At 36.9% G+C, this 144,179-nt stretch overlaps 8 protein-coding genes and 1 non-coding gene across 11 annotated transcripts in view; 4 read left to right on the plus strand and 5 right to left on the minus strand.

The window, feature by feature from the left end:
- LOC145602998 (fruit protein pKIWI502-like) overlaps positions 1 to 5,581 on the minus strand; it is an 8,184-nt gene extending 2,603 nt beyond the window's left edge. The window contains exons 1-4 of the mRNA XM_081659135.1: positions 4,845 to 5,581; positions 3,868 to 3,967; positions 3,662 to 3,757; positions 3,480 to 3,560 (exon numbers count right to left, since the gene is read on the minus strand). Coding sequence (XP_081515261.1) covers positions 3,480 to 3,560; positions 3,662 to 3,757; positions 3,868 to 3,967; positions 4,845 to 5,395 — 828 coding nt within the window. The 5' untranslated portion in view covers positions 5,396 to 5,581. The remainder of the gene's footprint in view (positions 1 to 3,479; positions 3,561 to 3,661; positions 3,758 to 3,867; positions 3,968 to 4,844) is intronic.
- A 1,247-nt stretch (positions 5,582 to 6,828) lies between these two features.
- Positions 6,829 to 10,267, minus strand: LOC145602989 (ATP synthase subunit beta, mitochondrial). Its single transcript, XM_081659124.1, has 9 exons — positions 9,741 to 10,267; positions 9,054 to 9,129; positions 8,877 to 8,965; positions 8,649 to 8,766; positions 8,463 to 8,566; positions 8,216 to 8,374; positions 7,889 to 8,113; positions 7,500 to 7,811; positions 6,829 to 7,300 (listed from the first exon to the last, which is right to left on the minus strand). The coding sequence occupies exons 1-9, from the start codon at positions 10,197 to 10,199 to the stop codon at positions 7,187 to 7,189; spliced, it is 1,656 nt and encodes a 551-aa protein (XP_081515250.1). The 5' UTR covers positions 10,200 to 10,267; the 3' UTR covers positions 6,829 to 7,186.
- Positions 10,268 to 24,007: 13,740 nt separating this feature from the next.
- Positions 24,008 to 28,723, minus strand: LOC145602997 (uncharacterized). Of its 2 annotated transcripts, none has more exons than XM_081659134.1 (3): positions 28,589 to 28,723; positions 28,372 to 28,441; positions 24,008 to 25,331 (listed from the first exon to the last, which is right to left on the minus strand). In XM_081659134.1, exon 3 carries the CDS (start codon positions 25,304 to 25,306, stop codon positions 24,263 to 24,265), a length of 1,044 nt encoding a protein of 347 aa, XP_081515260.1. In that variant the 5' UTR covers positions 25,307 to 25,331; positions 28,372 to 28,441; positions 28,589 to 28,723; the 3' UTR covers positions 24,008 to 24,262. The 2 variants fall into 2 exon arrangements, with proteins under 2 accessions (XP_081515260.1, XP_081515259.1); XM_081659133.1 differs by having other exon boundaries at positions 24,008 to 25,364.
- Positions 28,724 to 35,456: 6,733 nt separating this feature from the next.
- LOC145603222 (small nucleolar RNA R71) lies at positions 35,457 to 35,562 on the minus strand. The gene has a single exon (XR_014104752.1). It is a non-coding gene; the product is annotated as a small nucleolar RNA R71 (small nucleolar RNA).
- Positions 35,563 to 56,885: 21,323 nt separating this feature from the next.
- Positions 56,886 to 68,431, minus strand: LOC145601847 (putative ribosomal large subunit pseudouridine synthase SVR1, chloroplastic). The gene is made up of 10 exons (XM_081657926.1): positions 67,948 to 68,431; positions 64,341 to 64,420; positions 64,044 to 64,144; positions 63,817 to 63,889; positions 63,584 to 63,677; positions 63,438 to 63,486; positions 61,658 to 61,808; positions 60,496 to 60,552; positions 59,291 to 59,346; positions 56,886 to 57,404 (listed from the first exon to the last, which is right to left on the minus strand). The coding sequence occupies exons 1-10, from the start codon at positions 68,345 to 68,347 to the stop codon at positions 57,344 to 57,346; spliced, it is 1,122 nt and encodes a 373-aa protein (XP_081514052.1). The 5' UTR covers positions 68,348 to 68,431; the 3' UTR covers positions 56,886 to 57,343.
- A 5,340-nt stretch (positions 68,432 to 73,771) lies between these two features.
- LOC145600965 (vacuolar-sorting protein BRO1-like) lies at positions 73,772 to 85,609 on the plus strand. Its single transcript, XM_081656846.1, has 8 exons — positions 73,772 to 74,555; positions 75,222 to 76,172; positions 77,084 to 77,173; positions 80,113 to 80,181; positions 80,775 to 80,915; positions 82,036 to 82,084; positions 84,399 to 84,502; positions 84,716 to 85,609. Exons 1-8 carry the CDS (start codon positions 73,875 to 73,877, stop codon positions 85,337 to 85,339), a joined length of 2,709 nt encoding a protein of 902 aa, XP_081512972.1. The 5' UTR covers positions 73,772 to 73,874; the 3' UTR covers positions 85,340 to 85,609.
- Positions 85,610 to 86,586: 977 nt separating this feature from the next.
- On the plus strand, positions 86,587 to 96,776 carry LOC145601452 (uncharacterized). The gene is made up of 13 exons (XM_081657474.1): positions 86,587 to 86,874; positions 89,399 to 89,508; positions 89,589 to 89,699; positions 89,782 to 89,839; positions 91,923 to 92,012; positions 92,306 to 92,400; positions 92,998 to 93,051; positions 94,407 to 94,544; positions 94,865 to 94,922; positions 95,024 to 95,138; positions 95,702 to 95,771; positions 96,191 to 96,262; positions 96,384 to 96,776. Exons 1-13 carry the CDS (start codon positions 86,679 to 86,681, stop codon positions 96,501 to 96,503), a joined length of 1,287 nt encoding a protein of 428 aa, XP_081513600.1. The 5' UTR covers positions 86,587 to 86,678; the 3' UTR covers positions 96,504 to 96,776.
- Positions 96,777 to 99,249: 2,473 nt separating this feature from the next.
- Positions 99,250 to 100,558, plus strand: LOC145601453 (putative fasciclin-like arabinogalactan protein 20). Its single transcript, XM_081657475.1, has one exon. It carries the CDS (start codon positions 99,285 to 99,287, stop codon positions 100,353 to 100,355), a length of 1,071 nt encoding a protein of 356 aa, XP_081513601.1. The 5' UTR covers positions 99,250 to 99,284; the 3' UTR covers positions 100,356 to 100,558.
- A 17,835-nt stretch (positions 100,559 to 118,393) lies between these two features.
- On the plus strand, positions 118,394 to 127,306 carry LOC145601105 (protein NAR1-like). Of its 2 annotated transcripts, XM_081657045.1 has the most exons (12): positions 118,394 to 118,627; positions 119,602 to 119,675; positions 120,802 to 120,955; positions 123,093 to 123,279; positions 123,472 to 123,598; positions 123,746 to 123,923; positions 124,038 to 124,087; positions 124,182 to 124,353; positions 125,109 to 125,235; positions 125,330 to 125,421; positions 125,973 to 126,171; positions 126,256 to 127,306. In XM_081657045.1, exons 1-11 carry the CDS (start codon positions 118,502 to 118,504, stop codon positions 126,123 to 126,125), a joined length of 1,440 nt encoding a protein of 479 aa, XP_081513171.1. In that variant the 5' UTR covers positions 118,394 to 118,501; the 3' UTR covers positions 126,126 to 126,171; positions 126,256 to 127,306. The 2 variants fall into 2 exon arrangements, with proteins under 2 accessions (XP_081513171.1, XP_081513170.1); XM_081657044.1 differs by having other exon boundaries at positions 125,973 to 127,306.
- The last annotated feature ends 16,873 nt before the right edge of the window (positions 127,307 to 144,179 follow it).

Consider the following 144,179-nt stretch of genomic DNA (forward strand, 5'->3'; position numbering starts at 1 on the left):
AAGTGTAAGCATTGTTAATTCCAGGTGAGATATAAAGTCTGAGGAACAAAAGACGGAAGCCCTGTTAGAGGCATTGGGGTAATTCTATAGTGTTGTGCAGAAGGTGGCAAGATCCTAACAACTCCATTTTGGCTCCCATGTTTTGATCGCATGTGAGCAGAAAGAACCGAACCCAAACTAACTCATACAGTCATACCAAACAACACGACACCAAAATTCTTCGGACATATCATCACCAAACTTCATTAAGCATCAATAATTATGTAACCTGTTTCTAAATCACCTAAGGAGATGCAAGAGAACAAATTAAAGGGGAAAATGAATTGAGTATTACTAGTACATTAAATGAGATAGATGTTCATAGGCCCTTTCGTCCAGTTCATTCTCCTTACCCTATTGCAATGGCACCATCAAACCCACAACCGGCACACTATAGCTACTAGAGTAAGAAACCACCACCGCTCTTGAACCACAACCTTAATGAATATCAAAGTTTCAACAACCCAATCCATCCTATAACCAGAAAGCCCCATCTCCACATTCTCAAACAGGACTAACATCTAGACATAACTTTTGAAATATCTTATACGAGGCAACCACCTTTTTCTAAGATGATGGGTTTGTTCAATGCTTTGGAAGTCAATAACAGCCATCAAGGCTCTGAATGAAGAATATTAGTTGGGGCTGGAAAAACCTCTAAACATTCTAGTGCATCCATCATGGAAGACTTTGCTTCCATGAAAGGATGAGTCCCTTGCCAGAGTCAGAAATTTGAGAAATGAGATGAAGAGGGATGATAGTGATGACATTTAAGGTAATGTGAAAACAGCACACTGAAAATGGTTTTAGCAATAAGATTTGGTATTGATAAAGGATGGAGGAGTGGCGGCGGGAGGAGGAAAAAATATACTTCCTTTGTTTTTGTTTAGTAGCAACATTTCTGTTTTTCAAGTTTGCCGATGCATAGCTTCAATTTATACTCCCTCCGTCTCACAATATAATGCCTATTTTCCTTTTTGGGTAAACCAAAATACAATGCCTCTTTCTATTTTAAGGTTGTATTTTTTTGACATTATTACCCTCTTTTTGTTGAGTTATCATCTTTTTTCCTTTTCTTTTTTGTACTTTTAACATCAATTCCCAACACTTTCTCTTTCTATCTCTCCAATTATTCCCAACAACTTTTCCTTTCTCTCTATCTCTCTCTAACCTCACATGCACATATATACTTCTAATCATTACTTTTAAGGAATTTTCAACTTTCTTAATTCACGCGTAAAAACCCAAAGAGGCATTGTATTATGAGACGGAGGAAGCATCTTAAATTATGCATTTGTAAAAATTAGATTTAAATAGAATTCCATATGATTATGTTTTTATTGAAGTATAAATCACGAGATGTTATTGAAGTTGAGTATGTAAATGTTGTTCCCCGTTGATTTGTTGCAAGTTTCTTTTAAAAATATAAATAATGAAGTAATAGGTACCACAAGGGAAGACTTGGAGAAGTTGGAATATGGGCTTTACATATAAGGGACTTGTTTTTTATCAATACTATTTCTTAACAACTCCATCAAAAACCCTATGAGCACATTTGACAACTCTTATTTAATCCATTGGTATCAAGCAAATGGACCTCCTCCTTACTCAAAAACTAAAGACGTTTGAAATAAAAGATTGATTTGGGCATTGATAATTTCAAGCCAAGAACTTCTAGGAACATGTGTATAGGTTTGTCTAGTTTCATAATCATTCAATAAAATTTTACTTCCTCCATTTTATTTTACTCTATGTTACTTGGACTCGGGTACCCATGTCCGACACGGGTATGTGTCTAAGTGTCCGACTCGGCTTTTTTTTTTGAAAAATTTCCATGATTTTGAACTAAAAGTGAAGTGTCCAGTGTCATACCCATGTCCGAGTGTCGAGGGTCCGACACGGGTACGTGAGGTGAAATGAAGAGTCCGAGTAACATAGATTTTACTTGTAACACTTCTGTTTTTTCACGGTTGTCAATGCATAACTTCAACCGTTTATATCTTTAATCATGCATTTGTGAAAATTATAAAAAGATTCTAATAAAGTAGACATTGAGACGAATCTAACAAGTTCCAATATGATATATGACAATGTTTTTCTTTAAATGTAAATCACGAAATGTAATTGAAGATAAGTATGTGAAGTGTACACTAACTAAAATGTTAAGGAAAAATAAAAACGGAGGAGGTACAAATGTTAAGAAAATGTGCATCTTCACAGGCCACCAAAAGCATTGTCTAAAGATCTTTTTTTAATAAAAAAAAAAATTATGATTAAGTGTCGAAATCATTTTTCAAAATACTTTAAATGAAAGCTTTATCTAGAAAGCTAGTCCGAGACACTCTTTTTACCATTTCGACGAAAAGGCCGAACTTTTTGGGAAGAATGTCAAATCCTCTGAATCCTACTGAACACCTTAATCTGAGTCTAAGCAACATATATAAAACAAGATCCATACCTGTCAGCGTATGTTCCACAAGAAAACATTAAGCTTAAGCCACAAAAGAGCATAATGTGAGTAGATTCAAGGCTTGCCTTGGAGAGCACTACAAAAATATATTTTGCTCACATATGGCTGAGAAGTTTCTTATTTTCCTAATTGGTTTTGTGTCTTATAGAAGGACTATAATATAATGTTTCCCTTAGTTGTCTGACTTGTGTGTTGACGAAGATAAAAATTATGAAAAATATTGAGTTGTGGGAACATCAATCTCTGTCATAAGGATATAAGATAGAGTTAAAGAAGTACTCTAAATCAGTAACTCTTACTTCTAGAATCTCGATAGTGATTTCTTACCTATGTTGTTATTCAATTTACTAACATCCAATGAAGATATCAGCTCTTCAAAAAAAAAAAAAAAATTGAAGATATCAGGGACCTTCAATTTCATGACGCATGGATATGGTAAGGGTGACCAAGATGAGTCATCTACTTCTGTTCAGTACTCGATTCATCTTATTCTAAATTAGCAAAACAAAGGTTGCTGAGAATTCAAATTAGAGAGGTAATCTATGAACAAAGTCCCTCCAAAGAATGAGCTTTCACCAGGAGTCCAGGACTACTTCATCTTATTAGTATAAATACCACAAACTATGTCTTGTGCAGACTAAATTCCTTCATTTGTATACTAATTCTCCTCCAATACCCTCATTTTCGAACCCAAACAAAATAGAATGAAAGCTGATGCTGATGGATTATTAGAACTCTTGATAATCTATGAAGCAATATTACAAATTTTAAAACTAGACAAATACAATATTACATCAGCTGCATCCTTTAACTGACACTTAAAACAATTACAATACGGCAATACTATATTACTATCTATAAAAATGACAGCTAAGCAAGATATTGTGCCACAAATAGTAGTACTCATTAAGAAGAAAAAAAGAAAGAAAAAAGAAAAACATTGCAAATCAAACCAATAAAGATAAATTACCTCTGTCATCTGTTTCTGCCCACATAGTACAACACCAGTAGAGTTTGGGTTTGAAATGTTTTTGGATCTACAAAAGGCAGCCTGTTTAATTGCCCCAAAAACAAGTGTTAATATATGATTACACCATCCAATGTACTTATAAATAAAATTTGGCACACCTATCAACAAAAATTTTACAGTACCTGCACGTAGCCAGCTTCACCTGTCCATTTCTCATCTGGTTGTGACAATACTGGAACTATCTTAACACCAGAAGATTCCCAATCTTTGAATCTATCCTGTATCATGAAGAAAAGACGTAAGAATAAGAGCTGAAAAAGAGAGAGATTTTCTGTAATTTGTTCTATTTCATATTTCCATAGACCACCAAAGTAGTTTCATGAACCACCTGATAGGCCATCCTTTGCAAATTTCTAGCTCCGTAATAAAGCCTCACATCTGACCTCTTGTCAGCACTGAAGCCAGATTCAATAAGAGATCGAATTGGACTGCAAATTGTCAAGAGGAAAATTGCAAGTCAGATAGCAGGTATAGTAACATAGTCATGAAGGAATACAGCATTAGCTCCTTAGAAGCAGACAAGGAAGATTCACAAAAAACAGAAAAGGCGAGCCACAATATACAAATACCATCTTATAAAACCCAAAGACAGCAAGCCAAACTGCAGTTCCGAAGGACTTATTCATCGGAATACAATTTCAATGATACATTTTTATTAACTCAAAAACTAAGGCATAGACAAGAACTAAGCCCCGCAACAATCAATTCAACCAAAAAGTTCCAATCGTCCAAAGCATGACACTATGGTTGGGTAACAATAGTGAAGGGAAAGGGAGGTGAGGGGAGGGAGAAGGTGGAACATCCATTTTTCTTTCAAATCTCTCTAACAACAGAAGGATTTGGTTTATTCAAAGGGAAAGGAAAACGGATCCTTCCAATTCCCTTCTTGCTTTAGGTATCCAAACAAAGGATGATACGTCTTTCCTTTTCCATTCTCTTCCTTTTCCTGTATTTATCTCAATCCGAACACAGTATGAGTAAAGAACAAAGCTTGATATCAAATTCGAAGACTATGGAGAGAATCACCAAATGCACAAACAAGAATCCAGCAGTAGCTATATTCTCTGTATATAATCCTACTCTCTTGTATTCAAAAGTTTAAAGGCTCCTTTGTAAGTACACTCATTCATGGCATCTCTAGCATAAATATTAGTTTTTCCTATTAACATTCAATGAAGCTGAGTGATCATCATAGAGTTGGAATACAAATGCACAACATCATTCTACAAAAATGTCAAGTAACTCAATTGGCAAAATTAAATATAGTTCTACTACCAATCACATCAATTGAAAATGGAAGAATACCTGATTCCAGATCCAGTGGCAAAGATAAGAACAGTGGGAAACTCCTCGGGAGGCGAAAGCCGATCAACATCAAAACCATTCCCCATAACAGAGGTCAATTCAACAACATCCCCTTTGGTCAACCCACACAAAAGCTCAGCGGTAGAGCCCGCGACATTCTTAACAAGAAACTGAAACTCGCCGCGCTCAGCGGCAAGCAACGGAGGAGAGGCGATAGCGAGGAAAGAAGGTTTAGGAGAGTCAGGGACTTTAAGCTGCAGGTACTGGCCAGGGCGAGTGTAGGAGGCGGCGATGTGAGGGGCGTCGGAGACGTTGATGGAGATGTGAAAGAGTGATTCGGCAGCGGGTTCGATGAGGGAGATGGGGGTGGGTGTCCAGAGAGTGGTGTCTTGGCGGACGGCGGAGGCGACGAGGGAGAGGAAGCGGCGGCGGTGGTGGTGGAGAGGGGGGGTTAGGCGGCGGAGGAGAGACATGGAAGGGGTGGTGTGGAGGTGGGCATGAGGGTGGTGGAGAGGGGAAAGGTGGGGTAAAGAGGAGAGAGAAATGGACATGTTTAAAGGGGGTTTATAATAAATGAGGTTTGGTTAGATGGAAGAAGGTGGAAAGATGTAGTAGAGATGGCGCCGGTGAAGGTGGTCAAAGTCTAAAAAATGGGAGGTGGTGTGATTTTGTAATGGGGAGGGGTGACAAACAAGTCTACTATTTACCAAATTGTTTGGAGTTGTGGTGTGATGGGGGGAGGTTTGTAATCACTTATCCAAATGAATTAGAGCCGCGTGATCCATGCCTCTCATATTGCCCACCAAAGTTTTTTTTTTTTTTTTTTTTTTTTTTTTTAAATGATGTAATAAGTTCAGATAAGATAAGTTTAGATATAAATGAAAATCAAGTGAATGTAGAGTATATTTCAACCTATGTAGGTTTTTGCCATGTCATATTTCTAAGTAGTAAGTCTTCCTCAATAAAAAGATACAATATTTTGTCACATACTCACATGCTGACAATTTCCTAACGATATAACAAGTCCTATACTACCATATACCATGGGTGATTGATGCATAATGTGTAGGTTAGTGCCATTGCGTCCTCAACTATAAGTTGTTTATGATGTTTGTGAATGTATGGGGAAAGCTAGCCTAAATCAAATTTAAGTGATTCAAGCATCTCATGACCAATTTACATTTCTCTTTTTGTTTTGTTTTTTTTTGTTTTTTAAGTGTTCCGCCAAGTTCACCCTTTAGGCTAATCAATTAATCCGAATTCGGGATCAAATCTGGGCGGTTAGGTTCCAAACCCTTCCCAATTGTGATTATCTCTTCCAAATGCTATCAAAGACATGTTCAACATGTTCTGCTCCTTGTAATTTTCTCTGCATAAGCTGCAAACCACCAAATTCAAGCCAAAGGCTGGTTTCTGAATAAAATTCAAGTGCCATTCTTGTAAGTACTTCAATCATATTTATGTTTCAGCAAACATTTTCAATAACAAGAAATTAGCTACACTTGAACTATTGGACATCTTTCTAAATATAAACTAGCAATTCCTTCCCTCATTCCTTGATATTCAACAGCTCGAACTTAAACTGCAGCACATTAATCTATCAATACTTTCCTTCAAAAAAAAAAAAAAAAAAAACAAAAAAAACAAAAAACAAAAAAAAAAACTATCAATACTATCGAGTTTTTGTGAACTCCCAAGTCTCAACCATCTCCACGACTCCACCTATTCGAGTGAGGGATACCTAACTACCAAAGTCATGTGTAGCATATTCAACAAGTAGAAAGAAAATGACCACCTAGCATAAGAATTGGCTATACAATTTATGATGTATACCCCAACCAACACCATGCCACCACTCAAAACTCGTCCACAACACAACGAAACCACCTACAATCTTTTAAGGTGCAAGTCTAAAACACCTGTTACCAGCAAGAAGCTTATTATATAATACAGATATTCAACCTGGGAAAAAAGGCAGACACTATGAAAATGTAATTAGACCATTTAAATCTGGACTAAACAAAAAAGAACAAAAATATACATTGTGTCCATATGTTGTCTCCTGCTCCCGTTATTCAATGACAGGGAGCTGAGGGGATTGGGATTGTACTAGCAGGCTAACCCTCTCTGCTCCGTTAAAATGGAGCGTCGTCATCACACTTGTGCAACAAAGATAAATAAGACAAAATGGAAAAACCCTTGTTCATATGTTTGGCTTCCCAAAAAAATCCTTCTCAACTTCGGGAGCTGGTAAAGCCAATGTCAACTAAAAATTATTTTCGCAATTATCAAGGCAAAGAGCCAAAGGAAAAAGTCAAAAAAACAAATTATCTCAGATTCCCTTAAGCTGCAGATTCCTTGGCAATCTTCTCAGCCTTGGCAATGACCTCCTCAATTCCTCCAACCATGTAGAAAGATTGCTCAGAAAGATCATCATATTTACCATCCAAGACACCCTGCATATATTATGCCACAACCATTAGACCAACTGAAATCAATATAAGAAATCGAGCAAATAAAAGATTGCATGATCACATATCAATAAAAGGAACAAGTGCAACCTGTCTATAATCAATCAACCAAAGCAAAACTACACTAGAGCAGCAGTAAACTGATAAATTTACATATTTGACCAGCATGAGAAAAATCAATTACCTGGAAACTCTGGATGCTCTCCTTCAACTCAACGTACTTTCCAGGTGCACCCGTGAAGACTTCAGCAACATGGAAGGGCTGACTCAAGAATCTCTGGATCTTACGGGCACGAGCGACAGTCAATTTATCATCTTCACTTAGCTCATCCATACCCAAAATGGCAATGATATCCTGAAGATTCTTGTAGTTCTGAAGAACCTTCTGTACACCACGAGCTGTGTTGTAATGCTCTTCTCCCAAAATGTGAGGTGAAAGCATACGGGATGTAGAATCAAGAGGGTCCACAGCAGGGTAGATACCAAGCTCAGAGATCTGGTCAAAAAGTGAGAAGTTAGAAGATAAACTAGATGCACTTGCATAAAAGCACATTTGGTCATCCCTCAAGTTACCTGTCGGGACAACACAGTTGTGGCATCCAAGTGAGCAAAAGTTGTAGCAGGAGCAGGATCTGTCAAATCGTCAGCAGGCACATAGATAGCCTGGACAGAAGTAATAGAACCCTTCTTGGTAGTTGTAATACGTTCCTGAAGACCTCCAAGATCGGTAGCCAAGGTAGGTTGGTAACCGACAGCAGAGGGAATACGTCCAAGTAAAGCAGACACCTCTGAGTTAGCCTGAAATCAACCAAAAAAGCATTTTCATAAATTAAGAGAACCATCCAACAACACATTTATAATAACGGGTAAAGAAAAAAGTTATTTAACATGAATTCATACTTGGGTGAAACGGAAAATGTTGTCAATAAAGAGTAGCACATCTTGTCCCTCAGCATCACGGAAATGCTCTGCAACAGTTAGTCCAGTAAGACCAACACGGGCACGAGCACCTGGGGGCTCATTCATTTGACCGTAGACAAGGGCACATTTGCTGTCAGCCTACAACGGAAAGATAAGGCAAAGGATGAGCCAATGTAAAATAGACAAATAAATGAAACATCTGTTACAATGCAAACACGTGACAGACCTGCTTTTCACCTAGCTTAATGACACCACTCTCAATCATTTCTCTGTACAAGTCGTTACCCTCACGAGTACGCTCACCAACTCCAGCAAACACGGAGAAACCACCTGATCATGACAACCAACATCATAAACCTACTGAAACAAAGCTATTAAATTTAATGGAGCAAAGGTGCCATTGCGAACATACCATGAGCTTTGGCAACATTGTTGATAAGTTCCATAATAAGCACAGTTTTCCCGACACCAGCACCTCCAAACAGTCCAATCTTTCCTCCCCTTTGGTATGGAGCTAGAAGATCAACGACCTTAAAAAGGCAAAAATCAGGCAAAGCGATATATTCAAGTCTCTCATACAAAACACCATAATGTCACAACAGCTCAAAACAGGAGATGGGAGTTATAGTGTTAAATGCACCTTAATTCCAGTAACAAGAATCTGCTGCTCAGTTGCTTGTTCAACAAAGGCAGGTGCTTCTCTGTGAATGGGGAGATAGTGATCGGTTGCTGCCAATGTCACCATAAATGTCAGCATAGTAACACCAAAACCTAAGACTCTAATCAAATTCATTAAGACAAGTAGTCAGCTACTTACTCAGCTCGCCCCTGTGATCAATTGGTTCTCCAATAACATTCATAATACGACCAAGGGTAGCTCTTCCAACGGGAATCTACAAATATAAAATACATTTTTCATGATGAGAACAATTTTAACTGAAAATAACAAGACCAATACAAGACTTGTCGAACCCAAACAATTGAATAACTTGAGGCGGCACGAGAAAAAGACTTCATATTTGAAAAGCAAATAACCCTAAGAAACACTTGTTTAACACCATACAACAACACGCCTCAATCCACATAACAAATACAAAGGTTTTCCCTTTCAATACAAACTAGCTTTGGTCAACATTCAGAGATCGCATACACATTACGCAATTGACAAATGTATAACATATAACCCATCTCATCAATAAAGCCCGAAACAAAAGCAATAGTTCAAATGTGTAATCATTCACAACAATCAAATGAGCAATCTTTAGTACAGAGTAACTAAATCAATAATCTAACTATTCACAACAATCAAATGAACAATCTCTAATAAATCAAACACCACAACAAATCCAGATCCAACGATCCAAACCCAGATCTAAAATCCAAAATGCAAATCAACAAAACCCTAAAAAATCCCAAATTAATTCAAAAACAAAACATCCCACATTTCCAAATCAGCAATCCCAAAACAAAAACTTTGACCAAACAAAAAAAAAAGAGATCTTACAGTAATGGGAGATCCAGTATTCAAAACGGGTTGACCACGAACAAGACCTTCAGTACCATCCATAGCAATAGTCCTAACCATACTCTCACCCAAATGCTGAGCAACCTCAAGCACCAATCGAGTCTGATTATCTTGAACCTCAAGAGCAGTCAAGATCGGGGGCAAACCCTCCTCAAACCTAACATCAACAACAGCACCGATCACCTGACATACCTTTCCAATAGACCCTTTACCGGTAAACTCATCGGTGATCTTTCCGGCGCCGGCACCACCGGATTTAGCTGGGGTAGAGGGCTGCGCAGCAGCAGCGGAGGAAGAGGCGTAATCGGCGACGCGGTTGAGGAGGTAGCCGCGGGAGGAAGCGCGGTGAGCGGCGGAGGGTTTGGGGGAGGAGAGAGAAGGGCGGGAGGATCGGCGGAGGTTGCGAGCGAAAGAGTGTATGAGCCTTCTCGACGCCATTAGAGAGGAGGAGAGAGAAAGAGGAGAGAGAAAATGGGGAAAATTGGGACTAGGGTTTGTGAAGGTGACTGAGTGTGTGGTCTATATAGGGTGGAAATGTGGAATGGACAAGTTTTGATGGTGTTGAGGTAAACGGTGTCGTTTTTGAGAAAAGGAGGAGTTTTCTCTTTGTTGGTGTGAGATTGTTTATTGTTTTACTAATTCATTTCTACTACGTGCCAAGATTTTGGTGGTGGTGAATATTTTTGAATTTTTTGATTGAGAGATCCGATTTTTCTTATTTTTTTTATTTTTGTGTTTTGTTAGAGTGTAACTTTTTTTTTTGGAAATTTGTAAATTACAGTCATTTATAATTTGTATTTTGTTCCTTCAAAAAAAAAAAAAAACAAACAACCTTGTATTTTGTTAATTGCAGGCACTTTAAAAAAATTGCAAATTGCGGTCCAAAAGTTGTTATAAAGTGCAACTCAATACAATTTTTCAACGGTTTTCATGTCGAAAAATATTCGGTCGAGGTTTTAGCGGCTATTTAATTCTTAAGGATCCAAATTGAGCTCGAAATTACAAAAAATTAATGTAAGTGCCTCGTATATACAGGAAAAAAATAGTTGCCCACAAATCGTTATATTTTTTGTTACGCAAAACAAGGCACTTACGTTATTTTTTTGTAAATTATGTGCTCAATTTGGACCCTTGAAGTCTAAAATAGCTCATAAAACCTTAGACGAATATTTTTCAACACGTAAACCGATGAAAAAATTGAATTAGGTTGCAATTTATAACAACTTTTGGTCTGTAATTTGCAATTTTTTTTAAAATGACTACAATTTGCAAAATACTTACTTTAAATGGCTGTAATTTGCAATTTTTTCTTTTATTTACCTTGAAATTTGTGACTCGTCTTGTGTGTGTGGCCATATTGGTTTAAAAGGGTAATCCTTACGGATAATTATTTGTTTGGTTAACCTCATTAACTCAAAAAAGTTTTGTCCGTAAAAGTAACCCAAATTTATTACTTCGTAGTCCATATATATATGCGAATTATGTCAACTGATTAAAATATATGTAACATTGTTTGTTTAGGGTAAAATTACCCAACCACGTAGACCGATTGAACAGTGACATGTGTCATACAGCTCAACATCTTTTTAGCCAATCGAAACGTGACACATGGTACCAAAATGATTTTGTTGAAGTTATTGAGAGGAAAGGGCTTCAAAGGCCCAAATCCCAAGAAATCTCGGAAAGCGACTACCCTAAACACGTGGCAAATACTTATAGGGAAGCCAATCACATCACATCTTTTTTAGGTCATAAAAATTGGGGGACACGCATACCTGTAGGGAATATTTCAAGCACTATGATCCTAAACTTGAACCCCACTGTGATCATACACTAAAGTATGGTGGCGTTCCAAAGGGAAAGAAAAGAGAGCAAAAGAGTCGTCAACAAGTTTTAGGAACTTATAAACCCAAAAGACAATCCAAAAGGACCATCAAATCCATAAGGTCTTGAACCAAACAGGGTTCGGGGATGAGGGTACGAATCCAATCTACAAAAGAAAGGACCCGCCCTATAAAATAGGCCTCTACTTTGTTCTGCTCGTATTCATGTGCGCTTTTCGAATAACATACAAACATTATATTAAACCTAACCTGTTTATCTATGTTGGTTGAATATTAATGCACAAATAAATCTATTATTGGCGATCACTTGAGTTAAAATCACATTAGCCTAAACCAAATTATTAATCATCTTATTAAGCGTGATTTCAAATACAAATTCCCTTTAACATGCATAAAAGGTGTGATCAAGCAATAACAATAAAATATCAAGCAACATAAACCATAATCATAAATATAATGACAATAATAATCATCATGTTAATAATAAAGCTTAAATATAATAACAAGATCCTAGGCATGATACTAACAAGATTAATAACAATTCCTAGCATGTCACTAAGCAATAAAGATCAAAGCTTTAAACCTAACATGGTACTAACATGATAACATGATATTAGAAATAATAAAGAGCATCCTAAACATGATACTAGAAAGCATTAAAAACATCCTAACATGATACTAGGAATTAAACATTAATAAACATGCTTTCTACATTGAAAGAGAGTAATAAGATTACATACTTTGAAGCCTCGTACTTCATTCTAATAACAAAATACACAAGTTAGTAAACTTCAATGAAAATAATAAATCAAAGAATTAAATTAAATAATAGAAAGAGTTAAAAAGTTTAGACTGGATTTGGGACCAAACCCTCAGAAAATATTAAACCTTTCACGTCTAGGGCGAAGGCAACTTCGAACTTGGCTAGGTGATTCTAAGTCTTGTGAATGCGGAATATTGTGTTTAATAAAAAGGTTGGTTTAGAAAGAGAGAGAGAGAAAGAATCAAGTAATTCTTGAGAGAATAGAGAGAATTAGGTAATTCTTGATGAGAGTTGATTGATTGAAAACAGAGGTCGAGGACCCTATTTATAAGAAAACAGTCCGGAAAATCATAGAATTTGATAAGGAATAAAACTCCACTCTGTCGCTAGCAAACCGACCTTGTCGCCAGAAATTCATCTTGTCGTTTGGCGACAGAGACAGTTTTTGCGGATTTTGTTTTTATCATATCTTTTGATCTAAAAGTCCAAATAAGTCATATAATATGTCGTTGGAAAGCTCTTGAAGTCTACTTTCCAATGAAATTAGAATCAGATTAAAATATTTTGTAGATAAAAAGATATGGCCGAAATAGTGAAAGGGTGTCAGTTTTGGATAGAGTTTCGTATTCCTTTCATATCTTTTTCGTTATAGCTCGAAATTAATATTATAATATATCATTGGAAAGATAATTTCAAGATCTATCCAACCATATAAAATTTGGATAAAAAATATGAGGCAAGAAAATAATATGTGACTATCTTTAAACATCTTTAAATTCAAATAGAATTAGGAAAGTTTTAAAAAAGGAAAGTTTATTCAAATTCAAACTCTATGATCTTATCTTTTCAAAAAAGGATAATTAAGATATTTTAGAAACTTATAGAAGATTCTAATCAATCCTAATTAGTTTAGGAATAGGATTAAACTTTTGGTCCCTCCTCATGATCATTGGGTCGTAGGTAAAATTCGGTTTGTGCCCAGTTTAGTATTTTGGCCATAACTTCCTCATTATTCATCGGAATTGGGCTTATAATATATCGTTGGAAAGGTCTTTTCAAGCCCCATCCAACTACACCATTATTGGACCCTTATCATGGACCAAACTAAACTAGGTTGGACGTTTTAATAAAATAGGTGGGTTTTCGAAAACAGAAAGAAAGATTTTTAATAAAAAACTACCGCATCACTAGACTTTTCACACTTTCACCTTATTCGATTATGGTTCGACGTGAAAGGCATTCATCACTGGGTTTGGTTTTGAGGAGACACAAATGGGTGTCTACAATACCCAAGAACTAGAAATACTAACTTGATCTGTGAACTTTCAGTACTTAAACTTTATCTCTCCCTTTTCTCTACTTTCTCTTTCTAACACTTCGTTTCTGATTACTAACTTGATCTTCGGAGGCAAATATCCAGCACAGTGCGGTTTCATTGTTTTACACATATATTGCCGAGTGGGACCATATTCAGTGATGTAGCCTTCCCAATGGACTTAAAAAAAATAAAAAATAAATAAAAAAAAACTAAAAACACCATATGTTCTGAAAGTAATCTCATATGCTCATAACCATGACTCCTACTATTTAATTAATTACATTATATGTGAAGTGGCCACACCATGTAGGTATCAACATATAAGAATTTATTTAGCCTAAACTTGGTTATTTTATTCAAAAGTTGTGTATTTATAGTCACAATCTTATTACACCAACAGAAAAAAGTAATAATTTAGTTTTGGAACTTGGGTAGAAAAAAAGTAGAGAATACGAAGCAAAAAGGATGATGTCATAAAATATTAAGTATGAAAATTTTTCATAAGAAATTCACGTGTGTCTATTAATGATGTATGTATAGCTATATCCTGTTTTTAGTAATAATTGATACCTCATTCCTCCATTTTTAATACTTGCAATAATATCCTAATTAAGATGGATATTTTACAATAATTGCAATACTTTTTTCGTTTAGTTGCATTGCCCCCAAATTTTCTTCATTTGTGTTGATCTAAAAAAAGCATTGCTCTTGGACTTAAACAATAGCAATATGAAGATCGAAGGTGATGATAGAATTCCAATTTCGGTAAGGAAGAGCTAAAGGAATAAAGATTAGCTTTGATTTTGGAGTTGAAAAGCATTTTACCACATTTAGGCGTATAAGGGGTGCTAATTGAGCAGAGCAACTTGCAAGCAGCTCGAACTTGACTCGGTCAAAAATCACTCGAGTTGGCTCTTGCTTACTCGAATCAACTCAAGACTCCATATGTGTACAAGAAATTTCCTATTCTTCTATCTTTAAAGACAAAATTTTACCTTTTCAATTAATAAATTTAAGGGAAATTGTCTTTGGTAACACCATAATTTTTAATTTTCTCAGTGGTAAACATAGAAAACTCTAATTATCAGTGGTAAACTCTAATTTGTTATACTAATTCAATGGTGACATTAATGATGATTATATGCAATTATGAGTCTAACTCTAGGTTTTTTTTTTTTTTTTTTTTTTTGAGGAAACGTCGAGCTTGATCATTCAATAATCAAGGGACAATGAGTTCGATAGTACATAAGGAGAAAGCTCCATAGGATAATTACCCAAACTTGTTCAACTCCAAAAGGAATTAATCTAGCCAGGTGATGAGCTACACAATTGTCATCCCTTATAACATGAGACCAAACAGAAGAAGAAAAATTACTATTTAAAGACAGAATATCTTTAAGAACAATATCAAACTCCGAGAAGTAAACTGTAGCTTTAGAGAGGCGATTAACAAGCACTTGACAATCCGACTAGAGGATTACCTTCTCATACCCATATCTCATTTCTAGTTTCACTGCTAAGAGGTGAGTCCTCCCCTCGGTTATTTCAACTGGCCACTGAGCTCTAACTCTGCAAGTGGCCGAGAAGAGCACCTCCCCAACATGGTTTCTTGCAACCACTCTCAACCCCACCTATCCTTCCCCCGATAAACATGCATCAGCATTTAACTTAATCACTCCATCTTGAGGGGCAGTCCATCGAGCCTTGCTTCTAGGTAATTTTGGAGTAGGAGGGAGTGAGTCTAACTCTAGTTAAATTCTTTAACCATGATTAGTTTTTTAATTTTTAGTAATTAATTTAAATTATTTTTAAAATATTTTTTTTTGAAAAAAATGCACCAACTAACCCAAATCCTACGGCAGCCCCCTCCCTCTCCCCTACCGATGACAGCCCCGTATCGACGACCATCCTCCAAACCGTGCATCGGCAGCCAGAGGTGATCTAACTCCCTCCTTCCTCCACCTCGATTCTCAAGTCTCCACCCCTCCCATGCTTCTACACAATCAATTGAACAAGAATCAAACACCTCCATCACCCCGATTCACATCAAGCTCGTGAAACCTCTTGAAGTAATCGAATCGGTCGAAAGTTGAACGCGAAGAAACTGATAAGGTTTTACCAATTCTTGTAGAAATCTTGTTAAAGAGTTGAATTGATCCAAAGTAGTTCATGCCGAAAAAATCCTAAGTTCGTCGATTGAAGCTTTAATTTACGATTAGGTTATGGCGACCTCGAATTTCTGTAACAATGGCGGGCGATTAAATCAGGAAACTTCGCAAGGCTGACTTACCGGCGAGTTGCATCAAATTTGGGTGTTTTGCTGGCGGCAGATTTGAGGAGAGAAATGGGTGGGCCATTAAGTGTTTTTTGATATAGAGCGTTGGGGCATCAGGGTGGGGCATCGGTTGCCGGCGAGGATAGGAGAAGTTGGCGTCGTTGGTAGGTGGTGGAGGCTGGGCACCGCCAAGGGGAGGTTGGGTTGTTGGCTGGGTGGGGAGGTGTTGGGGTTTTTATTTTTCTAAAAAAAAGAAATTATGATCATTTATTAAATAATTAACCAAAAACCTCTAACTATAGTTAAAATTTTAATAAAAATTAATCTTTGATGTTATAAATGAATTAATACAAAATTATAGTGTTATCATTTTACCAATGATAATTAGAATTTTCTTTGTTTACCACTGAGAAAATTAAAAAAAAATATAGTGTTTCCAAAGAGAATTTCCCTAAATTTTAAATTAATGCAACTTTAGTAGGAAGAATATAAAGAGTAAAAATGTAGTTAACAAATGTTTGAAATTCAAAAGACCTAAACCTTTAAACGAGCAGCTCGTGATCGACTCGAAACTTAACGAGCACGAGTCAAGCAACGCTTTACTCGGTGATCCACTCGCTCAATTAGCACCTCCAAGCGTATGTCAATTTTTTTTGGAAATTTGGTTATTCATGACCTTTTCCATATATTGTTTTCATGTTTTTGTTGTCAACTACAATAAAACTACAAATTAATTAGTGCATCCTATCAATGACCTTTAAATTTGGTTTCAATTGATTGGATTTAACACTATGTTCGGATAGAGAGAAATGGAGGGAAAAGAAGAGAAGAGAAAAAGGATGCATCATCCTTTTGTTTGGATATCTAATGCAAGGAGAAAGGGAGTGGGAATTGGATTTGGAAGGATCCATTTTTCCTCCCCTTTTTTTTAACAAACCAAATCCCTCCATTTTATTGTTGGAGAGATTTGGAAGGAAAATAGAAGGTGTTTGTAGGGAATATTTCAAGCATCCCAAACTTGAATCCCACTGTGATCATACAGTTAAGCATGATGGTGTCCAAAGGGAAGAAAACTAAAGTAAAAGAGTCGCCAACAAGTTTTAGGAACTTGTAAACCGTTCACAGGGTGAAGGTTACACCCCTTCACAATCTTAGAGATCGCTAACTCCATAGTGGTCTGGAACCATGACAGGATATTCGGGGATGAATGTACGAATCCAACCTAAAAGAGATTGAACCCGCCCTACAATAGACCTCTACTTTATTCTTTTCATATTCATGTGCGCTTTCTGACTAACATGTAATCATTAGGTTATCCCTAAACCTGTTTAATCTATGTTGGTTGATTATTAAGGCACAAATAAAACTATTATATATTGGCGATCACTTGAATTAAAATCATATTAGCCTATATCCAAAATTATTAATTATCTTATTAAGCGTGATTTCAAATACAAATTTCCTTTAAACCTGCATAAAATGCGTGATCAAGCAATAACAATAATATAATACTTCCTCCGTTTTTTTATACTTGCAATAGTTTGACTTTTACGCTATTTACGTATTTCACTTTGACTAGCTTTGATGATTTATAGCTAAGAAAAAATATAGTCATGTGAGATCTTGTTAGATTCAATTCGTCTCGATTTATACTATTGTAATATCTAACATTTATAATTTTTACATATTGCTAATTAAAGATATAAACTATTGAAATAATGCATCGGCAAGCGTGAAAAGAGAAATGTTGCAAGTATAAAAAAACAGAGGAAGTATATATCAAGCAACATAATATTATTGACTACAACTAATCATCATCAATAATTCAATAAAGCATAATAATATTAGCAAGATCCTAGGCATGATATGACAGGGTAAAGTCGTATCACCTAATCAAAAGTAATTCCTAAAACCACAAACTAAATATAGATAGGGAAGTAGGGTCGAACCACAGGGAAACAAGTCAATTTATTTCTAATTTATTAAGAGCAATCTAAATTATCAAGTAACAATTTGTTGTAAATAAATGACTATAATACAAAGAATATGAGTAGGGAGAATAAAATAGGAGGAATCAAATAATAAAAGGCCTAGGGCATAGGTTCACCAATAAACAATATTCCAGGGTAAAACATAACAATCAATCATCAATGCATCAATTAATCAGATCATAAAGGGCTTTCGCTACGTATTACAATCACAGAGTTAATTTACCGGTATTAAATCTCATCTCTCGAATCTCGACCTAATCATTTTTAAATTAGACTGTCTATTGAAACTAAGCCTAAACATTAATTCTCATCTCTCAAATCTCGAATCAATATTGCTAAACTCATACAATTAAACCAGGCCTAATCTAATTGCATAGCATTAAATCAATCAATAGGAAATTAATTAAGCATTGACAATCAACAATAATAAATTACCCCTTCATATTATTTATTGGATTCCCACAAACCCTAGAAAGGAATCTACTCAAACATAATTAAATCTAAACAAAGCAATTAAACAAGTCATAAAGGAATAAAAGAATAAAATTGCTGAAATTAATAAAGAAGAAATCATTACCAAAATCAACGGAACTACAAGGTTGAGTCAAGAACAAGAGTAAAGTTGAGAGAAATCTAGAGAGAGAAAATAATCTAAGTAGAGAGATAATAGAAAGTAAGGAGAGTCTAAAAAAGTACTAAACTTGCTTAACAAAATCGTATTTATATTAAGTAAGAAATCCTAAGCTAAAACAAACTAATACGACGCTAAAAACATCATCAGGGACTCGCGCCGGTCGGGCGCCACACCGCCCGGCCGGGCCCGCCTTTTTCTTCAAGTCTTCACTTCTCGCGCCCGGCCAGGCGCGAGATCGGGCGCTAGCACTTGCTTCAATATATCCACCCCGCCCGGTCGGGCGGGCCTTCGGGCGGATGCTCTCCTGGCCCGGCAAGGCCACTTGGGCACTCTTTGGACTTCAATTGGGCTTCGACTCTTCGGCCCAATCTGGATTTCCTCTTTGGGTCTTGAATACTCGGTTTAATGCCTCGGAATTTCAAATACCGAGCCCTTAATCACCGGTTCGATGACTCTAACCAGCCTTGGGCTACGAAGGATGGTCGTGCTCCTCCAATGCTCGTAGTCGCTCCACAATGCAAAAATCCCGGGAAAATGCTTCAGAAGTGCAATTTCCTACAAAAGCCAACCAAAACTACAAAAACACTAGAAAACACCAATTAGTAATAAAAGTGGCTCTAAATAGCCAAAAAAAACTACTAATTATGACCATGGGACGGGGACAAAATACTAACATAATTAATAACAAATCCTAGCATGTCACTAAACATTAAAAATCAAAGCTTTATCCTTAACATGATATTAGAAAGAATAAGAGGAAGCAACCTAAACATGATACTAGGAACATAAATGATATTAGAAATATTAGTTAATATCCTAAACATGATTCTAGGAATTAATATATAATTATAAACATGATTTCTATATCAAAAGAATAGTAAATAATCGAATTACTTACTTTGATGCCTCGTATCTCTTTCTATCAAAACAATACACACATTAGTAACTTCAAGGATAATATTAAACAGTAAACCTAATCAAAGAATTGAAATAAGATTTGGGACCAAAGTCTCAAAAATTATCAACCTTTCATGTTGAGGGCGAAGGCAACTTCGAATTTGGTTAGGTGTGTCTAAAACTTGTGAATGAGGTATGATGTATTTTGAAAATGGCTAGGCTTAGAAAAAGAATAGAGAGAGAATAAGCTTTGCTTGAAGAGATACGAGAGATGATTGTTGGTGATCAAGCTTGTTGATGATTTGAAAACGAGGATTGAGGACACTATTTATAGAAAAAATAGTCCGGAAACGACATAAAAGAGTTAGAATTTGAATCGGAATAAAATTGGTTTTATCGCAAAGCGGCAGAGTCTATCCCGAAACGACAGAAATCACGCGGTGCGACATAAATGTCGTTTCACGTTGAGACAGTTTTTTGCGGATTGTGTTTTTATTATATCTTTTGATCAAGAATTCCAAATAAGTCATATAATATATAGTTGGAAAGATCTTGAAGTCTAATTTCCAATCCAATTAAAATCACATTAAAATATTTTGTATAATAAAAGATATGGCCGAAATAGTGAAAGGGTGTCAGTTTTGGATAGAGTTTCGTATTTCTTTCATATCTTTTTCGTTATAGCTCGAAATTAATATTATAATATATCATTGGAAATGTAATTTCAAGATCTATCCAACCATATAATATTTGAATAAAAATTATGAGGCACGAAAATAATATCTGACTGTCTTTGAACATCTTTAAATTCAAATAGAATTAAAAAGGAAAGTTTTTATTCAATTTCAAAATCTTTAATCTTATCTTTTCAAAAAGGATAATTAAGATCTTTTAGAAACTTATAGAAGCTTCTAATAAAATCCTAATTGGTTTAAGAATGGGATTAAACCTTTGGACCCTCCACATGATCATTGGATCGTAGGTAAAATCCGATTTGAGCCCAATTTAGTATTTTGGCCATAACTTCCTTATTATTCATCGGAATTGGGCTTATTATAATATATTGTTGGACAGGTCTTTTCAAGCCCCATCCAACTACACTATTATAAGACCCTTATCATGGACCAAACTAAATTAGACTGGCTATTTTCATAAATAGAGTAGATTATTCGAAAACATAAAGAAGGTATTTTATTGAAAACAACCGCATTACTAGACTTTTTACACATTCACCTTGTTCGACAATCAGTGACGTGAAAAGTATTCATCATTGGATTTGGTTTTTGGGGAGACACATTTGGGTGTCTACAGGCATGGATTTTTTTTTTTTTTTTAAATGTAATGGAGTGATCATATGTAAGGAAAGAAATGCTCATTTTATTAAAAGGAAAAAAAGAAAAATCCTACAAAATAAAATCTAAGAAAAATAAAAGGTGCCTATGCTAAACTTATTGGGGAAAGAAAAAATAAAAAGAAGAAGATGTCACGAAATCTTGTCGTTGAAGCTCGCCTTGTGTCTTTTGCTTTATCATCTCCTGGTCTTCTTGCTAGCTAAAGACAATGGGATCTTGTTTGCTTCTATGAGATCTTGAATGAGATTTTGAAATCTGTAACATTCATCCGTGGTATGACCATTTCCTCGATGGTACTTGCAATAAGAGTTAGGATTCAATCTCGAAGATCGCTTTTCTGGCGTTGGATCTTCAGTACGGCCAATATGATTGATTAATCCTTGATCATAGAGACGATCGAAAGCAACATCATAGATCATTAGCACTGAACTTCTGCGGAAGAAGTTCCTTATCCACTAAGACCCCTTGTGAGCTAATACCCTGGAATCTATAGTCATTGGAGAGCTTGCTTAAGCTTTCCTTCATTCACTCCATTTGTTGTTGTTTCGTAGGGTCATGCTTGAAAAGACAAGGTTTTAAGACCAAACCCTCATAAAGTATCAACCTTTCACGTTGAGGGCGAAGGCAACTTCGAACTTGGCTAGGTGTGTCTAGAACTTGTGAATGCGGAAATGTGTTTGTAAAGACAAGGTTTAGAAAGCAAGAGGGAGAAAGAATAAGCTAATGCTTAAGAGAGAGAAGACAGAGAATTGGTGATTATTGATCAAGCTTGTTGATGATTTTGAAAACGAGGAATATTGACCCTAGAGAAAATAGTCCGGAGACGATCAGAAAAAGATCGAATTCGATTTGGAGTAAAACAACTCCTGTCACGAACGACAGGGTTCAGCGCGGAATGACAGAGATCACGCAACGCGACAGCCTTGTCGCAACGCGCCATAGCCGGCGTTTGGCGTTGGTTAAAAGATAAAACACGTTTGTACGGAATCCTTTTCTTGATACAATTAAGTAATTAGACCCCCGTATTTTATCATCATTATTAAAATCAGATTTATCATTAAAACACTTAAACTATTCCAAATAAAATTCTTTATTTTCTTAAAATATAATTATTAATCCTAATTCCACTAGAATTAAAAAGAACCCTCTAGATTATTCTAGAATATTAAAGTCAATCCTAATGATTCTAGGAATAATAATTAATGGACCCTCCACTAGATCATTGGGCCGTATATAAAACTCATTTCGGGCCCAACTTAGTATTTTGGTCATAACTTCCTCATTATTCATCGGAATTGGGCTTATAATATATCGTTGGAAGGCTCTTTGCAATCCCAATCCAACTACACTATTATTGGACACTTATCATGGAATAAACTAAATTGGACCGGCTATTTTCATAAATAGAGCACATTTTCAAAAATAGAAAGAGTATTTTATTAAAAACAACCGCATCCCTAGACTTTTCACACTTTCAATTCGTTCGATAATCATTGACATGAAAGATGTTCATCACTGTTCATCCCTGGGTTTGGTTTTTGGGGAGACACATTTAGGTGTCTACAGTGACCCTCTCATTTGCCTCACCTTTCCCTTCCCTCTTTTTCCTTTCCCTTCCTTTCCCCTTCCCTTTTTGCATTAGGTATCCAAATAAATAATGATGCACTCTTCCCTTTCTCTTTTCTTCCTTTCCCTCCATTTCTCTCTATGGACTCTATCCAAACATAATGTTAATCTTCTTTCCTTGCCTATTAAATGTGCACAATGGCACTAATAATTTCCTAGCCCGCTAACTTGCATAATTGACACTAATAAATTATTTTTCTTGAGTCAACCAAGATAACATACGATTGAACTAAATATAATAATGAACCATGCCATAATAACTTACTTTTAAATTTTAATCCCCTGCACTATGAATTATATTACACCCTTAGATTGTTTTTGTTCTTCCCATTTAGAATTGGGAAGTAATCGAGAAAATGAATCAATTTGAACTAGAGAGAAACACCTAAGGTAATAGATATTTCTAATTTTTACATTAATGAATTGAGTGTTTCAATGAACAGGTTTGTAGTAGTATTCACGATTTCACCGATGATATAATGTTTTCTAATTATTAATTACAAAATTGCATGGAGAATTGTGTAAAAAATAAATACAATAAAAAAACGGAAAAAGTACCAAAATGGTAAGGAGGATTTGACCAAACTTCAACCCTAGCGGTTTTTTTGCTATTGGGAGGATGAGGTCACAAGGTGTCACCAACTACACCAAGCCTTGACCTTTTTTCTTTTATTTTATTTTATTTTATCCTTCTTTTTTTTTTTTTTTTTTTTAACAAGGCCTTGACCCCATTGTTATTGTACAAGTATTTGTTTATAACATACCCTTCCATGGCCTCTTATAGCCAATTCCCAAATTCCTTAACAACACAACGTCACAACATCCAAGATTATGTACAACAGAGCATACGAGCTACACACTAGCTACTTAGATTTAGCTCTGACTTTTCTAAATTACTAGATAATCATAAATATTTTCGAGCCTGTCATAGTCTTCCTACGATTAATTGCCCCTAATTATCAACCTCTTGGTTTGTGATTGAAGCACCATAAGAACAAATCTTATCATCCTACTTTGTATAAATTTCTGCTGTTTTATCAAATTTCTGCTGTTAGGGACCTGATTCCTAACTTCCATTGTTTTAGTATCTTAGTTATTGGTTTTCCAGGGGCCTGATTGCCCTTTTTCACTGCTGTCAAAAAAAAAAAAAAAAAATCAAATTTCTGCTGTTGTCTCAATAAGCATAGGGATCGAAAAGTGTGAGCTACAACATGACTATTCCATCTCGTTCAAATGCCAAGTTCTCCATGAAATGCTAGTATGTAATGTCTGCATAAAATCGCTCACACGACAAGTTACCACCGAGAACTAAATAACTATTACGACCATGTTTATCATAATAGATTGTTGCTGAGTTTGTTATCACTAGAACTACGGACAGGAATGATCAGCAAGACTAATTAAACTGGAAAATTCAGGGTGCTCTCTAAAAAAGCATAATGTTCCTAGGACCAAGGTACCTTGTCCAAAACTCCTAATCCTTCAGAATCACCCTAAAACACCAACATAAAAGATCTAAAATTGGCTTAATTATGTAGAGAATATATAAAACAAATCATCAAATCAGCTAACTGAACTGGTATAAAGCAAAACACACTAAAGTTGATGTACAATTAACAATGAACCCACATTAGGTAATGTAAAGCAAGGTCAATAACTCAATACTTGTGCAAAGGCTAGGAGCCTAGGATAGCTCCGGAAACAAGAGAAAGATGACTTCCTCACAGAAACCCTTAACAACGATAGAAAATGCTAAAACAAGACGACAATCAAGTTCAACGAAAAACTTAGTCCTTCGTAATTACTTGCTGAGGTCAGCAAGGTGTCCATTCTCAGGGTCAATCAGTCCTTTAACCTCTGTGCCAACCTCTTGTTTTGAGCAGTTGCCATTCAAATGGCCATTGGTATTGGTATCTCCATGGTGCAGATAATTTCCATTTGCTTCAGATGGTTGACTACCTGAAGCAGCAAGTTCTTTCACGCTGCTGTGGTTCGCATGCTTGTGATGGTGATGATGGTGACGGTCACCTTTCTTATGTCTATGTTTGGCAGCTTCATCACAGTTATCATCAGATGATTTTCCTAATGATCGGCTCCTCCTATCATGCTTGTGGCCATGAGAATCCGAAGAATCAACACTGTGTGATCTTCTGTGCTGTTTGCGGGACCTCATGTGATTTCTCTTTTCCAGAGAGTCATCATCACTAGAAGAATCTGAGTCATTAGACCTGGATCGACGATGACGCTTGTGGCGCTTGGAATGGCTTCTCCTCCGATCATCCTCTTCAGCGTAATCAGAAGAATCAGTGTCTGACCTCTTGTTGCGTTTGTGGTGCCTCTTGTGAGATCTCCTCACAGCAGCATCTTCACCAGAAGAGTAACCAGAACTAGAATCCTCGGATCTTGAACCATTACGAGATTGCCGACTGTGCTTTCTCTGAGAGCGCTTCCTTCTCCTTCTATCTTCTTCAGAGCTATCACAATCATCACTGCTGTCATTTGAGTCCGAAGAGTGTCTCTTTGACCTATGCTTGGATTTCTTCTCCCTCTTCTCATCCCCAGAATCAGAATGGGAGTGCTTTCTGTGCTTCTTATGATTATGAGACCTTTTTCTGGACTTTCTGTCCCCATGACTGCTGTCAGATTCACTTTCACTCTCATAACCAGATACAGATTTTCTTTTATTCTTTTTTGCCAACTTTGCCTTCCTTTCTCTGGCTTCAGCATCAGCTCTTGCTTTAGCAGCAGCTTCTAGTCTCTGCTGCCATTTGAACGGGGCTTCTTTCCTTTCCATAACTCGCTTCTTCTTCTCCTCGACCAACTGAATGAACTTCTTGGCATCCATTTGGATTCAAAAACCAGCTCAAAAACTGCATTTTGGTATGAAGATGCAGGAAGTACATCTCATAAAGAGAAAAATCCAGGTTAGTTCTTCTATCAACACTTAAGTGCCAGAAATTCAAAATGAATGGAGGATGTATATATAAATATGCCACCCAGCAAATAAGCTTTCCAGGGAAAAAAATGAAGCAGATAAAAATCAAGTGGACACATTAAAATATGATTCACAAACTTTATTCAAAATCAATAAAAATAATAACATGCAACAACCTGAAGCATATGTATGTAGAACCGTAGATTACCAAGGCAAAACATACTTATCAAAGATTGCTGTACTTTTAAGCCTCATAGGAGTCCATTCCGTATGAATCGATCACTACCATATTGTGAAGCAAGATTGAGTGTTTAGCGAAATAATGAATTGAAGAAGGAACAATCAAACACTAATGGCGATTGACCTATTTCCCTCCCCACCAAGGAAAAAAGAAGTCATATAGCACTCTTTGCTGTGGGATTTATCTATAGTCCCATTCAACTTGACAAATGCAGTCATCTAAATCACAATATACTTACATGGAAGGCAAAAAGACTAGAACTAAACTATAACTGTCATATAATATACTGAATCATATTCGAAATTAGCTGTCTTCTACCACTTCAATAAACTACGTAGTAAAACAGAGCAACCAGGCAAAAAGCCCTTTTCTTTTTGCAACGGTTCTAGACGAATTAACTAGACCAATTCAAGATGAGGTTCCATGGTGTATGCTGTTCGCAGATGATATCGTTTTGGTGGATGAGACTAAGGATGGGGTTAATGTCAAGTTGGAGCAATGGAGGCAAAGGTTGGAATCTAGAGGGTTTAAGCTAAGTCGGAGTAAGACTGAATATTTGGTATGTCGTTTTGGCACTCAGAGGGGGACAAGCAATGAAGTGGTGAGTTTGGATGGAAAGGATTTGACCATGAGTGAATGTTTTAAGTACCTAGGGTCGATCATCCAGAAGAATGGTGACATTGATCAAGACGTGACCCACAGGATTAAGTCAGGGTGGCTTAAATGGAGAGCGGCCACGGGAGTGCTATGCGACCGCAGCATTCCCTTAAAGTTGAAGGGAAAATTCTACAGGACTGCCATAAGACCAGTGTTGCTCTATGGTACAGAATGTTGGGCTTCTAAGAAAGAGCATATTAAAAAGATGGAGGTTACGGAAATGCGCATGTTAAGGTGGATGTGTGGAAACACTTTAAGAGATAGAATCAGAAATGAGGTTATTCGCAAGAAAGTAGGTGTGGCGGGCATTGTAGATAAATTAAGGGAAAATCGTCTGCGTTGGTTTGGACATGTAAGACGGAGACCCGAGGGTGCACCGGTGCGAAGAGTGGAAGAGTGGGACCATGGAGGGATTAAACGAGGAAGAGGGAGACCAAAGATGACTTGGTTGGAAGGAGTGAGGAAGGATATGAAGTGCATGGATTTACGTGAGGATGAAGTTTTGGATCGTAAGGGATGGAGGAGAAAGATTTATGTTGATGACTACACGGAATAATCAAATTTGGTTCATGTTAGCCGACCCCACTTTTGGGATTAAGGCTTTGATTGATTGATTGATTGATTGATAAAACAGAGCAACCAGGCCTTAATATAACTCTATATTGCAACAAAATTCCATACGCCGATGATAAAGAATGAGTACACACACCAACAAAATGCTTAATGGTCTGTTTGGAAACCAGAATTTCATTTGAAATTCTGGATTTGGCCCAATTACACTGTTTGGATTTACTCTGAATTTGGGAATTGGATTTGGCCTAATTCCAAGGTTTTGAAACAAAAGTTAATTTTGATTGAATTAAAATTCCAACTTAAAAGGTGTCATTTGAAATTCCAACAGCTAAAAAAAAGCCCAACCCTCTCTCCTAATTTCTCAAATTCTCTCTCCTATGGATGGGTTTCCTATTTTCTCTCTCCTCCATTGAAGAAGATCGTGAGTTCTCTACTATCAAGCAGCATGTTCTTCTCCATTAACGGAACTACTGAGCTTTCTCGATCTCCTCTGTCGACGTGTTTGTCAATTAATCCTCCATTGTAGTGGCTTTTGTGTTCTCTTTGCCATTGAAGCTTACCTTGAATCCTCCATTAAAGCACACCTTAATCCTCCCTTGAATTAGCTTTTGAATTTCTCTACTCTTCAAACCTCCTCTCTTTTCAATTTGTTTGATAAGCTTTCGTTTTTCCCCTAATTTTTGGTTTAATTTTGTCAATTTGATGAAATTAGGGATTCTCTATTGTTAAGTTTTCCCCAAATTCATGCTTCAATTTTGTTGTAGTTTCAATTTGTTTAATTTGTGCGGCAGATTTCTTGTTCTTCTTTATTTCTTATTTTTTTTCTCTAATTTTTTTAATTCTCTGAGTTGATTAAATTCATGTGCAAAAGTTTATATTTTGGGAAAAAAAGCGAAAAGCAAAAACAAATTCTGAAATTTGGTGGCAAAAGAAATCAATTTTGTTGCTGATGAAGTGTATTATCGTTTTAGCTTGAATCTAGGATTTGAAATTTTTTGTTTTCCCAAACAAGTTTTTGGAATTTCAAATTCCAAATTTGAAATTCTTAATTTGCCAAACATGAAACTTGGAATTGAATTCTAGAAATTGAAAATCTGGAATTGAAATCAGTGATTTCAAATGAAATGTGAGTATCCAAACACAACCTAACATAATTCTCAATATACCCCTCTTCCTAAAAAACTCGCTTTTGAAAACCAACACACCGACAACAAAAATTCAGGGAATTCAGTAGGTTGGCCAATTAAGTAATTACAAGGTGCATCGAGAAATCGAGAATTATCAGCTAATAACAATTGAGATCAATATCATGAATTCATGATTCGCCCAAATTCATTTTCAAGAATTAAATAACATCAACAAATACTAAAGCAATAACACAATCTAATGAGCAATACAAATACAGAATCAATTAACATGCTTTCTATATCAGCAAATAATCAGCATCTACAAGATTCATTCTAGTAGCAGCAAAACCATGGAAGCTCTGAAACGTAATTCTTACCTTGTGCAAGAAGTTTGATTGAACAAGACCCAGGTGTCGAACAGAATCCGAAATTGGTATGGTGGAAACCCTAATTTAAAAAAAGTGAATAAAATTTGAGAATTAATGGGAGCAAACCCTAAATCGCGCAAATAAATAAAGGGGAAAACATCAATAGCAAACCCTAACGATTGAATTGAGTAAAAGAAAAGTCAAAGTGTTGAAGAATTGAAGTTACCTGATGCAAGAAGTAGCAGAATCTGAAATGGAGTCGAAGAGAGAGGAAGACGGATGAGGTGGGAGATCTACAGGAAAGAGAGAAGAGAATTTCAAAGTTAAATATTCTACTTGTATTATACCAAGTACAACCTCCAACAAACTACGAGTAACTAAGAATATCGTGAGGCGTCAAAAACTGAGTCGATCTCACTTAAAAAAAAAAAAGTCCAAATATACTTGAGGAAATCGAAATATCTTCTTTAGTGGCACTTTTGTGAATCATAAGCATATATAGATTTGTGCATTTTGTTTTATTTTATGATTTTTGGTTTTTTTTTTTTTTTTTGACAGCTAATACAAAGAGACCTAGTCTCCAAACTTCAAAAGACCTGCAGACAAACAGTGAAAATAAGGCATAAGTAAAAAAAAAATTCTAAGCAGAATTCTGGTTCTCTGAGCTCCTGTTTCCAAACCCTGCAGCCACCTGAGCACCTTAGGATGTTGACAGTAAATCTGGACATGGCATTGGAGCCCATCCAAAGCTATCTTGAGGCCTTTATAAATAGCAGCAAGAACACAGTTGTCACTGTCTTCATGATCACACAGTTCCTCACCCTTGCTAGCCAGTCCTGCATCATTTTCCAGAACCCAACTCCAGCCTGAAAATTTGCCCTGCTGCTTACATTTTCTGATCTTCAAAGTAGTAGTCGTGCACTTCCCTGTCCCAGTAATCAGGTCCAGATGTTGATGCTTATCCGAACTGATATGACAAAACCCAGGAGGGTAATCACTTTCCTGCTCTTGGTAACTGTCCTGCTCCTGTTTTTGAACTTTAAGAGCAACTCTGCTTTCCATTGACATAATAGCTGACCGAGGATTAGGCTTAGAGTTTTTGAATATAGCACCATTTCTGGCCTCCCATATGCATTCAAACCCTGCAAAGAAGATTTGCAGACTTCTTTCCATATTCTTACCTTTGGTACCCAGCAACCTTAGCCAATTCTGAACCCAGTCTTTGATTGGAATATTGTCTTGGAAGTCCACATTGATACCCAGATTACAGCCTTTCCAAACATGTCTAGCAAAGATACAGTCCCTAAATAAGTGCTCCATAGATTCAAGATGCTGACTGCCCACATTTTCACTATCAAGGCAAAGTTGGCATAGGTGATTGTCTCCTAGTCCCCTTCTTTTCCTTTCACATCCAACAGGCAAAGCTCCTTTAATGATTTTCCACAAAAAGGTTTTTTGCTTAAGAGTGCCATCATGTTTCCAGAATTCTTTCCAGAATCTGTTATTTTTCAAACCCATAGAATGAACTTGCCCAGAGCAATACTTTAAATCAAAAAGGAATCTGTAGCCACTCTTGACAGTATAGACCCCAGCTCTATTTCCTTTCCAAACAACAGTATCATCATATCCTGCTTCCAGATGTTGAGACTGCTGGATTTGCAGTGTGGTGCTGTCAACAAACCACATCCTACACATATCTAAATCCCATTCACCATTCATGTTCACTAGTCTGCAAACAGAGTCAGTTAAAATGTTATTATGATTCTTCCACTCTGGTGCCTTGCCCTTTACCCAGGGATGGTGAATTCTAGCTTGGCACCCATCACCTAAGGACCACATGCACCCTTGCTTAAGAACCTGCAAACCCCATTTGACTCCCTTCCACCCCCAAGTACCAGTACTTCTACTTTCCCAACTGCAATCAAATAACTTACTACTGTCAATCCCATATTTTGGGCAAAAGACCTTGCTAATGAGGGACTCACTGTCATGAATAATGCGCCACCCTTGTTTAGCTAGGAGAGCTTGATTAAAAAGTCTAGCATCCAAGATTCCCAACCCCCTTTTTCCTTCGGTTGTGTGAGATGGTACCATTTCTTCCTGTGTAACCTTTGCCAGTCCTGTTCCCTAGCCACCAAAACTTGGCAACTATACTGTTAATCTTTTTCAGAATATTGATAGGACACTTAAACACAGATAGAACATAAGTACCCAAGCTTGTTAACACAGACTTAATAAGGGAAAGTCTCCCAGCATGAGATAAGAAAATTGAATTCCAAGCATTTAGCCTTTCTCTTACCTTGTCAATTAACCCACCGAAAATCTGTTGTTTGTTTTCTCCAAAATCAGCTGGTATGCCAAGGTACACACCAAATTTATTGCTCCATTTAATGCCTAGTAGATCACTAAGCCCAGTTACCTCATTATCATTCATATTAGGACTAGAAAGGAGCACTGATTTTTCCTGGTTGATCACTTGACCTGAGGCCTTACAGTAGATATTAAGCACCTCCCTTAACTTTTGCACATACTTTTCTTTGCCTTGTAAGAAGAAAACTGAGTCATCCGCAAAGAAAAGATGACTTATTTTAGGGGTTTTATGAGCTACACTTAGTCCCACGATGATACCTTTCCCTTCCTCTATCTTAAGAAGACCAGACAGAGCTTCCATACATAGTATGAATAAGCAGGGTGATAAGGGATCCCCTTGACGAAGACCACATTTAGGTAGGAACTTATCTTGAGGAGAGCCATTTATAATTACAGATAAAGAGACAGAACACACACAATTCATAATCGTTCTAATCATCAAGTCAGGCAGTCCAAATTTAATTAAAACTTCCTTTAAGAAATCCCACCTAATTCTATCATAGGCTTTACTCATATCTGTTTTAACAGCTAGCTTCCCTTTCACCCCTTTTTTTGTCTTTCTGATACATTCTAGCAATTCATGTCCTATTAAAATGTTATCAAAAATAGCTCGACCCGGAATAAAGGCGTTTTGGAAAGGGCCTACTAACTCACTAATCACCTTCCTCAGCCTATTAGTGATGCACTTAGAGATTATTTTGTAGGTAACATTGCAGAGGCCAATGGGTCTGAACTTATCAATAGTTTCAGGATTGTCACACTTCGGAATAAGAGCTAAGTTCGTGCAATTAAATTCTTTCAGAATATTACCTGAAGAGAGAGCAGATAGGACTGCCTCAATTACATCATCCTGCACCCAGCTCCAATTTTGCTGATAGAAACCTGCTGGAATCCCATCAGGACCCGGTGCTTTCCACGGTTTCATGGCAAAGAGAGCATTCCTGATCTCCCGTCTTGTATAAGGCCGCGAGAGAGAATCTCTTTGATCCTCTGTCAGCTTCCTTGATATGCCTTTGATGCCGTTTTCAACATCACCAATTCTTGTTGTCTCACTGTCATCGTGACCTCCCCTGTAGATAGCACTGAAGTGACTTATTGCAATCCTTGCAATTTCCTTCTCCTCAGACACCCAATCACCTCTTTCATCTTTGATGACCTCCACTTTATTTTGAGCTCTCCTCCCTTTAACAAAATTGAAGAAGTACCTCGAGCATGTATCTCCCGAGTAATTCCAATTAATTTTTGCCCTCTGTCTCCAATAGATCGCCATATTCTTGGAGTATTCTTCGAATTTTTTGCTGATTTGCTTGAAATTCTCATCATCCCCATCATTTTCCAGAATCAATTGAGCTTCTAATAAATCTTTTTCAAATTGATCCCATTTTCCCCTCCACTCTTCCCTTTTGTCAAGGGACCATCGTTTAATTTCTTGTTTTGCCTTCTGAGCTTTCCTTGCAAGTTTAAACATTGGCGATCCCCTCTGAGCTGAACCCCACCCCGTTTGAGCAGCACTAATACACTCACTGTACGCTAAACTCCATTGATCCAGTTTGTATATGCTTCTCTTTTTTTTATTTCTTGGCTGACTGTGGAAAATAATAGGTGCGTGGTCTGATAATTGAATTGGTTTGTGAGTGATACAAGCATGTGGAAATTTATTTAGCCAAATTTTATTAGCGTACCCTTTGTCTAGCCTTTCTAAGACTAAACTATCCCCTTCCCTACCGTTGGACCAAGTAAATTTTGGCCCCTCGTAAATAATATCGTGAAGGTCGTTGAGATCTTTCCAATCATTAAACAAGTTTGCACCACGTATGGTATTAGACTTTCCTCCTACTTTATCTAAATGCGAGTCTACTTGATTAAAATCGCCTACAATAGTGATCGGTAAATTAAGAGTTGGAGTTGTCCATTGATTAAGACATTCCCAAACCTCCTTCCTATTGGAAGTACTAGGTTCACCGTAAACCAAAATCAACCTCCAATTTCCATTAATCAAATCGTTAACATCAACAACAAGGAAATTGACACAAACAAAAATGACATTAAACAAGTTCTTGTCTTTCCAACCTAGCCAAAGACCACCACTAAGGCCATTCGAGGCAACACCTTTGTAGAAATTAAAACCTAACGGTCGTAAACGATTGTAGACTAAATCCGGGCTACATTTAGTTTCCGAGAGAAAAATGAAATCCGGATCAAAAGACCCAACAAGTCTTTTAATATTAGGAATAATCGGGGTTGTTGGGCATTTAATTCCCCGACAATTCCAAATTAGCCCGATCACTGCGCTAGAGGTGGTTGATTTGGGTCAACCACCGCAAGCCCATCCCCTGCATAAGTCAGCACAATGTTAGTTTCAAAAGTCAGAGTAGAATTCGGCCCAGGCCCAGATCTAGACGAAGGCCCTTCTCCTGCTGCAACATCTCCAAAAATCACACTTTTCCCTTTCTTTCTTTTCCTGGCCAAAAGCGAATCAGCATCATGATAACTTGTTATTTGATACGATTTTAGGGTGATTTTTGAACCTTGTTTACTTGAAATGTTAGCATTTTGGTTCACTTTCTATCCTATTTTCATTCAATTTTTGTGTATCCCTTGCTTCACGGGTTTTTAGTGTTTTTGTTGAGTTTTCAGGACCAAAAACCGATGATTTGAAGCATATGGATGACAAACCAAGTTTAGAAGCCGTAACAAAGGAGCAAAACTGAAGAGAATGTGAAGAAAAGGGCCTAGAAGACCCTGCACGGACGTGCCATGTCCTGCACGGCCGTGCAGGACAGTCTCAGTCAAACTTTGCTACTGCCCGATTTGGCACGGACGTGCAAGGATTCAGCACGTCCGTGCATCTCAGCCAGCACGTCCGTGCCATAAACTGCACGGCCGTGCAGTTAGCCTGGCCAAATCTGAGCTACTGCCCGAATCTGCACGTCCGTGCTTAGGGTGGCACGTCCGTGCCACCTTGGCTGCACGTCCGTGCCACCCCTGGCACGTCCGTGCGCACCTGCAGAAAATCCCGACTCTTGTTTTCTCCGTCCTTTTTATTTGAGGGTCATATAAATACCCCCTTAGACTCTATTGTAAAGGGGGATCCAAGTTTTCAGAGCTTCCTTTTAGTTTGTAGTTGTAGAAACATAAATTCTCTCAAATCATTAGTTAGATTCAATTATTAGTTGGGAATTCTCAATCTCAATCATTGTAGAAGACAAGTTCCTCCATTGTTATTCAATTTCAAGCTTCAATTAGTAATTTCTCCAACCTTTTTCTACTTAATTTCTGATTTCATTTGCTTTTGCATGTCATTTAAATCTTCTTAAGTTCTTGGTAATTTGTTATTGGATGATAGTTATTTCAATCGTTAACCACTTTCTCCCAATTATTGAAGTAGTTAGAACCCTAATTGTTGATTGCATGTTTATAAATATGAGTTGTGAGTAGTCTTCTTGCTAGGGGTTGGGTGAAGCTCAACCTTTTGGGTTAGTTATGCAAATATGGGAGGAACATTGATGTTTGTATTGCAATTAAATTGATTATATGAGATTGCTTGTTAGTTCTTCATGATAGGATTAGCTACCCTTGACTTAGGAATTTGATAGCATGATGTGCCTAATTTGACATGGAAGTGTAAATTGAGTATGTCATTACTTATTGTAATTTGATTATGTATCATCTATTGCTAGACTAATGAGGAATCTAAGTTTAGTAGTGTGAGTTGTTTTCCTATTGCATGAGGTTGATTTTACATATAGTCCTTGCTATAACTTGTCTATTTTACTCCCGTTTGCTTAATTGCCTTGGTTAAGTGGATTCCATTCCCTAGTGTCTTTAATCCATTGATTTAGAACCATAGTTTGTTTGTCTACTTGACGAAACCCAATTCACCATTGACTTCGAATTAGCTTAAGTGTTAAGATCTTTAGCAACCATATCCCGTTCCTTGTGGACCGAACTCTTACTTGTCATTACGCTTGGTTTGTAAGGTGTTTGTTAATAAATGTGTTTGATTGAGTGTGGAATGAGCGACCGTTCTAACGCCCATCAAAATGGCGCCGTTGCCGGGGAGCGGTGTTGTTGATTGCTAATTGATTACTTGAGTCTAGTTCACCATAAACCATAAAAATTTCAAAAATAATTGTTTCTTTTTGGCTACACTTGTAGCCTTGGTACTAATTGCGTTTGTTGAGAGTGTATGCGCAGAACTCATAACAGGATCTTGGTACCTTACGATCCCGAGATTGAGCAAACTTATAGAAGGAGAAAAAGAACCGGTTCTAGGCCGTTCATTACTCCCCCAACTAGAGAGACCAATTTCGAGGAGGATCGAGATCAAATGGGTGACGCGGAACCACCACCTCAAAGACCTTTAAAGGAGTTGGGAACTCCGGGAGCTTATAGAGCTTCAAGCGGCATTGCTCCACCCGTCACTCAAGCCAATGACTTCGAGATTCGGCCCGCGATGATAAATTTGATTGAAAGGAGGCAATATAGTGGAGCAAAACATGAGAGCCCTCTTGCACACTTGAACGAGTTCGAGAAATATTGCAACACAATCAAGGTAAATGGGGTAACTCAAAAGTTTGTGAGACTAAAGCTATTTCCTTTTTCTTTGATAGGAAGGGCTCTTGAATGGCTTGAGAAGGAGGTGAGGCCTAACTCCTTGAGAACTTGGGACGAGGTCACCACGGCCTTCTTAGGAAGATTCTATTCTCAAAAGAAGACGGCCGAAGCAAGGGCTTTGATCCAAGGCTTCCGTTAAAGGGCTAGTGAAACCATATATGAGGCATGGGAACGATACAAAGAATATCAAAGGGAGTGCCCTCATCATGGCATTCCATCATATCAAGTGCTTCAAATTTTCTATGGGGGATTGAGCCCACAAGGAAAGACTAGCTTGGATGCGGGAGCGGGTGGCCCGATTGTGAACAAAACGGAGGAACAAGTCATCGAGATAATTGAGGATGTGGTGAGACACCACATGGATTGGCAAGAAGGAGAGAGGGAGTCTTTAAGCAAAGGAGGGAATGCGGTCTACTCCGTCGATCACCTAAACGCCATCAATAATTTGACATCTCAAATAGCCAATCTTGGCAAGGAGATGACATCTATCAAGGCAAAGCTAGAGACTTCCACTTCACAACAAGAGCATCCCTCCCAATCTAAGGGGAGAGGTATGAATTCTAACTCTTCTCCTTCTACATCTAATAACATGCCACATGGGTGTTTGTTTTGTGAAAATTGTGGGTCATATGACCATGATACCTCTTCTTGTAATTATGATTCCCAACCCCAATCCCATTATGAAGAGGGTAATGATAATGAAAACGAACAGGTCAATGCTTTGTCTTATGATAATAGACATAGGAATGACAATCAAAGATATTTACCACCTAATCGAAGGGAACAAGGGGGAAATGCTTATAATCAAAGAGGAAATGATTATGATTACCATAACCAAAACCAATGGGGTAATAGGAACCAAAGGGACCAAAATCCCCAAGGTAACTACAACCAACAAGGTGGTTATGGTAACCATAACCATAATAATCAAGGGAATTATGGGAATCAAGGCCAATATCACCAAGGGGGGAACTCTAATAATAGGAATAATTGGAACAACAATAACAATAGAGGTTTTTCTAATCAAAATGCTTCCAATTCAAATGTGAGAGGTAATAGAGCTCCCCAAGATAACTATTATGCCCAAGCATCACCTAGTAAGTCTAATCTAGAGGAAATGATGGAAAGTCAAGCTAAAATGTTCAACACTTTCATGGCCACGAGTGACAAGAAGTTTAATGAAGTAATGACTCATAATAAAATGCTTGAAACTCAAATTTCACAATTGGCCAATGCTTTGAAGGAAGGGGCTAGCACTTCCAAACTTCCACCCCAAGGACTAGATCCTAAGAGGCCCGTTAACGCCATATCTACTAGGAGTGGGAAGGTGTTGGAAGATAGTGTTCCTAAGAAAAGCAATGAGAGAGTAAACATGAGTGAGCCTCCCTTTGAGAGTGATTGTGAGCAAGAAAAAGAGAAAAATCAAGAGAGTGAAAGAGAAAAAGAATGTGAGAAAGAAAAAGAATGTGAAAAAGAGAATGATTTTGAGAAAGAGAGTCAAGAGAAAAGAGAAAAAGAGAGGGAAACAAAACAATTGCAAAGGCTACCATATCCTCATAAATTTGTTAGAAACAAATTAGATGTGCAATTTGGGAAGTTTCTTGAGACATTGAAGCAAATTCATCTTTTAATTCCTTTTACCGACGCTATCAAGCAAATGCCTAATTATGCTAGGTTTTTAAAAGACATTTTGAGTGGAAGGAGAAAGTGTGAATTGGTTGAAACGGTGAATCTCACCGAGAATTGTAGTGCTATTATCATGAATAAGATGCCACCCAAGTTGAAAGACCCCGGTAACTTTTCTATCCCATGTGCGATATACAAGATGCAAATTGATAATGCTTTGTGTGACCTAGGGGCTAGTGTTAGCCTAATGCCATACTCGGTATACCAAAGACTTGGGATAGGGGAACTTCTACCCACCAACATCACCCTACAATTGGCCGATCGCTCTATTAAATTCCCAAAGGGTAAGGTAGAGGATGTTCCTCTAAGGGTAGGAAAGTTTGTAATCCCGGTGGATTTTGTTGTGTTAGAGATGGACGAAGATGTTAACATTCCAATAATTCTAGGAAAACCTTTTCTTGCTACTTCGGGTGCTTTAATAGATGTTAAAAGTGCTAAAATTTCACTAAAAGTAGGAGATGAGGTAATAGAATTTGACTTGAATGAGAGCATGAAATATCCAAGCTCTAATCTTGATAATTGCATGATGATTGATACTATTGATCCTATTGTAACTTCCATGCATGAGCACTTGCTCACTACTAATGATGCCCTTGAGAATGTCCTTTTGAACAAGGAAAAGATAGGTGACCAAAGCAAAGAGATGGCATTGTATGAGGAGATGCTTGAAGGAAGTACGGAATCAAGCGATGAGCAAGTGTGCATGGGAATCACAACACATGATGCACTAGAAGTAGCTACCTCAAGAGAAGGTAAGGGTGTTCCAATGGTAGAGTTGAAACCTCTACCATCACACCTAAGGTATGAGTTTTTGGGCCCCAATTCAACTTTTCCGGTTATTGTGAATTCTTCTTTGAATGAGTGCCAAACTCAAATGTTATGTGGTGTTTTGAGAGACCACCAAGGTGCTTTAGGCTATACCATAGATAACCTCAAAGGTATTAGTCCCGCTTTATGTATGCACCACATAACACTTGAGGAGGGTGCTAAGCCTTCCATTGAGAGGCAAAGGAAACTCAATCCTCAAATGGGGGAGGTGGTGAAGAAAGAAATCACCAAACTCCTTGATGTCGGCATCATCTTCCCCATTTCGAGTTCTAGGTGGGTTTCCCCCGTTCATGTGGTCCCTAAAAAGGGAGGAATGACCGTAGTTGAAAATGAGAATGGTGATCTCATTTCAACTAGAACGGTGACCGGTTGGAGGATGTGCATAGACTATAGACGTCTAAATGCATCCACCAACAAGGATCATTTTCCTCTCCCTTTTATCGACCAAATGCTTGAAAGACTAACCAAGCACAAGTATTACTGCTTTCTTGATGGTTATTCGGGTTTCTTTCAAATCCCTATAAACCCGGATGATCAAGAGAAAACAACTTTTACTTGTCCCTATGGAACTTTTGCATATAGGAGGATGCCCTTCGGGCTTTGCAACGCACCGGCAACCTTCCAAAGATGCATGATGAGTATTTTTGGGGACATGCTTGAAGCCGAAATGGAAGTTTTCATGGATGACTTCTCGGTAGGGGGCCTTTCATTCGAGGATTGTTTGTCCAACTTGGGCAAGTGCTTGGCAAGATGTGAGAAGGTCAATTTGGTTTTGAATTGGGAAAAATGCCACTTTATGGTGGAAGAGGGAATTGTCCTTGGTCACAAGATTTCGAGCAAAGGGATTGAGGTTGACAAGGCCAAAGTTGAAGTGATAGAGAAGCTACCGCCACCAATCAATGTGAGAGGAGTAAGGTCATTTTTGGGGCATGCCGGGTTCTACAGAAGATTCATCAAGGATTTCTCACAAATTGCTAGACCCCTAAATGCTCTTCTTCAAAAGGATTCCATCTTTATTTTTGATGAAAAGTGTCTCCAAGCTTTCAACAAATTAAAGGAGGCCTTAATCTCAGCTCCAATTGTACAAGGGCCAAGATGGGATTTGCCATTTGAACTTATGTGCGATGCAAGTGATGTTGCGATTGGAGGAGTATTGGGGCAAAGGGTAGAGAAGAAGCTTCACGTGATTTACTACATGTCTAAGACCTTGAATGAAGCTCAACGGAACTACACCACAACGGAGAAAGAGTTTCTTGCCGTGGTTCATGCTTTTGAGAAGTTTTGGAACTACCTCATTGGTTCCAAAACTATTGTCTATACCGATCACGCAGCCATTAGGTACCTTATTGCAAAGAAAGAATCCAAGCCACGTCTTCTTCGGTGGGTCTTATCTCTCCAACAATTTGATGTTGAAATCCGTGATAAAAAGGGGGCCGAGAATGTGGTTGCGGACCATCTTTCCCGACTAGAGAATGTGCGAGCTAGCGATGATGAAATCCCTATATGTGATGAATTGAGAGATGATGTGCTTTACATTTTGAATGAAAAGGAGCTTCCTTGGTTCGCCGACTTGGTGAACTACTTGGCTTGTGGAGAATGTCCACCCGATTTCTCCAAGAATCAAAGGAAGAATCTAAAAAGAGAAGCAAGACATTATGTATGGGATGATCCCATTCTCTACAAACGAGGAGTAGATGGTTTGCTCCGTAGGTGTGTCCCGGATGAACAAGTGCAAGAATTGCTCAAGATGTGCCATTCCGATCCATGTGGAGGGCATATGGGAGCCAACAAAACTGCATTGAAAATCTTGCATAGCGGGTTGTGGTGGCCTCACATTTTCAAGGACGCTTGGGGATTTGTGAAGACTTGTGACCGGTGTCAACGAACCGGCAACATATCCAAGCGCAATGAGATGCCCCAACAACCGATTCTTGAGCTTGAGGTATTTGATGTTTGGGGTATGGATTTCATGGGGCCATTTCCGAATTCTCATGGAAATCAATACATCCTTGTGGCGGTCGACTATGTATCAAAATGGGTGGAAGCCATTGCCTCCCCAACCAATGACCACAAGGTTGTCATGAAGATGTTCAAAAAAGTCATATTCCCAAGATTCGGTATTCCAAGGGCGGTGGTGAGTGATAATGGTTCACATTTTGTTCATAGTGCTTTTCAAAAGATGCTAAGAAAGCACGGGGTCCACCAAAGATTCGGCCTTACCTATCATCCACAAACAAGTGGACAAGCGGAAGTGTCTAACCGTCAAATAAAGCTAATCCTCGAGAAGACGGTTGCTAAGAATAGGAAGGATTGGTCGGAAAAGCTTGACGATTCTCTATGGGCATATAGGACGGCGTACAAGACCCCAATAGGCACAACTCCATACCGGCTAGTGTATGGAAAATCTTGTCATCTACCGGTGGAGCTTGAGCACCGAACCCAATGGGCGATCAAGAAGATTAATTTCGACTTGGCTAGCGCGGGAGAGCAAAGATGGCTTGATTTGCATGAGCTTGAAGAGCTAAGGTTGGAAGCCTATGAGTGTGCCAGGAACTATAAGAATCGCACTAAGGATTGCCACGACCGGAACATTGAAAAGAAAGCATTTCAAAAGGGCGATAAGGTACTCCTCTATAACTCTAGGATGAAATTGTTTCCCGGGAAACTTTTATCAAGGTGGAGTGGGCCTTTTGTCGTCAAGGAAGTGTTTCCTCATGGAGCCGTGGAAGTTTGGGATATGGACGGCAAGAGATTTTTCAAGGTGAATGGGCATCGCCTCAAGCTTTACTACGAGGGTGCTCATGTGGGTGTTTTAGAATCAACTCAATGTAATCTTATCTCCTAGGTGTGGAGGTCGTCAAGCTAGTGACGTTAAAAGAGCGCTTCCGGGAGGCAACCCGAGTTTCTCAACTCTCTCTCTCAATAAGCTATTACTTAATTTCCATCACTTTATTATTACTAACTTTTCTTTCAATGTCTTTTGTAGGTGTTGATGAAAAGAGAAGTACGAAAAGGTTTTTGTGAAAAGGAAGTAGTAGGCAATTTTTTTTTTAAATAATAATGATAATAATGGTGATAATAATAATTTTATTATTATTACTATGCCTTACTTTTAGTAAAAAAAAAAAAAAAAAAAAAAAAAAAAAAAAACGGGAAAGTACAGCATCAGGTAAGCACGGACGTGCAGAACATCGCACGTCCGTGCAGAATCAGGCAGGAACTCCAATTATTGCTTCGAAGATAGGCACGGACGTGCCAAAATCAGCACGTCCGTGTGTACAATTCAGCACGGACGTGCATAACCCAGCACGTCCGTGCCAAATCAGGCAGTAACTATTTTGCTACTGCCAGATTACGCACGTCCGTGCCAAATTCGGCACGTCCGTGCGTACCCTGTTCCAGCTGCTGTAAACTCGGGTTTTAAGCTTAAAAAAAAAAAAAAATTTCTCATTCTCCTCATTTCAATCTCACGTTTCTCCTCTCTCTCTCTCTAGAACTCCTTTTCCTCCTCTCCATACTCACTCAAATCTTCATTCTCACCCAAATTTTCACCCAAATTCAACTCTTTTTACAAAAATCTTCACTCCTTTTCACCATTTTCACAAATTACTACCTCCTTCTATCACATTTAACCCCAAAAATCACCCAAACTACTCAAACCCTAACCTTGAAAATCGATTTGGGGGTTTTCTTTGGGAGATAAATTTGGAGCAATTGGTTGAAGGAGTAAGTTCAAGGAAGCAAAGGGAAGGTTAGAAAGGTTCATTTGCGGGTTTTACACCCACGATAAGCTCGGTATAATCGTTCCTCCCTTCAACTATTTTTGTGCTTGAATTCTTGGATTTTTGCATGAAATTGCTTATGAAAGCTTGTTGAAATTGGTTATGAGTGATTGATAATTGATAATTGCCAAGTATTATAGAGTTTGAATGAATTTTGGTGTGTTTTGAGAATTGAACTTTTGTAAGTGAGGGTGAGGAATTGATTTTCATACATGACAAAGCATGCTTGTTTGAGTAAATTGTTGTGTTGGATTTGTTGATTCTAGTGCATAATCTTGATATTAGAATTGTTGTGGTTGTGATTGGATTAAGTCTTAGTGGCTTGGTGATTTGCTTGTTTTAGGTGGGAGACTTAGAGCTTGGCTTGATTGTGTAATATCTATTGGCCTTGTTTGAGCTTTGGTTGTGTTTAGTGGACCTAGTGCCTATTGTGTGTTTATTGTGTTGATTATTTGGTTGTGGTTTGTTTGATTGCATTGCATAAATCCGACCATGTGACAGGGTAAAAGTCGTATCACCTAATCAAAAGTATTACCTAAATCCTCTAACTAAAGTAGATAGGGAAGTAGGGTCGAATCCACAGGGAAACTGGTCTTTCTACTCCTAAATAATTAATATAGTCTAAATTATTAAAGTAACCAATTTGTTGTTTTTAATGTGAAACTATTCTACGGAGATTAAGTTTAGGGAGAAAGTCAATAATAAGAAGGCCTAGGGTCATAGGTTCACCAATAATTAATATTCCGGGATAAAACATAACAATCAATAAATCAACATCGCATAAATAACATGATTAACAGGCTCTCGCAATTTATTAACCAACATAGATCTAACAGGCTCTCGCAATTTACTAGATCTAAGTTCCTATTGAAAATAGCCTCTAATATCAAATTAACATCTGCTCGATTCATCAATTCAATATTGCTAAACATTCACAATCAAATTACATCTGCTCGATTCATAATCTAATTGCAAAGAATTAAAACAATTCAATAAGAAATTATCATGCATAGTCAATAATCAATAATAATAAATTACCCCTTCATATTAATTATGGATCCCCATAAACCCTAGAATTAAACTACTCGGACATAATCAAAACTAAACAAAACATAATAATTAACCAAGACATAACAGAAAATCGGAAAGAGTAAAATACTGAGATTAATTAAAGGAGAAATCGTACCAAGACGGCGGAATTACAAGAGTGTGAGGAACAAGGAAAGAAAATAAAATCTAGAGAGAGAAAGTTAAGTAGAGAGAAGGGAGAGAAAAAAAACTAAACTAGAGTAATAATAATGATAAGAGAGATCCTAATCTTGCCTAATAAAATTACATTAATACTAAGCAAGAGTTCACGCTAAAACAAAACAAAGCGGAAAGCTAATTGTCTTTGAGGAACGACACGCGCCCGGTCGGGCAAGGGCTCGCCCGACCGGGCCCGCCTTTTTCTCCCCAAAAGCTTCTCTCGCGCCCGGCCGGGCGCGTGCACCGGGCGCATGTTGACTTGGCCCGCCCGACCGGGCGCGCCTCCGGGCGGAGAGAGTGGACTTGGGCGATGCTCATGGGCTTCGAAATCTCCAACTCTTGGGCCTCCGAACTTGGCCCAAGTCCTCAAATCTTCATAACCGAGCCCTTAATCACCGATTTGATCTGGTTCCAATCGGCCTTGGGCTATCGAAAGCGGTCGCGGTCTTCCAATACTTGTAGATGCTCCTCGAAAAACCCGGGAAATTGCTCCAAGTACACAAATTCCTACAAAACTCAAGCAAAACTACCAAAGCACTGGAAAACACAAATTAGTAATAAAAGTGGCTCGTAGGAGCCAAAAACACTACTAATTACGACCAAGGGACGGGGATAAATATATATATAAAATGAACACATCAAACTCCCCCAAGCCAAACCTTTGCTTGTCCCTAAGCAAAGAGCTCCTCAATGAACAAATAAAACATGCCTCACCCCAATATAAAAATCAAGCACAAACGATTCAAGGTAAATCAAGTGAACATGTTTCAAAATCAACCAATCTTATCCATCTAATCACCCTTCCTCCCCAACAATTGTCAAATAGAGCAAACCACAAGAGCATATAGAATTCAAGACTAGTGCTCACACACTCAACTCTCATTTATGTGGCGAGTAAAAGATGTACTCGATCGCTCTCCATCCCAACCCCTTTAATGTGAACAATGCCCTCCCAAACTCACAACACTCGTGTGTTTAAAAAGACATACACTCAACCTAATAGTCGACTCGGAATATGTCAAGTCATAACTTGCATTGATAAACAACACTTTCATATTTACACAACCCTATGCACAAGGTCAAAAGGTCTTTTAAAGCTTGTAATGTAAGGTTAGGGAAAAGGGTAGGATAAATTTGGGAATATGTGAGAGAAAAGCTATGCAAAAAGGGAGCCATATCCTAATAAACACATGACCAAAAATAATGGTCATAATCATCTCCAACAAAACTAACTCCAACATAAATCACCAAACATACTCCAATCATAAAAATCAATCCCAATACTTACAAAAAAAAAAAAAAAAAAAAAAAAAAAAAAAAAAAAAAAAAAAAAAAATTCACTCATAAAAATATGATAATATAGAACAAGAGTGAATAACAAACTTTGAACTCAAAACTCAAATATTTACATTGAAACTCAAATTTTTCTTTCTTTTCTTTTGATTAACCTTCACTTAGATAATTTGAACATGAAACACTTTTTTTTCTTTTTTTTTTCATTAGAAGTTCACTTTCTTTTTTTCAATTTCTCTTTTTTTTTCCTTGAACTTCTTTTTTTCTTTTTCATCACACTTTTATTTTTCTCAAATATATACACTTTTAAACTCATCAAAACAAAAATATGATCAAGAACAAAATACTTCTCACCCAAATTGTGCAAATAATGTGCACACTACAAACTCCCTCACCTCACTCACTAATAGCTCCCCCAAGCCAAGCTTGGGACTAGTAACCAATGGGGCAAACATGGCTTGTAATGTGGCTAAAAACAATAAAAAGTCAAGGCAACAACAGGGCTAGCAAGAAGGGAACAAATGTATCTAATAAATCTGAAGGCTACCTAAAAGAACAAATGCCTTCGTCCTCCACATGTGCATAATAGTGAGTTATGAAACACTACTCATCGTTGCAAACCAATACTCAAATTCATTGACATACCAGGAACTAATCACGCATTCCTAACCAAATCAACTAGTCAAGCACTATATTCACAAGTAGTTGGGCAAAATTGACGCATGTTTAGGAATCCAAATAATTAAACTTCAAGTCATGATCAACTAATCCACAATGCTCAAAATCAAATACCAAGAATCAAAACAATTTTCTCAAGTATGGGGCACAGGGAAGCATGATTCATGATTCATTGGAATAAAACTAACTTAAGAAAGCAACAAAATCTATACTAAGCACACCAAAAGAAAACAAAAAAAATAAATAAATAAATAAAAAGAGAGAGTGAAAGATATACCATGTGAACACGAGAACCTCCCCCCAAGCTAAATTGGACAATGTCCTCATTGTCTTAAAGGGAAGCTAGTAGTCAAGGTGACTACTCATCATCATCACCACATCAATGTCACCAAAGCCTCGAGGATTGCAATGCATCTCTTTGGAACAAATTTGGGCAAGAATGAAACAAATTGTTAGTGGGAAAAAGTCTAATTTTGAGTCAGGTGCACTATTCTGATCATAACTTTTGATCTATAAATCATAATGCAATGATTTTAATTTCTTTGGAAAGTAGACTTGAAGATCTTTCCAACGATAGGTCACACGCCAAAATCGGATAAGAAACGCAAAAGTTATGGCCTGTCGAAGTTGACAGACTTTGCTGACTTGTACGCGCGCCCGATCGGGCGAGCTCAGCCCGATCGAATACGAGTGCAATTCAGCTTATTCTTCTCCTTTTAAATCAGCCTTCTAGATCAAAATATACACAAAAATAAACTCCCACAAGCATTAGATACACTCTCCTTACCTCTCTAAAGCAAAAAACGAAAACACACAACAAAAAGAAAAGACTAAACTAAAAAAAAAAAAAAACAATAAAATACGGGTTGCCTCCCGCAAAGCGCTAGTTTATCAAGGTCCCGCTCGACCATACTCTTTCTCTCAATCGGAAGAATTCAATGCCTTGAGTAACTTATCAAATGCTCCTGCAAACATTTCATTAGGCACTAGATAGGGCTTAATTGTAAGCACATTAATCCCTACAAAGAAAAGGTTAGGAGCACATAAAGAGAACTCAAGATAAAAAGAAAAATCAAAAGAGTGAGATGAAAATACACCACAACCTTCTACTTCCTCCGGTAAAAATTTAGAATTAATAAAACGAATATGGAGGTAGTCATTGTCTTTATCATCCAATAATGATTGGAATATTTTACCCTCATGAATAACCTCATCATCAACAAAGGAATTTTCAACTACCGTTTCTACAACTAATGATTTTTCAATCACTAATTCGTCAACCAGTGAATTTTCAACCACAAATTCTATAACGGGTTCTTCATCCTCAATAACATTCGTATTATTATAGTGTGCATAGACTTTTTCATCAAGAGCCTTCCAATAACTTTCATTAGCAACTAATCTTTTTCGAATATGATCATATGCTAATGGAAAGACTCTAAAATCATCAGGAGCACGCACAAAAAACTCACTATAAGGGCATTCAGGATTTTCATGACAAAGACGTTGACAACAACAGTAGTCAGGTGCTGCATAAAAATCATATAATTCTTGTAGTGTAAGCATGGGTATTTTCAACTCATAAGGAATATAAGGGGGAAAAAAATAATTTAGACTCTGATAACAACTAGAAATAAAAATAAAACCGTTTCCCCGGCAACGGCGCCAAATTTTGACAGGGTAAAAGTCGTATCACCTAATCAAAAGTATTACCTAAATCCTCTAACTAAAGTAGATAGGGAAGTAGGGTCGAATCCACAGGGAAACTGGTCTTTCTACTCCTAAATAATTAATATAGTCTAAATTATTAAAGTAACCAATTTGTTGTTTTTAATGTGAAACTATTCTACGGAGATTAAGTTTAGGGAGAAAGTCAATAATAAGAAGGCCTAGGGTCATAGGTTCACCAATAATTAATATTCCGGGATAAAACATAACAATCAATAAATCAACATCGCATAAATAACATGATTAACAGGCTCTCGCAATTTATTAACCAACATAGATCTAACAGGCTCTCGCAATTTACTAGATCTAAGTTCCTATTGAAAATAGCCTCTAATATCAAATTAACATCTGCTCGATTCATCAATTCAATATTGCTAAACATTCACAATCAAATTACATCTGCTCGATTCATAATCTAATTGCAAAGAATTAAAACAATTCAATAAGAAATTATCATGCATAGTCAATAATCAATAATAATAAATTACCCCTTCATATTAATTATGGATCCCCATAAACCCTAGAATTAAACTACTCGGACATAATCAAAACTAAACAAAACATAATAATTAACCAAGACATAACAGAAAATCGGAAAGAGTAAAATACTGAGATTAATTAAAGGAGAAATCGTACCAAGACGGCGGAATTACAAGAGTGTGAGGAACAAGGAAAGAAAATAAAATCTAGAGAGAGAAAGTTAAGTAGAGAGAAGGGAGAGAAAAAAAACTAAACTAGAGTAATAATAATGATAAGAGAGATCCTAATCTTGCCTAATAAAATTACATTAATACTAAGCAAGAGTTCACGCTAAAACAAAACAAAGCGGAAAGCTAATTGTCTTTGAGGAACGACACGCGCCCGGTCGGGCAAGGGCTCGCCCGACCGGGCCCGCCTTTTTCTCCCCAAAAGCTTCTCTCGCGCCCGGCCGGGCGCGTGCACCGGGCGCATGTTGACTTGGCCCGCCCGACCGGGCGCGCCTCCGGGCGGAGAGAGTGGACTTGGGCGATGCTCATGGGCTTCGAAATCTCCAACTCTTGGGCCTCCGAACTTGGCCCAAGTCCTCAAATCTTCATAACCGAGCCCTTAATCACCGATTTGATCTGGTTCCAATCGGCCTTGGGCTATCGAAAGCGGTCGCGGTCTTCCAATACTTGTAGATGCTCCTCGAAAAACCCGGGAAATTGCTCCAAGTACACAAATTCCTACAAAACTCAAGCAAAACTACCAAAGCACTGGAAAACACAAATTAGTAATAAAAGTGGCTCGTAGGAGCCAAAAACACTACTAATTACGACCAAGGGACGGGGATAAATATATATATAAAATGAACACATCACCATGTCTAGAAGAAATCGACCTAGAAACACGGACGCTAGGTACCGCAACCCTTCTCCTCCTCCTCCCGTTGGTCCACCACAAGTGGATACAATGGGAATAATTTTCAACGACAAAACTTTTGCAAACAACTTTCTGAGAAATAGTAGGAGGAGAATTAGGCCGACCAAGTTCTATAGTGAGGAGGTTGCCGAGTCCCTAGGGGTGGGGGAGGACATTAGAATGTTATTCGAGGGATGTGGCCTAGGTAGTTGGCTAGACTTACATGCCTTGACCTACAAGAGATTAACTCTTGAATTCCTCTCCACCCTACAAGTCCAACGGGACACAACTAGGAACCCCCGCCGTATCACCTTCCAACTCATGAACACCACCCATACCATGACTATCGATAGGGTGAACCAAGCGTTCGGGTGGCCTACGAACGGAACCATTGGGGCAAAGGATAGGCCACCCCGTAGCTATAACGCAGGTGAGTTTTGGAGGAAGATCACCGGCCTCTTTAACTACAACCCCAGGACCGATAAGGCCACGGCCATTATCCACCCCGCATTTAGGTTGTCACAGCGCACCATAGCGAACACGACGTTCGCTAGAGGTGAAAGTTCGGGGGTAGTGTCCACTAGGGAGCTTCACTTCCTATGGCACTTGAGTATGGGTAGTTCGGCCCTAGATGTAGGGTCCTGGTTTGTAGACCACCTAGAGGATGTTGCCACCGGGTCCGGTAACATCACCATAGGTGGTATGATCACTGTTATTGCTGCTGCTCTTAATCTTGATTTTGCTGATCAGCAGGTTTGCCCAGGAGCGACGCGGATCGATATGCATTCGCTTAGGACAATGAGGTGGGTGGAGGACGTCGAGGGGCCACACCCCTACCTGTGGCACGTCAGTGGTCGGTCCTACGCCTACCTCCCCGACCCGGAGCGGACCTTCATCGACGACGAGACCAACTGGATCTTCGAGAGAGACCACGATTGGGCTCCCGGCGATGAAGACGATGAAGAGGAGCAAGAGCAAGGAGAGCAGCAGCAACCTCCACAACAACAATTCCAACAACAACAACACGATCACCAACAAGGGTACCAGCAAGGATACCAAGGTCAAGGCATGGGTGAGGGCAACCCACCCCTCACCTTCGAGCAGCAAATGCATATGATGAACCAAGGGTTCAACCGGATGACCACCGGGTTCGAGACTATGACAAAGTCTCACGAAGATATGAGGTCCTCCTACGACAACATGAGGACAAGCTTCGAAGGACTTCGGTCGGAATTAGGTGAGTTCCGAAATGCCTACCGACATTGGTACCCCGGGGGCTCAAGCTCCCAAGGAGGACCAAACCAATGAGTTAGTCTCTTTTTCCCCTTTCTTGTGCTTTTATTGTTTTAACATTGGGGACAATGTGTATGATAGCTTGGGGGGGAGTCTTTCTCTTTGGTTTTGTTGATTGGTTCTTATTTGTGTTTGATTGGTGATTACCTTGCATGTTGTTTGTTCCTTCCCCTAACATCCAGACCCCTTAACATCCAAATTTGCTCCCTTTGAAATCCAACGCCCTAAATCCAAATCTCTTAATGTGTGAATACCTTTCTTCTCTCCTCTCTTCATTTATTTGTATAGTTGTGTTCTATTTTTCTTTTTTTTTTTTTTTAATTGCTTAGTTTAGTTCTCCTAACTCGTTCTCCAAAAAAAAAAAAAAAAAAAAAAAAAAAAAAAAAAAAAATCGAAAAATAGCCCTTGGATGAGACTCAAATGACGATGCTTATACAATTTGCTTGCTTGACTCTTGAGTGATGAGTAAAGTTCTTTTAGAAGGGTGTGTGCAAGAGTTGGGGTCATTTAGAGGCTTATTAATCTCGATTGCACTAGTGTATATGAAATGAAAACCGATGAATGCTCAATTGCACGTCTAGCATAGGATATTGTCTAATTTGCCCAAAGTAGGATATGTTTGAATCAAATTGCGGTCCCTTGTGCCCTTGGTGTGTCTCCCTTCCTCCCCGAAACGAAACTCTGCTAGGGAATTAGTTCTATGCATATCTTGTGTAATAAGTGGCATAATAAGCCACATGTTTCGAATAAAAGAAAGAGCCGCTCAAAGTTAAAAGAGGCGAGGGCAATGAATGAAAAAAAAAAAAAAAAAAAAAAAAAGGGGGGGAGAGTGGAGAAGTGAAAATAAATAAATAAATAAAACTCCTCCAAAATCCTCAAAATTTTCACTTTTTCTATTCTAGAGGTCAATTTGTGGATGCCTCCCACACGCTTTCTATTTTGAAGTTTCTTGTGTAAATTCCCGAATTAGAGCGTAGTTGAAAGGGCTTGGGAGTGCATTTTGGGAGGTGGACTTGCATTTTGAGATTTTATAACCGAAAAAGGGCTTTACAACTTTGGAATATCTAGACGTGCTCTAATGAACTAGTAAAAGGTATAACGAAGTATCCTAGTGCAGCCTTGCTTAGTTCGCCTCTCTACCCCCAACTTAGGTGCACATTTGTATGAACGGTAATTCTTGAAAGTTGCTCACTTGTTTTGCTTGTGTTTTGTATCCCGATGAGTTGACTTGGGCAATAAAAATATCGGTTTTGTGTGTTTTGACCACTTTGAGGACAACAATGTGCTATGTTAGTTGGTGTGGTTTGTGTGAGTTGTGGGTTAAGCTCAAGGGAAACCCTCACGAGATAAAAACTCGTCCTCTTAGGCGACTTAGGGGTTTAAATTGCTTTCACTTGTGCTAAAAGTGTTTATGGTTCTTGCCATGCGGATTTGTGTTTGAGTTTTCTCTCCTTGGTTTGATCATTAGCAAGTAATCTTCCTTCTTAATTTGGCATGTTTGTTTTGCTCGAGGACTAGCAAAAACTTAGCTTGGGGGGATTTGATAACTTGTTATTTGATACGATTTTAGGGTGATTTTTGAACCTTGTTTACTTGAAATGTTAGCATTTTGGTTCACTTTCTATCCTATTTTCATTCAATTTTTGTGTATCCCTTGCTTCACGGGTTTTTAGTGTTTTTGTTGAGTTTTCAGGACCAAAAACCGATGATTTGAAGCATATGGATGACAAACCAAGTTTAGAAGCCGTAACAAAGGAGCAAAACTGAAGAGAATGTGAAGAAAAGGGCCTAGAAGACCCTGCACGGACGTGCCATGTCCTGCACGGCCGTGCAGGACAGTCTCAGTCAAACTTTGCTACTGCCCGATTTGGCACGGACGTGCAAGGATTCAGCACGTCCGTGCATCTCAGCCAGCACGTCCGTGCCATAAACTGCACGGTCGTGCAGTTAGCCTGGCCAAATCTGAGCTACTGCCCGAATCTGCACGTCCGTGCTTAGGGTGGCACGTCCGTGCCACCTTGGCTGCACGTCCGTGCCACCCCTGGCACGTCCGTGCGCACCTGCAGAAAATCCCGACTCTTGTTTTCTCCGTCCTTTTTATTTGAGGGTCATATAAATACCCCCTTAGACTCTATTGTAAAGGGGGATCCAAGTTTTCAGAGCTTCCTTTTAGTTTGTAGTTGTAGAAACATAAATTCTCTCAAATCATTAGTTAGATTCAATTATTAGTTGGGAATTCTCAATCTCAATCATTGTAGAAGACAAGTTCCTCCATTGTTATTCAATTTCAAGCTTCAATTAGTAATTTCTCCAACCTTTTTCTACTTAATTTCTGATTTCATTTGCTTTTGCATGTCATTTAAATCTTCTTAAGTTCTTGGTAATTTGTTATTGGATGATAGTTATTTCAATCGTTAACCACTTTCTCCCAATTATTGAAGTAGTTAGAACCCTAATTGTTGATTGCATGTTTATAAATATGAGTTGTGAGTAGTCTTCTTGCTAGGGGTTGGGTGAAGCTCAACCTTTTGGGTTAGTTATGCAAATATGGGAGGAACATTGATGTTTGTATTGCAATTAAATTAATTATATGAGATTGCTTGTTAGTTCTTCATGATAGGATTAGCTACCCTTGACTTAGGAATTTGATAGCATGATGTGCCTAATTTGACATGGAAGTGTAAATTGAGTATGTCATTACTTATTGTAATTTGATTATGTATCATCTATTGCTAGACTAATGAGGAATCTAAGTTTAGTAGTGTGAGTTGTTTTCCTATTGCATGAGGTTGATTTTACATATAGTCCTTGCTATAACTTGTCTATTTTACTCCCGTTTGCTTAATTGCCTTGGTTAAGTGGATTCCATTCCCTAGTGTCTTTAATCCATTGATTTAGAACCATAGTTTGTTTGTCTACTTGACGAAACCCAATTCACCATTGACTTCGAATTAGCTTAAGTGTTAAGATCTTTAGCAACCATATCTCGTTCCTTGTGGACCGAACTCTTACTTGTCATTACGCTTGGTTTGTAAGGTGTTTGTTAATAAATGTGTTTGATTGAGTGTGGAATGAGCGACCGTTCTAACGCCCATCACATCATCATCAACATCTTCTATAAATTGAATTGAGGCTAGATCCAGATCAGAGATCGCCTTGCGTTTTAGAGGGCAATGCTCCTGCTTGAAACGTCTCTTGGCCTTTCCTCTTTTGAATCGCCTGTTTTGCATCTTCCTACCCCTTCTATCCCTTTCACCCCAAACCGTAAAGATGATTGCACTATCCGACATTGTTTCTGATGGATCAGGGCAATCAGAATCCTTGGTAACCCCAACTTCTACCACCATCTGTTCAATTCTAGGGTGAACTTGTACCTGGTTGTTAATGGCAAGGGCTTCCACGCTGTTCTCCTCAAGTTGGTCTTCTTCAGCTATGTCGACTTGCTGCTCCCCCACCCAAGGACTCATCGGCTCCTCTGGAATTTCACCAATTTGAAATTCATCATTCTCTTCATCCCCTTGGAAATCCATAGGATCGTAGGTAGGAGAATCAGGTTCTCGTATTTCCACTGCTCTTGGATGATTTTGATTATCAAATTCAATAAAGAATCGTTGGTTATAGCCTGCATTATCAATCCTCCTAGCAGCTATCTCCTCATTTAATTCCACTCGTGACTGAATAGCAGAGCTCATTAGTAGATCAAACCTGATATTTTCAATATCTGGACCATACCTAGGCACTCCATTCTGCATTCCCCTGTTATTCTGCAAGTTGGGATTTTCTGCTTGATTTGGAATATCTCCAGTCGCTGCTGCTGCCGCGTTCGAGTATGGATCTGCTCCCATTTCTCTCCCTTGACCTTGTGAATCATTCCCATGTTCACCTTGCCTAGCCCCTGTATCCCCTGCTAATTCTTGCGGATTGCCCTGTTCTGGCATCTCCACACCTTCCATAGGGTTTTGCTGGTTATGTTGCGGTGGGGCTACTCCAAGATCAACCACAGGACCATTGAAAGGAGCTCCCTATTGTTGATCCTAGTCCCAGGAACAACAATTCTCCCCCCATTTTGTATTCCTAAATCGAAATCCACCATGATATCCGAGGCTCTAAACGTTGGTGAGGGAGGAGCTTGGTCATCACCAAAAGTTTCTCTAGGGGTAATCGTACGTTCAGAGGCCGGAGTAGCTCGCATGTCTATGTTAAACATCGAGAAACCATCCTCCGATTCAAGAGTTGGTATACCTCTTGATTGATATTGCATCATGATATGATCAATATCTTGCTGAATGAGATCTTCATGCCTCCTACACCTCGTATGTTTATGACCAATCCTACCACACCTTACACAATATTTAAATAAGTTTTCATACCTTAATTGAATCCAGATTACCGCATCATCATCTAATTTAAGAAAGAAGCCTGGTATAAGTGGCTCCCCTAGGTTGAGAAGCACTTCAATTCGCAGATAGTCATTTCTTGGAACAAATTGCGGCTCAAATTCTATCTGGAAGGGCATCCCAAGTAGCTCACCAACTGTGACAGCCATATGGGAGTTAAGATATTCGCAGGGGAGCCCGCAAATTCTTACCCAGAACTTAGCTTTCCTGAATCTTACAACATGAGGCACCTGATTAGGCCACCATGGCGCGAAAACCATGAGTGCACCATCAAAGCAGGCCTTAGTTTTAGCCAGAAGATCTCTTTTATCTTCATCATTTGAACATTTGAAAACATATAAATCATTCATCTTATAAACATCAATGTAACCCCTTGTACTCCATCTAGAATTAATGAAATCACGAATAGATGTAGGACTCAAGGTACGATAATCCAAAAGGTAACCATACACACATTTTTGCCAAAACGCCCTACTCCCATCCACTCTATAAGGTGCAAGTTCAGCCAATGCTGCTGACCTGTTGATATTTCTAGTTTGATTGAATCTTTCGGCCATTTTGAGTGAGCAAGTGGAAGAGAATTCTGAATGGAGTTGTGAAAATAGACAGGAAGCGTTGAGGTGGTTGTGCAAATTCTGCTACTATTTATAACAGCCACCATACCAAGGAGGCGTTTCAAATTCCTGTCTCGAAGGTGGCGACAGTGGCATGCAGATTAGCTTTGGCTAATGTGTCTTACCGCCGTAATTAATTGGTGGATTTAGAAACCCAATAATCCTTAGATTTGAAATCCGTTAGTAATAAACACCGTTAATGCACTTAATTTGAAGTAAACATAAAAACTTAACAGTAGGAGCATGAAATTAACAGAAAATGGTGTAGTATCTTAATCCGTTAACAAGAAAATGATTATACTCCTGCAAAGCGATTGGCCTTTCCTAGTGGTGCCAATAGGAGATGACAGATGGCAGCCCAGGGAGAATAAGTAGGCCGGTAATTACCCTTAGGCACAACTTACCCAAAACAATAATGATGACTGTTAAGAGAAAAGTAAGGTGGAGTTTCCGAGCAACCACCTTTACAAAAACACCCTTGAGGGTAGCTCTATTTGTAGAGTGAGAAGCTCTCTATTTTAGAGAGAAGATGGAAGGATTTTTGGTTATTATGTCATATTAACTGTTACGGTTCGAAAAGTTTGGCTCGAAGCCGTGCGGCAGTTGCAATGAGGGTGCAAGCCAAGAGTCTTAAGTGTTACGAGGTTAGTAGCAACACGATTGAGAAGGTGTCTTGGGGTTCATTCTTGTCTATGGATGAGCAAGAGTGAGAGCGAGGGTCGGTCAAGGCTTGCGAGGATCGATCAAGTCAAAGTGCTCAGAAGCAGGTCTGACGACAAGTGTATCTTTTGGAGGGTCTCTAGGGGGACGCTTTGAGATCTACAAGCTCTAGTATTAAGAGCTTAAACAACAACAAGATTCAAAGTCTAACAGCAGACGTGTACAGATTTTTCACGCTGTTTGACGGGGACGAAGTTGATGTAGAAATATTTTTTTAACAAAGAATAACTTTCACCACATTTATGGATAGGACCGTTTCGTAACGCTAACCAAACAATTACCAAGACCATATTGAGGGGTGGTTACCATCAAAGCTACGTTAAGTTAACGGCTATTCAGACCAAATATAGAAAGTTACATTTCTATCCCAGACTTAGAACTAAAAAAGACTTATGGGCCCTCATAAAAACATTTTTTTCTTTTTTTGAAGGATCATTAAAAACGTATTAAAGAGTTCCTAATCTACTTTATCTAACACAAGAGATTGTTTTAGTTCTCCTACTTTACAGTGGGTATTCCAAGAGCAAACAATTACTATGCTATATTGCTATGCGAGTGCTGCTGGCCAAATCTGTCTCCTACTAAATCATCTTGCTGGTACACTTGATCATTGATGTTTACTAGCATATGAGTACCAGGTTGCTCGATTTGCTTGTTATTCCTCCTTCTAGATAGATAGCGCCCTCCACCCCTCTTCCACTTCGATGGCAGGATGTGATATGATAATGTGATGGATGATGCAAGGCCTTGAGTTCTAGGACTATCCTTTTTTTCATACTCAATTGGAGAATATAGAAATGCATTCTTGCTTTTCAAGTTACCTTACATGATCGTAGCGAACACCTTCTTTGGCACCCATTTTTGCATCATCATCTGTCACATGTAAGAAATAGCTGTACTGTCTATTCTCATGTTTCCATTTTGCTTATTAATCATCAACTTTCCATTTGGGTTAGGTTTAGTGATGTCCATTTGAGTACATTCTCTGCAAATGGCAGTATTCTCAGAATAATCCACAATGGAATAACTCTAAAAACCTCATGGAAATTAAAATTTGATAACCAAGCTTCACAATCATAAACATGCGGCAATGGGATATATAAGAACCTTCTCACAGAATTTAACACTTGCAACAAATCTTAGCGCTACCCCAATAAAACACCATTGCGGTAGCTCATTGTTCAGACAATATATCAACTTCTACTTTGTCTGATTGCGCCACTGACTTGTGACTTTTAATCATAGAGGGGGAAATCAAGAGTTATTCCATTAGCTGCATGATTAGCACCAGTGACGATCTGAACAATATGATGTATCACTTCATCCTTGCTCCATTTGCTAGAGCTCAAAAGCATTACTGATACTTAGAGTTTGCTGCTGTAAATTTGTTGCCCAACACTTGTTCCTCCTGTATTTGGTGCCTTACTGTATCATCAAGTTGCTCTACCCCCATCAGGCTGTCACATAATGCTCTCATGACATTCAATAATTGCTCGCATTACCTCAGAATCTACAGGGATAGCACTTGGATGCAGAGATTCTAATCTATCAATATTTGCCAATTATCTATGGCTTGAGCATGTCATGAAGATTATTGACCTACTACTGAAGTTGAACCAACCATGCCATTGATATCTTCTTCCCGTATGATTGTTGGGAGCAGGTTAGCAAGAGACCTAAACATGCGCCCTAAATCGCAATGAGAAAAATTTATTTCTTTCAACTTTCAAGAGCAAGTGTTGTACAAATCTTAACTGGTCTTTTTTCGCATGTAAAAGCAACATTTATTTGAACAAAAGTTGAGACACAGGTAACTGCCAGCTCACTAAACCTGCAGCACAAAGCAAGGATTTCAATCATAAAGCATCTTCTCTGAGCAATACACTAGATTATTAGGGTCAAATTTGTTCCATATACTCAGTTCAAGAGTTCTTACATCTTAATCACTAACAAAATTGGTATACACAATTCTAGCAAATATTACTGCAATAAACAATTATAAATGTTCTTCACTCATTAACTTTACAGAGAAGACATTGATCAACATTCTTCATCTCGATTCCATCTTGATTTGTGATTCAATAGCATTTGATTGTGCATAAACCATCTATCTTACAGAGCATACTTTTCTAGAATACCTGCTTTGACTGCACATCTTTCATTTTGGGTAACTAGCTTCTCACATCTCCACATGAACAGGCCTCAGCATGTAAAAAATTACAGCAACATATTCATGGAGGCTCCAAAATGTAGTGTCATCCTTTGCTGATAAGACATCACAATTCTGATCAGGCGTGCAGAAGCTGCTCATTGGTAAGCCAAGTTGGCAAAAGAAGTCTTCAGAAATTTACTTTTTCCATCCCAAAGCTTTGAGATCGTTTTCTTTCAGTTCAACATATTTACCAAGCCTACAATAGACAACAAACTAAGAACATCACATATCTATTTTATTATAAACAGAGTAATTTAAACACAGTTTCTACTCTATGCAAAGCATCATAATAAACATGCCAAAGACATCTACCTGCTTTTCGGTGAAAAAATAAAAATAACACTCCCTCCGTTCCTTTAATATTGCAGCATTTACCCCTTGAGGAAGTTTCACATATATAGCAAAACACCCATGTAGGAAACAACTTTCTCCTTTTCACTAAAAGTACCCAATACACTATTTGTTAATACTTGCTGTAGTTCATGTTTGCAATCACATAGACAAGTTTTTTGCTCCCTTTTTTTCCCAATACCTAAAATCTTGTGCACTCTTCCCATGTTGCACTATTTAAGGAATGAATGAAGTATGATGCATTCATCAAGCATCACTGTTATTAAGTAAATAAATATAGAAGTGCATCTAAATTCCATTTACTAGAAAAGGGCAAGTGCAGCTATACAAATACCTAATACTAACGCTACATTATCTGAAGGCTAAAGAGATTAGGATGACTGCTACATTATCTGAAGGCCAAACACTTAAGAAACCATGCTAAAGGATCCAAACTTTACAGACATACCAAATTCACTTGGCATGCACAATCAATACATCAATCCGAGGTTTGCTAATATTTTCAAAGTTACTCATATTTAAACTTGCATTAACAGAAAAATACAAAAACTACTGAACTACTTTTTCTTTCCTAAACTTAGTACAAGTTAGGTATCCACATATATCCTTATTCCCCTAATAGAAAACTTCTGATTTTCAAGGCTATTGCAAAGGCTAGTAATGTAGTCCAGTCAACTACTCCACTGGACCCAATGACCAAAAATAGCAACCACAGTCAGGGTTTGATGTTTTTTCCAAGTGGCATTTGAAACAGATTCCATTAACAGCTTTATAACTTACTAGAATTTATATTTCTTAATTAATAGAGCTAAATCACACTTCAAATCTACTGGTACTCATTCACCAAAAATTTAATGTTAGATTTTACACCGTATCCCTTATTGTGCCTTCGGGGATTTGGTGTAATGCTTTCTAATGAGAGAGGGAAAAATAGTTAGTGGCTAGATTTGGACACTGATATTTCAGAAAAATAATTAGCCATAGTGAAAATTAGTTTTTACTTTATAGGGACATCCCAGTAGGGTATATGGAGTAAACATTTAGGATTGGAAGGAGTCTTGTCTATCTTAAGTGTTAGCTTGGTTTCTACAAGTATGTTGCATTTAATGAAAATAATTTTTGGCATCCTTATAAATTATAAGACATACCTCCCAATCGCACCCAATTGCAATCAAAATGTTTTAGTGGATTTGGTGTAATGCTTTTATAGGGACATCCCAATAGGGTATATGGAGTAAACATTTAGGATTGGAAGGAGTCTTGTCTATCTTAAGTGTTAGCTTGGTTTCGCACATGATCATTTTACATCAGCATAACAATCTGGTCTCTATAAATCCAAGATCATTTGTCCCGTGATCATCCTCCCACTAGCTACTATAAAGAGATAAGGTGTTACAAGGGATGTTAATATAGCAAACTAATTATTCCCCTCTATCCCCCCCCCCCCCCCCAAACAAAAAAAAAAAAAAAAAAAAAAAAAACAAACACACACACACACACTATTCTCTTAACAGTTGAATAAACATGCAAATGCTAAATACTATGCATTGAAGGGGCATTTTATATAAATAATGCACTCAGCCACATTTTACAATGATTGAGATGTATTAAGCACAACTAAAACATGACCACATGAACATAAAGATACATAAGGTTATCCTCCAGAATGTGGAACTTAATCAAAATATCTAGACAAGCGGAAACAAGAAAAAATAAAGATTATTAAATTACCCAAGGTCAGAGGAAAGCTTGAAACCACCAATACGTACACGCTTTAGGGAATGGATCTGTATGAGAAAGGAAGGGAAATTAGTTGAAATTGATGCATGTGTCACACACATACATAATAAAATCAGATGCTACCATTTCTAAATGGAGGCAATATGAAAACTTATTGAGAAGGGAACTTTTTTAATTTGTTTTCCTAGAGAATAGACATTGACCATCATTTTCGCCATCAAAGTACTTTTACATGATGAGCCATCAAAATATTCCTGCATAATTATACTACAATTGTAAATTTTTCAATGCAAAATGTGCAAACCTCAGCTTATCATCCAAATAGTACAATAAATATTCATGCTAATGAAGTGAAGCTAACCTACAACGTTATCCCTTTGTTTTAATATGTTGGCTTGGTAAACATCAGATTGTCCCAAAGTTAGCGGTTTGGCTCCATATCAAAGGTTTGGCCAGATCCTACACCTCATGCGGGTGTTTGGTAACTAGCGGTTAGCATCCAGCCTGCTATATAAGAAAATGCTGATAGAGGCAGCGTTTTTGGATTGAGAAGGTTGGAAATATATTTTTAAATTTCATTTAGGCTCTGTTTAACTTAATTTCCAATTGAGAGGAGCCTCAATCAAGAACAGTCTAAACAACCAAAAAAATAAAAAAATCTCTTCTAAATCTTAAATAATAATGATACGTAGTAATAAAGAAACAAAAAAAAAAGTCAAAATTCGACAAAGTAGAAGAATTAATAGAGAATAATGGCAACCAACAGTTGCATCCATGATAGATATTATACTATTTTGAGTTTTAATTCTAGGGAGAAAGTTTAATCAACTCTCTACCAAGTATAACTCAAATATTCAAAATCTGGATAAATATTGAGAATAATAACTAATGATTTTTCTTGCATGTATATAAAGTCTATGGAAGATGAATTGTAGTAATAAGTCCATGGAAATTTGATAAATTGGCTTTAAGTACTGGGGAGATAAGACTGAAGCAGAGAATCCAGGGAAATTTGATAATATGGCTTTAAGAATTGGGGAAGATGAGACTGAAAAGGGGAAAGTGCCAAAAAAAGTTCAGTATTTTGTATATATGTCTCATAACAAAGTATAATCTGTAAGGCGCAGCTTTAGTGACTTGAAGAAGGAAATACAAATAACAAATGTTTACTATCAAGCCAAAAAGAGGAAAATAACCTCAAGTCCAGCTTTTTTCACCAGTTCTCGAACCTCGTGGTTTCTTCCCTCATTAACCTATCAATATAACAATGGCAGTAAGCTGTCAGATGCTCAGTTACCCAACTAGACACAAAGCAATGAAAGCATCAAATGATTATACTCCATAAGTACCAAAACAGAAGCTTGGGGAAAAATTATTGTATCAATAACAGTCCCCTCAGCTCCAATAGTCAAAGCATAGAAAAAAACACACACACACACACACATTCACACACACACCCAAAATTTCTTTATATTTTAAAGTGAGTTAAATCTGACATCATCTGTTTCATTCAGACACAAAATTAAAAAAGACAATATTACATATTTACTGCTTTCCAGATTTACAAGACACAAGAGCATTAATTGACTTTGCTCAACCAATAGTAATGAGATCCATCCAGCTTGTCTACAAAAGCAGTATAAAGCATGAATTATCTTTCTATACAGATTTATGGATTTACCACCTATACATTACATCCAACCGGTACCATTTAAACCACAAGAAAAAATGTCCCAAAGAGCATAAGCCCTTTGTGTGGTCAGTTTGTTTGTAGAGGCTCCAAAACTATGGCAAACTTAGATCCAGCATCAAATAGGTGAGTCTCCTCAAACATGTGTGCTCAGAATAAAAAAGCTGAAGAATGTTATTTTCATGAATACTGTGAGATGGTAACTACTATTTGAAGCCAGCTGTTTAAAATCATCAAGATAGGAGTGCTCACCCTATGCTTTGTCGCATCTGTAAATTAGCAATGTGCAAGTTTGAAGGAAAAGGAAGGAGGTTTACACAAAGAGCACACTTGTTTAGCCTTTAGTTTTAATCGTTGAACATAATTCCAGAATCTACCAGTTTCCACACAATCCAAACAGTGTGGGACTTCTCTTTACTGTCTTCAGAATGACTAACGCACCTTTGTTTTTCATTAAAAAATTCGATAAAATTTCTTTTATCAAAATATGAAGCTAAAAATTACTACCCTCAAAGAATTACATAGAGATATGACATAGAACAATTAAACTAAAGAAACTGAGAATAATACCAGAATTTATTAATCTTATCTTAGGATTGAAAATTTTATAAAGTAATTAGTCCATTGCAATTTACCAACACAATTATGTACAATACCGTGATGCTTACCACAATACGCAGACGAGATCTGAGAATATCTGGCTGTCGAGGCAAGAGTTCTACATATTCAGGCGTACAATGCACACCATCAATGGTTGTTCCTTGGATAATGGCCACTAAGTGTCGTTTATGAACTTCACCATTAACAGTGGCAATATATCTTCAAATGCAAAGAAAATTCTATCACCATTCATAAATTACATAGAATATACTTTGCAATACAGCAGTGTTGTGATGAGTGATGATTCAGTTAAATTATAAGTACCAGAATTCACCACAAGCCACCAACAAATCAAATCATGTTCTCACAGATAAAAAAAATTTCTTAATTTTGTAAATATATAAGGATTTGGAGAAAAGATAATAACTAAGACAGAATAGAGGCACGATATCAGTATAGCATGCATTCAAAAGACCATGTGACAAGCACCAAGCCTAGAGTATCAATAGATGCAAGCTTTGGAAGATTAAGGCCATGGTTTGAAAATATGGTTTTGGTCGCGATCACTGGAACAGCCACGCAGTGCTTAGATTAAGAAAATGATGCGGATCATGGATTATGTTGCAGTTATCGCGAAGTGAATTTGACTTCAATGGTCACTCTTGTGATGCTCTATCTTGAAAGGGACTATATTTTCTAACTTCACAATATTCAAGATAATTTAGAAAATCAAAGAGATAGCTAAGTTAGAAAACATAGTCCCTTTCAAGCTATGATGCTCGGACTCTGGTAGCCGTGTTTGACATTGGTACATGTCCAAGTGTCCAACTTGGCTATTTTGTGAAAAATCTTAGTGATTTGGCCCAAAATGAAGTGTTAAATTGACGAATCCATGTCTGAGTGTCAATGATCCAACATGATTACTTGAGGTAAAGTGAAGAGTAAGAGATGCATAGCTTTCAAGAATAGCACAATTACGACTCCAACTGGTTACATCTTTCTTTGGGAAGACATCCTAGAAAGTGTCTCAAATAACAACACAAGCTACTAAATATAATGGATGTCAGCTTGAATGAAGTACGGATAATTGTCAAAATCAGATGATGAAATTTGTAGAGGGGAACTCAACCAATGAGCTAGGATGTTACATAGCAATATACAAAAGAAATTTCACATAGGCCTATGAGGGATTGATGGCTACAATGCTATAACCAAGTACCAAGAAAAATGATGTATAGGTGTTAAAGGCAAAGGCAAATCCTATGAGTATGTGAATTATCAAGGATATGCATGAAAGTGCAAGTAATCAAATTAGAACACTAAGAGGGGATGGTGTTTTATGCTATAAATATAAGAATTCATAAGGTAAGTGTTTTGAGTTCATTTTGCCTTTGTTATAAATGAGCGTTCTAAAAAATTGGGGAATTTCCATGGTGTGTCTATCTGCCTTTTGCTATATACACAGAACTTCATCAGGTATGTACTTTCAGTCCATTGCTCTTTAAATGATCTTTTTAAAGTATTTGAAGAAAAATTACACAGTATAATGTATTTGCTGCTTGAATAAACAGCACGATTTTATGTTCGAAAAAGCATAATAAGCTTCTAGCCTGCTACTGCTTCACAGACAGCATAAGTTGCTAGTAACCCAGTGCCAATTTGAGTTCAATGTAAATAACTAAGTGGGATAAAAAATGATGCATCAAAAATTGAAAATAAAGTTAATTCAGATTTCTGATGCTTCTACATACAAACTCATAACACAAACTAATCATCTTTAAAAATTGGAAATCTAAAAGATCAAATGTTAACTTCCAAATGGAGAGTTATAATAAAAGAACTACTTACTCCTTTGTTAAATTAGAAGATGGATGTGATACTCTTTGAGCAAAGTCACCTGGATAAAAAAGCAAATAGCTATAACAAAATCTACTAGATTCGAGGTCATACTTAATATTTTACAAACTGAAAGCTATACAAAGCACAGCAATTACCATCATTGGTTATAATAATTAGTCCAGTAGTTGCAACATCTAGGCGTCCAACAGTAAAAAGCCGTGGCTTTGGCTCTCCAGGATTCTTTTTGTCCTAAAAGAATATATATTGATTGACGTTAATAATTAATAAAAGAGATAATATGCATTTGAAACATGACAAAATTTCAAAAACAGATATCACAAACAGAGAAATTTGAGGGGCTTAAGATTGGAGACAACAGTGCGCATACCCAACTCTTCAGAAAATCATCACACAAGGATAAAATAGACTTGGACTCTTTCTCACCAGAAGAGCATATGTATCTGCAATGATATAATCATATTTAGCAGGAATGTAAATTATTTCGGGGTACTAAGTTGAGAAGAACTCTGACAGAAGACATGCACAAGGCAGTAAGACTTTTTTCTTTCTTTATTCACAACTTTGAGAATGGAATAGAGTTGATGAGTGTCTGACCCTTTAGGTTTGTTCAGTGCAAGATAAACCTTTGATGGCAACTTTTTAGGTAGGCGGCTTCCCTTGACATAAATAATATCCTTGGCAGGATCAACTTTTGTCTGTGCATCACCACTAGTTAGTTAAAATTGCAAATTCAACAAAACAAATCACGGATGGAAAGTGAAACAATAACCATGGAAGAAGCAAGTCAAATCAGTGACACAAGATATTCAGACACCCTAGCAAAAAATTAAAAGCAGTAACTTATAAAGCATAACAAACAGGTTTTTTTTTTTAGTGTAAAGAGCAGTTAACCTGAGGTGTATCACAGACAGAACCGTTGACAGTCACCTTTCCCTGAAATATGAGCTCCTCACTGCTTCTCCTTGATGCCACTAAGAAGAGAGATGCAAACTTAGAACAAACATAAGACATATGCCACCGCCTAGCAATTGGCAGTAGAACAAAATTCCTGTAATTCATTCTACCCTAAAATGACAACTTCCCCCCACTCACATTAATTTTTTCTTCTCTGTAATTTTTTAATCTATTATTCAATCTAACTACATTTACCTCATATCCTGATAACAGCCTATATATAAGATTAGATTTCAACTTTGTTGGCTGCAAATTGAGACTCAAAAAGACCTACAATCTTATCTTATCTTATCACAATGCAACATAAAGCCTCTGTTGGGTCTGCATTGAGATTGAACTAATTCAGGTAGGTGCAGCAAAGTATATAATGTGGAAAATTGTGGGAATAACTATCATGACCTAATTCAGCTGTATTCAGGAAAATCTGAGAATATTTTCCTTTAAACACAATCAGTAACCAATATAAGCAGAACCAAGGCACAAAAAGATCATCCAATGACACCCATAACCTGTCAATCTCATATAATCAGAGGGAAAAAAATAAAATAAAAAAATACCTCCACGACATGATGGCCAGTCTAGCAAAGTAGCAAACAACCAAAATCAATCACAACTCACAAAGCCAATGCATAAATTTCCAAAAACCCAATTCCTTGGATAAGATACCGCATGGTATGTTGTGTTATACTGTAATTTGCATCAAATGATCCCCATAAAAGTGTTGCAGCTGTTGCTATTATAAGGTAACACAGAAGTCAGTGGATACCCTGCATACTACTGAAATGTAGAGTGACTTCATACTATGTTTCCCTGCATAAATTACAGTGACTTCAATGCTATATTTTGCTTCTGGTCTTTATACTTTCTCCGTTTCACTAAAATTGCAACACTTTGACTTATGCACAATTTCACTCCACTTTAACTAACTTTTACCATTAATGGCTACGTAAAGATATAGTCACGTGGGATCTTGTCAGATTCACCTTGAGTTATTTTTTAATAATATCAAATTTTATAATTTAAACTTTTTAGAAATTAAATATATTGAAATAGTGCATTGGCGAGCATGAAATAAGAACCATTGCAATTTTAGTAAAACAGATGAAGTATATTTTTATATACTACCTATTCATAAACCGCGTGATTGGTAGTTTGACCACAAAAATTCAAGCGATGCAAAGACAGTGAAGCAGATCCATACAAGTGATTTCAAACAATGAAAGCTAAAAACTATAGTTATAATAACTCAATGAAGAGAAGTGGCAGCAGTAATTAAAAATTACTTTACCCAGAAAATCACCTATCTCGGTTAGCTAGCCAGCAGCTCATTAGCACACAGGCACCATATTATGCTAGCTTCTTAAAGCAAGAAGACAATTTGACCCTAGATCTTAGTCACAATAATGAGAAGTCAATGAAACTGATAATTGAAGTGCGTGGTGGGACATGTGCAGGGTCTTTGATTGAAATGGGAGTAGATTATCTCAAAACGCGTTTGCTGTGTCTCACATGAAAACTTTGTACGTATAAAGATGGTGTTTTAGTGAATACTATGTTCTATTCAATGATTTTGCTAAATCTAACTTTTTAAGCTTAACTAATACTTCCTCCAGTTTTATTTAGATGACTAACATTTCTAAAAAGAAAGTGTCACAATACTTGACAGGAAACTCTTTTTTATAATCACAAATCACCCACAATTAACCAACCTCATACCCATCCTAATGAACAAATCTCTAAATAATCAGCCCAACCCAAAACCACCATCGCCAGAACCCAATACCATTCATCCTACTAAGCCGCCACCACCCTTATTGAACCACCACTGAAACCATCACCCTTATTGAACCACCACAGAAAGCACCACTCCGATATACCGAACCACCACCAAATCAACCTTGTCTAACGAACCACCACCAAAAGCGCCGCCCGGACCTATCAAACCACCCTTTCCTTCCTTGCCGAATGACCACCCCAGTCACCATACCACCACCACCACAACCATCTTTACCCTCAACTCTAGTCTTAGTTTTAAAAGGTGCAAGGCGCACCAAGGCGCAAATGGTCCTTGCAGCCTAGGCACGAGGCGCAAGGCGAAGGTACGCGCCTTTTGTATGCAAGGCGCATGTATTTATATATTTATTTCAAATTATTTTTTACTTTGATTGTGCTTAATACGAATTAAAAAGATTCATGATAAATTAGATAATGATATATGTAAAGCTAAGGTAGTCTGAATTTGAAATAATGTCCACCATTCTTCAATTTATAACTTAAATCTTAGTTATTTTCCTTGAGGCACAAAGGCGCACCTTACCAAAGGCGCTTTGAGGCGCACGAGGTGCACGCCTTCCATAGGTTAGTGAGCCTTGCCTAGCTAAAGCCCATTTCGCTTGGGAGCGAGGCGCGCCTAGGCGTGCTCGAGGCGCACTTTTAAAAACCAAGACTCTAGTATCTCTCTCCTTAACCCTTTTCCTTCCTCAACCACTACATCCATAACCCACCCACCAACACTCTAAGTCTCTAAGTCCCGCCTCCAATTGTCGCCGTTATCGCACACACCATTGCCATCTTTGTTGTCTTAGAGAAAGAAATGTAAAGGCAAAAAGAGCGAGGAAGAAAATTAGATCTGAAAAATTACATTTGCTTGATGGTGGTTTGATTTCTTAATCTTCTGTCTCCTGTTCTTGAAAATAGAAAAGCCCATTTTTATGGTGGTAGCTTAGTGTGGTACGGTGGTGGTTTGGATGTGAGGGTGGGGTGATAGTAGTCGGATGTGGTTTGGTGTTTAGATGAGGGCGATGGTTCTTGTATTTTAGATATCTAAATTCATTATCTACCCTCCTTAAAATTAACCTTCACTATAGCAATAGCTGCTTGATCCTGCCATACATATCAGCATTAGTAGGTATTAAAAGCATTGTTCTCAAACTCTCCAGTTCTCTTTTGGTACCAATGTGAATTACCCCATATAGGTATGAACAATTGGACACTTCAATTTAAACCAAAACATGGAGAAATAGCTGAATTTTAAACGCTCGGACACAAACCCATGTCAACCACATACCAAAAATACATTGGCTTAGAGCCTTAGACAGAAACTCTTAGAGCAAAAACTAAGACCATGGAGCTTTATTCTAGCACTTTGTAAGTTATGCTAGCATGATTCTCTCTATTTAGAACAAACAACAATAATACGAAAAAGACTACCCAATTCCCAAAAACAGGTTCATGTTCGTTGAAAGGGTCGACAAAATCAACTATCACAGCCACATTATATATCCAACAATCCAATATCTTTAAGAGTTATCATCTGGGATTTCAACCATTTATATAACTACGCCCAAATTTAATTTAATTCAACTTTTTCAATCAATTTCCCCCAATTTTAAGTAATTAGCCTAAGTACAGCAGTTCTCATGAAATAAATAATCAATCATAATTAACACGAATTTCAACATGTTAATCCAAAGCACAATTAATTATAATCAAACAAATTATACAGTAAACAAATTCACATTTGAAAGAAATAAAATTCTCTCACCTCCAGCAGCAGCAAGTACCTTAGCAAGACGCTGAGGCTTCTCCCCAAACTTCTCATTGTAAAACCTACGAGCAGCTTTCGAATAACGAGGCTCTTCAACCATCTTCTTCTTCGTCGTCTTCACCCCAACCGCCTTCTTCTGCGTCCCACCTTCCGCAACCGATTGAAATGAGCGCGTCGTGGGAAGTGCGTGGAGAATCCATGGTGGGGAAAGCTTGGAGGAGGACAACAATGGCGGATTGTCTTCGATGGAAGAAGGGAAGGAAGTGAGTGAAATGCGAAGACGAGGAGAGAGAGAGTGAAGGTAGGTGCGGTTAATGGAGAGGAATGATGGGCGAGTGAGGTTAAGGGTTGAGATTGCTAGTGTTGTTGAAGCTGTGGTGATGGTAATGGCCGCCATTAATGGTGGTTTGTGGTGGGTTTTGGATAGGAGAGTGGAACTGTGGACGGCGGAGGGAAACAAAAGGAGATACAAGTCTGATTTTTGGACTAAATATATAATACGGGGTTTTGACTTTTGAGGAAGATAATCAAGATATTAAAGTATGTAAACGGATAAATTAATCAAAATAATTTACACAAAGGAATGTTTTTTTTGTGGCTCGCTGTCATACACCATAACACTAATTGAATAACCCCTTATCGAGTATTGCTGATCGACTGAGTAACCCCACCCACGGCCCACACGGTGTGGCCAGCAACATACTTCGTATGAAACTTTGTGATACTCCCTCCTTTTTAAATACTTGCTTTATTTATACTCTTAGCACTATTCATTTAACCTACCTTAAGTAATGTTTGAGGGTAGCTCAAGTGGTTAGAACTTCCCTCCCGGTCCAGGTGATCCTGGGATCGATCTCATCACCCGTCCTTGTGGCTCTCTAAACACCAAAAAAAAAAGTAATGTTTGTGAGTTATACATAAGAAAAAATGTGGCCTGTGGACACTTGTTACAATCGTCTCAATAAATATATTACTGTATTAATTTTCAATTGTTAGAATTTATACTTTTTAATAATTAAAGATATTACTAATGGCCTAGGAATATGTGTTTTTGTGGAAATCAACAATATGTGTTTTCAATTAGTCTAAGGTGCACCCTTGTGCACCTTAGATAGGTGCAACAACCGTAAAAAAAAATCAACACTACGCTCTACAAAATGAACATTTAGTAAAAAAAAATGAACATTTAGTAAAAAAAATATGAACATGAAAAAAATATGAACATTTAATAATAAAAAATGAACATTTAATACTTATAATGCATATGTTTCATAATCATATTATTTTTTATTTCTTTAAATTTTTGTGTTCATAATTAAATGCATTATATTCATAATAATATTTTATATGTTCATAAATAATTTCAAATATTCATAATGTAAATATGTAGTGTGTTCATGAAATATTAATTTAATCTGTTTATGTATTTGTTGTCTTTCTTAAATGTTTATGTTCATATTTTTTTACGTATATGTTCACCTTTTAAATGCTTATATTCACTTTAAAAAAACCAATGTTTACGTTCATATTTTGAAATGTTATGTTCACTTTCTGAAATGCATAAGTTCATATTTTTTATGCCTGTGTTCACTTTTTGAACAGCTAATGTTCACATTTAAGGGAACCTATGCATATTTTTATGATTTACATGATTATGTTCATTGATTAAAAAATGCAGAAAATCAGATAAAATTTAATTCGTTAGAATTAAGAAAATCATATACTACCTCCGTTAACATTTAATTGCAACTTTGGAATATTTTACGCCTCTCAAGTAATACCCCAAAGTTGCAACTAAATGCTAACGAAGGTAGTATAACCTAATCAATCGAAGTTAATCACAAAGTCACCACGTAAGAAATCAGAAATCACACATTTTTAATGTCTATGTTCACTTTCTGAAAAGCCAATGTTCATATTTTTTATGCTTATGTTCACTTTCTGAAAAGCTAATGTTCATATCGTGTAACACCCCAATAATTCTCCCTTTTTCAAACCACTTACTTTAAATAAAATAGTGGAGAACCATTGACATGTTACCGCCACGTGTTAAAAAGTTAAGGCTTTATCAAAGTATCGCAGCGGAAAAATCAAACTTAAGTATTTAAAATAACACAATTTAGAAAACGAATAAGTCAAAGCTTACAAATTGGAACCATATAAGGCCCTTATTTAAAACCAAACCAATATTAAAAATCCAAAACATAAACGAAATAGCAAAGCATAAATAAGTTCAACACAAGAATCGAATACTCTCAATCACACCAATCCCTTGACAATGCGTTTGTCAAATCCCTTAACTTCACATCATCAAGCTAACCTGTGCATACTGCTCCCCAATAATACAAGTGTAATAATTGGATCATCACAGGGTCATTGAAAGGCGAAGGCCATGACCAAAAGAAAACACACACAAAAGCACGAAATCAGCAAAGCTGAGTACATACAAGCTACAACGTACCAAACCTAGCATGCTCAATTAATTAAAGTAATTAAACATACAACACGAATTCATTAATCAAGTCTCCACACTTAGACAATTCAATTGACTCAACATACTTACTAACCAATTCCAAACACTTGACTCATCATATTCAATTTAATAAATTTAATTTAGTTTGGAGTAAGCAATAGACCAGGTTGTCCAATCCAGGTCCCAAATGACCATTTGAAATAAAAGTTTAGCGCGATGCAAGAATGGGCGCGACTCCATTCTCACAAAGTTAGTCTAGGATCCCATCTAACTTTCATTATAAAATAAAATGTAAATACCAAAAGAGAAGAGGACATGTTGATCAAACAAGCCTCGAAAAGCCACGGGCTACCACCGTGTACCCCAACCCATAATTGTCAATACTCTAGAAGTGCACGCTTTCCAGAGTTTTATTGCTCATCCATGTTTCACTTTACGTGATTACAATTTTAATTAATAGCCGACTCAATCAAGAAGACCATACATAACAATCATACATCAATTCGTTTTTAATCTTATTTAAGACAATGGTGATCACATCACAAATTAACCTTTAATTCCATTAAACTTCCAAATTATCCAAAATTGTTGAACATAGTCAACTCACCTAGCCATTTCGGCTTAATCCACCTTTACTCAACATACTAACAAGTTATGATTGAGTAATAAATAAATAATAATAACCTTGTGGAATAATTAATAAATTCATTCCACTTAAACCATTCAATTCCAATCCTTTAATAAACCAAATGTGGTTAACAAACCAATCCAATAAAATTATGCTTGTATCAACATTCCATACAAACATTTTATCCAATATAATTCAACATGTTTGCATCCATAATTCCATACAAACATAATCAATTCACCAAAACATGTTTCATAAACATAAGCACATGAATTAAATCAATGTGTAACCAAACAATTTCCATCCAAGTGTTCCCTAATCATGAAACTAAGTTCTTTCCTTTTGGTACCTAAACATGATACTACTTATAACGAAGTAGACATGTACGTACCTCATACAAACAATCCTTTTGAGCCACTTTTAATCACTTAAAATTCTCCTAGGGAATAATCACTTCCTAGAAAACAACCAACAATTAATATTACTATCCCAAGTAATTTCCAACAATATAATATGATGAAAAACTTATTAAAATAAATAAAACATATATTTATATGCTTAATTAACTTTAAAAATAATTAATTTTATTAATCAAACTCAAGGATAAAATTTTAAAAATAAAAAACTTCGTTAAAAATGAAAAACTGCCCGAAAATCATATTTAGAGGCAGAATTTGGCCACGAGAGGGTGGTTCTCACTACCAAAGGTAGTGAGTCTTTCTTAAAACATCGTTTCCACATGGAAAACACTACTTTTTTGTCAAAATCGGATGAGTTCAGAACCTAACCGGGATTAAAACGGGATTAATATTAACGAACCGAAATCTAAACATTAAAATACGAATTTACGTGTTCAAAATAATCTGGAAACTAATTAGTAATATAATCACCAAAATTTCAAAACATCATTACTATAAAAGCCCTAAATCAATTGTTCATAAAAACCCTAAAATCATGATTTTCAATAATTAAAAACCCTAGGTTATTAAATTTACAAAATCTGAAAATTATAACATTTATAAAATCTGAAATTATAAAGTTGAATCATCAAAATACAATTTGATACCAATTAAATTGATTCAAACAATAAAATCAAAACCCATAAATAATTATAATTACACAAATTAATAAAACAAAAGAGAAAGGAAATAAAACTAACCTTTTGTGTGGGGAAATTTTGGGGATGTATGGGGTATTTATAAGAGAGAGAGTGGTGTAGGGTTAGTTTTAAGGTTGGGCCTCATAAAATTAATGGGCCAATTAAGAAAGGAAAATGGGTTTGGTTTGTTGGACATAAATTAGTGAAGAAAGGTTCATAAAAAGTTCTTTGTAATAAAATCGTTCATCAAACCCAAAAATAATTTGAAACTTTTGAAATTAAATCCGAAAAAAAAAATACAAATAAAAATTATGAATAAAACATAATTTCATTACTAATATATTTAAAAATACGGGGGATTACATATCGTGCTGTTGTTAAACCTATTTCTAGGTGCATGAGTGTGCACCTAAGAATATGCGTATGTGTTTTTATGTAATTAAATAAAAGCAATGGGCCCATACTAGTAATTTAACCTCTTTAGCAAGTTATTAATTTGCTTAAACTAATGAGAAGATGACCTAGTTCGGATTTTTTTTGTTGATTGGTAAGAGAAGTGCTTTAGCAGATTGAAATCTCATAAGTCCTATTGGTAGGATTAGCGGGTTAGACACTTTGGGAGTAGGGGGGCAAGATAAGAAAATCTCCACCTAAAGTGCCTCTAGTGGGGTTTGATCCTACGACCTCTTCGTTATGACTTGTTAGATACAAACTTTCCCACCCGATCAAACTTTGTTTGATAGAAGATTGAAATTGATTGATACACTCAAACAATTATTTTTAGTTTGATAAATGACAATTTTTTTTTCATACTGATGTAAGATACACGGAATTAATTAGGAACATCTTCTCGCAAGTCCATGCCTTAATAATCTATTTTAAAGTAAAAAACTTTTAAAAAAATTGTTATCCATAAATGGGTCTATATCTTGGTGTGTTAGAGTGAATGAAACATCTAAGAGAGGCAACATAATTTGCCGCCCAATTTTCTTCACAGTAGATATGCTGCACTTGAAGGTTGAGTTAGAATCCAATTCTTATCCATTATGGGAGAATATCAGTGATATTATGTTCCCTAGCTAATAAAGAGGCCATTACAAGGGGCAATGACTTCAGCAAGAAAGTTGAACAAGCCTAAATTAAAAGTACGCCTAGAAATATAATTTTTTAAATGATCCCTGATAACAACACCGAGGCTGAATTGTGAAGGGCAAGATCATCAAGAATGAGTTTACAGAGGCTATAGAAGGAGGGGTTCATATATAATAATAGTAAGGGAGAACTAGCGTTAGTAAGGGCCTGTTTTTATCAACTTAATTTCAGTTTTATTCAGTTCAGCTCTAATCAATTCAGCTCTTAATTTCCTTCTCTCATAAACAATTCATTTCAACTCTATTCAGTTAAGTTCAGCTCCAATTAATTCAGTTCAGTTCAGCTCAGTTCTGATAAATCAGAAGAGGCTCTAAGATTAGACTTATTGTTTGAAATTTGAATAATATACAAGATCGAACGAGCCAGCTATTCCTAATAGATACTCCGTATATTTAATTTGTTACAACGTAAATGACATTACGAAAATGACAGCCAAAAAAACAAATGACAGTATGAAAATTGTACGAGTAACCTTCTTGAGAAATTTCCTTCGTGATTAAGGACAACAACGCGGACAGTATCCATCACGCTCAAAACCCCCCATTCTCTCTCTCTTCCTCAGGCTCACAACAATGGCGACCTCAACCTCGACCTCATCAGCAGCAACAACAAACCTCATGCTCGCAATCTACGAGAAGAAGACCAACTCCCTCGACCTCTACCGTCCTCTCCGCAACTACATCACCTTCCATTACTCCGAGCGCGAAGCCCAGAACCTCGACGACGATCTCGAAACCGTCAAACAACTCCGCTCCGACATCGAGAAATCCACCGATTCACCCCCTGCTAAGCGCGATACTCTCCTCAAATACTTCAAATGCCTTTGTTTGATGGAAACTAGGTTTCCCATTTCGCCTGATAAAGATCACATCAATTCTCTGCAATTCACATGGTTTGATGCTTTCAAGACGAAGAACAAGTCGTCGCAGATTAATCTGCACCTCGAGAAGGCGGCGGTGTTGTTTAATTTGGGGGCTGTGTATAGTCAGATTGGGTTGTCTGTTGATCGGTCTACGGTGGAGGGGAGGAAACAGGCGGTGCATAATTTCGTTACCGCGGCCGGGGTTTTCGCTTATTTGAGGGATAATGTGGCGGTGAAGGCGGCTGCTGGTGGGTCGGCGACTGTGGATGTTTCGGTTGAGTGTGCTGGGATGTTGGAGAGGTTGATGTTGGCTCAGGCTCAGGAATGTGTTTTTGAGACTAGTATTGCTAAAGGGAGTACTCCTGGTGCTTGCTCTAAGATCTCTCGTCAGGTAATTTGGGTTTTAAATCGAGTTTTCGTCGAGTTTTGTTGGGTTTGAGATGGGATTTTAGAGAATTTGATTAGCGTTTGGTTGTGATTTGTGAATATTTGTGATTGTTGATCATTTTTCCCATTTGAGTAAAGTTATGGGTTTGTTGTTTGAATTTGATGGAATATACGAAACTAAGGAAGATAAATTCATTCTATTAGCATATATTGCAATAAAAATTGGAGAGGTTGAAGGATAGATTGACATTCGGAGTAATTTGACCTTTTCAACCTTTGTAAATGCAAGAAATTAGGCTTTTGGAGTTCCTTCTATTGTGATACTTGGCTGTGGAAAGTAATCCTCATTGCATCTGTTTTCCCCTGTCGGGCACTGCTGCAGCATCTATGGAAGCTGTGCTGCGGTGGTAAATAAACTGAGAATGTATGCAGTTTCTTTTGAACAGTTGTGAATCTGTGAACTCAGTAAATATTGCTGATGGTTTTGATATGATAGTCTGAAGTTCAACTATATAGCTCGGCGTAGATTTGGTTTCATGCCAAGCATCCTATGATATTTAGCTTTATTTTGACTTGTAAAAAAGGATGATAGATTTTGCTTTTTAATTTGTTTGCTGAAGCTTCCCTTTCCTAATTGAGCAGGATGTGTTTAAAAATTTGTTAACCGCAGGTTGGAATATACTATGAAGAAGCTTTAGCTGCACTCAATGTTCCTCCTCTTAACTATCATTTTGACAAGACTTGGATAGCTCATGTGCAGCTCAAGGCATCTCTTTTTTTCGCTGAGGCTTGCTACAGGTACAGTTTAGAGCTCCATGAGAAAGAGGAGATAGCTGAAGAAATTGCTAGGTTAAAGTCTGGTATTAGTGCTCTATCTGATGTGAAGCGATCAGCTAAAGGAGCTCCTGCCCAGCTCCTGGATGCTGTTAGTAAGCTCGAGGCAAGTCTTAATCGCAATCTGGAGAGGGCAATGAAAGAGAATGATAGAGTGTACCTGCAAAGGGTACCACAAGCCAGTTCATTGGCTCCTCTACCTGCATTCTCATTGGTAAAACCCGCGCCTTTGGATGAGATAGTGGATGCGAGCAAAGAGAAGATGTTTTTATCTCTCGTTCCAGACAGCAGTACAAAAGCTCTTTCCAAGTACACTGAGATGGTTGATGATGTTATTAGAACCCAAGCTGAGAAACTTCAGCAGGGGAGCGAGCTAGCTAGAGTGAGGCTTAAAGAAATGGACTTACCTGAATCTCTTCTTGCTTTAGAAGGGAATGTGAGCCTTCCAGAAAATCTCAGAGAAGATGTGGAAGCAGTGCAAATTAGTGGTGGTCCAGCTGGACTAGATGGTGAGTTACAACAACTTAGAGATCTGAGAAGGGTCAATCATGAATTATTGGTACAGACAGAGGAACTTTTACAGAAAGAAGCTCAAGAGGATTCTCAGTTTAGAAGTCAGTTTGGCACACGATGGACAAGGCCTCAATCCAGTACACTTACAAAGAACCTGCTGGATAGGCTTAACAGATTTGCTGCTAACTTAAAGCAAGCTGGAGAAAGTGATGCTAGAATTGAGCGTTCTGTCAAAGACCATTCTGCCCTCATGTCCATACTTGATCGCCAACCTGTATGTTCCTGTATCTTGCTTAATTATGTCATTTTGGTTTATAGTATAACCTCTTGTTTTTTGTATGTTGAAGCACATAAAATATGCATATTTAAGAGGACCATTTACCTCTATCATGGTTGTCTTTAGAGAGGTTCTGTTACTGTATGTTCTGAACTTGAAAAGTTTTTTTATTAATCTAATCGACAAGTGGATTGGATCATATGGTTGTTTATGAAACTTTTTTTATCTTCCCTTTTGAATATGAGGATTTTTTAGTTCAGGAGTTAGGTAAGGGTTCTGGGAAATTAAGTTACCTAGGTTTGGTTTTCCTATTGCATTAGCCTTTCCATAGTTTCTGTCATGGGCTGTCAGCTTATTGCCTTATTCTTTATGCAAGATCTTTATTGCCGATAGAATATATAAAGGAACAAGTGAGACTGCTGATATAATGTAAAACCTCATCGTCTAGCATGACTAGCAATCACTGGGAAATTGTTCATCTTCTTGGTTTTGCATTTTTTCTATGAAGCTTCTTTAAATTCTTGCATTTAAGTATGTACTGTTATAGTGTCTGCTACTGGCAACTCTATGCACTGGTGTAATTTTTGTATCGTACACATGTATGAAGTATCTCTTTGCAATACTAAAATGACTCTTCAGCACCTTTTGGGACTTAATCATTCAGCTTTTTTATGCATATTCTTGAGTTGTGCACTTAATATTTTTATTTTTTATCGCGCTTTGACCTGAGCCTTATGGTGCATTCTGTTCGTAGAGTTGTTGGTTGACCTTTTGATTGATTGTGCTAATGATTCTTTTTGTAAACCTCCTTCACCATCTGGAAAATTTGAGGGAAAAAGTTTTAACTTGCATATTTCTGTTAATCATATATCTTCGCCCATTCATGGTTCACTTCTGCTCTTTGACAGATTGAGGCTGCACTTCCAACTCTTGCAAAGCCAATTATGTCTTTGGATGCTAATGAGGATGCAGTAGTTGGAGCTTTGAAGCAAAGTTTGGTAATATTTCTTTCCTGTTCTTTGTTTTAACATAGTTGTTTACGCATATTTGCGTATTTTGCAAGTAAATGAACTTGTCAATATTCTCATTGTCTCTTTTGTGTCTCTACCTTTAATCACTTGTCCAATTACGGCTTTTATTTTTTTACTGATCCAAATAGAATGATTATATATTAGATTGGTCCATGGTTTGCTATCTGCTGCGGGGGTTTTGTTGCCTTCTGCTGTAGGTTAGGATGACTGGGGCTCTCTCTTGATTCATCACACATGGCAAGGCTACAGTTTTGTCTATCTTCTATCGGAAGTCTTTCATATGGAACTCTTATTTGATTGGTAAAACACTCATCAGCATACAGTGGTACTACCATTAGAATGCCTATCCTACTTATTAAATCACTCCTTTAACAACTCAAATTCAAGTTTGGCTGTCTACACTCTAACTCACAATGGAATGGCTTCAAAGACTTCTTCATAAAAGATTAAGTCTGGTGTCCATGCTCGATGGTTTAATTATGATAGGCCTTAATTTAAATAAGTGCGCCTAAGAGATACGCCTAGGCGCAAGGCATTGTCAGGCTGGAGAGCTGGCACCTTACTTTTGTGAGGTGCAAAGACCTACAAAATGTGCGAACCTATGCCCTTTTTTCTAGCTGCTGGTTGAGCCTTTCACCTTATGTTGTAAGGCGTCAATAGCTAATGTGTAACACAATTATTTGTTTAAGAAAATACACCACTTGACTTTGCAACGATTAGATCAACTTCAATACTCCATATCCCCCCAATTCCTGTTTAAGAACCCTAGTTATTGTTCACATGGCCCTTTCAACTTTCCCAATGTCTTTTTTTAGGCTTATAAATAGAAAAATTAATTAAGTTTATAAATACAAATAAAGTGCTCCTCACCTACAAAAAGGTGTGCGCCTTCGCCTCTTGCCTTGTGCCTAGGGTCCAAGGACTTTGTGCCGTGGTGCGCTCCACACCCTTTAAAACAAAGTGATAGGTTTGTTGAAAAGCAATTATGGCCATCAGATATTATCTCATTTCTATCATCAATGCTTTGAATTCTGGAATCATAAGAAAGTATGAACCATCTTGTAAGTCGTAAGAATACAACAGGTTGTGCCACATTATTTCAGTTGCTAGCAATATGCAAGTACCTCCAAACAGCAGCAATAGTAAAGGTATGCTCAACAACATATAGCACCATAGATGCATCCATTTCACAGTCAGATTATCAAGTTCATTTATTCTGAAGTCGTGCTGGAAGTAAAGTTAAAACGGTGAATTACATTATGTATATAAGTAAGACTAAATTTACGGAAGAGCTAGGTGAATTGTGTTTCAATGGTTTATTTATGAAATAGTTTGGGAGGAAAGGAAGGTCATTAGGGGATGATGGAAAAACCAGCTCTATAACATTAGGGGATCTTTATGTATTACACCATGGAGGCATGGTACCAGGACCTATCCTTCACTTTTTCCATAATAATCATCCTAATCCCATCCTTCTACACGCAACATGGTTTGCAACTAGTCTTCCTTTTTTATGCACACCCCCACTTCTTTCTCTATAGTTTTCCCATCCCCTTTGTCCAACCCAGAAACTTGCCCCACCTCTTATTGCCTTTCATTATCCCCTTGATGACCAATAACATGACAACCAAACGCAAATAATATCACCCGCTCACTCTCTTATAAACCAACAATAATAACGAAAGAAGAAGAAATAAATGACCAACACGTGACAACAGGAAGTGGTTATAGTTGAATGTGAAACTATCATAAATACAAAGACTATTACTAGAATCTCTGCCATTTCCAAAATTGCTAATGAAAAGGAAATTGCAGATCTGAGTGACTGCGATCTAGTGAAGTACCAATTTCAATCAAAATTCGATCAGGCTGCAATCACCATAAAATTTCGCTTAAATGTGATGCCATGTTGGTTAAAAATGGCTGTTGAGATTTCTGATCTGGAATTTTTAGTCTATTTCAATTACCATAGACTTGAATTTAGTCCTACCTGTTCACTCTAGGAATGTGGTTGTGCAATACTGGGATATTGGGACTTGAAAGAGAGAAGGTAATCTGAGAAGGTATTCGTTGATGTTGTTAGCAGTATTACCTTATCTGCGGTGCACTTAATACATGGAACACAATTCACTACCCAATTATGTTAAGTTAGAGCAAAATTGTTCCGTCATACCAGTACGTTTCTTAATAGACAATTCTCTGAGGGATCCTGAGTATTAGGTAACACTGGTTGTTATTCAATGGCGGTGGATACACGTAAGAAGATGAGGGAGGTTGGAGGATAGTTGTGGAGCCATAGAGGCTATGCTGGAGGGAGGGGAAAGGGAGAGGTTGGCAGTGAGGGCTTCTGGCTGTGAAAAATAGGGAGGGGGAAAAAAGAAAGAAGGTTTTCCATTTCTTTACCCTATTTTTCTATAAATCACAACTCAAACACTGTACAAGGAATTTATTATGTTCCATCTGTTAGCCAAAAAATAATTGTGGCTTTAGCTTTCTTGATTTCTTTTCCTTTCCCGTACATAAATAAACTGATACTTTAGTATTTTAGACTGTGGAGGCAATGATTTCCATGAGGAAGTGAGGACAAGATATAAATAAAATGCATGAATTATTAATATCCTTGTTTCTACTTTCTGCTAAGAAATTTTAAGTCTCTCTCCCTTTCTTTTATTTCTATCTATATCCCTCTGATCTCAAGTGTAAAGGCCCTATTTGCTAGCAAGGAAGTAAGTTTGAGTGATCAGCATTGTAAATTGTATACTGTACGTTGTTTCAATCTGATATTTCTTACATCAAATGCTTATATAAGTTCAAACTAAATTCAAATTTGAATCTGATTTTGTGCAGAGGCGAAAAACTAGTTTTCTTGTTCATCATCATTATACCTTACCTTCTCGTTTTTGCAGAGGCAACTGGAGACTCTCGGAGCTGAACGGGCAGGCCTTGAAGATATGCTTAAAGAAATGAAAAGAAAGGTGTGCATGATTGTGTCAGGATTTTAAATCTTTAATGTTGGCATTTCCCTCCAATGGCTCCAATGTGAATAATTATTAACAGAATTGATTTTGATGATTTTTCTGTGGGGCTCTTGGGCTACGAAACATAATCCTCTTTTCCACTTCTTGGATATATTTTTTTGCTGCTATTTTGTTTCCTTTGCCTTTTCTTTTTCAGTTTCTCTTGTGAAACTCTCTAGGATTTAAATTTTTGTTGATGTTTAATGGTTCAAATTATTGTTTATAATAATGATTCAGATTAGAAATAGAATAGGGGCTCCAACTAACTGGGCGTCAACCACCCTCTGAACGAATTATATGTTTGACTAATAATTGTAAGCTGCCTTTATTCTTTTTGAAACATTGCCCTTTGTTACTTGGTGGAGGGATTCCGAAGAGTATGGATCATGTGTTTATTGAAAATAAGGGGTAAAATATCAGTTGAGTTCCCTTTTGGGTCATCGTAGCAGGGGCTCATATAGCATGAGGCATGACATGTCTTATTGTTATGTAGTGTTCTGTTGTCATAATCTACTGCCTACTTTGGTTGACATACATGCCATTTGTTTCAGGATGACATACTGCCAAAACTGATGACATCCACTGGATCTTATGAGGATCTATTTAAAAAGGAAATTGCAAAATATGATCACATCTGCGAGGAGATTTCTAGAAATATCCAGGCACAAGGGCAGCTATTGATGCAAATCCAGGTTCAATCTTTTTGTTATAATATTTAACTATATTTTAGATTGTTATTTTGTTAAAGTAAATTTCTTTTTGGCAACAAGTAATTATTTCTAAAGTCTCTTTAGCAAACTTTTTGAAACACTTGCAATAGAGCACTATTGATTATATATACCTCCTCCATTTCATATTAGCTGACACATTTGATTTAGGCACGTTTGCCCACACATACTTCCAAATAATTAAATGTAAATTTTTTCAATTACATATTAGCAAAAGTTATAAAAATTTTGATATTTAGAAAATAGACATTAAGACGAATCTAACAAGGCCCCACATGACTGTCTTTTCTTAACACTAAATCATAATAAAAAGTCAAAGTAAGTTATGTAAATAGTGTACAAAGCAAAAGTGTCAACTAAAAGGAAACGGAGGAATTAGTAAATTTTGGTTTGTGCTTTAATGGGGATTCTGTGGTGAGCTGGCTGGAAAGGAAGATTTAAATTATCTGCTGTAGGCTTACTGTTTGGCTTTCCTTTGGGATGTCATCTGGTATCTCAGGAGCTTTTCACAGAGGTGTCTGATTCTGATCAGACCTTTGGTGTGGCTAGCGTGGTTATTTAGGAATCATTGATTTCAATTTATAATTTTCATGAATAAAAAAATTGTCTAGGATAATCTGGACTTTTATATTTCACATTTCTTAATTGGAAATTCAGATTAAGAAAGTGTCAACTCTTTGTGGCACTGCTTTTGAAATGATATTTCTGCAATTTATTAACTGTTACTGTAATCACTGATGTGACCTGACTGCTTATTGTTACCCGTAAGATATTGAAAGATATTTTTAATTTTCGAAGCCTCTATCTTTATACCATATCATGTGTGTTTCTATAACAGGAAAAATTACATCTATCTCACTTAAAACTGTTCTCTAGAACACTACTGTCAAAAATGTTCATCCTTGCGAGTTATGACTTGCCGCTTGGTAATGTAGTTAAAATATGCATTGCGTTTCTAGAAAGTGATTTTTTGGTGTCATGTTTCTTTACCTTGTCTCATTAGGCGATTTCTAGGCTTTTCAGGATTTGTACTATAATTGTATTGTGTGATTTGCTCCCTTATTGCTTGGCTTTCTTGTTTCAGGCTCAGAATGATCAGTTTTCTGCTATCTTTAATCTTGAAGACTTCAAGGGTAAATTTATTTTTGTCAGAGTTTGCATTTATGTTTGTTGTTCAAGTTCTTAACATTACTTAATCATATCTGAAATCTCTATCAAGAAATCATGTGTCCCCTCCTCTTCTTCTTTTATTGTTTTATTTATTTATTTTTTCTCTTCTGTAAAAGTTAACAAAGATTAGATTTATGAATATTTATTGTGTTTGTTGCTTAATTTCTTCTAACAATATCTGAGCTTAATGCAATAAATGATGGGAGTAGTTTTTGTCTAACTATAAGTTAAAATCCGAGTACAATGATGCGTAGTTATATTTAGTGTCGATAGTCAGGCTATTTGCTACCCTGCCTTTGATATTCTCTTTTGGCCCACACGAAGCATTTAACATTTTTGTGAAGGTGCTGACTTTTGTACTCAACTTTAGTAATACCTATGCTATATTAATTTGCTGAATTGTTATTGTGATTTTCATTTGTTTTGTACCTGTCATTTAATCTTTTCATTTGACACCAAATACGAGAGATTAAGGAGAAGGATTTTATTGGTCTCGAATTGTTATTTTGTTATGGATGGAGTTGTAGGGTTGGTTGCATTTGGGTCGTAATTGAAGGCTACTTGCATTTTCATCTACCACTTGGTGGTGACGTTAAAGTAGTTTGTCTGTGTAGAGATGCAATATTAGATGTGGTTCTTTCGATGGGATTCTAGCTGCTCTTTTATTTCCTGTATTCTGCAACTGGTGAGTTTGTTCAGTCATCTGGCAGGCGACTTCTCTACTGGATACAAACCATATCAATGGGCATTTTTGGATTTTCGTGCTGAACAAGCCCAATGGTCTTATCACAAATTTATCATCCCTGATGCATACCTCATCCTAATCATATTGAGATTTGAGTTTAACAAGCTTTCCTTCGTCTTATTAGGGTGGAGTCTTTTTTTCTCAATTTTAACGTGGAGCTGTCCTTGTTTTCATCTCCCAGATCACCATCTTAGCCTTAGCTTGCATTCGCAATTTGTTTTTCAGTTTCACTGAACTTCAAGTACAAGTACAAGCTGTACAAATACAAGCTTGCAAAATCTTCATTTTCTGCTGCTTATCTTTTATTTCATCAATTCATTTTGTCCCTTTAGATTCTCGAATCATGGCTTTATATTTATTGCTTTTGAATTGGTTTGATATATATTTTTTTTCAAAAGGTAAGGGGAAGTTCATATACAGCCTTTGAAGTTGGGTCAAAGTGTTGTAAGAGTTTAGCTTCAGTCTTAAATGCCCCCTTTTCTCTCCTCCAAAAAGAACCCTTACTCTCTTGCTAAAAAGGACAAAGAATGAAGTCCTGCATGGTATATTTTCATGAGATGATATTATTTTCCCATAAGCCATGGTCCTATTTGTTTAAATACTTCAAATTTACGCCTTATGTGAAATTATTTGAAAACATGCGAGGCTGGACATCAAGATTCATGCAGATCTTTCCTTCCCTACTGTTCAAGCTGCATTCTAAAGTACAACCGCTAATAATTTGCTTGTTTTTTCAGAAGTTTTTGGCTGTGGAAGGTTTGAATTTGTATTTGGGAAAGAAAATCTGCTTAGAAGAGTGGATAAATCTGACATAATTTTCTCAATTTACCACTCCAGGTTTTATTTGTCACGACGCTCGTCAATGACTGATTAATGAGAAACAATTTCTTCTCTAATTAACTTGTAATGAAAAGTATAAAAAATCACCATTTATCACGCCATTTTTGGAGTAAGTGCTCCAAGGATGAGATATCTTTCTTTTAGCTATGTAGGACTTGCAATTATTATTCAATTCTGTGTGCTAACCAAGTACAAATTCCATGCTAAAAAGCAATATTCCAGAAAGATATGAGGCAGGATATTCATACTTGTTAATTTTTTACCATGTGATCGACTTCGAGTAATAATAAACTAACATTAGTAATAGCACCTTGAGTCAATAATATAAGTTCGCTTGAGAAATGGAGAGGGAAGATGGTAGAAAAGGCTTGGAGTGGATTTAGGAGACCATGCAATTCATCTGTGTTTAGAGTCTCAAAGGGAAAGCATGAAGTCTCTTGACTTCTTACCTTTTCTTTTCTTTTTCTTGGTTTTGTTCTTTAAACCTATATATACTTGTTTCCTTTTCTTAGGAGTGTGCTAAGGGGACGGGTGGGACAATGCATTGTTTTATTTGTTCTTTATTCCTCCCAACTTTAAGTGGCGGGCTTTTACAGCTCCTTCAATTTTTTGGTTTCGGTATCATAATACATGCATCATGCCTTTACTTTCCATCATCCTTTTTTTAATGGTTTATATGTTATGAATTACAGCTTCTCGTGAGAAGTGCTTTAAGCAGATTGAAGCTGCCATAGCAAAGTACCGAGAAATCAAGGATAACATAAATGAGGGACTCAAGTTCTATGTAACGCTTCAGGTCTGTCTATCTGGATATCTTCAATATTACTTCAAATCTCGAGATTATATCAATTTGCAAAGCCACTTCTTTCTGTACTGGTTATTCTGTGACCAATCTGACCATATTGATTAACAATTTCCAATAGACTATTTGATACTGCTAATAGACTGTTTGATACTGCTAAATCAGTTGTGATTAATGTAGTAATTATGTGGTGTTTCCCTGAAACAGGATGCAATTACGAATGTAAAGCAACAGTGTAGTGATTTTGTGATGACCAGAAATATCCAGTGCCGTGAAATGATAGAAGATGTGCAGAGACAAATATCAGGCCTCAGCTTCCAGGATAGGAATTCGGGTAATCAAAGCTACCCGTCAGTAGGCCAAGCCCATCAGCCTCCAAGAACAATGTCTCCACAGCAAACAGAAAATGTAGCTCCTAGGGCACAGCCACCTCCCTCCTATTATCACCCATCTCCGCAACAAACAGATGGTGGAAATGTTTCCCAAGCTTCTAGACCTCAAGCACCTCCTCCTTATTATCAGCCACCACAGAGTTCCTCAATGCCTGGATATGCTCCTCCTTATGGTTCCTCACAAGGCCCCTCTCAGCAACCTCATCCACCTCCGTATCATGCTCCACCTTCAAGTGGCTCTCCATACCCACCCCAACAAGGGCAACAACCACACCAGCAGCCTCCAACCAGTTATGAATATGGGCAGCCTGCTTATCCAGGATGGCGAGGTCCATATTACAATGCACATGGCCAACAGCCATCATCTTACCCTCGACCACCATACACTGCTCCAAGTCCCTATCCTCCTCATCAAAGTGGATACTACAGGCCACAATGATGTCCTCATTGTGATGCCATGGTTTTTCTTTTGTTTTTACTGTTTTCGTCCATGTTAGGGACTGTTATGTCAATATTATATTGTAATCTCTTATTGAAGTATCCCAGTTTGTGTATGCCTTGTATTTGAGAACTTGCCCCTTCATGTATAGGCTCTTAATTCTTTCCAGGGTGTGCCAAGTGCTAATAATCATTTGTAAAATTTATAGCAACATCTTTGATGGTAGATATTTGTTTGAGGTCTGTATAATACCACAAAGTTTTGATTCAATGATTTTTTTTTTTTACCTCACAAAATTTGTAGCTTATGCACATTTGCCTAAGTAGTCTGAAATGGGTAACACACTAACACTTAATTCGAATTAAAAATTTGCTCCATGATCATTTTGAAGTGTTGTGGCATTTTCGAAATGTAGTGCTTATTTTTATAATGCTCATTTAAAATAAAAAATGAGAATTAAACATTCTTATCAAGTTAATAAAGATTCTGACTTATTTAGTGTTGGGAAAAGACATGAGCAAGAGAGAATTATTTGCATTTTTAGGGATGCCCGTCGCTTGTTTAGAAGACAAACTAATCAATGGTCCTGCTGATGTCTTGAGTGATTTTATATGTAATTAGCCTTTAGTCCGTACGGAGGGAGTACAATAATGATAATGTAGCCCATATGATTGCAATTAAGCATCTGTTTTCTTTTACCGAACTTGTATCGTAAGTTGATATTAATTTTAGGAGTGTGCATGACAAAAACATGAGAGCCGACTTGTGTAGTTAATGTTGGATAACTAGGTTAATTACGTGCGATGCACGATTTAAAAGTACTACCTCCATTTCGTAATAATCCGAGCACTTTAATTTTCCACTATTTACATGCTTCCTTTGAACTATGTGTTTTACTAATATATAAAAAAAACATATGTTGCCATGTCATTTACTTTGGAATTAGTCTTTAGGTACAATTTCATAAATTACAAATATTAATGGTCAAAGTTGTGCATTGACATATATGTCAATCAAAGTGTTGTGATTATTATGAAACACAAGAAGTATAATATATGTTTCGTTAGTGTATTCTGGAATGTAAATATGGAGTTCTTGTAATTCTAAGCGAGTGATTAACATCCACACTGTATTATGTTAAAAAAATGCAAAAAATTGAAATCATAGTTCATCTGAACAACTTCTGTTTAAAAAGAAATAAAAAAAAGTTTTTTTTTTGAAAAAAAAAAAAAAAAAAAAAACACAAACCTTGTACTCTTGGAAAGTACGTTTTCTAGGCAAGACCAGACCAAAGCAGGAAAGCCAAGACGTGAAAGTGAACTCAAAATCAATCGCAACAATGGACTCCATTACCCAAAACCCATCAACTCAAAGCGATGATGCTGAAGAAGATCCACTTCTTAAAGCTTCAATGGCGATACTTAATCTTTACAAAATTAGGGACACTTTTTACCCGAAAAACCCAGATGATAAAATTTCTAAATTGCAGCAAGATTCTCAGTATTGTCTCAACTTGCTTGATTCTATACCACCTGGTAATTTTGTTTGTTTCTTTTTATTTTTGAAGTTATTTGTGATTTTACTTGGGTTTTAGTTCAATCTAATGAATTCATTCTTATTGATTACATTTCCAAGTTTTTGATTAGTAGTTATGTATGAATTTATGATTTAGCAAACTTTTGATACAATTATGTGTCTTGTTTTAATGAATTTTTGGTTTATAATATTTGATCCAAAACATGATTTAACAGAGTTTAATAGTTTTTTGCGAAGTATTGGTGGCAGTGGAAGTTTATGAAGATTAACACTTGGATACTGATTGGGAGAGATTGTTAGATATGTATATATGTTTATGTTATGTTATGTTGTGTATATACTAGGTAAATGAATTTTTGTTTGATGGATTGGCTTATTGCGTATTTTGTGATTTATGTGAGGGAGTTGCTGTTGAGCAATTTTCCCTTATGCGAGTATATTGGCAAGATTGACAATGCGCCATTTTACAATTGCCAGCTTATTGACATTATTTGAACAAATTCTTAAGCGCCGTTTACGTCCCTGGATTGAGGTTCTATGGCTGCTATCTTGTTAGTTGAAGAGTGTGTACTTGAGCGTTTGGACTTTAAATGAAATATGCATCAATATATGTTTGGCACTTGGCAAGTTGGCAGCCAATATGTTCATTGCCCTTGGTGTACATGCAGTGTGTGAATTATGATGTTGAATCCTTGGCCACAAATTACCTTTAGTCTGTGTTTGCTACAAATGAGTGACCTTGAATCCTTCATAGTTGTTGGTTCTAAAGTATTCACCAACAATCAGGTTATTTTATATAATGTACAAAGGTTTTGTTTGTTTGTTTGAAGTGTAAGGTTTTGTCATCAAATTGACTTCCTCAAATTCATGTGACCGGTTTGCAAAATATATTTACTCTAGAAACTTGTAGTAGTTAATAGTTTTGGGAACATGTTTGGTTTTCAAGATAATTGGAAATTGTGGTGGAACTTTAAATAGCTTTAGAGAAGTGTTGAACCATCAATGTGTTGTTCAGATGAACTATAATGCCTGAATTTAGAATCATGGGTAATAGATGTTATATATTCGATGGCCCAAATTTGGTAGGGCTTGCCTCTTCTGGGCTTTGTGCAAGTTATGTTCTTGATTGAAAAAAAAAGAAAAGGTAGAGAAATGGAACAAGAGGTTATTGTATTTTGTTTAATGGGTAAATATTTAGAGGGATCTTTTGTTTGGTTAGCTAATTTGGTTTGACAATGGTTTTTGTCATCATGATTCTTTTTGCCAAATTTCAATGATTGGGAGAGAGAGAATTTGTTAATTTTTTTCTTAATAAGAAAACAACAATTGGCTGTGTATTATGTAAAACCAAAATGAGAAGTTGGTAATGTGGGATAACTTATGGGTATGATTCATCCTATGATGTGTAGAAGTCGTTGAGAGGGGGAGGGTATTATGGACTAATGATTTCGAATTCGGGCCACGTGTTAGTTCTAAGTAGTTATTGCTGTGAAAATTATATGCAGTATGCTGCATTTAGTGAACTATTTTGTTGGAGCAGCTACTATCTGTCCAGATTGGCCATTGACACCAGTTTGTTGCATGGCTTACATGGCAAATAATAAGCAGCAGAGCGATAAGTTAAATTATTGACAATGCGATTGCAGTTGCAATGCTAGTTCCTTTCTTTGTCATTAATGAAGTGTTGAAGAAAAACCCTAGTTTTGTGGGTGGATTTATTTCAAGTTTATCCCTTGTTTTGTAGTTTTAGCTTTTAGGTAAGTGAACATAATCAACTTAAGTAACTTCTCTATGTTAAACCCTTAAACCGTAGATTTTATTTTTGAGTGAAGTAACTTGTAGCTCTAAGCATTGCCAAATGCATCAATCAATTTTATATTTAATTAAATTTTTTACTTCTTTGCTTACGACTTGTTAGTTGTTACTATCAGACAAACAAGCTCTTATGGGAAAACTCTCCTTTAGAGAACTATCCTTTAACTCTATGTTCTTGTCATCCTTGGATTTCTAGATTTTCATTATCTCTTTTCCTTTCTACCATTCTTATCTTTTGGTAGTAACGATGTGCTAAGCTCAGATGAATGCACAAGATAATTTCTGTATTTTTTTTTTTAATTCAGGGCTGCCTTACATAAATATTTTCCTTATTACAATTTTTAATTCTGGATGTTCGTTTCCTACTACCCTACTTTTTATGAACAAAGTATCTATGCATTGCACCTTTCAGTATACTTGAACAGTCTTGCAGAAAAAAACATTTATCCTGTGTAAAAATTACATAATTAGAATAGTCACAAGGTCATGCACCAAGCTGAAATGGGATAAATAAAAGAATTTAATGAAAATATTGGAAGAAGTATTAGCGGGATTCCTTACAATCTGAATTATTCATGTACATTCATGAAGTAGTTTGTTTTGACTTGATATGCTGATAAGAATTGTTAGTTCTATTATTGCTGTATATTACTGCAAACAAGGTTTTTGTCATAATTTATGTAAGAAAACCCAATTAATCTTCTGCAGAGTTCAGGAAATCAGCAATTCAGCGTGCAACTTATGAACACTTGAAAGGAAAAGTATTGGATGTTTTTCCAGACTACAGGAAGGAGGCTGAAGATCATCTTTCAAAAGCAGTAGGTTACAACTATACAGTTGGTCTTAAGTGGATTTTATTTTGTATATTGTTCATGTCAAGCTTTTATTGTCTCTCCAGGTTAAGTTGAACCCATCTCTCACAGATGCCTGGCTATCCCTAGGGAACTGCTTTTGGAAGAAAGGAGAATTAGTATCAGCCAAAAACTGTTTTGATCGTGCATTAAGTAAGGTAATATCTGCAATTACTTTGCCGAGCTGCTTCTAAAATGATGACTTGCTCTAGTTGTTTATTGTTCGCATGAACTGTACAGGGTCCAGACAAAAATGTATTATGTCAGTTGTCGATGCTGGAAAGGAAAATGGCTCAAGGTTCGAGTTGATTCATCCATTGTTGTATAAATTGCTTATCTATCATATATTTCAAGATTGGAGTGCTTTGATGATCTTTTGAATGTGTAGCTCTTCAGTTGCAGCATTATCTATGTAAATAGATAATTACTGATTCCATTAAATTACAAAGGTTATCTTTGGATCCATACCACTTGAAAGTGGGTAAAGTAAGAATGTCTTTAAGAAAAAAATATACTTGCTAGGCTTAGGCCTAGGCAGGGTCACCTAATATGTACCACAGTCCAATACGCTAGATGGGAGTATCATAATATGTTTGAGGTTTTTTTTGTTCTGGGTCTTAATACAATATGAATAATACACCCTAATAAATATAAAGGTTTTTTTTTTTTTTTTTTTTTTTTTTTTTTTTTTTTTTTTTAATTTTAAATTTTTTTTTATTTTTTATTTTTCTTATTTTTTATTTTTTATTTTTAAAATAAATAATTGGGAGGATTGGTATAAAAAACTTAAATCGGGAGTTCATGAAAGGGAGGGGAGTATTAGGTAACCTGCAAAAGAAACAACTGAAATAGTATTGCAAAAGAAGGAACTCCCTCCCCCTCCCCCAAAAGCCACTATGGTGTTTTGTTGGAGTAATGGAGACAGACTAACAAACCCCACCCTTGTTGATCTATTCTTTCTCTTCAACACCCTCATTAAATTCTATAATCATAATATGACGAACACACTAATATGGGAGTCTTCATACGCGAGTATTGGAATGAAAGTATTAATACGGAATGCTGGGAGGAGGGGGGGGGGGGGGGGGGGGAGGGGAAGGGTAAGAGAGTATTATTGAAAAATACAACAATATATAAATGAAAAATACCATATTGTAAGCAATTCCTCCAAAACTATGGCTATGTTCAGTTCAACTTATTCAAGTTGATACCAACTTATTTCAGACATAATCAGATGAGATCAGATCTTATCTTATCTTATCTTTTTACCTGTGCTTGTTTATCATTGAATATCCTTTATTTTCGTAATTTAAAAAATTATGAAAATTAAATCTTTGAAAACTTCATATTATTACGAATGTAATGTAATGACATCTCATTTGATGATTTTTTATCTTATGGATTAGTGTACAAATTAGGATAAGGTTTGGTGAAATCAGTAAATCAAATTAGACCTCATCAGACTAGATTAGAGAAATTCAAATCAGATTATGTGAACTGAACATAGCCTTTATCTTTTGCTAAATTGTGGGATACTAATTTTTACTCACGAATGCTATAGTCCATCCAAATGGCTGAGCAATGACCAATAGTAACCTCCTTTTGAAAGATAGTGCCATTGTAGTAAAGTCCCACCTCGACAAAGCAAATGAAATAGCAATTGCAACATACGATGTATATCTATCCTTGACAGTTGCATTATTTTCCTACTGAGTGTTATTCCCTCTTTCCTCTTCCTTTTGCCCCATTTTGGGATTGCTTCTTTCTTAATTTTTGGAGGGCGATGGGAGTCAAAATTGGTGGGACCAAGTGCAATGAATGTGAGTAAAATGGTGGTCACTCATAGTCATTTAGAAACTTAAAGGGACAAACCAGAAAAAGAAACTAGGCAAACAAAAGGAGGTGGTGGGAGTACAAAGCTATGAGCTATATGCGGACAAAGTGACCTCAAACACTGTCATGCTAGCACCCAGGATTATGGAACACCGGTCACTACTGAAGCAAAAAAAAATTAAAAAGACAATGTTATCTCTGGGTCAGAGTCCCAGTATATGTTAAACATGGAAAGAATTACATTTTCATGAGTGTATTGTAAATACCCAGGCAACAGACTTCTGCAGGCTGTGCCAAAAAAAGGGGGTATCAGGTCCAGCTGATCTTTCTGACAAATTATGCAGCATAGATTTTGATCTATCTACTGCAAAAACAGATTATAGAAGCTGGCTAAAAACTGAATGTGGTGCACATCGTATATCAATAGTCCATGCTTATCGTTTTTCTCTACCTGTATCTCGTTGTACCAGCTAAAGAGCAATGTGGTTGCTATGCTACCAGCAGGATCATGTATTATGTTTATTGAATGTATGGTTACATTATTGCAGATAGTGACAACAAAGCAGAACTTGTTGATGAGAGTATCCGGCATGCTAAGGAAGCTATAGCTTTGGACGTGGCTGATGGAAATTCCTGGTGTAAGACTTTGAAGGCTCTCTATTGATTTGTATGATTGATATAATTGCCTGCTTTTCTTCTAATTGCATTGGGGGATTGCTAGCTATGTGCTTTGTCCTTGATCTGTTCAACTGTACAATTTTTCTTGGGTTTCGTGTTTGTTTCATGTTTAATGTTTCAGAAATCCCGGTTCAATTGGATGCTGTGTGTTTATAAATAGGGTTGTAGGATCTGGTCACTTACTATAAAGTGTTTTTTTTAGCTTCTACATTCATAGTGAAGCTTTTTGTAACTCCTGTCTTTGGTTTGCCAGATAACCTTGGGAATGCATGTCTTACAAGCTTTTTTGCGTCGGGAGCCTGGGATCATTCCAAACTTTGTCAGTCGTTAAAAGCATACCAAAACGCTGTAAGTATATGGTTAGCAACAACCTTTTTTGCGTTAATTTTATCTTTATCTTAGTTTCATATGGGCTAATAAGATGTCACTTTTATCAGAAAGTTTTGCAGATTTATAAAAACTTAACTGAATACCAGCTTTTCATTGCTTGTGTTTTGTATAATTTAACCAATATATGATTATTTACTTGTAAAATGTAATGAGGTCTTTTGGTCAGTGAGAACATATGGCTGGAGTGAGGCTGAAGGCAGCATTACTGCAGAAGCCTCTTAACTATAAATGACTCGCTTTTTATAATTTTAACATAATGGTAAGACTTCTGTAAATTAACAAAATATGTGATATGAAAAGTGCTTGTACCTTGTTCTCACAGGAAATATTAAAGAAATCCTCTGATATCATCTCAGCATATAATGTGGAAATGCTTAATTCTATCTTTCATGTCCGTGATATACCAACAATATGCAAATATTTACGTTATTTTGTTGAAAGCTGGCATGGAAAACAATGTATGTTCCTTTGGTGTTTGGAATCTGATCTAGCCATGGAAGATCTTAAGTTATGGACTTTTTAGTGTCTTGTGTTCGCTTTGTGGTCATGGTACAGGAAAAAGATGAAACGATGAAGGGCAATCCTGATCTGTATTTCAACTGTGCCACTGTAAGTTCATTTTCTCATTTATTTCCATTTTTTATTGGGTTTGTTTGAAGCTTATTATCCACAAGCAGAAAGAGTTTTGAACTTTAGGCTTAATATATTCAGACCTCAATCACTATGCCAAGACCTCGTTGCCTACTTATTCCCTAATTGTTTTGTTGCCTACTTGCTTCCTTACAGAGATGTAAACTTCTTGATTCTTTGTCCTAAATCTTTTAGTTAACAAAGTATGACAAAATTACAAGAGTATGATTGGTAGACAATAATTTTCATCACTGGGGGTTGGATTCTAATGCAAGGGAGAGTTGGATGATGTGTCTTTGCTTCTTGATAAAGTTGATTATTTTTGAGTTTATTAGTTAGATTTTCTTTGTGGAATTCACAGCTCGATTAGGCAGTGGTTGTATGTGTAGGCCTTATTTAATGGGAGATGATTATAAAAATCCATGCCTTGCTTGTGGATCCATTGAGAAAGTTTTGGGCTATCAGCTGGGAAGGGGAGTGGGCGATTCACTGGCTTGTTTCCGGTTACTATCTGAGATTCCTCTAGTTGTGAAACCTATGCCTTTCGATGTACAGTATCAACCCCCCCCCCCCCCCCCCCCCCAAAAAAAAAAAAGGAAGACACCTAGGAGGCTATCGTCGTGCTAAATATTGGTGCTTACACACTCTTGGAGTCTTGATTATCAATTATTCAATATAGAGATTCTTACATACACATCTGATCTAGACTTGAGACCATTTTGAACTCTTGCCTTTATTCAAAAAATATCATTTCTGCCGTAATATATACAAAATGTTAACTAACGTATGTCTAATTACTGTTTCTAGCTTTGTCTATTTCTATGGCAATAATATGAGAAGCTTTCTGCGTTCCAACCATGAGTTCTTTCTATTTCCACCCATCCTAGTAGTCCTTGCCTTCTGAGCACTATCATTTAAAATACAATTAGCAAAAGCCTTTGGCATCCTGAAGTAGAAAATTGACCATTGTTGGCTTGAATCTGAAAAGGCAGTTCTAAACAACACACACTGAGAAACAAAGACATGCATTTTGTGAAAGCTGAAACTGAGTTGTATATATACGGCATAGTTTGTTTACTGAATCGTGGTTGTTGTGCATGTGGCTATTTTTCTGGATTGGAGCAAGGTTTATCATTGTTGATCGAGTGCAGCAGGATAAATTACTCTAATCCTGCGTTGCTAGTTTGAGCAAGGTTTATAGTTTGCTGATTTGAGTGCAGCATAATTAAGTGCTTGCATTCCAGGCCACTTCCCATTTACACCTCTATAGATCTAATTTTAATTGCATTAGATGACCGGCTTGACTTCAAGAGTACTAAAAAGTTTTTTTTCAGGTGAACAAGTATCTCGAGAACTATGACAAGGCACTAAATGGATTTGAAGCAGCTTGTAAAATTGACCCTGCTCTAAATGCTTCTGAAGAGATCCAGAAAATGGTCGGTCTCCTTGACAAATTGGAGAGCTTACTAAAGGTTATAATTTTTCCTTACAAGTCTCAAATAATTAGAATAAATGCTATATTCATCTGAATCTTTTATAACTCTCCAAGAGAGGATTAATACTGGATGGTAGTTGCTAAAAGTAACAATTTTGGTGATGAGAACTTTGAGGATTATCCTTCTATCCTTATCTCGAGTTGCAATTTACTTATGGTAGAGATCTTAGGACCTTGATGATAAGAGATGGTAAGAGTAGAATATGAACTGTTGAGTGATAGAGACCCTAGGCTCTTGACGCATTTAATTTAACAACCTTGATGGTACTGATCATTAGATAACATTTTTCCTGACAGGGACATATCAAAGCTAAGCGTCTTGCTTCTCTTGTGTCCTCTCTAGTTGCTGTTGAAGGTAAGCACCCTGCCTTATATAGAAAATCTATGTTTCTTTTCCTCTATTTTCCAGGGTTATATAGTTAAAAAAGGACTTAACAGCTTGCCATTTTGATCCAGCGAATCCGTCTTACAAAAAGGCCACAATAGATCTTCTGTTTGAAGGTTTGAACAAGTCAACAGCAGTTACTGGAAAAGTGCTTTTCTATGTTAAGCACGATAATGTTGCACCACTGTGAGTTCTCAAGAAATAACTTTTTTTTTTTTGCATATCTTTCCAAATGAAATAAACTGTTCTCTTTCCTGCTGCGATGAGATTATAAAATGTTCCACTCTGATGTTCATCAGCTGACTAGTAGCACTGCACATTGGGTGGCCCATCAATGAATAACAGATTCTCATATTTTTAATTTCTCTCTGTGTGGGGTAAAAGGGTGGGTGATTGTTCCTGGGCTCCTGGCATGTGTTCATAGCTGTTTGTTTTTGTCCACTGGACAGTGTTGCGCATGCCTTAAATGTTGCGAAGCAATAATGCCTTTGCTTAATCCAGTAGAAAGGGATGGCTTACTATGCAAATATTTATATAAAACATGCAAGCTACTTGCTAGTTTTCTGGCGACTGGGTTAAACTTGGGGTAAAGAGAGAATTAGAGAGTGCAGATGTATGTTGTGTTGGTCTTTTCTAGTCAACCCTCTGCTTCGGGGCCCCTTCCAGTTAGAAAATTGTGTGATGCTAGGCTGCTAGCACTTTAATTGATGAGTCTTGTATCTAATTTCAATGTATGATTGATTCTGCAGATATTATGTAGCTTGTGATTCGAATCAGATGTGTTTTGTCCTTTCAGTGTATGGGATACAGGACAATGTGGTAAGATGCTGTAGTTTCAATAGCAGTCTCCACTCTCAGTCTCTACTTTCATGCCTTTACATATATTCCCTAATAACTAATTTGAAGATCACACTAAAGAATTTATATTATTTGATTTGCCACAAATCTCTCTTTGGAAAAATAAAAATTCTGGATAATTATTTGAATTGTAAGTTGCTCCCTGCTGAAATTACACTATAAAGATACAACGTGGAAGTTTGCTGGATAGTCATCTACATGAATGTAATTGATTGTCATATTTCATCTATATTGTTGTTTCGTCAGTACAGTTCGACCAAATTTGTGTACTAATGCAGGTGAGATTTATTTAACCTGACGGAGTAGTGGAAAATTCACATATAACTTTGATAAGACTTAGGGCATTTGTGAATAACTATGTATTTCCGCGTGGTGAACAGATCAGGGAGGGAAATCAGATAACGTTGCTGGAACCTTGGTACAAGAATATCAATTTTTCTTGGAAAGGAAAAGTAAGCTGCAATTCTTGATTTTACTTGTGCCTTCTGATCAACTTCTTGTTTTGTCTTTGAATATGATGTTTTCTTTCATACCTCCTGACAGTTTTTTCTTCCTCACTCGTAATCATTTCAGCATTACTCGTTTAAGTCTATTAGGGCTGATTTCAAAGAACAAGTGATGGTGAATGGTAAAGCACTGTCAGCAAATCAAGCAATAAGTACATCATTCTACGCACAGCATAAGCCCACTTAACCTCACCAAGTCGTTGCGATTTTGAGTATATATCTGCAACTACATGAGAAGGGGTGCATTTTAGCTCTCTTAGTGACTTGTAATTTTGTACATTGTGTAAACTAGCCAAAATCATTTACGAAGTAGTATAATCCAAATATAGGTTTACTTCAGCGCTTCCCTGTGGTTATTGTTTTCATTTTATGTGTTCATATTCTGATTGGACATTTGTATAAAGTCTTGATGTGCTTTGTGTGATAAATGAAGAAATATGATTATATGAATAGATGAAACATGATCAATTAATTAATGCTTAAACATATGGAAATTCTAAAAATATGTTGGTTTAACATACTCCGTACTACATATTTCTGTACGTGCATTTTTTTTGTTAATAAAAATGTTAAACTGCTAACTTTCGTTGTTGTTTTACTTTAACACAAAAAATCAGTTTTCAGTTTTCTAAATTATTATGGTTACAATATCACAAACGTTCGTAAGTGATTGGCCATACAGTATGGCTAAGGTGACTCGGTCGGTTAGGAATTACTCAATCAATGGTTTGTTGTGTGTTAGTTTGCCACCAAAATGCGTTATTCCAATATAATGGCTAATTTTTAAATCTTATTATGACATACAAATATATATCATATCATTTTCAAAAACAAATAACTAAATCATTTATTTTTTAGAGAAAGTTCATTTTAGCGAATTATTAATTCAAGGAAAATTTAACAAGAATAATCCAACATTTGCTTCATTCTCCCAAAATAATCCAACCTTTTGATTAACCTAGAATAATCCTAAGTTTAATACTTATTATCTTCTAGGTAATTTTTTTTTTCTCTTAATTCTTTTTCCCTCCTTCCTTCTCTCTTCAACTCCATCACCTCCTTGAACCTTTCGCCATTGCCACCACCACCTCAGCCACCACTTACCCCACCACCACCCCTTGCTACCCAGTCACGAAACCACTCACCTCACCAAACAGAAACCACCAATTCCATTCACTCAGACCCCGTAACCACCAAAAACCCCATCCCCAAGTACCCAGACCTCGAAATCCTAACCCCGCTTACCTAGAACCCGAAACCACCACCTAATCACACCACTACAGCAGCACATGAATTACCCACCACCCACCTACGGACCACCAATCTAAAGCACCGCAACGCACCCACATCTCCGTATCGGCACTGACCATATGTATGGAATTGACGATTTTGGATGGCTTAATTTGTTTCATCCTAATTCAATGGGTAGATTATATTATTGTTGCTGATTCATGATGATTAAAGAAGTATGGGAAGCTTGGAATTAAAGCCCCAATGAAAGCAGCCATAAAGAAAGGAAATGGGAGGTCAAAGGGGGGGAGGGGGAGGGGGATTTGAACATTTTGGGGTCTGATTGTAGGGTCGTGGATGGGGATTGTTCGTGGTTGGGGGGTGGAGTTATAAGTTGGTTGTCAAGTTGTGGGGGTTTTGAGGTTTGTGGTGGTGGTGGTGGTAGTGGTGGTAGGGGTGGCGCCACAGTGTTGTTGGCCTAGGTGGTGGAAGGGGTTGGAGGAATGGCCATGGAAGGAAGATGAGGAAGAAAGGAGGATTATTATTATTATTATTATTTTTTTAATATCAAAATTTGTGAAATAAAAATAAATTAAAAAAATAACCAACGAGAAAGTGACACATGGATTGCAACCGGCTATAATGAGTAAGGTGACCTGGTAGGGTTGCTGCGAGAGAATAAATAGCAAATTTAGGATTATCCAGGGTTAATCGAAATGATGATTATTTTGGGAGAATGAGACAAAAGTTGGATTATTCTCGTGAAATAATCCTTAATTCAATTAGTAGTTTATTATTGATGTATTATAATAAATTAACAACTAGCATGTATATTTTGTTCTATTTTAAAAATTTACTTTCAAAAATTAGAAACTACAATAATATTGAATGAACTTAAATTAAAAGTTGTATAATCCTCTTTTGAAGAGTTATAAAAAGATTCAGTTATGTGGATGATACATATTACTCCCTCCGTCCCCAAAAATTCGACCCTTTAAACCTAATTTTAGTCCAAAAATGATTGGTCCATTTGCATTAAAATACCCACCAATTTACAACAATATTTGTGCAAAATTAGCTTCTCATATAAAGTTTTACTTTTATTACTTTCTCTCTCTACTTTTTTTTAATTTTTTTTACAAACCCCATGTGAATTTATTTTTCCAATATACTTTTTTTTATTTAACTTTCTTAATACCCGCGAAATTAGCCCAAAAAGGCCGTTCTTTTAGAGATGGAAGGAGTAGTATACTACACGGCCAACACAGAATATTTTATAAAGGGGGCATATTTGTAGGGAACTCATGATAAATGGTGGTGGGTATGGCGTTGGTGGTTGTGGCGGTGAATACTCAATCACCTTCCAATGTAGAAGGTTGAAGATTTGATGTTGGTGAATTTACACCAATATCCCTAAATAATTCATGAAAATGACATTTATACATTGGGATAAACAAGTTTTATTAATATAGGATATTAACTTGCATTTTCTCCAATTTGACCCCTTTTTTTTTCATTACAAATGAAAATCAATAATTGAAGGAGTTTTGTATTTAAAAAAAAAAAATTCAGTGTAAGAATATAAAAGGAAGGGAGGGCCCACTCAATAACAAACCAAGCCACACAAGTGCATTTCCCGCCAATTAATAACAAACCCACTTAAAGAATCTTCTTCACACTTCTTCCCCTTCAACAACCTCCATTTCACAAACACCAGAAACCTCAAAAACCCTCAACAATGGCGACCACCTTCATAACCATTTTCTCTCTCCTCACTTTCTCTCTCCTCATTCCTCAACTCACCGCCATTTCCGACGAAACCATCAACAACGCCGCCGAAATCCTCTCAAACTCCGGCTTCAATTCCATGTCTCTAATCCTCCCTTTCATCTCCCAACCCCTCATCTCCTCCCTCTCTTCCGCCACCCTCTTCACTCCCTCCGACTCCTCCTTCTCTCTCTCTAACTCCGGCCAACCCTCTCTCTCTCTCCTCCAATTCCACTTTTGCCCTCGCTTCTACTCCTTCGTTGACCTCCAATCTCTCTCTTATGGCACCCAACTCAATACCCTCCTCCCTAACACCTCTCTCTCCATTACTTCCTCCGATTTTGATGAAGATGTCGCCATTAATGGCGTCAAGCTCAACAGCTCCCCTGTTTTCGATGATGGGTTTTTCATCGTCTTCCAAATCGACCGTTTCTTCAACCCCAATCTCACTGTGGGACCCACCACTGAGTTGGGTCCGAACCCGAGTTGGAGCCCGACTCCGAGTCCTCCTGAGTGTGCCGCCTTATCGCCTCGCTCCGGTAAGTACCGCGACGCTTCGGCTTCTTTAAGGTCTAAAGGGTACTCATTAATGGCGGCGTTTCTTGATATGCAATTGACCCAATTCGACAACAACGACGACAAATCGTTGACTCTGTTTGCACCAACAGATGCTTCAATGGAGGGGCATTTTGGGAAAAATAATAATTACAGTGAATGGGGGTCGATTTTCCTGAGGCATACAGTTGGGTGTGAGCTGAGTTGGGGTGATTTGATTGGTCAATTAGATCAAGGGTTTGTGATTCCAACTTTCTTGAAAGGATTTCAGATTAATATTAGTCGGAGTAATGTTTATAATTCTGAGTATTCTTTGATGATTAATGGTCAAGTTTCTGTTGATTTTCCTGAATTTTATCGTAATCATGGGATTGTTGTTCATGGATTAAGTGGTGTTCTGGTTTCGCCTGCTGTTAATGAGGAGAGAGAAGATGCTTACTCCCCTGCTAATTCCTTCAAGGTGGATGCTGATCGTATCGAGTTTTGATCGTCTTTTCGACTCAGTTTGTTTGATTAATTTTGATCTTGGTTTTACGAGTTTTCGTCTCGACTCGGCGAGTTTTGAGCTTGACTCAGTGAGTTTGATGAGTTCATGGAGGTATAGAGAATGTTAGAATATCTTGGTAGTTTGATGGTTTTTGTTTTGATGGTGTAAAATTTCATGTTACTGAATTGTGATTTCAGTTTTAATTTGAATGTTAAAAGTTGTCATTGGACATGTTAATGTTTGATTGAATAGATATAATGATGTTTTTTTATTGGATTGTTGTTGATCATATAATAGTTATGTGGGTGATAACAGTTATGGCCTAAGTAGTGAATTAATGAAGTACACTATTAACTTACAAAAACTAATTTATTGTTAAGAGTTATTCATTTAGTCATCAATTATGGTGTAGTGAATGTCCACACTCCAATTTCTTCAATGCATTTAATGTAGTAGCCAACCTTATTGTCACCCTTTAAGTTTATACTATAGCCCACAAGGCCACAATGTAATAGTAATTCTTACTACTATAAATAGAGCCATGCAATTTCACTTGTATGATGCACACAAAAATATTACCAAGAGTAATATATACAAGTAGTAATACTTCGCGTATTACCTTCTCTTAATCCTCTAATTTCACTTGTATGATGCACACAAAAATTGAAGCTTTTCTCTATCTTTTTTTTATTTTTATTTTTATTTTTATTTTTGTTTTTTTAAGGAACAAAAGTTGTAGGGATGAATTTAATGAGTTGTATTGATAATGGGTCCCCTACATGAACCTGTAAATAGGTTTATCTATTGTTGATGAAAGGTTTGTTAGGAAAGAGGTTTGTATAATGATGACGTGTCAAGTGAACAGACCTCTTAAAGGTTTGTCTATTGTGGATGCCCTTACTATCTTCTTATCTTAATCCTCTAATTTCTATATATTTCATAACACGTTATCAGCACCATCTTCAATTAGGTATACTTATATCGATTATCCAATTTTAGAAAGATTTCAATTTATCTCACAAAATATATTTTGAGGAGTATGCTCTATAGTTGCCCATATGGGATCCTCTATACCAGAAACTCACAATAGATTTCTCCACAAAATTACTCTACATAATTAGCCATGTTGATAAAAATGAGGATATCATTACATACTATATTTATGATATTTAGTTTGGTAACTCTCATGCATGGTTATAGAAAGTAACATATTTACTTTTGCATGTGAAAATAATTGTTGTATGCATGTTAATAGAATAGATTTTCATGGTCACACGATTCATGTTCATACTTGCATACTTGTGCCTAATTACTAAAATGAAAAAAAAATGATACAGCCTTTAATTTTAGGAAAATTTGTAAAAAATAATCCCAACTTTTACGTATTCGCTTTAAATAAGCCCAACTTTCAATTATTATTAAATAATCCCAACTTTGGGGTGTATCCGCTCAAAATAGGCCCGTGTAACCGGTAACCTGGTAACAGGTAATTTTTTTTTAAGTTAATTGACACATGTCATCGTGTTAATGGATGAATTTATAATAAAAAAAAAGTTTTTTTTTTAAAAAAATAAAAAAATTAATAAAAACAAAAAATCCAACCCCCTGCCCCGACCCACGAAAACCACCTTCGTCGAGCCTGCCACCGGCCTAGCCTAAATCCCCGACCTTAGCTTGCTGCGGCCAGACCTCCTCCCACACGCGGTCACGTTGCCCACGCCGGCACCGCCCTAACCGACGCCGTTTTCCCTCAAACAACCAACCCCGCAACCCTCACCAATCCTTAAAATACCATCCCCCACCGCATGATGAAAACCACCAGCCGCCCCTCCACCACTATCGAAACCCTTTCGCTAGCGGCTGATGGTTTTTATGCAGTGGGGGAGGTGTTTTAGGGATTTTGGGTGGTCGGTGGGTGGGATTTCGAGGGTTTTAGGCTACGAAATTGGTGGTTTTGGGGGAAAGGGAGCTACCGACGTGAGAGACGGAGTACTGGCCGGCGCGTGGGTGGGGAAGAGAGTTTCGGCCGCCGCTGCTGTTCATGGTGGTGGGGAAGGTGGTTCGTGGTGGTGGCTGGCTACTTTATTATTTTTAAGTTTTTTTTTCTCTTTTTTTTTAATTTTTGTAATTTTTGTAATTTTTTTAATTTATCAACCAATCACATGGTGACACGTGTCACCTTAACCCATTATAACAAGTTAGTAACTGGTTTTGGCCTATTTTGAGCGGATACACCCCAAAGTTGGGCTTTTTTTAATAATAATTCAAAGTTGGGTTTATTTAAAGCGAATACGCGAAAGTTGAGATTATTTTTGACAAATTTTCCTTAATTTTATTTAATTTTAGATTACACACTTTTTATGTTTCTTTCAGTTTTCAAACCCTTGACCTCATGAATAGATTAGGGTTCTCGGACCACTACGGCTTGCATCCCAGTGTGATACTTATTTACGTTTGTAAATATTAATAATTTGATTACAATTACTTTACCAGTCTACTAGAATATTGTATGATATTTTTACAGTTGTGTAAAACTACAATGGATAATTCACCTCCTATAAAAGCGGATTACACCCCCCTTATTTCACCATACAAACCTTATCCCCTCCTTACTTTTACCCAAATTATTTCCTCTTCTTCTTCCTACATTCACTTCGGCCACGCACCATGTTCCCCGTCGATAACCGACAACCACCACACCCCTTTACCTTTGAAGAAGATTTAAGGAAATTAAAGCTATACTTAGTTTTAATTATGGTCCTAGTAGTTTTATTAATGTCAATGATGATTTTCATCATTTTACATAAGTAGCGCTCGGTTTTTCGACAAAGGGAATTAATGCATGTAATCTCTATAGTACTTCAAGTTTTTTTTGTCTTCTAGGTAGATTATAAGTGCATTTTGTTATAATAAATGTTCCTTTTGTCTTATCATTAATGTATGTCATTAATACTATTGTTGTTGTTGTTGTTATGTTTATTGTTATTGTTACGTCGTTATTAATATCGTCGTTATTATTATCTTTTTCATTATCGTCGTTATTATTATCTTTTTTATTATCGTCGTTATTATTATCATTATTATTGTCGTTATTATTATCATTATTATTATTGTCGTTATTATTATTATTATTATTATTATTATTATTATTATTATTATTATTGTCGTTATTATTATTATTATTGTCGTTATTGTTGTCGGTGAGGTAGTAATAGTAGTAGTATCTATTGTTAATATTATCTTTATTGTTGTTATTATTGTTGGAGTTATTTAACTAACGTAATTATCATGATTTATTTTAGCTTAATTTTATGTAAATCATAATAATAACCCAAGGGGGAGAAACAAAATATGTTTTAAATGGCTTATTATTATGATTATAATTTGATTACTTTAATTATCACTTACTTAATTGACTTAATAATAATTATCTATTTGATTGTAGTTAAATATGGGAGACTTGATGAAAAGACAATTTGACGTATTAGACTTGTCCGGACATAATTATCTTGAATGGACAATTGATGCCCAAATGAATTTAAAGGCTCAGGGATTGGAACATACAATCAAAGAAATTACCATCTCAGGAAACGAAAAAAGATGCCCCTACTAAAGTTAAAGTTCCTACTGATCAAGAGAAAGCAAAAGCTATAGTTCTCTTGAGGCATCATTTACATAACAGTTTAAACACTGAGTATTTAATGGTGGAAAATCCCAAAGAACTATAGGATAGCCTGAAAGGAAGATATGACCACCACAAAAGGGTACTCCTTCCTTCAGCACAGTTTGAGTGGACAAACCTGAGATTTCAGGACTTTAAATCTGTCAGTGATTATAATTCATCACTATATAAAATTGCATCAATATTGAGATATTGTGATCAACCAGTCACTAAAGTGCAAATGATAGAGAAAACACTCTCTACATTCCATGCTAATAACATTGTATTGCAACAACAATACCGTGAAAGAGGCTTTGCAAAATATTCTGAGCTTATTTCTACATTTTTGGTTGCTGAAAAGAATAATGATCTTTTACTTAAAAATCACAACCTAAGACCAACTGGGTCTCAAGCATTCAATGTAACAAATGCTGTAGAAAACTCAAATCCACCCGAGACAAATGTTGCTCATAGAGTTGGACGTGGAAAATATAAATACTGTGGAAGAGGTCGTGGAAATTTCTGCGAACGTGGTCATGGCCGTGGTAGAGGTCATTTCCCCCATAGAAACAACCAGGGGCGAAGCCAGGATTTTAAGGTTATAGGGGCCGACTAATACTTTAATAAAATAAAATTAATGTGAAAATAGTTTGATATTTTAAATGTAAGAAGAAAAAAAAAATCGTTGAATCTTTTTTTATCCATGTAAATATATATTTCTTAGATGAGATATCCTACCTATCACAATATCAAAATAATAACATACATATCAATTTTGATGATATTCAAAGACTTCCTCTATTCTTCTGTCATATATTTACTAGTTTTATTAAGACAATTAAGCTTCATAATATATTTCATTACCATTAGTATATCTAATTAAGTCTTTGTAAAAATTAAAAAAAATTATGTACGATTTTTTTTAAATTGGGATGAATCTAATTAGATCATCTATAATTATACATTATCTTATTTATAAATAGCAAACCACAAACAAAGTAGCTTAGGTGAATAAGGTGATAAAATTCAATGAATTATCTTAAAAAGTTTAGTAATGATTAGACTACTACTAGTATTTAATCCTTAAACCCTAGCAATTAACATTATAAAGAAGAATTTTACAAATTATTATAAAAAATTGAGAAAAAAAAAATAAAATTACTGATTAAGTAGTGAAACAAATTAACAACGTCGAAATCCATCAGTAATTGGGGGTTTTTTTTTAAAAAAAAAGTACTTGTCTTTGTCTCTAATGGGACTTGATCCCAGGATCTAAAACCCCAAATAATGGGAGTCATACCACTGCGGCAAGCGTTGAATACAGCTAAATGCATAACAAGAATAGTATTATTCTAATAATTTTTTGTAGGGGCCAGCAGTTAAAATAATAGGCCACGAAATTGGGCCATGGGGGCCGGGTCTCCACCCGCCCCCCATGTAGGGGTGAACAAAAAAAGTGGGTACCCGGTCTTGGATTTGGAACCGGTTAGGACCCGCCGGGTCCAGAACTGGAACTGGTCCTGGTCCTACCGGTTTCGGTTTGGGGTCCAAAAATCAGGACCCGGTTACAACTGGTTCCGGATCCAATTCTTAAATATTTGGACCCGGTACCCGGTGGGTACCAAGTTCCAATTATATAATCAGCTATTCCTAGACTTTTAGAATATAATTTTAACATTGGGCTTTAGAATCTCTAGCCCACTACTCACTTATTCTAGTTTCCCAACGTTTATAAGAACTATTTACCCTAAACTTACCATGATGTTCTTTTATTCAGCCGTCATAAACTCATATTTATGAGTTTTCACATTATCACTTTAAGATAGATATTTCTTCTTTTCAATTTTGTAGAATCTAAAACTTAAATGTTTTTACTTCTCAAATTCTTACATCTAAAATCCATTTTCCCCCACCTTTCCACACATTTAATTTTGTGATGATGAAACGATTAGAGGCGAAGAATTAATAAATTACGGAGTATGATTCCTTGCTTTGAAGATGAACGAATTTGTCATATAGTTTAGTATTTTGGGTTGATTTTGTATGAATTTCGGATTATGAATGTGAGAAATAATTATGATAATATGGTTTTTCATTTAATTTTTAGATCTATTTTTTTCGTCTTAATATTATGAGATTTTCGTAGTTCTAAAGTTTGGATGTTTGGTAATTGTTATATTTTTTTTTCTTAAAAATCTGGATTTTTTTTACACTAATGATTACCGAGTACCCGGTTCCGGAACCGGTTCCCACCAGTTCCGGTTCCGGATCTAAAATTTTGGACCCGGTGCTAACCAGTTCCAAAATTTTGGACCCGGCTAAAAGCGGTTCCGGGACCGGGTCCTTGGTTTTTGACCGGGTTTCCGGTCTTGATCACCCCTACCCCCATGTAGCTTCGCCCTTGGAAACAACACTCAAAGGGGGCATCAACAAGGAAATAAAAATCAAGCCACCACAAAAGGAAAAGACACATGTTATAGGTGTTGCATGACTGGACATTGGGGACATACTTGTCGTACGGCCAAACATTTGGTAAAACTTTACCAAGCTTCCATTAAAGGGAAAGAAAAACATGCCGAAGCAAATTACATTAATGAAGAAAATGTCCCTGGAACTAGCCTTGATATGTCTGATTTCCTCATAGACAATGGTGAAGCTGGTGGTAAATTTATCTTTAGAGAGAATAATCATGTTTAGATAATTCATCAATTACTATGATATGTATTATGTTTTCTTTATGTACTTTTCTTGTATGTTTTTCATGTTCGAGCTATGTACTTTTAATTCTCATTATTAATAAAGTAAGTCCAGTTTAATTATCTTAAACTAATCTTATACTTATTATTTTATGAAGATATGGAGCTGCCCGAAGTTGGTTCCAACTTTCAATGCCTTTTGGACAGTGGAACACCACACACTATTTTGAAGGATAGAAAATATTTTTCAAAATTAAAATTGTTTCAAGCAAATATTTATACCATTTTTGGGCCAGCCAAGCTAATAGAAGGTTCTGGAAAAGCTTGTATAATACTCCTATGGAACAAAATTAATCATTAATGACGCTTTATATTCGAGTAAATCTCGAAGAAATCTTATAAGCTTTAAAGATGTGCGTCAAAATGGTTTTCATTTAGAAACAATGATAGTGGATCAAAAGGAATATTTATGCCTCACGGCAGAAAAACATGGCAAGAAACATGTGCATGAGAGATTGCCAGCATATTCTTCAGGGTTATATCATATAGATATACGACCAGTTGAGATAAATTCGATATTTAACCAGAAGTTAGATAATAAGAATTTGCTAACTTTATGGCATGATCGTTTGGGTCATTGGTACAGGAATGATGCACAAGATTATAGCAAATTCAGTTGGACATTCAATTAGGAATATCAAAATCCCTCGATCAGATGAATTAACATGCTCTGCATGTTCACTTGGCAAATTAATAATAAGGCCATTTATGAACAAAATTGCTACTTAATCTCCAACATTTTTAGAAAGGATTCAAGGAGACATTTGTGGACCAATCAATCCTGCATGTGGATCATTTCGATATTTTATGGTATTAATTGATGCTTCAACATGATGGTCACATGTAAGTCTCTTGTCAAATAGAAATGTTGCTTTTGCAAAACTACTTGCTCAAATCATTAAATTAAGTGCACAATTTCCAGCCCATACAATAAAAAGAATAAGGCTTGACAATGCCGGGGAATTTACATCCCAAACTTTTAATGATTTTTGTATGTCGATTGGAATTGTTGTAGAACATCCAGTAGTAGGGCTGGCAAACGGATCAGGTCGGGTCGGGTTCGTGTTCGGGTCACTTGATTTCGGGTCAGCTACCCCCCAACCCGAACCTGATCCATTTAACTTTTCGGGTTGAAAACCCCAACCTGAACCTGATATTTTCAGGTTCGGGTCAACCCGAAATTGACCTTATTTGACCTGATTTTTTATTTGGGTTAAAATCAGGTTTCTTTGACCTGAAATTAACCCGACCCAAATCTGATATATTCAGATTCGGGTTTACCCAAAATTGACCTGAATACTTTTGTTTTCATTTTTAAACACTAGTTGTTCAGGGGTTAAGCGTTTTAAATCAAACCAAAATTAAATGGCGTAGTTTAACAAAGTAACAATCCTAATTAACTATTACAAACCATGTTTTTTTATAACACAAATTACAGTCCTCAAACAATAATAGAAAATGCAATAAGATTTTTCATTTGGATTAAGATCGAGCGATGTTGTGCCTGACATCCTTGTTCACCACGGACACCACCTCAAGCTTCAAAATTGTTCACACAGCATTAGCAATTGAATATGGGATTATGGGTGGCTACTTCTTGCTGCCAAACCTATAAAGCAAAACAACATTAATAAACAACAAATATTGCACTTCCGAAAAATAGAATAGTTATATATGCAGGCACTAACATTAAAACATGCATATGATCTAAATCAGACTAGATCTAACTAGTAAGCCAAGATCTAAACTAAAACATGCATGCTCATGAAAAACAGAAATAAACAACAAATATTAGCAAGAATTACCATAACATAAACAACATTTAACAATAAAAATTAGCATTAACATTCGAAAATTAGCAAAAACAGAATTATAATAACATAAACAACAACATTTAACATAAAAAAATTAGTAATAACATTCGAAAATTAGCGTGTAAAAACCAAAATAAACGAAATCAGGTAAATATAAAATTAACAACAGAAAAATTCGAAAAAAAAAGAAAATAAATTATGAAGCAAGATACCTTGATGGATGATTGAAGGAGAGGAATTGAGGAACGCGTCTCGTGGAAGAGTGAAGGAGTCAAACCATGAAGGAGATGATGAAATACTCGAATTCAACAATGGTAAAGCACGACGAATGGATTTAGGGAATTAGGGGTTTTGAGGAGAGAGAAAACTAAAGAGAGAGAAGTGTTGGGGAAAACGGCTGAAGAAATGAGGGGAAAAAGAAGATGATTTTAGGGTTTTGAATAAGGAAGCCTGACCTCTTTATGAATTTGGGCCTGGGCTAATAGGCTTTTTACGGTTTTTTTTTTTTAATACTTAAATAGTTCGGGTTATCAGGTCGGGTTCGGGTTGACCCGACCTGATTTTGACCTGAAATTTATTTCGGGTTAAGTGGGTCGTTTTCGGGTTGAGATTTTCAACCTTAACCTAACCCATTTAATTTCGGGTTCGGGTTCGTGTCGACCCATTTAACTTTTCGGGTCGAAAATCTCAACCCTAACCCGCTTTTTTCGGGTCGGGTTCGGGTCAAGTTTTCGGGTCGGGTCACTTTTTGCCAGCCCTATCCAGTAGTTCATGTCCATACACAAAATGGCCTCGCTGACTCATTAATTAAGAGACTACAATTGATTGCAAGGCCATTATTGATGAGATCAAAATTACCTTCATCTACTTGGGGTCATGCCATAATACATGCGGCAACTCTAATTAGATTGAGACCAACTGCTTATCATAAGTTCTCACCACTACAATTAGTTTTTTGGTCGAGAACCTAATGTCTCACATCTAAAAATCTTTGGTTGTGCGATGTATGTTCCTATTGCTCCACCCCAACGAACAAAGATGGGTCCACAAAGAAGGTTGGGAATTTATGTTGGGTTTGCATCACCTCCATAATTAATATCTTGAACCAATGACTAGTGATTTATTTACGGCTAGATTTGCCGACTGTCATTTCAATGAGGCAGTATTCCCAGCCTTAGGGGAGAGAAAGTGGACCCACGAAAGAAAGAAATAGAAATCATTTGGAATGCAACACAATTGTCAATGTTTGATCCACGAACAAATATGTGTGAACAAGAAGTTCAGAAAATTGTTCATTTACAAAGCATTGCAAATCAGCTGCCTGATGCATTTATAGATACAAAGAAAGTGACAAAATCATATATACCGGCTGAAAATGCTCCTGCACAAATCGAAATTCCATCTGGTGATAAGATCACTGAAAATGAATCCCTAGCACGCCGAAAGCGTGGAAGACCACTTGGTTCAAAAGACTCTAAACCAAGAAAACTAAAAAGACTTGATGAGATCAACAATATTCCCCTTACGAAAGATCAAGAAAGACAAAATACAGATGAGAATAAAGAAAAAGATGATAATCCGAAAGGGAATGAACAAGATGACCATGACATTGATAACAATAAAACTTCAATAAATTTTGTTTCTACCAGGAATTATTGGAATAGAAATGATGTTATCGTAAATGAAATATTTGCATATCCTATTGCAATTGAAATAGCGTCTGACGAAAATGATATTGAACCAAGAACAGTGGAAGAATGTTATTGCAGGCATGATTGGTCGAAATGGAAAGAGGCAATGCAGACAGAGTTAAAGTCACTTGAAAAACGAGAAAAATAACCCTTACACCAAAAGGTGTAAAGCCAGTTGGATATAAGTTGGTATTTGTGAGAAAACGAAATGAGAAAAATGATATTGTTAGGTACAAGGAAAGACTTGTAGCCCAAGGTTTTTCTCAAATTTCAGGGATTGATTATGAGGAGACATATTCTCCCGTAGTTGATGCAACTACGTGAAGATTTCTAGTAAGCTTGACAGTCTCAGAAGGACTAAAGATGCGATTGATGGATGTGGTGACCGTATATTTATATGGGTCACTCGATACAAACATTTATATGAAAGTCCCACATGGACTAAAATTACCAGAAAACCACAAGCCTAGACATTTGCTTTCCATAAAATAAAAAAAGGTCATTTTATGGATTGAAACAGTCTGGAAGGATGTGGTATAATCGTCTTAGTGAATACCTTATGAAAGAAGGGTTCAAGAATAATCAAATCAGTCCTTGTGTTTTCATTAAGAGATCATAATCAGGATTTGCAATTGTTGCAGTTTATATTGATGACTTGAATATCATTGGAACTCTAAATGAACTTGAAAAAACTGCAAAATACTTGATGAAAGAATTTGAGATGAAAGTGAAGGAGTTGTGTCTTCGATAAGTGCAATTACTAGATATATCAAGGATCACTATTATGAAGATAATAAGTTCTTTCTCTTTGGGCGTCATCATTTGTTTCTAGACTATGAGAGATGATCTTTGGGCTACTCAAATGGTCCAAAGCCCATTAGAATGGATCCTATTAGGTCACACACAAGGGTAATGGGTTAAGCAAGTTAGAGGCCCATTAAAGGGCCTCATGAGCTTTTAACTAATCATGAATAGGATTGGGCTAGTGTAGTTTGATTGGGATTAGGAGTTAGGCTTTGTCATGGACTCTTATTTAGAGATATGAGTCATGCCTAGGGTTGATTAATTAACTCACAATTAACTTACAGTGAATTGTGAATCCAAGCAACCAACATCCAAAACCCTAATCCCCCCTCAAACTCACGGCACCCCTCTCTCCCCCTTAAACTCACGGCCGGCCACCCCTAGTGGCTTTCGTGGTGGTTCATGACTAGTTCATTGTTCATTCTTCTCCGTAGAAGGTCGATTGAAGAGTTCTATCGCAACTAACTAGCATTAGTGGAGGTCTTAATCTGTGCCCGTGGACCAAGTAGAGGAATCATGCTTGGGGTTCTTTATCTCCCATTGTTCTTGCTCGATCGCACGTGGAATTACGCTTCAAACGTATGATTATATGTTCTTTATGTGTTATGCAATGATCCTTGGTTTAGGTGCTTTAAGAATATGATTCATGTTATTTCTGTTGCGCAGTACCTAATAAACTCCTACAGAAAGACCTTGGACAAACTAAATTTTGTCTTGGATTGAAAATTGAGCACTTAAATAGTGGTATTTTTGTCCATCAGTCTAACTACACTGAAAGAGTGTTAAGACGCTTTTTCATGGACAAAGCGACCCCAATAAACACCCCGATGATTGTTCGGTCTTTGAATATGAAATATGATTCATTTAGACCTCGAGAAGAAAACGAGGATGTCCTTGGTCCTGAAGTACCATATCTCAGTGCAATTAGGGCTCTAATGTATCCAGCTAACAATACTAGACCCGACATAGCTTTTTCTGTGAATTTGTTAGCCAGGTTTAGCAACACACCAACGAAGAGACACTGGAAAGGAGTAAGACACTTACTACGATATCTACGAGGAACGAAAGATTTTGGTTTGTTTAATCAATCAAGGCAAGATGCCACCCTCATCGGATATGCAGATGCTGGATATCTATCTGACCCACAAAATGCCAAGTCACAAACTGGATATTTTTTCACCTATGGTGGAACTGCAATTTCTTGGAAATCAACAAAGCAAACCTTGACTGCGACATCATCAAATCATGCTGAGTTGCTTGCCCTTTATGAAGCAGGACGTGAGTGTGTATGGCTAAGGTCAATGATCGGCAATATCCAAGAAGAATGTGGAATGAAAGTAGTTGAAAATCCAACCATCCTTTACGAAGACAATACTGCATGTATCGCACAAGTAACTGAAGGATATATCAAAGGTGATAGGACTAAACATCTATCCCCAAAATTGTTCTTTACACACGATTTGCAAAAGGAAGGGAAGATAAATTTCCAACAGATCCAATCATCTGATAATCTTGCAAACTTGATTACAAAGTCCCTACCCTCGAAGAGTGTTGAGCGGTTATTCCACAAGATGGGGATGCGTCGTCTTCATAAACTATGTTAAAATCAAGGGGAGCATTATATGCACTGCACTCTTTTTCCCTTCAATCAGGTTTTTATCCCAATGGGTTTTTCCTGACAAGGTTTTTAATGAGGCAGTACACTAAAGCATATAGTAATATATTGTTGTACTCTTTTCCCTTAGTTATGGCTTTTATCCTAAAGGGTTTTACCTAGCAAGGTTTTAATGAGGCAACAAATACCGTATGGACATTCAAGGGGGAGTGTTAAGAGTTAATTAATTTAGTCATCAATTATGGAGTGAATGTCCACACTCCAATGTCTTCATTAAAACTAGTAGCCAACCTTATTGCCACTCTCTAAGTTTATAGCCCGCAATGTAATAGTAATTACCCGTCAAAAAAAAAATGTAATAGTAATTCTTACTACTATAAATAGCCATGCCATTTCACTTGTATGATGCACACAAAAATATTACCAAAAGTAATATATACAAGTAGTAATGTTTCTCTTTTTTACCTTCTTCTGTTAATCCTCTAATTTCTATATATTTCATAACATTTTTTTTTTACGAAACCAAAAACTTATATTGATTGATATGTATGTATAATGTCACTATAATATTTCGGAAACATATACGCAAAAAAAATATGGTAATTTGTTTAAATATTTATCCGTCTCATAATATTTAGATGGATAAATTTTTAATTAGAAAATAACGCGTCGAAATTTGCCTACAGTATAAAGTTGTAGATAGGCAATTAGGCATGATATAAAATCATTCGAAAACTCGTAGACTCAATTAAATTATTGGAAAGAATTCTACTTGGTAATGTTTATCTTTTCAAAAGAAATTCCAGTTCTCATGCCTGGTGCAGCACCGGAATTCTTTAGGGACCTTTTGAGGGACACCCAAATTGCCTCCCAAGCAGATTTAGGTTTTAAATGGAGGACGACGAGGAAGATGTCTCTAATGATGATGAACCCCTGGAAGGCTTAGAAGATTGTGATAGATGGCCTATCATTCTCTTATCCAAGGAGGAAAAAAGAGCTATGCATAAAACCATGGAGGAACACCCTAATAATTAGGATGTTCGATGGGAGCCTAGGCTACATGGGACTCATGAAAAGGCTGAAACGTAAGTGGCAGCTAAAAGGAGAATTAATTCTCACGGATATTTGCAAGTATTTCATTGCAAGGTTCAATAATGTGGACGACTATAACTATGTCATCACTCAAGGACCATGGCTAATTGATGATAAGTACCTCACTATAAGGAAATGGACTCCTAATTTTATCCCGGAGTAGGCATCCATAAATGTGCTAACTTCATGGGTTAGAATTCCGAACTTGTTAGTGGAGTATTTTGATGAAGAATTTCTAAAGAATATTGGAGCAAAAATTGGTAAAGTTATTAGAGTAGATAAATCCATAGCATATGCGGAAAGGGGTCAATTTACAAGACTTAGTGTGGAAATAGATCTCTCAAAACCTCTTCTCTCGAAATTCTGGTTATATGGGAAAATATGGAGAATCCAGTACGAAGGAATAAAGATGCTTTACTGCAAGTGTGGTAGGCTGGGTCATGTCGAGGATCAATGTGCTTCGAAGACTCATACAGATACCATGATGATTGACCAAGTTAATAACCAGCTGGATGTTATGAAGGAACCTCGAAAGGAATCTTTGGCAAAACCAGAGGAAGTAGATGACTATGGGGACTGGATGCTAGTTAAGAAACCGAGTCGGAAAAGAAACCCGAAAATGGATAAAACAGGGCCGGGTCAAGCGAAGGAAGGGCAAATTTTGAATAGAGAGACAAATTAGCAACTACCAAGAATGCAACTAGAATTTGGAATGGCTTGGATGGAAAGAAATCGAATTTCGAGGTCCTTGCCTCACATGACGCTGAAGAGAATATTTTCTTGGAGGATTCTATGGTGAAAAATAGGCAAGAAAATATTATCAATTTGGATAGTGATCAAACTAACAAAGATTTGATCTCATCTTCCGTAATTAGTGAGAGTGGTATCCCCACAATAAACCGTGGGGACCTATCACAATTTTCCCTAAAATTATCTCAAATCCCACGTTTAATTTTGGGAAAAATCAAGAAAATCGAGGGGGAGGGAAGTCAGCTTTTAAGAAAAAAGATTATAGCAAAAGGATTAAGGCAAGTACCCAAACAAATAATCCACTTGAACCATTTACTAATATTTTTACCCCAAAAGCACCAGTACAACCTGTACGAGGTGAAAATATTGAGGAAAGGAAAATACCCAAACTGCCTTTTCAGAAGCTGCTACACCAAAGAACTCAGAGGATTTTCAAGAGGTGATTGAGCAGGTTTTGAACAATGCAACAACAAAGGAACTCACACATGTGTTCCCCCACCTTTGTATGTCATCCAACTAATGATCCCGACGGACAAAATTTTGTGTGTGGGACAAACAATGGACAAGCCATATTTGGGCATAGCAGATTCCCTAACGAACATATTGGAGGTGAGGATCGAATCATGGATGGAACCGATCCCGGAGCCCATGGAATTGGTGGTCACCTTGAGGATGCCCAATGAAGTAAGTCGTTTAATTATTATGTGATTAATCTCAAGTGCTTACATAATTTCTTTGCCTTCTATTCCTGTATTAATGGAAGACACTATACCAAATTTAGCTCCAGATTCATTGTCTATTTCATTCATGGTATGGAATTTACAAGGGGCGGGGAGTCGTGCTTTTCTTAGCGCACTGAGAGAATTAATTAATAATAACACACCGACTGTTTTTGCTCTTGTTGAAACTCATATGGGGGTCAACATTCTGAAAGAATTTCAACCATTCTAAGGTATTCGGGACATACTAGAGTGGATGATCAAGGGTTTAATGGAGGGATTTGGATTTTTTGGAAGTCGGATCTTGTCACATTTGAACCGATTTATAAACATAATCAATATATTACTATGGAAAGTACAACGTCCTGTATGTACCCCATAACTTCCCCCATGTGTTCATACTCAAGGTGTATACGTTCCAAGAGTTTTGGTGCGTAATCTCTTTCACTTTACGTTATTTACATATTTTTAGACTTGGTGATGACTCTCAAACCATTATACAATCAATCATAACAATTATTCAAACATACCAATTTAATTCTTGAATAACTAGTGATCACATAATATTTAATGTTGAACCTTTTTTAAATTACCTCGGTGTCAAAGACACCTTAAACGCATAATGGGCTACAAACCTATCCCTCGGTTTTGAAAACACCTTAAGTGCACAAAGCATCAAAATATAATTTATTCCTCGTGTTCAAAGACACTTAAATAACTCTTTCCTCATGCTTAAAGCATCAATAAAAATTATATGAACAATAATAAAATTCCTTTTCAATATTTCAAACTCAATTAAACATATAGTTTAATTAAACATGTTTTCTATCATGCCATAAATAAAAGTGTGATTCATATACAACATGCCAAACAATAATTTTCCAATCATTAATCCATCTCAAATAAATCATGCTTCATAATTCAATCACCAATATCAATAAATCAATATCAATAAATCCACAATTTCCAATCATAATCTTAGCATGATACTACTTGAGATTAATTACTCAAGCCTAGCATGTTACTACATCATCAAAAATATCCTAAGTACGCAAACGTACCTTGAATATGATCTTAGAATCGTTGCGACTCTGCAAAATCACTTAGTTGGAAATCTCCTACAAACCAAAATATTAGGAGTCATTAATATCTACTCCACTCAAATTTCCAGCAATATTAACACTCACTAAATCACTCATAAATTAATTAAAACAAGCTGAAAATTAATTAATTTAAAACCCCTTACTTTAACTAACCCCAATTAACGGGTAATTAATGTATTATGATGGATTTTTAATAAAGCTTGAATTTTGGTTAATACATTAACCATAATCCAATTCCATCATAATACATAAATTTAGAAATTAAACCTAGGGTTTTCAATTTGGGGCTTTTCAAATAAAATCAAAATCTGAAAATTAATTTACTTCCTACTTATAATCAAACATCATAAAATCAATCACAAACCTATAATTAATAATTTGATTTAGATTTAAGCAAAAGAATTAAAAAGAACAAGTTTTTTTCGAAGGTGGTGCGCCAACAACAGCCACGACAACACCACAGCCGGCTGCTGCCGCGCTGCTGGTGGTGTCGTTGCTGCCGCCGGCACTTGCTGGTGGTGCGGCGCGCCGCTGGTGGACGTGGTGGTGACAGGTGGTGGTCCGTGCAAAAAGGGGAAGGGGAAAAAGAAAGAAAGAGAAGAAAAATAAGAGAGAAGAGAGAGAAAAATTACCTCGGGTATTCTCCACTCTGGGCAAAGTTGCCCATGTGTTGAATATTTATACCCCTTTTCTCTAGAATCCCTACTACCCTTGAATTCCCTTTCCCTTACTAATCCTTTTCCTAATTAAACTAGTCTTTTATAAAAAATTTTTTTATAAAACATTCCTTTGATAAAATTACATGCCCCAACATATACTTTTAAATTATAAAATTTTTTTTTGAAAGAAACTTTTAAATTATAAAATAAAGTAAAATATTATAAATAATTCATTTTGAATTATTTAAATACTTTACAAAATACTTATTTAAAATAAAATACGTATAAAAATACGGGGTATTATACTTACCACGCATTCCCTTTGCCCTCGCCGCTCCTTGCTGACTCATCAACATCCACGCCACCCATCCACACTTCCTTCTCACCAGCAACCATCACCCTCGTATTTCAACCATCTCGCAATCCCAGCACTCCAATCCGCCACCAATCAATAACAATTTGACCTCCAAATCATTGCAATTAGCATTTGGCCACCTACAATCATGATTCTAGCCTCCATTTGAGCAATTTGACACCAACAATTTTAATTGATGCTCCAATTTAAAGACCCAAGATGTGCCTTTGTTGGGATGGGGATTTTCGTGGTGGGGAGGGTTGGGTTGGTGTTTTTCAAGGGTTAGGGAAGGTTAGGGCTAGGCGTTTCGGGGTGTGGGAAGGCTGAAATGTATTGATTTGGGGTGAGGAATAGGTTGGGTTGGGGTGTTTCGAGGGTGCGGGTGGCTAAGATAGGCTGTTTCAGGGGTGGGCGTGGCTGGGGGTTTATGTTTTGGGGGTGGGGGTGGTTGGGGCGGGTTGTTCCAAGGATTTGTGTTTCGGGATTTTTGGGGTTTGAACAAGGTTGAAAATTGGGTGGTGGAAGAAGAAGAAGGAAATGTGGGACTGGGTTTTAGAATAAGCGCCAGTTTTTTTCTTACTTTTCTTGATAGTGTTCTAAGATTAGTTGTAAAATATTTGTATCATTGTATGCTTTTGTGTTTGCAAGGATTTAATCATACATTCGAGAACATTGTTCAAATTAAGACTAAGATATGAGTTAAAAGCCCTATCATGAGGTGGGGGTGGCTTGTTGTAGGGGAAGGGGTGGGCTGCCTAGCCGGGAAAAATGGAGGAAGGAGGGGAAAACGATAAGGAAGAAGGAAAGGGAAAAAAAAATTAATATTTTTTTAATTTTTTTTAAAAAGAAATATATAAAAAATTCCGACGAATCACTAAGTGACACGTGACATGTTTACTTATTATATCGGTTATCGACAGGACAATGACCATAATGCCCCTAAAGATGGAATTATTAGATAATAATAAAAAATGTGGGATTATTAGCAAAGGTGAAATTCGCGGTTCGATACCTTTCCCAACCAATTTTAATATTTTTTCTTTTCCCTTTTCTTCTCTCTTCTCTCTTCTCCCATTCCCCATTTCCTCTCACCTCGACTCACTTCTACTCAACCGCCGGAAGAAAAGATGTCGGAGAAGTTCTCGGCAACATTGAGGATCGGCGATTTGAACGATTTCATTGCTCCATCTCAAGCTTGTATTGTCGGCCAACTTAAACCTAATCCCACCAAACCTATTGTTAATGATTTCGAGGTTTGTTTTCTTGTTTTTTTTTTTTTTTTTCTTCCGATTTTCTACGAATTACCTGAAACCCTAGGGAGTTTGAATATTGTTATTCTGTTTTTATTTCTGTTGAATTTGATAATTTTGGTGATTTGATGCATGATATTTGTAGAAATATATTTATTCAAGTTTTAATTTTGTTGATGATTAGTGACCAGTTGAGTTTTTGATTTGCGGGAGCAGTTATGTTGGTTAATGTAGTATGGAATTCGGAAATTAAATTATTAAGTTCTTTTGCGGAGGATTTTAATTTTGGAATTGTGATTTTGTTGCTTCTCGAGTGTTGAATTTTGATTTTTGGAGTGTAGAAATTAATGTAGAAACTCACTGTTCTCATTTCGTGTTCTTGGCAATACAAGTTTGAATACTTAGGGAAGAAAATAAAAGATGATGCTGTTGGGTTGACATGTTAGCTGAATTTGAAGGTTATTACTTCTAGGGAGGGGAAGGGTGCTGTTTTTTTACTGCAAACACTTAAATTCATGTTGTTAGATGTATTTGAAATAAAGGATAGATGTAATTGTTTTGTGTGTGATTCTATTTGCGAACAACTGATGGAATTGTTGGTTTGGAAATTAAGTTGAATTTAGTTCTTCTGGTGAGGAATTTCATTTTGGAGCTGTGAATTCGTGGGATTGCCGGCCGTGAGTTGAATTTTGAGAACTGAGGTGGTTTAAGATGGTGTTGTGTGTTTTCTTGTTGTTAGATGCTTCTGGAACAGTTGAAACTTTGGAACGTTATAGGACCAAAGATGTAGTTTTTGTAGTTATGGAAGGTGATTAATAAATTGGATGTAGTTTGTTTTGTTTATTTACTTTTGGTTTCTTTATTCTCACGAGCCTTTACTAGTATACTTCTAAATACTGGTTTAAAGATTTAAACTTTTTACCTTTTTTGGGAGTTCAACTAATAAGTTGCTGCTTTGAATGATCTATTGAGGTTAGAAAAGAGCAAAGGTGGGGCCTCCTGCTGCTTCGGAACCTGTTAAAATTTCACTCAAGGACTGCCTGGCATGCAGGTAACCCTCTAAGAACATTTGTTGTAGGATTGTAAGGAAATTATTAATTATGTTCGTTTAAAATGCCCAATGTTCAGCTTGTCCTGTATGGTGATTTTTTGTTAGGGTTGCAAAGATATTATGAATTATGTAAGTTTAGGGTGTCTAATGTTAGGCTTGTCCTGTTTGTATTTTTTTTGGGTACCCATAATGTCTTTCTGGATGGACCATATGAAGCCCATGGTTTCTCATCTACTTAAAAAAGAAATCGAATATATTTTGAGAATCCTACAACTTTTATTAATTTATTTATGATTGCCTGAAAATAAATATGTAGTATATATCTTGAACTGTCTTGTTGTAGAAGTCTTGCTAATTTGTAAACGTCTTGACTCTTGACAAGCTTGAACTTTACCTTCTATTCTTGATACATAGCATGCCATGTGTGCTGAAATTAGTCAGCCGTTTTGCTGAAGCATGGTTTTAAAAGAATGAGGAAAAGTGGGAGCATAAAGCAGAGTGATAAAGAAAATAATGAGAGGATAGAAGATGTCCGGATCAACTCATTTAGTCTTCAGACTGTTATTGTACTGAATTCTTTTGGTAGTGGGGGAAAGGATTAGATTTTCTGAGAGAATCAGAGCTTTAGAGAGTTAATTTGGAGGAGGGGTAGACATGAAAATGGGAGATATTTCCCAATCCCTTTCTGTTGCTAAAATATTTTCATTGATTTTAGTCTATTTTGTGTGAACTTGTCTTCAGTATGGTTCAGTCAATTGAGTGCTTTAGGTGATACAATCTCTATATATGGTTCTTGCAATAGGTGTCTTGTCCTTTTTTTTAGGATTGTTTATTATTGTTATTTTAGACCATCTATCACCCATATGTTGTGGGAAAATGAAGATACTCATTAAACTCTGACAGGGAATGTTTCTTTTGCTAATCAGTCATTAAAGCAAAGAATTACTATTCCTGGAATGCCTTACATGCTGAACTACATTTTTGCTTTCTGTATGTAGTTTTTCTGTTTTCATTAATCATCAAATCACACAATCATGGCTATGTTAACTAGGTGTAGTGACTTTTATTTTGGGTTATTTATTTATTTTTTTACTCTAATACATTTTATTTCTGTTGTCATATCCAGTGGATGTATAACATCAGCGGAGACTGTGATGCTTGAGAAACAAAGTTTAGATGAGTTTCTGTCAAGTATCAATAAAGGAAAGACAGTCCTAGTATCCATTTCGCCGCAGTCTAGGGCTTCTTTAGCAGCTCATTTTGGCCTCACACCGCTTCAGGTGTGGCATCTTACTTGGTTTTCTTTCCCTTATGGCAGTATTCTTATTAGAGATGGATGGTTAGCAGAACATGCTGTTTTTAAGGGCTGGGACGTTGTTGATTGTTGTGCGTTTTGGTGTCATGGCCATGGATGATTACTGTTTAGCACCTTTGTCCAAGTGTAATTTTCTATGAGTTGTTTTCCTGAGGTTTTGATGATAGATTTCTATTTCGTACGTAATTTTTCTTTATGCGTAAAACTTATTTTTAGAACCTTCCAAAACTATAATAAAATCGATAATTTTACGGTTGAAAGCTCTTGTTGAAATTATTTAGAAGTATTCTTTCACCAAATGCTCAATTGTTGAGGACTGCTCATATATTGGGAGATCCATATATGTATCTCAAGTCTACTTCGTCATTATTTCTCAAATAATGATCCTTGCCCTTTGTATTTTGAAAGAAAGGAGTGTTTGGTAATCTATATCATATTTGTATAATGGGCTCTCTGGGTTCTGTTATTGAAGTTACAATTGTTGCTTTGATTAAGAAGAAGAGTTTAAGCTTCAGCCTTCAGGACATTTTGTATTCCTTTAATAGAATGCTTGATTAATTATATTGCTTGTTACAAATACTCCCTACATTCTCAAAATTACGACTTTCTTACTACACTCTTGTTTCTAGTAATGCATGGAAAAAGCGAGTGGGTGTAAAGAAAGTAGTGAACGGTATAATAGAGATGTGGTGAAAAGGTGGGTGGGTATTAAGAAAAAAGTGAATAAAGTAAGAGAGTGAGTAAAAAAGTGTAAATATTATAGGGTAAGAGATGTAAGATAGTAAGAGAGGTTTTCCAAAGAGGATTAGAAGTAGAAGTAAACGTCTCAAAATTGAAAGTAAGTCGAACTTTAGGGAATAGAGGGAGTATATAAAATTACCTTCTTTTGAGCAAGGTAATAAATCAATTATGATATAGTAAAACTATGAGGTATGCAATATATGAATTGTTTTAAGATGGTAGAACAATGTAAAGTCATGATTTGTTGGGATCTAAATGGAAAAGTCACCCATCAAGTGAGCATGTTTGTATTTAGATGTGAAGGAATGTTTGTGACCCACTAAACTTTTTTCCAAGCATGCTACAAAAATGCGACTCCTTTTTTGTTTTCTCCTAGCCTCGATAGAAATTCGTATTGGACTTAAATGTGAGGGTGAATCACTTATTAGGCTAAAAGCAGGAAACATTTGTGGTAAACAAAGGAGCATTTTGTGTTCTATGGCTCAGCTGCTCCATTTTTCAGTTTTGGATTAAGCTCCCTAGCATGCTTCCAGTTGTAGGTAACTCTACAACAAAAGAGAATGGAGATATTTTTTAGGGTTAGAGATGGAGTTGGTATGTTGGATAGGGCTAGAGTCAGACATGTGCAACAAATCAGCCAAGGCCTCCTATGTTTCTCGAATATTCTAGAAGGAATCCCATGGATAATGTTAGGAATGTTTAGCTTTATTAGTTACAACACTTGCAAGGAAAGTAGAGAAGGGTATAAAAGCCATGTATGAGAGTTATACAGTAAGTAGTGAGGGAAACAATCAGTAGGAGAAATCCCACATTCCCACCCCTTGAAGTGTGGTTAGGTTGTAATTGCATTGTTCATCTTGATCCATATAATAATTTGACCTTAGCTTTTCTTTTAATGCTTCTTGCTTTACTTTTTTATTTTTAAAAAAAAATTCTCTCCAAATATTCAATACTGTTGATATGCTAGATTTCCTGGAAAACTTGATTCTTAACAACTGGATTCAGAGACAGACTTCATGTAGGCATAACTCTTGCTGACTTGTTAGTGCTTCTTTTGTAAACATGGATTTTTTATTGAGAAGTGTGATGTAGACTGGATGACTGGTGGTGTTTTAACTTTACATTGAAGTTATGCTTCTATGTTGCCTATACCTTTATATGTTTTACCCTTTCAACTATGCACTATGCAGTGCTTAAAAAGAGACGAGTAATTTAAAATTTGCAGTTCAGATTCTTTTTTAGTTTCTCCTTTGCCCGCTTCTAGAAAATCATGGATGATTGAATGCTGAGGTGTGGGTTAATTTTGCATTTACTTTGACATTTTTACCTTTTGCTGAGGTCATATTTCTTCTTCCCTTCAGGCTTTTAAGAAGCTCACAACATTTTTTAAGTCCCTTGGAGTGAAGGCTGTTTTTGACACCAGCTGCAGTAGAGATTTAGCGCTTATAGAAGCATGTAATGAATTTGTGGTACGCTATAAGCAAAGGCAGTCTGGTGATGATGATGGGAGTAAGACATCACTGCCAATAATTTCATCCGCTTGTCCAGGTATATATTTTGCTTACCAACACCCCCCGGCCCCTGGTGCAGAAATAAGATTGAAGAAAAGAAAATATGTAGAAATGAATAGAAAGAAAGAGAAAAATAAAATGGAATTAAAGAAAGAAAGAGAAAAGACTAGCTTTACTTTTGAGGGCTTTCTTCATTTGAATGTACCTTTTTTCCCTGTGAAACTCTCAGGATGGATCTGCTATGCAGAAAAAACTCTTGGATCCTACATCTTACCTTACATCTCTTCCGTAAAGAGCCCTCAGCAGACAATTGGGGCTGTCTTGAAGCGCTACCTCTGCCAGAAAATGTCTTTGAGGTAATTTAAACTTTAGGCCCACATCTCCATAAGAAACTAATATTCTTTGGTTCTATGGCATAGTTAAACATAACATTTTTTTTTAAAAAAAAAAACTTGTAATTTTCTTGTCATTTCTCTCTCAGTGGATTAATGGGTTATAAACAGGCCAGATGAAGTTTATCATGTCACTGTGATGCCTTGTTATGACAAGAAACTTGAGGCTGCAAGAGAAGACTTTGTGTTTGAAATGGAATATCCAGATGAAAATAATATACACGGTGATCTAGGGGTAGCAGAGGTGGATTCTGTGTTGACCTCTGGAGAGGTTTTGGAACTAATACAGGTACAAAAAAAAACTTTCAGCTGCTAGTTTCATTTCATATTATTTGTAATGACTCCTATGTTACTGATTATATTTATTTTATTTTATTTTTATTTTTTATTTTTTTGGTGACAGTTAAAATCTGTGGATTTTAGCTCCTTGGACGAATCTCCGCTTGATAAGATGTAGGAATCAACTAACTTTTATGGCTGATGCTTCAATTTGGTATTCTACTGTAGTTGTTACTGATGGTGTACGATCTTTAATTACCACCTTCAGGTTGACAAATATTACTGATGATGGATATCTGTATGGAGTCAATGGAGGTTCTGGGGGCTATGCTGAAACTATTTTCAGGCATGCAGCAAAGGCCCTTTTTGACAAAGACATTGAGGGACCTATAGAGTTCAGAATGATAAGGAATTCAGACTTCCGTGAAGTTATTTTTGAAGTAAAATCTCTCTTTCTAATTTCAGGAATCTTTATGCAAACTTAACCAACTGCATGGATTTTTGTTTGGCAGCTGAAGTGGTTTCTGCAGAATCTTGAATAGCTTGCAGTTATTTCTTTATGCAATAGTTGATATGTGCTTTATTGGTTGGCTCTTTAAGAGGATTCTTTTTTCTTTACATAAGAGTTGAAAAATTCCTTGCACCAGGGTGGATTTTAATTACACTACTGAGATTTTGAAGCCTCAGGCTCCTTCCAATACTATACTCCCTTGACCATCTTCTCGCCTATCTCCTTCAATCCTCTTTTGTTTGTTGCCAGTCGAGTTCGATTCATTTCCTCTTGTTCTGTTTTTCTTTTGCTTCCTCTCTCTTCAATGGAGATGTCATCATGTTCATTATCGCTTAAGGTACAAGAATTTGGTCCATCGATCAATTTTGTGTATCTTCTGGTTTTGGACCTAGAATGAGCTAAAATTTAAAAGTCCCAGATAAGTTAGGATGAGTACCATACAAGAATCTGTTTGACAATCTTCCTTTTGTCCAGTCCAGCCTGGTCCTTTTACATCTTGACTTGTGGAATTTTCACAATATCCCATTCCTGCTACAAGTATACCTTGCTTGTTTTCTTCATGTATGCATTGATTTTCTATATGTACTCAGCACTGCCACTGAGTGGGGATTCTTGAGTTCTGATTTCTCATCTGTAGAATTTTCCTTCCATGTAAAAGATTGACGCTAATGTTTTGAGTTGCAGGTTGAGGGAAAAACTGTCTTAAAGTTTGCCTTATGTTATGGCTTTCGAAATCTGCAAAATGTAGTTAGGAAAATCAAAACTGGAAAATGTGATTATGATTATCTGGAAATCATGGCATGTCCTTCAGGTTAAAATTGTGTTCTTGCTCATCTTGTTTTTATTTTATCTGGTTTGGAATTAGATCAACTGGGACTGTAATTGGATACTTTTTTGGGTTGCAGGTTGCTTGAATGGTGGTGGTCAAATCAAGCCGAAGCCAGGACAGTCTGCTAAAGATTTAATTCAGCAATTGGAAAGTGTTTACATGGAGAATGTAAGGATTTCATTGCTTTTTTGAACTGTTCTTGAATGCTTTAGATGTATCTCTTACAATAAGATGTATTTGCAGTGTGACAAGGAACAAATTACAGTGCATGCATACACATTGACCTTCAGTTTCATATGATGCCATAATGTAACTTCTAGTTTCAGTGTCCTTAATTTGTTGGTTGCTTCACCCCTCCCCTCTCCTTTTTTTTGATGCTGACCTCTTAGTTGGCACGAGATATTTCTTTGGAAGGAAGTCTCGTTTCTTAATGCGAATACTCGCATATCGTTCTCCTGGTTTATCCGTTTATGACTGTATAGTACCTTAGAACCTAACATGGAAAAACTCTGTTATGTGTTCATGTTTGACCTTGCTTGCTAGAATTAGTCACTCAATGGTACATTTCACACTTTTTTAACTTTAGTGCTTATTGATAATTTCTGTCTTTGCTTGTTGAGTTATTTGCAAAGATGTCATTGAAGTTGGAAGATAGCATTTTTGGTTGATAAGTTTTGTCGTTTAGGTACATCTCTGATTGCTGATCCTTATTGTGGCAGGTTTTGGTTGCTGATCCATTTCAAAATCCTGTCGCAAAAGGGTTATATGATGAGTGGCTTGAGAAACCTGGTTCTGAGAAAGCTAAGAAATACCTGCACACACAATATCATCCTGTGGTTAAAAGCATTACTTCTCAGTTGCACAATTGGTGAACTTATTGCCCTGGATTTTGTTCTTCCCAATTGCTGAACTCCGGAGGTTTGCAATTGTGCATATGCTTAGCCTAGAGTGAGTTTTTTTCAGACCTATGGTTGGAATCATATCTGCACTTCATTGATATAGGCTTTACGGAGAAGACCAGTTTTACCAGAGATTCTCCGGGTGTACATAACTGTAGATGTAGTGAGCTCTTTTGTTAATGACAGGAGGCAACTATATAGGAAGATAAGTCCATTTAATCTGAACGCCTTTTTATTCTTTTTCCATAAAATTCTATAATTATACACATGCATCATAACAAGGTTTTTGTTCAGTAGTTTTGTATCATCAACCCATATTGTAAGATGTGCTCTGTATGTTATTTTTTCAACACTCTTGTTCTGAAATAAGATGTGTCCCATTTTTCCTTCTGTATAGTGCGTTGCCGTAAGGGTTGAACTGAAATTAAAGAGCTGGGTCATTGTTTTATTCGATTCGAAGGAATTCCAAAGACAGAGTACAAAAATTACAGACTGCTAGGCAACATAACATAATTTTCCTGCTGCAGGCCTGCAGCAGTGTGCAGTGTGCCAGTGTTATCTCCTCATTTGAAATGATACTGCAAAAGGAAATTTCACTAGTGCGTGCTCTGCTGCCTGGTTTAATGTGACAGTAAGCTGCAGTTGTAAGCTCAGACTGAACTATGGCCTGCAATTTTTAGAACCTGCCTTTTATCCATCAGTGTCCTTACGTTCTGAGCTTCATTGAACTTTCCCTGACCTGTCAATATGTTTGACATCAAAACGACAAAACGCAGTCTCCTCCTTATTCTCTCTCCATATCCTGCATCTTCTTTGATACACACTAAGCTATCTATCTCAACATCTCCATGAAAGTAGCAAGCAACTAAAAGAGTGCGCCAAATTACATCATCATCAATGTCATTAGGAATCTGCAAGGCAATTTCTTCTGCTTCTTTTAGCTTGCCTGCTCGTTTAATATGAAGGTCAGAAGGTGGGAACTAGAAGAATATAGTTGCAAAGGTTTTTGTTTAACGGCGAATAGCCTTAAAGCCCTTGATCTAAATGGCTCTTTTCTCCTAGTCATGTCTTGTTAATATCATTTTTTTATTAGCCAATGTATGTGTATATCAACATTTCTTACATCTTTTTATGGTTGACAATTCACTTTATCATTTCTTTTTTGTTAAACTTAGAACTTATTTAATTTCTTCCTTCATCTACATTGAAACGCGTCAATCAAATAATAGGAAGCTTGTTACTTTAATTTGAGCATTTCAATAAATATTGATCACTAATAATCTTCCCTAAAGCTCTATCTTTTCTTCCAAAAAAATTGATCACTTGTATACAAGTAAGTCGACAACCCTAAATGAAGATAAGAAGCTAATGACATTTTTTTTTATGAAGTGGATTGAACATTTTTATGGCCATCCTAAAAAATTAAAAGATTGAAGGTGACTAAATGAGAAAATGATCACGTGTAAACCATGCAAACTACTCTAGACAATCTAGCTACTACGTTTTTTTTTTTTTTTTTTTTTTTTTTAGTACTACGGATTATTGTTAGGAAAATTTTTAAATTACCACCCAAAAAACACACCTTCTTTGAAATTATCATCAGTTAATTTTTTTATTTTATTTACTTCACTCTTTGAACATTGGACCCTCTTGGCAAATAAATTAAACAATTGATGAAGGAGTCACTAAGAACATAACCCTTTAATTTTTTGTAAAGGTAAATATTTGAATGATTGCACATATGATTGATAAGAACTAACCCTAATAAAAACCTTGTTTAATAACTATAAGAAAATTTACACACGTGATTAATTGAACAATAATCTCTTTCATTAATTAGTAGACTTATAAGCATCTATTACACGAATAAAAAAGAATACATAGAGAGAGTTCAACTAGAATATTGATAAGATTAAACTAATTTCAGCTCAAGAAGACTAGAAGAAAAATTAAACACGAACTACTTAATTGATTAAATCCGCCTCCTACTCTTATTTAGCTTCTTGCTATTAAAGGACTTGTCAGTTTTTCCCTTATAATACTTGCGAATCATAGTAGTTTTGTTTGTGGTTGATCTTGTATTCCCTCGTCTCAATTCACATTCATACTCAAAACCATCATAATCATAATCATAATCCTCGTTTTCTTCCGCATAACAATTATCATTAGCGACATCTGATTCTTGATCAAATTCTTGACTTTGTTCAACCACAATAATCTTCTGTTCTTCCTTCTTAGTCAAGGACTCTTCATCGGACGCTTCATGTTGATACAACTCCGTGAGATCATCATCGTCATCAAGAAAAAGAACTTTATGAAACGAAGTACCCAAACACGAACGGATGACGTTGTGAGTAGCGTCATTGGCATACACAACCCGCACAACATCCAAACACGACATCGCCTTGTATAAATCATGGAGATAAACTGGTTTAAGACCATCTACCTTAGGTTGAGCTTCATTATTGTAAAGAGGAGGTAGAAATTCATCTACGTATGGAGTAATTGCGGCCATTATTGTAGTGTTTTAGCTTAGAATTTAAGTGAAGCAAAGAAGAGAAAGTATATGGTATGTAATAATATCTAGATAACTAACACAAGTTTATTTGTAACAAATAACAATTGCATGAAGTTATAGGTTTTATAATCATAGAATATAGGTCGGCTACTTATAGGCCAAGTTTAGAATTTTTTTTTAACTAAAATTAGGGAAAGTTTTTTAAATCATAGTTAAAAGATATGACATGATGTTATATATGCTCGAATTAAGGAAAGTATAGGATGTCAAAAAAAAAATTTAAAAAGAAAAGTTTAGGTAATATGCATGTTTAATCTTTAACCACAATCTTTTATTTATTTATTTTTTTTTATCCTACAATTCAACATATAAATATAGACGGACCATGTTATATTCTTAGCCCCAAAACTTACTCTGTCTCAAAATAATTTTTGTGTATTTTAACATGAAACTTTGATCCACATTATCCTATGAAACTACATTAATCCATTTGTTAATTTATCCACTGTAAATTAATAATTTCTAGCTTTTCAATATTACTCTTTATAATTGATTTAGATTTCACATTGTGATTATTTCTAGCTATCTTTATGAAACAAATAGCTTATACAGTAGGTGAACAAATGTGATAGTGATTTAGGCCCCGTTCTCTTCACCTTAATTTTGCTGAACCGAAATTATTTTTACTGAACTGAAATTATTTTTACTGAATTGAAATTATTTTTACTAAAGTAAAATTATTTTTGCTGAACTTAAATTATTTTTTACTAAACTTAAATTAATTTTACTGAACTGAAATTATTTTTACTGATTTTCTATTATAATTCTTCTTTAAGAAAACTGAATTTTACTAAACTAAACTTATTTTTATTGAACTGAAATTATTTTTGCTGAACTGAAATTAATTTTACTGAAGTGAACTTATTTTTACTGAACTGAAATTATTTTTACTTAATATTATTTTTTTTTTAAGGTGAAGAGAACAGGGCCTTATTAGTGGACCTAAAAACACATGTGATCACAATAACTTTATATTGTATGTTATATTTTTGAAATAAAATAGGAAAAATTGTCCGTAATAATCCGACATTTGTCTCATCCAAATTAAAACACATGTAACCACCAAAATTCTAAGTTCATACTAATCACCGGATCTATATTTGTAGGAGGATTAAATTAAAATGTAGTATAAGGGGCCAAAACAAGCTTTAACTTAAAATCATTATACATAATATTATAATAAAGTTATCTACATGTAATTGATCTATAACTTAACTATATTATTACTAAAACAATGATCAAGATTGAATGACACGTACAGTCGGTACAGATCCTTAACAAATCATGAATGTTGTGCTTAAATTTTGTTTGATATACAACATACTTCACTCTTTGGACATTGGACCCTCTATTGAAGGAATAATTACAGATAAAAACCCTTTGATTATGGGTAAAGGTAACTATTTGAATGTTTGCACATGACATAATTAGTAATAGCCCTAATAAAAATCTTGATAATTAACCGGATTTTTGTGAGAAATCATCTAATAAAACCTAAATTTTGTGAGAAATTACTTAATAAAAAAAAATTATAAGAAACTACCTAATAAAAGATAAAAAGTTGTTTGACCGAAATTCCACCGTTTTTCGAACGTTGATCCACCTTAAAATACCGTCCGTGAGGGTTGATTTTCAAGGTGGTATGGTTATTTTCGAGGTGGTTGGAGGATATTCCGAGTTAGTGAGGGCAGATTAGTGCTTCAGGATGGTGGTTGTTGGGATTGTTAGAGGTGGTGATTTTGGGATTGAAAAGTGATTTAGATGTGGTGAAGACGATTTCAAGCAAGTTGTGTTAGTTTTGGGAATGAAAGTGGTGGTTTTGAGGTCGATCAACGGTGGAAATCTGGTATAGGTAGTATTTTACAACATTTTACCTTTTCTTAGGTAGTTTTTAACAACATTATTTTACCTTTATTAGGTAGTTTATTACAACATTTTTTTTATTAATTAGTTTCTCGCAAAATATGAGTTTTATTAGGTAGTTTGACAAAAAGCTCTAACCATAAGAAAATTGGCACACGTTTGTTCAAAAAAAATAAAATAAAAAAATAAAAAAGAAAATTGGCACATGTGATTGATTGATTGAACAATAATCTTTCATTATTAAACTCATAAAAAAACCTATTACACAAATAAAAAAAGGATACATAAAGAGAATCCTAATAGAACATTGATAAGATTAAACTAATTAATACGTAGTAGTAAATGTAGTTTATATTTGTAGTAAAATTATAAGTTTATAATCACCCGATCTATATTTGTAGGATAAATTTAATGTAGTGTAAGGGGCCAAAACAAGCTCTAACTTAAATTCATCATACACACTATGGAGTATTATAATTGGGTGATAATATATATATATATATATATATATATATATATATATATATATATATATATATATATATATATATATATATATATATATATATATATATATATATATATATATATATATATATATATATATATATATATATATGTATGTAGAGCCCTTAGGGCTATATATAAGTATTAAATATACTTCCTAAAATGGAATTAAGTTGGGAATCCATGACAAAATCACGTGTAAATCGATGTAATTAATGTTAATTTATCCTCAATATTTCCTTATTAAGTTTCTTATACATAGCCCTCATAGTCCTTAGCCCTAAGGACTATGTTTATCATTTTTCATTATAATAAAGTAATCTCGTCTAATTTATCCATCTATAACTTAATTATATTACGTACTAAAACAATTATCAAGAATGACATGTACGGTACCTTAATCATTAATGTTGTGATCGATTAAATTTTGTTTGATATACGTACTTCAATCTTTGGGCATTGGACCCTCTTAACAAATAAATTAAACAATTATAGGAATCACAAATAATTAAATTAAAGAACGTAACCCTTTGATTTTGGGTAAAAGGTCAATATATGAATGTTTGCATATGACATGATTAATAAGAGCCCTAATAAAAACCTTGTTTATCAACCATAAGAAAATTGGCACACATGATTGATTGATAGAACAATAATCTTTCATTATTAAACTAATAAAGCATCTATTACACGAATAAAATGAATACATTAAGATAATCCTAGTACAACTTTGATAAGATTAAACTAAATATGTAGTAATTTCGTTTCAAGAAGACTAGAAGGATAAATAAACATGAACTTTCGTACTTAATGAATTAATTCCGCCTCATAATCTTGTTTAGCTTCTTGCTATTAAAGCCCTTGTCATTTTTCCCCCTATAATACTTGCGAATCATAGTAGTTTTGTTTGTGGTTGATCTTGCATTTCCTCGTCTCAATTCACATTCATAATCATCATCATAATCATAATCATAATCCTCGCTTTCTTCCGCATAACAATTATCATTAACAACATCCGATTCTTGATCAAATTCTTGATTTTGCTCAACCACAACAATCTTCTGTTCTTTCTTAGTCAAGGACTCTTCATCGGACGCTTCATGTTGATACAACTCCGTGAGATCATCATCATCATCAAGAAAAAGCGTCATTGACGTACACGACCCGAGCACCATCCAAACACGACATCGCCTTGTATAAATCATGGAGATAAACTGGTTTCAAACCATCCGCTTTTGGTTGAGCTTCATCAACGTAGAGAGGGGGTAGAAATTCATCTACATATGGAGTTATTGCGGCCATAATTGTAGTGTTTTAGCTAAGAATTTAGGTGAAGCAAAGAAGAGAAAGTATACGGTAATAAAATCTAGCTAGATAACTAACACAAGTTTATGTGTAACAAATAACAATTGCATGAAGTCATAGGTTTTATAATTACAGAATATAGGTCGGTTATTACTTGGAGGCCAAGTTAGGTTTTTTTTTTTTTTTTTTTTTTTTTTAAACTAAAATTTAGGAAAGTTCTTTTAATCATAAGTTAAAAGATATGTCATGCTAGTCATGCTGTTATATATGCTCTATTTGGTTCAATAAGGAAAGTTTAGGAAATATGCATGTTTAATCTTTAACCACAACCTTTTATTTTTTTTATCCTACAAAGGCTACAATATAGAGACCGAGCATGTTATTTACTCTTTCTCAAAATAATTTTTGTGTATTTTACATGAAACTTTGATCCACATTATCCTATGTAACAAAATTAATCCATTTGTTTAATTTATCCACTGTAAATTAATAATTTCTAGCTTTTTAATACTCCGTATTACTCTTTATAATTGATTTGGATTAACACTATGATTATTTCCAGCTATCTTTACGAAACAAATAACTTATAGGTAAGGGCTTGTTTGGCATTGTTTTTTATTTTCAGTTTCCAGTTTTTTTTTTTTTTTTTTTTAAACAAAAAACAAAAACAGGAAACAAGAAAAAAGTGTTTCCACTTTTCTATTGTCGGTTTTTAAAATTTTCATGATTTTAATAAGTTTGACTAATTTTTTATTCATTGTATGACATATATCATATAATTTTTTTTTTAAAAAAAAAAACCACAGTGATGTCAAACGAACCCTAAACAATTGTGATACTGATTAATTAGTGGACCTAAAAACACACGTAATCACGATACCTCTATATTATATGTTATCTTTTTGAAATAAGATAGGAAAAATTGTCTGAAATAATCCGACCTTTACCTCATCCGAATTAAAACACATGTAATCACAAAAATTCTAAGTTTATAATCTCCCGATCTACATTTGTACGTAGGATAAAATAAATGTAGTTTAAGGGGGGCAAAACAAGGATGACTTTTGAGAAGCCACAATATAATTGTGGCTATTGTATTTAATCGAATCACAACCGTTTTTCATTAACTTTTTTTTGAAGGGGGGAGATTAAAATTCATTAATAATAAGCCATACGACACTTACATAAGAAATCGTAATCGAACAATACAAAGACAAATGAGCCAATTACAAGTTCGAAATAAAATAAACTACAATTGCACTCGCAAAATGACTTTCTGAAATACCCTTGACTCATATAACGCTGTCCTATGCAGCCTCTTGCAAGGGGTTCTGGCAATAAGTTGTAGTTTCTGACTTAAACTTCATTGACTCAGAATCCCGTACTCCTCGACCTGAAATCAAAATTGGTGTCGTACACTTCACCATTGACAAGGCAATCTCCGATTCAAACACGGATTTCAGCATGGAAACATAACCCTTTAGCCCAAACCAACATAAGATCAAACCAAAGCCCCATAGCCAAAAAAATCCGGCTCAAATCCTGCACCAGAAGATCGGTACACCGATCTGCACTCCCCATAGCACACCAACACACCACACAAAAAGAAAAAATAACAAAACCAAATAAACCACACACACAAGAACGGAAAAAAGAGACCCAAACACCACACACACTACTAAAAGAAAAAATAGAAGGAAACTTAAAAAGAAGAACTACGAACTTAACCCTAACAACCCACCCCGCAGCCAATCCGAGCACCACCACCAAAGCTCCGAGGTTCACCAACCCACATACCGCCGGACAGTAAAACCCGAACCGCCGAGACCCGCCCGAACCGCGTCAACGACGGCTGGAAATACCAGACTGAGAACGGCCCTACGCAAGGGACTCAGATTGAGGGAGATAACTCTCCCTCCCCATTCTCCTACAAAACGTCGCGACGACGGGCAAAGCGGTGGAGTAGAGACAAAGCGGGGAAGCGGAAAAGAAAGACGGCGGCCGGCTGCAAGGCCGGTGAGGAAAAGCGGCGGCCGAAAAGGGGGGGCGGCGCGAGTTGTAAGGCCGACCGGACAAAAAACCAAAACGAGAAAAGAAAAAAACACACTAAGGAAATAGATCGGAGGCTCGCCGACGTTGTGGCATGGGCGGTGAGCCGCACGCCCGCCGGCGAGCCTCATGGCCGGAGGAAAATTGAGAAAAAATGGTAGGGTTTTGGTTTTGGGAGAGAGAGAGAGCGCTAACGAATACTGTTTTTCATTAACTAATTGTTGACACATTTTACTTTTTATTTTATTTTTGAGGATTTAACAAAAAAAAATAAAATTACTACTTAGAAGAAACAAAAACTTTTGCATGCCCCAGGTTTACAATAACTTTATTGTACATCGAACATTTTACGCATGTGAACAGTAATTTTTTTACAAAAGTGACCCTTTTTTTCACAAAAGTGGCCCTTTTTCTTCACAAAAATGACCCATATTTTTACAAAAATGACCTTTTATTTAATAAAAGTGACTCATATTTTCACAAAAGTAACCCATTTTTTTTACAAAAGTGACCTTTTTTTCACAAAAGTAACCCTTTTTATTTTCACAAAACTTTATACACGATAGATCCCATCAGTTATTTGAAGCTATATTACTAGTCTTCTTCATTCCACAATTTACAAGTAAAAATGTACTAAAAAAACGATGAAAGAATCACAATTAAAAATTGAAATCAAAGTTCAACAATAGCAAAATCACATAAATTACATTGATATACCGTAAAGCAATTCAAAAAACATATTGCATGTGGTGGATTTGTACTAATCTTCTTCATTGATACGTTTGGAACATCATAATCAAAAGAAAAATGCAAAAAAAAAATTAAAACTAGGAATCGAAAAGTAGAGTAAAGCCTAGAAAATTGAGAAATTGAATTTGTAATGTGAAAAAATGAGCCCAAAACAACAGAAATTGGGAGCAAAAGAGAGTAATTGAGAGCAGAAGAGAGAGAAAGTTGGGTGAGAACTGAGAAATAAAGAGGAAAAAGAATCGAGAGTGAAATTGAAGAACAAAGGAGATAGAAAGAAGGATAATGAAGAGCAAGAGGAGAGAGAAAAAACAAAATTAAAAGAAAATAAAGGGAGGTAAGAAGGTAACAAATTTCATACTGCACCATATCATCACAACGAAACTATGGGTATTGATTTGAAGGCAGGAGGAAAAAGCAAGAGGAGAGAGAAAAAAATAAGAGAGGAAAAGGTGTATATTGGGCCACAACCATTGGCCATTCAATAACTTATTGTAAACCGGCCTTTTTTAAACTTTTGTGTAGAAGAAAATACTCTATAATCTGCGTCATACTATACTATCTAACATATATCATTCAAAAATCAATTGCAATGTTTTTACAAGCTAAACAGATTCAAATTGATCAGCGTTAGAAACCAACTAGCCACCATTAAGTCTTCTGATTTAGACTAGCGACAAATCCACCTCGGCCAAATCTTCGAAACAATCAAATTTTTCCAATTCTCTAGTTAAATAAAAATAATTTCAATTCAATAATAACTAGTTATCTATAAATTTACAAACAAATTAAAAGTACTAAAAGTATGCACTTATTCTTAAGTTGATCCAGATAGTAATTACTTAACCTTAGATTGGCACGCTTAATTATAATTGATAGTTTATGTGATTATGAAACGAAACTCTGAACTTCGTCATTTACCCTTTTTTACGGATCAATCTTTATAGAAACCAACTAATAATCATGAATGTTGTGATTAAATTTTTTGTTTGATATACATACTTCACTCTTTGGACATTGGACCATCTTAACAAATAAATTAAACAATTGAAGGAATCACTAATAACGAAGGTAACCCTTTGATTTTGGGTAAAGGTAAATATTTAAATGTTTGCACATGACATGATTAATAAGAGCCCTAATAAAAATCTTGTTTATTAACCATAAGAAAATCCGCACACGTGATTGATTGAACAATATCTTTCATTAGAATACATAGTCTCATAGTCTCATAAAGCGTTTATTTCACGAATAAAAAAGAATACATAGAGTTCTAAGCATTGATAAGATTAAACAAATAATTTCAAATCAAGAAAACATAAACTTTTGTACTTAATTGATTAAATCCGCCTCGTACTCTTATTTAGCTTCTTGCTATTAAAGGCCTTGTCATTTTTCCCCCTGTTTTGGGGTTTTTTGTGAACTTCTCGGATACTGGTCACGTTCTCCTGGCAATGAGACGTGGACACCTGCAAAACAACGAATATTCCGTTTATCAGAATATTCGCCTCCGACGATCAAGTTAGAGATCAGAAATCGGAAAAGCTAGAGAGAGAAAGTAGAGAGAAGTTGGAGCTCTTTAATGCTCTATATTTATGTTATGTCACAATCCACCCCTCCCATCATAAATGATTGGGGTATTTATAGGGGTGGGAACATGTACCCCTCTAGGGTTTATGCCCTAGGATTTCGTGACATGATTGGCTGCGCAATCAGAGGTTGCCACGTGTCATGGGGGGCGCCGTTTTACGGCTCTCAAGGGTTTCTCGGGATTTGGGCCTGAGGTCATCAGGGCCTTTTTCTCTTTCTGATGTTGTATTAGGGCGTTTAGAGATGGCTGACATGTGTCACCCTGACGGGTGGACACGTGTCTCACTCTCATAGGGCCACGTGTCGCCTTTTTACTGGGCCACGTGTCACTATGAGATTGGGCCACGTACCTGGGGTATTTTTACCCTAAACATTTGCCCCTCAGAGGGGGTGGCTCGTACACTTACTGGCCGCCTCCTCTGAACTTGCATTCTGGACGTCCTGGTACTCTGGGTTAGGTTTGCCTCCCATCAGCCCTGGACGTCCATATACTCTTGATTCAAGGCTCTTTTTGCTACATGGACGTCCATATATTTCGCTCTGGACGTCCTCGTAGTCTGGAATGATCTTGGCTTCTTGCTCATTTGGACGTCCATACTTTGTACTGGACGTTCTCGTACTCCGAGAGAGGCTTAACCTCTGAGCTCATTTGGACGTCCACTTACTTCGGGCTGGACGTCCTCATACTCTGGGAGGAGTTGATCTCCTAATTACCCAGAGCGGCCACATCAATGAGGCTGAACGTTCTGATACTCTGGGATGAGCTTATCTCCTAACCACCCAGAGCAGCCACAGCAATGGGGCTGGACGTTCTGATATTCTGGGAGGAGCTTATCTCCTAACTACCCAGAGCGGCCACAACAATAAGGCTGGACGTTCTGATACTCTGGGAGGAGCTTATCTCCTAACTACCCAGAGCGGCCACAGCAATGAGGCTGGACGTTCTGATACTCTGGGAGGAGCTTATCTCCTAACTACCCAGAGCGGCCACATATTTTCTTCGACATAAACTGGGCTTCCATGATTTCAGACGTACTCTCTGGCTCTTTAATCATGCTTCGTACGTCTGAATTTTTCCTTTCGGACTAAACGTCTGAGAATTGGGCGGACGCATTTTTCTCTTAGATATTCTCAAGTTTTGGAGACTAAGTGTTGAAGGTGTAAAACTCTTGAATTTGTCACTTGTCTCATTTCAACTCACTTGGACGTGCCATCAATTGTCCGTCCGATTTTTTTAATCAGAACCCTAACGTCGTTATGTCCCTTTCTTCGAGTAATTTCTTCAAGAAATTACCGTTTGAATGTTTAGGCGGGAAAGACGGTTTTACCATTTTGCCCTCATGAATTCATTCTATAAATATGGGAGGTGAATTCTCATTTTCACACTTTACCCAATTGTGAATTCTAGAGAGAAGTCAGAGCGTTCTAGTGAGAGAAAGTTATCTTTTCCTTAATCTTCAAGAACGCCGCCGTGAGTTTGAATTTTCCAGGCATTTTTGAGTTTTTCGGTCAATCTTCAAGAACTTCACCACCACCTTCAGAGCTTTCAGAACGTACAGAGGTAGGCCGTCTACATTTTCTCTTTTACTTTTACTTGTTTTCTTTTTCTTTTACTTCAATTCTGGATCCATACTCGGCTTCGTCTGACTCTCCTCATGAGGCCGGCCGTTTGCCTGGGACTGAGGAGTCTAGAGTGGACGGAGAAGAGTTGTCTCCTCCTTGGAGTGAGTCCATGTCTAGTGCGTACGTACTCACCCCCACTTATTCTTCTCTGCCCCAACAGGCAATGGCTAGAACAATGCGTACGCGCGAGCTTCACGCGGCCAGGAACCCAGACGGAAGTCTGTTTCATCCTAGGGTCCCTTATGACCCTAGTAACCCAAGTACAATGGTGGAGACTGACTCCACCACCCAAACAACGACCGCCTCCACTGGCTCTCATCACTTGGTCGTGGAGGTCACTTCTTCCTTCGAGGAACGCCTGCAAGCTGAAGGCGCCTCGTCCGCACCTGCTCCGGAACTTAGGTTCCCTCAATTTGCCAGTTCATTCATGGATGGGGCCGAACTGGTAGCCTGCAAAGACAACCCTTCCAATCCTGGGGCGGACGCTTCTGGTTCGTCCGTCCCCTCTTCTTCTCAACCCCTGCTTCAACTGGGCGGGGCGGACAGACCCTTGACGGGAATCTCAATCAGAGAACTGTCCGTCCTGCCTATTCGCAGCGCCCCTCCTTCAGGAAATCAGGCGGACGCTGCCAAGGACAATGGCAAGCGTCCATTAGTTGAGGAGGGCGTTCCTTCTTCCATGGGCGTACAAAGCTCAAGAGGCCGAAGCTCGGCCGAGGCAGCAAACCTGGACAGGGTGCTGTCTTCAGAGTTTGGGAGTGCTCCTTCTCACCAAATGGAAGAAGAAGAAGTTGAGAAAGAGGCCGTGGGTGAGACGGCCGAGGGTGAGGCGGTGGCCGAGGAAAACGTCGCCAACATTGACAACTTCAGGGACCCGTATGCCTGTACGGTTGGGGAGACGGCCCTGAAGTTCCTAAAAAAGGATTTTGAGAAGTACAAGGAGTCCCTCCATTTGGGGGAGGGATTCGAAATACAAGTCCCCAGGAAAGCCATTGCTGTGGCTACCTGGGATGAGGAGAAGCCGCGCAAACGGGCGTTTTGCGTTTACAGGGCCGCCTTGGATGTGGGCCTTCGCTTCCCTCTTCATCCATTCGTCCGGACAATTCTGGACGAATACGACATTGGCCTCTTCCAACTGACGCCAAACAGTTAGTTGAATATTTTTGGGTACTTAGTGACGTGCATCTGCAAGGGTTTTACGCCATACTTTGCAGTCTTCTGTGAGATGCACTCACTCACTCGGCTGGAGAAGGATGTGGATGGTTGGCTCATCTTGAGTGCGACCAGGGATTACATGGTTGTGGTCGACCGTGTCAGCAAATGGAGGGACTGGAAGCACCGATTCTACCGCATCAAAACTCAAGATGCGGAGTTCAACCTCCGCATGAACAAGTGTCGTCCGGATCCCATTCAGCTCGGACGCGGGGACCTTAAACCTGACAAGCCGCCCATCCATCCAAGCCACGAGCACCAGCTTGAGTACTTCAAGGTCAACCGAGTCAGGCGGGGTAACAAAACTGAACGTGTCCCTAGCCATTGGGTTCCTCTTGCCAACTGGCTTAGGGACACTACCTTCATGTCTGTGCACGGCCTGTACCAGAACATGCCCCAAGGTGGACACTTAGATATATAACTTTTTGTATGCACGTAGAGTTTTTAGAAAAATATTCTAACACTTTTGCTTTTTTCTCTTTGCAGCGGAGGCGTACGCTATGCTGGACTCGGCCCAAAAAGGGGAAGTAAAGATGTCCGAGGTGGACTTGGCTCGATACAAAGCTCGTTTTAAGATGTACGAGCAACTGAAAGAGGTAAACACTTAGTTTATTTTTGGAGTTTCTCTTTCCCATTGTCCGTTCTGCTATATTGGGAGGAGCCTGCTTCCCAAGTTTGTACGGACGCTTTACGTCCGTTCAGGCATGCTGGAAGGGAGCTCCTTCCCCAATTTACACGGACGCAAGCATATACTTTGCCTTGTAAAAATTTTCAAACTTTGGTTGTATTTTTGCAGTCCTCCTCTACTCCGAAGGCTAGGAGGAAGCAACCGGCCACGGCCACTCCTGATGCGAACGCATCCAAAAAGAGGAAGACGGTTGCTTCCAAGACGTCTTCACAAACCGCGGCCAAGGCGAAGTCGCAGACTGCTACAACGCAGTCTCAAGGAGAACAACCCCGGCTGACACAAAGCGGGGCCTCCAAGCCCGTGGAACCTGTTGCTGATCAGGTCCACAATGAGTCCGTCCCTTCGGACGGTGGGGATAAGTCAACCCCAGAAAAAATGACCGGCCGCTTCACGGTTGCGGGGATCGAGATAGTCAAAAAATCTGACTGGCTAACTGCCAGTCAGTCGGCCAGCGATGCTGATGCTGGTCGTCCAGAAAACGACGGGGAGGCCTCTTTGCCGCCCCCTCCCATCAATCTCTCTCCTCCAAGCTTCTCCACTGGTTAGCCTTTCTTCTTTATTCTTGTACCATTTGATTTACTTGTGCTTGTAAATTTTAGCTAACTCTTCTTGTACGGTCGTCCGCAGACATCTCAGAGGAGTTGCAAATGAGGCTGCCCGGCCAGTCACTGACTGGCGCGGACAGGAAGGCCATGCGCGAGGCCATGGTTCGCGCGGTTCCCTAAGCGCAGCGTGATAAGCTGCGGGGAATCAATGAGGGCTTCCTCGGCCCTATGCTCAACTGTACTGCTGAGGTATGTCTCCTTTTCTCTATACCTTTTCTTTCCAACACTTAGCAAATTCTTCTATATTTGACTAAGTTTCCTTCTTCTGTCCGCAACTCTTCCTCCGCCTGAACGCCTTCCTTGAATGGAAGGATAAAGAGAACGAGCGGCTGAAGCAGGCTTGGATCGAAATCAGGAAGGCCGAGGATGCTGTGACGGGGACGGCCGCCGTCCAAAGGGTACATTTTGAGACCCAAATAACCGCGCTGTCTGACAAAGCGGCGCGGCAAACAGAGGACCTGGTCAAACTGGGCAAGGCACTCGAACAAGAGTCCTTGGCCAGGGAGGCCTTGAGGGTTGAAAGGGACGAGGCCGTCCTGGAGAAGGAGAAGTGGAGGTTGGGCTTCGAGGCGTCTGAAGCCTTGAAGAGCGAGCTGAAGTTGGCCCAAGGCAACCTTAAGTCTGCTCTAGATGAAGCGGACGCGCTGAAGGTCGAGGTTGAGACCTTAAGGAAGTCCATTGCGGACTATGAGGAGCAACTTAAAACTCCTCGGCCACCCAGCGCGGAAGAGGTCGTCCGCATTGAGCAAGATGCTGAAGACAGACTTAAGGCATACTTCTTCGATGCCTTTGAATTGATGGTGGACGAAGGTGAGGCCGCCTATTATGAGGAACGCTTCAAGAAGCGGCTTCAGTACGCCTGCCTCAGAGAAAAGGCAAAGAAGGCCGGCATGCCTCCTCCTGAGCTGGTAGTTACTTCCCCCGAGTCCGGAGAGGACGGGGATGAGGAGGAGGCGGACGACGGGGCTGCCAAGGCCGAGGACGCCAAGAATGCGGAGGAGCCTGCCAAAGATAATACGGCTAAGTAGAGCTCAGGTCCTCCAGCAGCCGTCTGCTCAGCTTTCAAGCTTTCCTTCTTTTTTCAGCTTACTTTGTACTTAGCTTTTTCTGTACTTCTCTTTTTTTTTTTTTTTTTAATTTGAAGCCGCCTGTTAGAGCGGTATTGTAAACATTATGGCCGCCTTTGTGCAGTCTTATTAATGAAGATTTTGTCCGCTTTTGCGCGGTTCTTTCACCTTTGTTTCATACTTGGCAATTTTTTACAATTTTGCATTTTTTAATGATTTTCGTACGTCTAAATATTATGCCTTTTCGTACGTCCCTAGGGGTATGCCCCTTTATTCGGTGTTCGCCTAGTCCATTCTCTAAGTGGTTTGATTAACTTGGTAGTTTTTATGCCTTAAAAGGGTATGACGACTAGCAAGTTAATCAAATCATAGTAATGATTGCCCTTGGACTAGGTGAAGCACCGAATCAATTTAATTGGCCGTTCGGCTATCATTGTACGAGTAGTCCATTGAATCTATCGCTCGGACGCACCCTAGAAATCCCAAGTATTATCTCAACTTAGAGATTCCTTGCTCGGCCGGGCTAAATGCCTAGGTATGCCCTTGCCCTATTTGTAAAGGACACTTGTTTTCTTCACAAGTTCGGAATACCTTGCCTCAATCGTCCGCCTAGAATTGGGCGGACGCATTGATCTCTGAATTAAATCAGTTTTTTTTTTTTTTTGGTGTGGCCGAATTGCTATATTGAGAGCAACCTTGCTTCCTTTTCACTTCGTCCATCTAGTAAGAATGGTAAGCCGTGTTGCCATATTGGAAGCAACTTAGTAAATCATTTCATTCGGCCTTTAATCATAAATAATAATAGGCAAATAAATACAAGTAAAGCAACAAATAGTTCAACAATGCCTGACTTTTCATTAATTTTGTCAAAGGTACATTGTTGTGGTCGTATGGCTTAAATTACAAGGCTCGGTCAGTAGACCTAGCTGTATAAACAGCTTTTTGGCTAAGTATTTAAAGAAATAAAAACTTAAACATGATATTTCTTCAAATTGTCAGTGTTCCACGTCCGTGGTATCTGACGGTCATCAATTGCCTCAAGGCGATATGTGCCGTCTCGGACTTCTTCCCTGATTCGGTACGGCCCCTCCCAGTTTGGAGTCAACTTGCCGTCCTCATTGGCACGGCCAACAGCTTCCATTTTTCTCAACACTAGATCCCCCATTTTGAGCGGCCGCTTAGACACTCGGCGGTTATATGCCCTTGTCATCCTTAAGCGATAAATTTCATGCCTAAGCGCCGCATTTCCCCTAGCTTCTGGAAGGAAATCTAGGGCGGTCTTCATGGCCTCCCAATTGGCCGATTCATCATAAAGCATTACCCGCAAAGTGGGCTCGTACATTTCAATTGGGAGTACAGCCTCAACTCCATAGACCAAAAAGAATGGAGTCTCCCCTGTAGAACTCTTTGCTGTTGTCCGTATGGACCATAGCACATTGACCAACTCGTCTGCCCATAGGCCGCCTGCCTTTTCAAGCTTGCGCTTGATCCCATTTGAAATCAACTTGTTATAGGCCTCAACTTGAACATTGGCTTGTGGTCGGCCGACTGAGGCAAAACAATGAGTAATGCCTTGGTCTCCCAACCATTCCTTGAATTGACGCGTCTCAAACTGGGGTCCATTGTCGAACACCATTGACTGAGGTACCCCATACCGAGTGATTATGCTCTTCCAAATGAAGGCTGACACATCCGTCCATTTAATGCCCCCGACGGCCTCAGCTTCAACCCATTTAGTGAAGTAGTCTACTGCCACTAATACATATCGTCTCTGGCCGGATGCAGGAGTATACGGCCCCAAAATGTCCATTCCCCATTTAGCAAAAGGAAGCGGACTACTGATGGCTGATAGACTATTTGCTGGACGATGAATAAGGGTTGAAAATCTCTGGCACTTGTCACATTTTTTCACCATTTTCATGGCGTCCGAATTCAAGCTCGGCCAGTAGTATCCCAAATGTGTCACTTTTTCAGCTAAGGCTCGTCCTTCAATATGTGAGCCACAATGTCCCTAATGAAGGTCGTCCAACACTTCATGCCCTCTTTCAGGAGTTATACACTTAAGGTAAGGCTTCACAAAGGCCCTTTTGAATAGTTCCCCATCCTTCATTTCGAACCAGGCCGCTCTCCTCTTCATTAGCCAACTCTCTTTTGGATCGTCCGGAAGTATTCCATCCCTTAAGTAGGAAATAA

The sequence above is a fragment of the Chenopodium album genome, chromosome 21 (assembly GCF_948465745.1).
Source record: "Chenopodium album chromosome 21, dcCheAlbu1.1, whole genome shotgun sequence".
NCBI lineage: Eukaryota > Viridiplantae > Streptophyta > Magnoliopsida > Caryophyllales > Amaranthaceae > Chenopodium > Chenopodium album.

What these genes read in the sequence shown, in the direction of transcription:
- LOC145601453 (XM_081657475.1), top strand. Translation starts at nt 99,285, where the DNA reads ATGGCGACCACCTTCATAACCATTTTCTCTCTCCTCACTTTCTCTCTC.
- LOC145602989 (XM_081659124.1), bottom strand. Translation starts at nt 10,199, where the DNA reads ATGGCGTCGAGAAGGCTCATACACTCTTTCGCTCGCAACCTCCGCCGA. An exon ending in TTCTTGTTACTGGAATTAAG is followed by an intron (nt 8,767 to 8,876) that starts GTGCATTTAACA and finishes TGCCTTTTTAAG; the next exon opens with GTCGTTGATCTTCTAGCTCC. An exon ending in AGAGCATCCAGAGTTTCCAG is followed by an intron (nt 7,301 to 7,499) that starts GTAATTGATTTT and finishes TAATATATGCAG; the next exon opens with GGTGTCTTGGATGGTAAATA.
- LOC145602997 (XM_081659134.1), bottom strand. Translation starts at nt 25,306, where the DNA reads ATGGATGCCAAGAAGTTCATTCAGTTGGTCGAGGAGAAGAAGAAGCGA.
- LOC145601452 (XM_081657474.1), top strand. Translation starts at nt 86,679, where the DNA reads ATGGACTCCATTACCCAAAACCCATCAACTCAAAGCGATGATGCTGAA. An exon ending in AATTGGAGAGCTTACTAAAG is followed by an intron (nt 94,545 to 94,864) that starts GTTATAATTTTT and finishes TTTTCCTGACAG; the next exon opens with GGACATATCAAAGCTAAGCG. An exon ending in CTCTCTAGTTGCTGTTGAAG is followed by an intron (nt 94,923 to 95,023) that starts GTAAGCACCCTG and finishes ATTTTGATCCAG; the next exon opens with CGAATCCGTCTTACAAAAAG.
- LOC145601105 (XM_081657044.1), top strand. Translation starts at nt 118,502, where the DNA reads ATGTCGGAGAAGTTCTCGGCAACATTGAGGATCGGCGATTTGAACGAT. An exon ending in TCCGTGAAGTTATTTTTGAA is followed by an intron (nt 124,354 to 125,108) that starts GTAAAATCTCTC and finishes TTTGAGTTGCAG; the next exon opens with GTTGAGGGAAAAACTGTCTT. An exon ending in AATCATGGCATGTCCTTCAG is followed by an intron (nt 125,236 to 125,329) that starts GTTAAAATTGTG and finishes TTTGGGTTGCAG; the next exon opens with GTTGCTTGAATGGTGGTGGT.
- LOC145601847 (XM_081657926.1), bottom strand. Translation starts at nt 68,347, where the DNA reads ATGGCGGCCATTACCATCACCACAGCTTCAACAACACTAGCAATCTCA. An exon ending in GGTACTTGCTGCTGCTGGAG is followed by an intron (nt 64,421 to 67,947) that starts GTGAGAGAATTT and finishes CTCTCTTCTTAG; the next exon opens with TGGCATCAAGGAGAAGCAGT. An exon ending in TGAAAAAAGCTGGACTTGAG is followed by an intron (nt 59,347 to 60,495) that starts GTTATTTTCCTC and finishes TTTCTCATACAG; the next exon opens with ATCCATTCCCTAAAGCGTGT.
- LOC145600965 (XM_081656846.1), top strand. Translation starts at nt 73,875, where the DNA reads ATGGCGACCTCAACCTCGACCTCATCAGCAGCAACAACAAACCTCATG. An exon ending in TTAAAGAAATGAAAAGAAAG is followed by an intron (nt 80,182 to 80,774) that starts GTGTGCATGATT and finishes CATTTGTTTCAG; the next exon opens with GATGACATACTGCCAAAACT. An exon ending in AGTTCTATGTAACGCTTCAG is followed by an intron (nt 84,503 to 84,715) that starts GTCTGTCTATCT and finishes TCCCTGAAACAG; the next exon opens with GATGCAATTACGAATGTAAA.